The following is a 144179-nucleotide window of genomic DNA, read 5'->3' on the forward strand; positions in this document are numbered from 1 at the left end:
ATATGGGATGGCACTAACATTTTCCCAAGGAGAAACTAGGAGACATTTATAGGACCGCCTATGGCAGGAAAGTGACCCAGAAAGGGTCTAAGGTGAGAAATGCCTGTGGTTGGTGGAATCAGATAACACGAGTGGAAGAAGAACACAATGAGAAGCAAAGCGGTAGAAGAAAGGGAAAAAAGGACGGGTTTTCTTCCAGGGACGGAAGTAGCGCGAAGATGGGGTTGTGGGAAACATATCACATACGCGAGCTGTATCAGAAAAAAAGGGAGGCACCAAGTATTTTAAATGGGAAGCGTTGAGAAGGTTAGGATGATTTGTAGATACCCAACGATCCTCACGGGAGGAGCATAGTGTGCAGGCCAAGCAGGTATAGACCAGCTGATAAACTTCATTTCTCACGATTTCCAGAATATGATAACAATAAAAATATACAAAGTATGTGTATATTTCAAAAAAATATGCTGCAACTATAGAATTCTACTCAGAAACCACCCTTAAATCACACTTAAGTGCAGTTTGTCAGCTTGAAATCCGTTTTCTTTCCTTTAATATGTACGCAGGGTGAGCACAGTGAATATTAACAAAAACACGCTATGATTTTATATTTTCCATAATATTAGCATTGCCGCATTTCCCAGAGGGAAATTTTTTTCTCTCTGGGAAATGCGGTAATGCTAATATTATGATTTAAAGATTTGCGAAGATCATTGAGGGAAAGTTATCGGAGAATATTGATAGGAATGGCAGACATCTATAAGGAAATTTTAGGGCAGTTCTCTTAAAAAAAAGGAGATTCGGTAGGTGTCGTATACAACTTCAGCATAAACTTAATGAGAACTATCTATAGGTAAGGCAAGAAGCCTTTAACCACAACCATACTCTTAAGTTTAGACATTTTAATCTAATTCCTTTTATTTTTAGTCATGTAGGAGTCAATGCTTTATCAAGACATATTTTCTTGGTTCTTCTGGTTTATACTGTAACTGAATAATATTTGTTCTGATTTAATGCTGTATGGATCTAGGCAAAACTTGTTTCTAAACGAATAATAAATTAGACAATCTCCCGAAAAATACTATTTTCCTCGAACGATGTACCTCTATTCCTGGATGATGCATCATCATTTTTCTTGATAACTAATTGAATGTCATGTCCTTGACTATTGGCTAAAGAAATTCCACATCCCACCGTTCCATTTTCCGTTCATTTATCTATTAATTATGGCCTCAGACGTGGGAAACATGATAGCTGACTATGCCATTCAGAAGTCAAATACCATATGAAACCTAGAATGAAGCTTCAATCTAAAATAATGTTGCCTCATATTTTGTGCTTTTTCACCCATAAATGGACAAGGTTAAAAAAAAAATCTAAAGTAACCTTTAAGATGGAAATTATAAAATTTTATCGCAATGAAAAATAATTTTAAGCACCATCAGAGAGAAACATTATATCTATAATTTCGTCTCTTTCTTTTCAAAAAATTTATAGCTTTCTGTGTCAGCCAACTAAATATCTAGCCCACGTTGAAAGAGATACTCAAAGTAACAGTAGTAAATCAAAATATTTATAATATGTAATTATTAAAGTAATAGTATAATTTCAATATATTTCAGAAACGTACGAACAAATGTTTCATAAAAACAAAACTTACGTCCAATGGTGTCTACGGAGAAGATCTGCTATTACAATGCGCACAAACACGACGGATATAATTTTATAAATACTCGATATGTACCAACTTACATTTTCCGCTCCCTATGTCCGCTAGCAATCTTAAAACCATTGTGCTAATTTAAGAATTAACTTTGACTCACTAAAAAATCATAAATTTCTCGACGGAAATACTTGTGACCATCCAACTCTCCAGGGCATAATTCTCAATATTATAAAATGTAGTAATGACGCAACAACGTTGCGAGCTCGCAGGAATGGAAATCCGAAAGGTCGGTTGACTTGGAAATAAAATTTGAAAGGAAAGAGAAAATTTAAGGAAGCAGAGGTATACAATTGTACTCGTTTTTCGTCGTGCATTACCACGTTTTGCACAATCGCCAGCTAGAAATCTCAGCGAGCGAATGCCATTCGCCGACATTATCCGCAGCAAAAAGGATTGAATTATAGAGAACAATAATCAGAACAATGGAATACATATTCCGTCGAACTCGGATCACATGCGACTCAGTTAATGAAAGTGAGAGTACAGACTTACGGAGTGATGCAACTTCCAAGCAGGGAATAGAGTGACGCCAATAATAATACTAAAATTCTGCATTCTTGATGTCCGCTTTATGGTTTACGGTACCACAGCCATATTGAAACCATTCAAAGTGGGAACCAGATAAAGTTAAGTTCTTGTAAAGGGGAGGGACGAAATATGGAGAGAAGAGGAGGAATACAAAGTGGGATGGGAAGATGGCAAAAAAATAAATAAAGCGAAACCAGAAGAAGAGATGTGGGAGTACATATGTACTCCTGGATGGGGAGGAGAAGCGAATAGTGGAGGGATTTTAGAGGGGGATGGCGTTGGAGAGAACCACGCAAAATGGCTCATTGGTGTCGGGAATGTTGAGGGAGGCAGCAAGGCAGGCGGAGGAGGAGTGAGGCTGACTGCCTTTTTGTTTTTCCCTCTCTCTCTCTCTCCATCCATGTTCTCCTGAAGTGAAAGAAGAGGGCCGAAGTAGAGGTTTTCGAGCTGTTTTAATGCGAGCCGACCGAGTGCGTGTGTGTTATGGGGACGAGGGAGATATGGGAGGGAGGGGAGCAACCACAGCTGTCTCAACAAGTGTTCTCCGAGAGTGAGTGGAGGATGGGTTGGGAGGCAAGGGGGAGAGGATTTTCGGCGGCTGTCACAGAAAGCAGGGATGGGATGGTGGTGGAAATGGCAGAGGGGAGAGGTTTCCAACGAGGCTGGAGAAGGGAGTGCAAAAAAGGTCAGGCGAACGACAGAATTCATCGGGCAGGTTGATGCACATGCACTATCAAGGAAATTCCTCCGCGAAACAAGGAACATCATCATCATCATCATCAGTGATTACTGTCCTTAGACAGGTTTCCACTGGACTTCTCTCCATCTTTCTCTATCCTGAGCATCCTCCTTTAGGTCTTTGTATTTTCTTCCTCTTCTTATATCATCCAACATTCCCATCCTCCTTCTTCCTCTTCCTCTCTTTCCTTCTATCTTCCCTTCTATTATTCTCCGTTCCAAACAATGCCTTCTTAATATATGCCCTAACCAACTTGCCTTCCTCTTATGAATCATATGTATTAATTTTCTTTCCTCGCCTATTCTTCTTAGAACTTCCTCATTCTTCACTCTGTCAGTCCACTTCACTTTCAACATTCGTCTCCATACCCACATTTCAAAACTTTCTAAATATCTCTCCTCCTTCTTTTTAACAGTCCATGATTCACATCCGTACAACACTACACTCCACACAAAACATTTCATAAACCTCTTCCTCATCTCTATTGGAATTCTTTTTGCTGTTAACAATGCTTTTACCTTTCCATACGCTCCTTTACCTATTGATATCCTTCTTCTTATTTCCTCAGTACAACTTCCATTCCATCTTACCAGACTTCCCAAATATTGGAAAGTCTGTACTTGCTGTATGATATTTCCTTCTAAGGATATACAAACACAACCTTCTTTTCTGCTGATTCTCATCACCTTGGTTTTATTTATGTTTAAGTTCATTCCAAATTCCCTCCCCACATCCATTATATCATCCATCACTTGTTGTAAATCTTCTTCACTTTCTGCCAGCACTGCCTGATCATCTGCATATTTAATTGTTTTTATTCTTTCTCCTCCTATTACAACTCCTCTAGCTTTTTCTAAAGCTTTCTCCATCATTTTTCTGCATAAACATTGAAGAGCTCTGGAGAAAGGCAGCACCCTTGCCTCACTCCTCTTCCTATGCCAATTTCTTCTGTTTCATCATCTCCAATTTTTATAACTACTACCTGCCTATAATACATCTCCTTTATTAATCTCCTATCTTTCCAATCAATGCCAATGTCTTTCAAAATTTTCAATAACACATTCCAATTAACCTTATCAAATGCCTTTTCCCAATCAATAAAGCAAATGTACAAATCTCTATTCACTTCCATCATTCTTTCTCCTATCATCCTCAAGCATCCTATTGCATCACGAGTCCCTTTACCCTTTCTAAATCCAAATTGATCTTCTCCCATATTTTCTTTAATTCTTCCTTCGATTCTTTTTAATATAATCCTTGTAATTACTTTGGTAACATGGCATATAAGACTAATTGTCCTATAGTCTTTACATTCTTTGGCATTACATTTCTTTGGTATTGGTATTAGAATAGTTTTAAGTAGATCATCAGGCCAACAAGGAACATACACATTATTTAATACAGTAGTTAATATCTACTTGAATAAATCAAGCTATAATTACAGAAAAATGCACATTATTAAAAAGTCCGCTCATTGCTGTAGAGTCGCATGTGTTTCTCTGCGTGAGATAAAATAGTTAAAATACTGATGTAGTTTAGACAAAAAATGCGCGTAATAACATAAAGGTGTGGATAAAAATAAATGGAAGTCACTGCCAAACTAAACTTCCACTTCGTACAAGAGTACAAGTCAATCAATATTGTACATGAAGTCAAAATTCCTACGTTAAGTGAATGAAATAGTATCCAAGTTGATTCATACAGATGGAGAAAGTGTCCATTAATAATGAAATCACTAAACAATCTTCACCAAATAAACAAGTATTTTATACTCATACTTTGAGCTGAATTGAACTTGGCTTCTTCTGAATTGAACGTCTTCTAAGTTAAGGGAGTCAGTCGAGAAAGCCGTGTTTTTTAAAACAAAACTTACAGATAAAAATTTAGAATTATTTATCTACCTATTAGCTTTGGAAAACAATTTCGCAGTGGTAACTACAGTGAAGCCGCTTCATACGATATTCATTTGCAAAATCTCTCGCGCGAATTCTTGAATGAAGGAAATTTAAGCGAGTTAGCGGTTAAGTTTTACAATTTTTGAAGACTTATGATGAAAGATAACTTTAAGTTTCGATAATACCCGAAAAGTATATGCATTTATTTGAATTAACTTGTTTTGTTCACTTGCATCGAAGAAAATCCACCGCTTCCCTTAAAGTCACAGGCATAAAAAATGATTGAATGCGTGTCTATTATTGGAGTACTTGGAGGACGTAATATGGATTTATGAACAATGAAACTTAAGGCACATTTTGAATGAATCTATTCGAAAAAAAAAACTCAAGTCGTACAACAAGGGCGTATGTATGCGCTCCTTAATGACACGCTACTGTGACGGCAGTGTTCAGAATAATCGAATGCTGTCTTGAGTTCATATTAAAAGGTGTATTGACTCATTCGAGGGTTTTAAGAATGCACATTTCGAGAAAAGTTAATCAAACGAGATTGAGGGATTCTCTTCGAATAACGCGTTGCAACACTTCGTCGTTGTTTATCATGACGTCATTTTTCAGGAAAAAAAGAGCTTACACCGCTGCGCAAATGTCATGAAGCCAGAGATGTGGCTCCGCCCGCTTGCAAAATAATCTCCAAAGAAGGAAGGACTTGGGTCATTCGCTATGCCGGAAAGATGGATCCAAGCAGGAAAAATGGCTTTTATGTACTCCTGAGAAAATGCCAAGTCGACTATGAGCATGTACGGATGTGTATGTATCGCCAACACAGCAAACACTCCAGCGTTATGATAAAATCAATGAATGTTTTCACCGAAAAAATGGAACTGGTATATTAGCAAACGACATTGGACTTTTTTGGAGATGATTTACAGCAAAATTGAGAGTATAAACGAAACGCTTGATTAAAACATAGTTATATCTATACAATTAAATTTCTAAATGTGGTCCAGTACTTTAATTTAAAACATATTCTAAGTGCTCGGATAAATCATGTATGCGTAAAAATTTTTGAATTTAGAATTTCACTCGTTTCCTGTTCACCAATACGTGATCAACATACTATATTAATCAGTTCCCAGTGTTTCATTGCATCCGGTACTATAAATATATCAGTATCAATACTATAAGAATACATAAAGACGGTAACGTTTTAAGAATACTAAACATCACTTCTCTTACGATGATAACCTATCATTATTGTTGAATATGATTTTTACCCTGATAGGCTTTGTACCCGAGGCCGTAAATGACTAAGAAATACTTCATTTATCCACATTACATGCACTTTATATTCATGTATCATAAGTATCCCGGAAATGTGAAACGCTAGGGCCAAGAAAATGTAGCTGCAGAAGCATCAAAATGGCAACACTGTCTCTATTCGACCGCGAGAGAAAGAATAAAAAAAATAGCAAAGGCGTTGGAACAGCTCTCGCAGGGAAGGGGTCAGTGGAAGCGAAGAATACTAATGCGCTTCATGTGGAGGAGAAGAGATGCTTTTAAAAGTACGTTCGTTCGCTTAGGGGTGAAAGGATATGTTAGTGAGCACGATAGCGGAGTCACATCGAAAGGTTCTCGTTGTGTATTCCGTACGCGCAAGCACACCTGAGCAGGTATGAGATTTCCCTCCCGCAGATAATAATGCCTTCCTCCCACAGTTTTGCATCTCTGAGCCAGCAAAGGCGACTGCGGTGGCCACCCGGAGCTTCCTCGAGATCGTCTTCGCTTTCGAAAAACTGCCAAAGGAGGGCTGATAGGATCAACGATAGGATTCCTTTCCCGGAAATTTCTTACGTCAACCCTCACGGAATGTTTCTGGCTTGGTTATCAGTAGACTTTTGGGCACTCTGCCTACACGATGTTTACGCACCTAGACACAAGATAAGTAACATTATGTCTACGTACCCAGACAAAACACAAACAATAAGTAAAAGTATGGCAAGATGGTCATGCGTTAACGCATTCTTTCTATTTCACCAGGTGAGTTCTTCGTAATCGCATGTTTCAAAAGCAATCAACACCATCGTTTTCAGGTCCAAATTATTACCTTCGCGATGGAGGAAGCTATGAGAGATTAGACCCAAACCGAAATAACCTGGAGAAGACACTTCAGAAGTATTCGTATTATTATGCGCCGGGAAGTACTATAATAATTTTATACTCTACCAATTGCTTTCTATTTCCTACCTTGAACATATATTAGAAAAATATTAATCCAATATTCAATACAACCTGTAGCACGATTTTCGCTTAATAGCTCGAAAAGGTAGGTGATATGCCATTATTTATCACTTTATCTCACTAATTAAAGTTCCCGCTAGAACATAAGTTATACAAGGTGAGTTCAATATGTAATGCAACACATTTTTTTCACAGCTAATTTTAGTTGAAAAAACTTGGCATTTATTTTATTTGCCGGCCTCGGTGACGGCGGGGTAAAGTCCTCGACTGCCAAACCGAAGGTCGCGGGCTCGAGTCCCGCCTGGGTAAGTTACCCTTATCCAGGGCATGGGCGTGTGTGAATGTCCTTCATTGTTAATTGTTAATTCCCCATTGTAAAGGCCGTAAATGTGCTGTTTATGGGGTAATGGAAATAAATAAATAAACATTTTCAAACATTCCTGCTTCGTCTCGTATAGTAGCATTGTCTTCCAATAGGTGACCGCGCTATACGGAGCTGTTAAAAAGGCGAAGGATTTGGTGCTTTCCCAGCGAATCTTGTTGATGAAATCTTCTCGGAAATCAGCCGGGACATGATGGGAATTGCTTCCAACGTTTCAATGGCCTTCTCTGCCATCGTCTTCATGGCGAATGAAAACGATGGCAGCAATGTCCATCCTGACCCGGTTGTTAAAAATGGCGTCTGCAACGGAGGTGCGTCCCAAACAACGGGCAATGATTGAGTTTCATTGGGCGGTAAATCAGGGTATCTCAGATATTCATAGGCGCTTTCAGTATGTCTACAGTGATCTTGCAGTGCAAAAGAGCACGGTAAGTCATTGAGCAACATGTTTTTCATTATTGCCGCTACGGGGATGATGGAGAAGTTATTGATACAGTACGATATTAGCTCCAACATCGACCAGTGGACTGATACCGTGCAGGCATACAGGCCCTCCCTTCAAGGTGGCGTCAAGTTGTAGAATTGAATGGATATTACGTTGGAGAATAGTGTTGCGTAGCAAAAAGGTTAGAAAAAATGTGGTGTATTTGAATGCTGAATAAAAAATCCCTGTTTCAGAAAAAAATATGTTGCATTACTTTTTGGTCACCCCTCGTATAATATAAAAAATACATAACAAAAGGCATCGTTCTTTGCTGACAACGTCATACCTCGGCTGCTAATTTCTAGTACTGGATAACATGTACCAATTTTGGACAAACATAAGCTCGGTTAGTAGTAACAAGAATAGGGTACGACTAAAAATGTTTATGTTCACAAATTAACCTATTTTAATCCCGAAATACCTTCTTTTGAGACCATTTCCCTCCCCATATCATTGTAATTTCTACCAATTGAAGGGCCAGAGAATGCCAACGAAGCTATCGGTACGTTCCTCGTGAGACGATTCTCTCGAGACTCAGCTGGTAAGAGCGGGACACGGGAGGACTAACAATCATTTACCAGAGGCTGAGGCATCTATCTACAGACAAGAGGCTGCAAGTTGAAATTACAAAGGCGTGCATCCCTTTCACGAGTGTAATTAACGGCAGCGAAAGGGGAAAGCTTTGACTCGACGGGGATGCTGCCGGGATATTTTTTTATTATCCAATCATGCCTTCGATAATTCCGCACCGAAGAAGAGACCTTTCACTCCCGTACCACTGTTTAATGCAATCACAGGAGCGAGCGCGTGCCTCAACTCCCCACTTCCCTGCATAAAACCCATCCCCCCATTAGCCTTTCGCACGACCGACGCGGCAGGGAGATGCAGTACCCGGCGGGCCAATAACGAATTACCTCTGCCTGCTACGATCGCAATGAGTTTTCCCTTTCCTCTATGATAGCTGCAACTTCCGTTCCCTCCAGCGAATAAACGTATTCCCCAATGCATCGTCCCTAACATAATAAAAATCTTATATAATTTAAATCGTGTATTGGCGTATGAAAATTTTTCCGTCAGTGGAACATAAAAAAACAGCACTCCAGAGTTTATATCCAAAGAAGAAACTATAATTCGGAAAATTTTACGGCCTGCTCTCCCTGTCTCCAAAAATAAATACTGATACCAAGCTCCTTGAGAAATATTACACGTGGATGATTCTCAAAGACAATTTATTAAAACTTTCACCGTCCTATACAAGTACTTCCCAGGCTTTTGGGAATACCTGCATCACACAGTTTAAAAAAGCCTACATTGCTTCGTTTACGGCAAAGACCACCTCCGGCCAATTGAATTCCATGCAGTAATCCATACGTCTATCTTTATCTATGGCTGTAAATATCATTTATATCTCTACTTCATAAGTTAGAGCTCTCAATAATAACCATAAGGCTTGGTGTTCCTGTTAAAGATCTTGATTGTGGATTCAGAGAAGTCGAATCTCGGATCAGCAATAAACTGAGTAGAGTAAACCGAAGTAAAACCGAAACTAGCTGAGAACTTTGTTAAAATAAACCCTGGTGCACTTACTTTGAAAAGATGCCCAAGGCAACGCGAGCATAAAAAGAAACCATCAATCTACCTGACCAGTGGCGTAGAAAGGGAGAGGGTCGGAACCCCCCGAAATATATATACACATTTTCTTTGCATAGTAAAGGAAAACAAAATATTGTAAAATCGTGAAGTCACAAAAGATTTCTTGATTTTTTTTCGATTATGGAAAGTGTTAAAATTAGTTTAAAACACTCTACTCAGTACACTGTTTACGAAAAAAATTCCCAAGGTTTTGAACCCCCCCCCCCCCCCCCCCCCCCCCCGAACGAAATTCCTGGCTACCCCACTGTACCTGGCGCTATTTAAGAGCATAAAAAGACTCAATCAACACACTTATGAATATGACTGCCCATTCTCAGTCGAATACACTATGCATATGACTGGAATGGCGGTCGCAAGTGGAATGAATATCTTTCCATTCACCTCTCTCACGTCGCCAATCTTCATCTATTCGACGCGGTCACGTGCACGCCACACCCTTCAAGATCGCGCGCGCTTATTAACCGCCTGCCTTCTCCGCACGGGATGTCGGCGATTATTTCTCCCCGCCACGACCTCCCCCCCTCTCCCTCCGCTTCATCACTGCTCCTCTCTCATACCTGCCTCTTAATCTCTACTCCCTTAATCCCACCATCGAATGAATCCAACCACCACTGGGGAAGAGGTCGCTGGTAATCACGAGGATGACTGAAATCCCATAGCTCGGTTGAAGCACCTTAGTGGAAACACATTTTCGAGCAATATTATCATGCACTTATAAACATCGTACCTGAAAATATGCTTGTCTGAAAATTATTTTTTTAGCCTATACTAACTAATTATGACCATTGACATTGAAATCATTACTTTTTTATTTGAGTGACTGGACTAAGTCCATTACCTGTCATTGGTTAGATATTGATTCCGCCAACACTGCATTCCAAGTCGCCAAAATGCAAGGAACTTTTTCTCCATACCCTTCACTTTGTACATTCCCGTGAACAGAGCGAGTCTAAATCCGAGTATATCATCTCCCACAGCTCTCCTAATACAATGCGATTTCCAATGAAACTTGACAGGAGCATAGGTGCTTTTTATATGAGCAAAATGCACAGAAATATCAAACATGGCGCATTGCACAATTTTCATCCATAAATTCCTCAAAATCAATTTAAATGAAATAAAGTCCCCAATACTGGTACTTGAATTACCTAGGTAATGATAATTATGATTTTACTTCAATGAGATTGACTATGGATTTCATTTCTCGATAAAATTTGTCAAACTATCGATAGAAGTCTTTCAAAATACTGACCACAAGTAATTGACGAGTAAAGGAAGACGAAAAGAACAGTATGAAATGAATGTAAAAATTAAAAAAATTAATCAACTCAAGAACCGAGAGGCAAGAATGAATCATTCCCAAGCCACAAAGGCAACGCAATCGGGTCTGAAGACAACGTGGTCTACAACTGGCTACCAAGCAAGGGAACTTGTTCCTCTAACACACTCCTCATTGAGACAGTGCGCGGGCACTTAAGGCTCCAGAAAAGGAACCTTGGTCCAGGACATCCTGGAAGAGAAGGAACGGGTTCATTACACTTCGGGTTACCGTCGCTTTTCCCCCTTGAAGGGTTGAATACCAGTTTCTTGCGAATCACAGATCGAGACAACGTAGGGACAACATAATCAGAAGATAATATGCACAGAGAGGATTACGATGCATCACGCATCGATTGCATGATCAGGGATGAATAACATTTACAAAAAGCAGCAGGAATACTGGAATAATAAACGCAAACTCGAAGTCAATTTTGCTCCTCGATCGTAAAGATGCGTTTTTTTTACCTTTGCCTGGGAGGAGTATAGGTGCTCGAAGCAGCTATCGCGCGACGTAACGTTGGATTCAAACTCATCTCCTAGCAAGCAACGCTTAAAGATAACGACTTCCGCTCATTCAAAAGTCGCCGCAGGGCTGGCGAAAGGTGGAGGTCCATTAAAAAAATATTCAAAAGGGAGGTAAAGTGGCCACGCATGGACTTAAGCCGTCCGAAGCCAATGCATGAATCTAATGAGGTCTTATACAGAGAGAGAAGTAAGGATGCTATACTGACCGGAGGGAAAAAATGAGGGAGCTTAAGGTGCATCGGCTTTCATCAAGTTCCGAGCATCCTTGACGATGAAAATATACGTTTATGAAAGGAGATTATTCATAACATCAAAGCCCATAAACCTTCACGGCGGTGTTGTTGGAGCGATTTGAACATAAGCCTTCAGCGTTTAACCGGAACAAAAAAAAAACTCATATTCCTCGCGGCTACAACGGGTATGCAAAAGTTGAAATTTTCCGACGACAATTTACTTTCATTTTTCCCATTTTGAAAAAACTATTCACGGGCTGAAATGTTTAACGGCAATCCTCAATTCCTCCCCAAGATGATTGATATTTATTATTCCTCAAATTATTCCTACCGAGGATTTTAGGCCTATTGTTAAGGTATAACGTAACAATATATTTCATCTCTAGCTCATAATTAACTCATCTATTTGGGACACCGTAGACATTTCCAAGGTGTCCTTTCAACTTAAATTACCTCTAGAAGGCCTACATCTCATGACGTTTTCCTATATAGTATTTCCTATTTCCATCTATTTTTCCTTAACCTACTGAAAATGCCTATTTATCTATTTACAAAGGAATTCTACATGAATGAATCCTGAGAATAAAGTACTCAACGAAAATTGAACCCAAGACATCTGGTTAGCAACCAAATCGGTAATTTATACGCTAAAATACGCTCTCTATGCTGAGGACGCTTAAAATATTTTTTCAGTCAATTTTCTCTTCTCGCTGGCTATCAACAAGTACTTTTCATCATATACTTATCATGCAAAATGAAACATTGAATTGAAAATATAATATATAAAATTTGAGAAGTGTTTTATCATTTCATTTTGGAGCCATTTATTGACTTTTAATCTAGTAGTCATTAATGTTTAGCTTATAAAATCTTAGGGTACCAATTACAGCAATTATAGCACCAATAATTATTAAACTTCGTGGAGTTCGTACGGAATCCGCTAATTATTCATTAGAGAAGAGATTGGATAAGTTACCCAATAATTCCATGTTTCCAGGAGTTGCTGTGCAACCAAATATATTCTGTTGGAAGCCAGATGACACATCACCAGGATGCGGCAAAATTGAAACCAACGCTGCATTTCACGGTTAATTTCACGCGGAAGCCCTGGAGGCTAATTATTCCATGCTGTTGAAGTTAAATCTCTTCAGCGCCACACATTACCTTGCTTTTTGAAAAGACCTTGGCAAAATCCGCAGTTCATCCAGGGGGAGCTGCTTTAATCACGTTGATATCAACCATAATTCTCGGGGCCCCCATGGCGCAATTAGTTGGAGCCAACAAAAGAAGGGAAGGAGATGGCTTAGCCTTAAGGCTGAGCCATCCCTTCAATTGCGCCGTCAGGTCTTTTTGTTCGCGAGCAATGCATTTCGACACGTGACCCCACCGCCATTTTAACCTCTATGACTTCCACCCCTCCTTCCCTTTGTTCACATCAAGGACGTCGTCGAGCGAACGAAAAAATAAAAGAAAACAGCGAAGGCTAAAAGAAACAACGGCCATTTCTCACGGCGCAAATCGTGAAAATCAACGTGAGAGAATGTAATTACATATCGTGTGCACCCGTTGTTATTTGACCGCGATCTTTTAAAGCGGTAATTGCTATTTCCGAGGCATGAGAAAACATCTGAAATCAGCGGAGCATCGTGCCCCGAGAGACAAGAAGCTATTCTGATTCGGATCTCCTCGGAAGCGTTGCCTTCCAGCTCTTTTTCCTCGCTGGAATCTCCATTTAGTTTTTATTAAATGAATGCAGACAACATGGAGTTCATCTAGAAAGCATCTTTGTGATTGGGAGCAGTTAAAAGCATTTTATGCAATAAAATTTGAAAAATTTCCTCCACTTTGCTGTGTTAAAAGTGCCCACCTAGGTTTCAACGGGTGAACGTGATTAACAAGCATCTGTCATCCGCCTAAATCTTTTTCAGTACCTATTATATTAGTCTGTATTGAAGCTATTATGAGAGTTTTTATTTCGCTTTGAACGTAGGTTTTCGCAGCGAGGGGCATCGTTGATAATGGCTTCCGGGTGCAGCTGCGTGTTGCGCTTTGTCGTGCGAGCTTTCGCGACCGTTGCAGGACGCATCATCGGGCGATGAATGAATCGGATGAAACGGATCGCTGAGACACGCGGTGTACAGGAAAGCAACACACACGGACCGTTACCTCCACGCGCACTCCCACCATCATCCTCAACAGAAAGCATCGGTCATGAAAACACTCCTTCATAGGGCCAGAGTGGTTTCTGACGATGTCGCTCTGAAGAAAGAAGAGGATCGCGTGAAAGAAACCTTCAGACAGAATGGATATTCGGAAGCCTTCATCCATCGCCAGGCAAGAATTCCGAATAAACGCCTACCTGAAGATTGCGCGGAGAGAAAAGAGAAAAACAAGCCAGTGGCCTATGCCACCATCCCATACGTCGCTGGAACGTCTGAGAGAATTTCGCGTGTTCTGAGAAAAGCCGGCATCGTGACGCGCCACAGAGCATTAAAGAAGATGAGCGACTTGTTTCCATCTGCCAAGGACCGACTACATCCCCTCAACGTGGAAGGCGTTTATAAAATCCCTTGCTCATGCGGGAAATCTTACGTCGGGCAGACAGGGCGCTCCGTGACTTCTCGTCTCAAAGAACACAGCCGGGCGATATTACATCGTGACACGGAGAAATCGGCGATAGCGGAACATGCCTACTCAGAAGATGGACATCGAATTTTAATCGACGAGACGCAGGTATTAGCCCAAGAAAAATTTTATCATCGACGACTAATTCGGGAGGCTATTGAAATTGAAAAATGCCCCCAAAATTTCAACAGAGTGGACGGCGTTAAACTCAGCCAGACGTGGAAAACGATTTTCCGAAAGAGAAGACGACAAATATGTTACCAGCAAGGTTATTCGCTAGACAAGAAGAGTCCGCTCGTCGCTCAAGGACAGGGGTGAGAGTTCTGCTGACGTCAACTCCGCCCCCCTCCCCCCACTACTCCGGTGGATGGGGGAGGTGGACGAGTATATTAATTGACCACCGAATTCCGTAATTTCATTCATCGCCCGATGATGCGTCCTGCAACGGTCGCGAAAGCTCGCACGACAAAGCGCAACACGCAGCTGCACCCGGAAGCCATTATCAACGATGCCCCTCGCTGCGAAAACCTACGTTCAAAGCTATCCAGCCTCTACGGGGAGGAAATTCACCAGAAGACTCGAAGATTGGAAAATCTACGGAAGAAGAAATTTCAGCTACTTTCGTCCCTAGCCTTTCTACAGCGTTGCCGTGATTCTGATACAATTCCCATCTGTGTGAAGGTGACTCATCACATCCAGAGCCCAGCAGCCAAGAGGATTCTACATCGAACCAGTTTGGCACTTCTGAGGGAGCGCGTTAAATCTACACGCTACTCTCTCCATTGCTGCACCATGGAGCTGTATTCTCTCCACCTGGAGCTCTCACGCACTCTGCGACCGGAGGATTGGAACCACATCGATCGTATCACCAACGAATCCGCCAGCAGAACCTTTTCTTCGTCTACCAGCAAGCAGAAGAAAAAATTCCAACATCTCCACGAGAGACAGCATCCTCAGCCACCCAACAACAAGGAAAAGTTAATTTGCAACCTTGCGGGCATTCAACTGAGTGACGCAGCCACATCGGTTCTCGCGAAAGGATTAAACTTTGCCTTCTCGCCACGCCATATCCCCGTGGAAGATATCATCACCGGAGTAGAAGTCGCCCTGCGGAAGCTTCCACATCAAGATGCCGAAGAGATTCGGCAAGATGTCGCCAACGTTTTGACGAAGTCTAAGCCTCCACGTCCCAACCTACCTTTGGACCAAAGACGAGCGCTCGACGACCTGAAATCCAATCGTGACATCATCATTCTGGGAGCCGACAAAGGGAATTCTACAGTCGTCATCAATAGAAAGGATTACCAGGCCAAGATAAAGTCACTATTGGAGGATCCGACGTACGAAAAATTGAAGAAGGACCCGACTGCTAAAATTGAACGAGAAGCAAGGGAGCTAATTAAGCGCTCTTCCATTTCTAACGAAGAACAATTTCAAATTTTGCCTTCGTCCGCCAGACCTCCTCGTCTCTACGGGCTGCCGAAGATTCATAAAGAAGGAGTTCCGCTTCGTCCTATCGTCAGCTGCATTGGGTCACCAACCTACGCATTGGCACGCTATCTCGCCAACCACCTCCAACCCTTCATCGGACAGACGGGATCCTGCGTGAAGAATTCGAAAGAATTCATCGAAGTTCTGAAACAACTGAGAATCGCTGACAATGACATCCTCGTCAGTTTCGACGTTGTTTCACTTTTCACAAAGGTTCCCATAAAAGAGTCTGTTGACATCATAAAAAGGCTCACCAAATTCGGGCTTCCGACGGATTTTCCGAAACTCGCTGATTTCTGCCTGAGGAGCAACTACTTTCTTTGGGACGGAGAATTTTACAAACAAAAGGATGGAGCAGCTATGGGGAGCCCCCTCTCGCCTGTTGTTGCCAACTTATACATGGAGCATTTTGAAGAAGACGCCTTGGCCTCGAGCAAGCTTCGACCATCTTGCTGGATTAGATATGTCGACGACACTTTTGTCATATGGCCACATGGAAAAGACACACTAAAAGAATTCGCCGATCATCTAAACAGCATCCACCCATCCATCCAATTCACCATGGAGATAGAGATGAATGGAGAACTACCCTTTTTAGACGTACTGGTGCAGAGAGGCATGAACGGATCGCTGAGACACGCGGTGTACAGGAAAGCAACACACACGGACCGTTACCTCCACGCGCACTCCCACCATCATCCTCAACAGAAAGCATCGGTCATGAAAACACTCCTTCATAGGGCCAGAGTGGTTTCTGACGATGTCGCTCTGAAGAAAGAAGAGGATCGCGTGAAAGAAACCTTCAGACAGAATGGATATTCGGAAGCCTTCATCCATCGCCAGGCAAGAATTCCGAATAAACGCCTACCTGAAGATTGCGCGGAGAGAAAAGAGAAAAACAAGCCAGTGGCCTATGCCACCATCCCATACGTCGCTGGAACGTCTGAGAGAATTTCGCGTGTTCTGAGAAAAGCCGGCATCGTGACGCGCCACAGAGCATTAAAGAAGATGAGCGACTTGTTTCCATCTGCCAAGGACCGACTACATCCCCTCAACGTGGAAGGCGTTTATAAAATCCCTTGCTCATGCGGGAAATCTTACGTCGGGCAGACAGGGCGCTCCGTGACTTCTCGTCTCAAAGAACACAGCCGGGCGATATTACATCGTGACACGGAGAAATCGGCGATAGCGGAACATGCCTACTCAGAAGATGGACATCGAATTTTAATCGACGAGACGCAGGTATTAGCCCAAGAAAAATTTTATCATCGACGACTAATTCGGGAGGCTATTGAAATTGAAAAATGCCCCCAAAATTTCAACAGAGTGGACGGCGTTAAACTCAGCCAGACGTGGAAAACGATTTTCCGAAAGAGAAGACGACAAATATGTTACCAGCAAGGTTATTCGCTAGACAAGAAGAGTCCGCTCGTCGCTCAAGGACAGGGGTGAGAGTTCTGCTGACGTCAACTCCGCCCCCCTCCCCCCACTACTCCGGTGGATGGGGGAGGTGGACGAGTATATTAATTGACCACCGAATTCCGTAATTTCATTCATCGCCCGATGATGCGTCCTGCAACGGTCGCGAAAGCTCGCACGACAAAGCGCAACACGCAGCTGCACCCGGAAGCCATTATCAACAGTTTTTATTTCGTTTACATTTTATTTGAATCGATTTATGCTATTAATACCCTCCTCTACACATGGAGTATGTTTCTGTAGGGGAACGAGGCTTGGACGTTGACAGCAGCAGAGAAGCCAAGGGTGGAAGCATTTGAAATGAGATGCTACCGAAGGATGATGGATATTCAATGGATCGACGGAAAAGTAATGAGGAAGTGCTAGGAAGAATGGAAAAAAGATAAGTATTCTAAAAACCTGAAGGAGAAGTCGGGGCAACTTAGTTGGCCACATAATGAGGCATGATGATCAGATGAAAACAATCGTAGGTAGACGGGAAGATGGGTAAGGGACGGCCCCGACTGAGTTACATACGACAGGTTATAAAGGATGCAAAAGGGAGGAAATGTGACCATAAAAAGGCTAGCGAACAGGAGAGAGGAATGGAGAGTGTGTCAAACCAATCTTAGGATTGTTGACTTATGATGATGATGATGATACCCTCCTTTCCAGCACGGTTTGTAATTTAAGATGTCACCAACGTTTTCCACCATATATGCCTCGAAAACCCTCATATATATTGGACCAAAAAAGAGTGGCAATAGGGTAGTTTCCTTCATCAAAGAAAACGAAAGGCATTGATTGCGATTCGTTACCCACCATTAGTGTATTCATAATATAAAAATTATTTGGTTTTAGAAATACCGGTTTAGACGAATGGCAATGGTCAATTTTATCCTCATTTGAAAAAGGCCAGATTGGCGCCCATGCGATTCCACTCCACGTGACGTCACAGGGACCTAGTTTCTATACGAGTAGATAGGAGTTTTACATCGTCTGAGATTACCAATGCATGCATGAGGCACAGAGCCCAGGGAAATATCTCTTAATAATCACCTATTAAAACTATCGATGGTCGGAAAGTTTCCTCCGCTTGATAAGGTATTAATAATCCTTATTTAAGCCAAGCGCTACCTGCTAGCGGGGTACTCTGCTACCTGCTAGTACCCTGCGTCGTATCAGCGCTCAGAGCCTCGCCCCAAGGTCACCTCACTTGCGGCAGCGGGAACGAGAACGACGTCACACGGAGTTTACCCGGCATTCATACTTACCCGTCGCGTTTTCGCGCGCTTGAAAATGTTCACTTTTCATTTAATCGCGAAAAATAGATATCGTCATTTAAAAATCTAAAAGCGTGAAATGCGTAGTACAGGAGTAATAATCTTAAAATAGGATAGAACTGACCTTTGCCATTCGTCAAAACCTATATTTCAAAAACCAAATAATTTGTAAATTATGAATACACTAATGGTGGGTAACGAATCGCAATCAATGCCTTTCGCTTTCTTTGATGAAGGAAACTACCCTATTCCTCTATTTCTTTCTTCAGCTTTGCCCGAGGGCTTTGGAGGTGTCCGTTAATTACGTACGGTAATTTTTCCCTCCCTCCTTAGTGAGATATCGTAAGATTTGGCTCGACCCCCTCACTTCCCCCTCTAATCTCACGTGAGATTGTTCAAAATGCGTATTTAAGCATAAATTCGATAATCTATGCTTCATTGCGTTGGATTAAAAAACAGTTTAACTATATTTATTTAAGATTAGTATTAGTAGACTAGTATTAAAGATTGCTAACAGTAAGATCGCATTATAGAATTATATTTTGCACTGTTCCTTGCGGAAAAATATTACGTGATACTAACCAGGACCCCCCTCCATCTCCCCTAAGTGAGATAAGGTAAGAACCGACTTGACCCCCTCCCCCCTTTAGCCTTTCGCACGGCCGATGCGGCAGGAAGATGCAGTACCCTGCGGGCCAATAACGAATCATCTTCGCCTGCTTCAGTCGCATTGAGTTTTTCCCTTTCCTCCATGATAGATGCATCTTCCGTGCCCTCCAGCGACTTAACGCGTTCCCCAATTTATCGTCCCTAACGTAATAAAAAGTTGATATTATTTACATCGTGTATTGGCGTATGAGTATTTTTTCCGTCAGAGGCATATAAAAAAATCAGCACTCAAGAGCCTCATGTAATTAATGGATGTCCCCTTTTACTCTCCATCCCATCCATGAACCCCTATTCTCTTCCTTGTTCTCTTTCCTTGTTCCTTTCCTTTCCTTGTTCGCCCAACATCCTTCCCTTTCCTCCGATTTTCAGCAATCCCTCGCCCCTCGTAACCAGCATGGTACAAATACTCTCGTTTTCTCTTCGTCTACTTCACCTTTCCTTAACCACCGTGTATAACACTCATTCTTTCAGTTAAGATATTTTAAATATGGTTTTATCGATCAGCGGTAAGCAAGGTTATTTATAAGAATAAATTTAAGATTTTAGATTAGATTCATAAATTTAGGCAAAGTTTCGATGAAGATAATGTACAAAAAAATACAATTACAATAAGAAGCCAGCTTATATGAAATAGGATCATATTCCTCTATTCCACCACCTTCTTTCAAAGGAATTTATATCAGTTGAGGAAAAATGAACGATGCGATAAGGGCATAACTGAATTAAATACGGCAAATTAGCAATGAAGCCTTCACCAATTCATCAACTTGCCGTTTTATATATTTTAATATCCTCGAAGACTATCGTTCAGCCTTGAGCACAGGTCTGTAATAAGTATGGCCAGGTAATTGTACTACACTATTTAAACCAAGAGCGAATGGAGAATCTGACAGACACACCAGAAAAAGTTGTTAGGTAATTCAAGGTATTCAATAAAAATTACTTAAAACCGCAAATAAATTAACTATCTATATTGCCTTAGAGGTACTTCACTACTCTTCGAGTGAGAAAGCGTAAAACAGAACTGGGAGAAGATCTGAGCCAATTTACCCAGATACTTAGCACAAAGTAAAAGAGTTATCCGTTTCTTATGTTTTTCTTACGGAAAAAAATTACAAGCAGCTTATCCTAAGCTGCTAAGGAATTTATATAAGGCAAGGATAAGATTTCAGGGAAGAATACATATGGAAAGCCGCCAAATATCCTCAGATAAACATAAGTCGCTTCTGTTGGAGCGCCAGAACAGCGTGCTACACACGCTACGCTGCTCTGCCCGACATGAATTTAAAGCCTACCGGTGAAATTCAGCGAATCCTTATTAGAGATGAACAACTGATAACAGATTTTCCCGTAAATAGAAAAAATTTAACAACTGCAAGCGTCTGGCTGGTGAAGATACAAAGCATGATATACGTACTTTTTCCAAATGGCGGAAAGAAAAAATAATGAAATGGGAAGAATCTAACTTATAATCTGCAGCTCATCTACAGAGCACGTTAACCACTACACCACAGTACCAGATGCGGAGTTGAGGCGTAGGTACCTATTTAAAATGTAATTTTATAGAAAAACTTAGATGCTTCGTGCATGAAACAAATTGAATTCATTCAAGTCCCACACAATCTGAAATTTATGAATTTATAATTTTTTTAACTCGATGAATAGATAATTTTTTAAATAGAGTTTTCTTTCCGGGATTTTCATATCCTCTGTCGCTATTCATATGAAAACATGTTTCTTTCTTACGGCCGTAGTCTCGCCATCATTTCATAAATGTGAATGATTTTCAAATTATGGCCGCATGGTGTTATTTTTACTCATAATGTAGAAGGGCCAGGAATGGAAATATTGTTCTTATAAATAATTCCCTTAATGAATACGCTAAAACGCTGAAATAATAACATCACCTAGGGAAGTGCTGAAAGTTAGGTATCAATTTTGACATAAATCTGGATGTTTGTCGGTCTGGCCGTAGGAAACCCATAAGAAAATGCCTAACTGCTAGGTTATAAGCTCCTTCCTTATTTTTTCCTTACATCTTACCTCAATAACTTGTAACGTGCTGGCTGGGTAACAACTATACAAATAATAATTATGAATAAATCTCAATACAATTTGGTTTATTATACATACATTAACATGTAAAATCCAAATATTTAGAAAGGAAACTTTACATTGCCTTCCGATCGTTTAGTATCTCTGATTTTAAGGGCTTACTTTAACATTCAGGTATCTCCACAAAAAGGATCGTAGCTAATTTGCTCAAGAGCGAGCACTTCAGCAATAATGTTTCGAAAAAATTTATCACCCATAACTAGTAAGCAAGTTATAGAAACTCTCCAAACTTCCGATTATATATATCGACTTCACATTGATAAATGCAATGGCAAAGAGTCCCAAACCAATGTTACGAAGGATGTGTGCTTAAACTCGCACAACTTCGTCTCTCCACCCTTCTCTAATGCATACACATCCTATTCCACTGATAATAATCGATTTACTCTTGTACGCCATTTGCTCATTGAGCAGTCGTGGCCGAGTGGTTAAGGCGTCTGACTAGAAATCAGATTCCCTCTGGGAGCGTAGGTTCGAATCCTACCGACTGCGATTTTTTTTAAATTAGGGCAACCAATTTTTTACAACTCGATACAACAGGTAGACAATCGTAACATAGAGTTATGAAGATTAATTGTAACAAAGATTGTTATGAATTATTAAAAGCGAAAACTTCTTGTTTGAAACTACACTTCATTTGACCATCTGAGTTCAAAACATGGATGGTCTTCTGAAAAAAAAAACCCTCAACAGCAAAATTGAACCTAATTCATACACAAACTGGTTCCCGATCAGACATTGCGAAAAAAATCCCCATTATTAAACCATCCCTAAGGTTTTGAACACATGACTTGAGTCGTGTTTCAATTTCAAAAGGCTATGCTGCTCTTTTGGAGTAATTAAAAGCATCAATCGAGCAATCATGTCCAAAAGCTTGTTATTAAAATAAAGGAACATGTAACCTTCTGAGCCTATCTGCCACCAATAGCCATAACTTCTACCATCATACGGTGTCTGCGAAAAGTACTATCGAGATGACTTCAAACCGAAGGACGTAAGGCTCACCTGTGACGAAAAATTTCCTCGTATGCATTATAGCTATCATCCGTACGCGTCGCAGATAACCCCGGCTTCTTATTAAGGAGGCAGCGCGCTGGCTTTAATGCGTACTCTCGACCAGCAGACATCCCGCGTTGCTATCGAAGCTTGAAGTTTCCAGCGCTCATTTGCATAAGAAGCCTATCATTACATCCGATTGCCACGCCCATTACAAAAGATATAGGTCCTCGTGAGGCTCATTCATCCCTCGCAACGTCAAGGTCCATTGAGGATGATCTCAGATTTAAAAAGAGGGACCAATTCTTGGCCGCGGATTCTCGGTAAGAGAGACTTCATACTGATATCAAAATGAAGGCGAATTATATACATGCTTTTTAAAACCTCAAGTTACATGGTACACATCAAGATAAGAGAATACTACATGAATTTTCTATGAAGATATTTTAAACCTTAAGATGAATTCACATTTTCAACCAACGTTTCATCAAACTTTGACTTTACTTGCTAACAAGTTGATGACGTCGCTAAGAAATTTCCGATTTGTTTTAGCATTTCGACGCTGTATGGTCTCAAAATTGGTACCCATACCAAATATACTACTTGCGTACACTAAGTACATGCAACTTCGTCACAGCAAGCACATAATTTAAGAGGTTATTCACAGTTTCATTTTTGATATCATCATCTATCAATTATTTCCTAAATATGTCGTATGACACATAAAAATCCAACAATAGCTAAATTTTAATAATCTAAAAGAAGGTTAAAGTCCGTACCGGTGACAAAATTGAAATCGAAAATCTCTTTGAGTTGAAAGATGAGCAATTGTAACTTCTAGGATATTTATTAAGAATTGATTTGTTCCACTAAAGTTTGTCAGTAAGTTCCGGGGATTGACGAATGTTTATAGTACTTTAGATGCTAGTTTTTATGCCAAAATAACTCGGTAACTTCTACGAGCTACTTCATTCTGAAAGCGATACCTTAACAAAACAATGACCTCAGTATTTGGTATTTATATCGGTTTGCGGAAAGAATTTTAGGTGCTTGTAAAGCGCATTAAATTTACATTCCTATTTTTTTAAATGAACAATACAGCCGAGTATAGCTTAATGAAGTTCCGTTTTTTCTTCTCTACATAAAATTTCATAAACCATGGTCAAAACGGCTAAATAGAAAGAAATACTTTCACCACAATCTACGACTTCCGAGATTTTCCAATGGAGTTCTTTTGATATCCTGTATTACTATCGCTGTGAATTATGTATGACTACGGTGTGGAATCCACCCGAGAATATATTTGAAGAAAAGGTACGATTGTCTTTTCTATGAACCAGCTTCAAGAGCCGTCGTAATATATTCGGGGAATTATTTTACCCCTCATGTCTGTCGTCGTGTTGCAAGATAACGAATGATCCTATTGCCTCGACATCGAATTCAATCCGTCAAAAGAAAAGTGGATTCTAGAACATTCGCTCGGTCTCTCATTTTCTCTCCTCTCCGCCGACAATAAGATCCCGGAACAACGACGGGAGAGATTTATCATTCGTCCTGTTGCTATCGCGCTCTGGATTTAGCGAACTGAATTTCAAATGCGATCAGGCGAGCCATTTGGTTTGCTCCCTTCGCACAATCCAGTCGTACCGAGTGAACGCTATTTGCGCGAGAATGTTCGCATAAGTAATGATTATACAAAATCTACAGCACTAGCATCTGCTCCTCGTGAAAATCATACTTCTCCTAAGTACGTAATACGTCGTAAAACTAGTCGTAACAGTTGTGTATGAGTCGGGAAGGAAACAAGCATGCTCTCAGACGTCAACAAGAAGCGTTATACAGAAAGTGTGGGGGCGATAGCCGAGTGGGTACAACGTTTGGATGCGGTCACGCAGGACTGGGGTCGTTCCAATTCCGAACTGTCCCGAGAAGAGTCCCTAGGTGTCTACACCAAAACGAAACAAGGGATACTGGGAAAGGAATAGATACCCAAACACGTTAAGGGTATACACGCAACAAGAAGAAAAAGCAGTTCAAAACAACTTTACCGAAGTATTTCATTTTTTACTGAAAATAGAGAATAAAACCTTTTGATTAGTGCCAAGGTATGTTAAACATGAAAATGAAGTCTTTCAAGAGGACAAGGAAGGTTTGGAGAGAATATTTAAATGACGTCGATATAGACATCTGCACTGACGCAGTTAAAATTAATGATTCATAACAAAAATTAATACGAATCAGTCAATTTTAATCTGTTGATGTTGAAGAAACGATGCCATAATTGACTAATAACATAGAGTTAGTATTTGTGATACTTACTCTATGCAATAGATATATAGTATGTATACTTACCATATGATATTAGTCATCATCATCATCATCATTGGTCAACAATCCTAGGATTGGTTTGACGCAGCTCTCCACTCTATTCTCCTTTCAGCTAATCTTTTCACACCTACGTATTTCTTCTCTTTCACATCTCTCTTCACTTGTTCCATATATTATGTTCGAGGTCTTCCTTTTCCATATGATATTAGTATCTGTGTATATATGTATACTTACTCAATCCTGGTACTGACCTTCAATCATTATTCTCTTGTTAAAAACATTCCCACATTTATCAACGTCGCATGCACGATTTAGCTAGCGGAATGTTTTCCACGATCTATATCACTAACCTTGTGATGCAAACGAAGATTCCGTCTTGGGTGCGTTTTTGCCCTAGCAAAGATGCCAGTAGATGTCAAGACTAATGCCGAAGGCAGCTGCAAAACCCATTCGCGAAGATGAGCACTCTATGAAATCAAATACTAGGGCGCTGACTCACTTTCCAATGCGATCAAAAACAACGGAATGGGGAGACATGCCGCGTATCTTGTAGATAGTTGTGAGGATAATGACGAAATCACTCCAACGTTGCGATTCGAGCAAAAAATATCTCCCTCATCACAGTTGCGTGCCCTAAGAGATAATAGAGGCCATTCTCATGACATTTGCGCATTCTTTCCCGTGGCATTACAGGGACTGTTGTGATCCCAACATATTGACCTTCCATAAACCATGCAGATAATTTTACATTGTTATTTTCTTCATCGATCGAGAAATTTAACGCTAAAACAAAGTATCTCCAAAAATGTCTCACTTTTACGGAAAAAACGGGATAAATATGAATTCCCGAATCGGGAAACTTGCTAAAATATTCTAATTTTTTTTCTCCAAGATACATCTTTCGGGAGGTTAAAGCGTGCTACGTACATGAAAAGATGTGGAATGCTGATTGCGTTCACACGCAATGAGGGATCATTCTCACGCATCGCAAAGTTCTCTAAATTAATGTTGTAAAAATTATGCTAAAGGTTTTACTATCCTTGGTTATCTTCAACATGGACATAGTTGCACCCATTCACTTTCCATAGGTGTTTTTCTCCGAATTTTTGCCTTATTAAGGTAAATATTTATATTTAAGAGCTGGGGCGGCAGTAGTATATAATATTATCCAACTTTGAAAAAAAAGGACCTGAGAACCTGACGCGAGCGCAAAACTTTCCATCACAGACCAAACGTGATTCCGAAAAAATATCATTTTTTGACCCACCTTAATGTATTACGTAGGTACTTTGAAATTTTAATCAGTGTGTACCTACTCATTCGTCGCCGTATCCAAAGCCAAAACAACAGACGAGGCTGGTTTACAACCTGGTTCTGAAGCCGGCCATTAGAGCCCTGTCGTGGTAAAAAAAAGTCGGACCAAAAGCTATGAACATGGCCCCTTTGCTTAATTTTGTGGAGAATCGACAAAGGCCGGTAAATGTTAACTTGCAATCGAGAAGGCCGCGGACGCAACACACGCCCCCGCCCAGTCCTTGAACTTTCCACTCACTTCAACCTCTCTCTGACCCCGGGACACCGAGAATGAGGAGGAAACGACGAAAAATATCAACGCATTCTATTTTAATTGGATGCATAGCGGACGCCGCTTTCGTACGGCGAGCGGGATAAAATGGACTTCCCATATTGAGGTCTCGGCTTAGACTATCCGGTGGAGGATATTTTTTCAGAGAAATACTGATTTTCTTCAATGGAATATAGTGGGATAAATAAGACATTTCCACGTGTCTAAACTGCACGGTGATCACCAGATAGTTTCAGTGCGAGCAAGTTAATGTATAAAGTTTTCTAAGATGATAACTATGGCATGATATAACCGCGAATAATTAACAGCTGAAACCATCCCAAAAAGAAACTCTCAGTGGACAGCTATACAGCTGGGAACTTGAGCTCTATAAAAAAAAATGCCCGTGAAAATTCAGCGATGCGACGCGAGGTTTCGGAAATTGTTGGCAACTCTTCAAACGTATTAGTATAGAGAAATTGAAAATTAATTTTCCAATTATTTAGCAAAATTTAAATTTTAAATAGATGAGATGGAAGATCGAGAAAGAGAAAGCAATGAAGACCTGACAAAAATGAGAAGTTGGAAGAAGAAGAAAAATGGCTGAACATTTCATCCCTCTCACCCAGCTAACAGCTCATTTCTTTCTCTCCACGGTCCTCAGATACATCAACATACTCTTTCATTGTAATCAACAGTGAAACATATTACGCCCTTGGTTTAAGAATTGTCAGCTCCCCAATTAATCGTTAACCAATAGTTGCCGAGTGGTTGAGGCGTCCGACGAAAAATCGAATTTCCTCAGCGAGGGTCGATTCGAATCCTAGCGACTGCTACTTAAATTCTCATAGAGTTTACGTCATAAAATATTAAGTGCTTCATCTATATTAAGTGATTCATAAAATATTAAGTGAAATCTATTTACATACTCTTAATCCTTTTGTTTTTGAAACTGTCCACGTTTTCGTTTTCAAGGAATACCAGAGGAACGTGACCTATTTTGAGTCTATATGCACTTTAATTGCGAAGGTCTCTATAGTTACTTTCTCTAGATATATCAAACGCAGTTTTGCTTTATTGTAAGGGAGGATACCAATATTATTAGGTAGATCACGTACTTGCTGCTAACACATCGTGTGCCTATGCTACATCTATAGGGTAGTAGTAATTTTAAGAAGATAATTAAAACGGCAGTAAAGCCGTAATCTTTCTTTACAAAAAGCCTCTATTGCTAACTTAGCATAATATTCCCAAACCAAAGCCCTTTACTAAAACAGAAACGATTCAGCTTCGGAAAATGAGTTAAAATTGTCCAATAACACATTTCTTAAAGTCCTATTATGTTTACCATAAGTGATTCTCCCATTTTTGAGAGCTTAATCTATCGCCATTTCCAGTTGATCGACGGAATTGCAGAGGACTTGATAATAGAGTTGTCTCTTGTCCCTCCCACTCGTGACGTCAGTGACGCAATTTGCCCATCCAACCCCTATCCAAACATTAGAAATTTCACCGCATCCACCATTAAAACAGGCCTAACCGTCCCACCTTGAATTCTATGGACATTCTCATAACGTATAGCTATCGCGACGCTCGAACTACATTGTGGTCCCTTATTTTCCCTGACAGCTCACTCTACCCTATTCGCGATTCCAGCCAAGGGAGACACCACCTGGCGGAGAACGCTCGAAACAGAGGAACGATGGTCATGACGCGGTAGTGCTATGAGGAATAGTGTATATGAGACCTTTACACTGTTTTATTGACTAGTTACGGGGCGATGCCTTCTTTTTGGTTTCAAAGCAATTATTACCGTTACTTGAGGTTAAATATTCTGTAATTCTACGACCCTGTAATAACTGCAGCACAAGTGGAATTGTTTCAAAGCGAGGCGACGGCTGTTGTTCCCGTACGTAGGTAGGAGCAGAAAGCTCTTGCTTAGGACGATTTTTTGGTGATACGTTTGTTTTACATGTTATATCTATTAATATAGTGTTATTTCAATTGAAAATCGTTCATGTGTCAGGTTACGCAGAAAAAAGTAGAAAAATAGCGTATATCCAATGCATCAAAGTATCCGATATCTGTGATCGCTGTTTTCAAGATTTTCAATATAACACACTCAATATTTACATCGCCATTATTATGAGCGGGATGGTATTTGCCCGTGTTAGTCTGATAAATGTTTTTTTTCTTCTGTGCGCGATGTGCTGTTGAACAATTTACTTAAAGTTGCTGAGTATAGTAACTCAAGATTTACGTTAAGTTTCAATAGCAAGGATGATGAACCTACTGTACCATTGAATGAACGATTTTTAACAGCGTCTCACGATGTAAATTAGTGATATATGCATTATGGTAAACATTGTTAGCTTATTTTGATTGATTCCAGGTGTCAATTCGAAGTCATACATAGTCACAGAACATACTGCTTTCAGACAAGAAATGGACGACTTTCACCTATTCAAGGCAATGCCAAGTTTCATTTCGACTTTGAAATGTAATAGTGGGCAAATAAACTTAGTCCCCAAATTCCTTTCCCCGTAGACAGTAACAATAACTCATTCAACCGATTATTATTTAACTGTGACACCAAATTTAAATTCAAAACCTAGCCAATTTCATGTGATGCTCTGTCGAATAACCATAAACTGGTGTTAATAAGATTGCTATAAGTAATATTGTTTCTACAGAATATTACAAAGATAATATTTCAATTCCTTTCTGAGGTAGCCGAACGATTAAAACTAATATTATTAAGACAAGTACAACATATCATGCTATGACATAATTCATGTAAAAATATCAGGTCATTCCGTTTCCTTCTAACCATCAGCGGTTGGATATCCAAAATATGCATTGTTTCTCTGTATGGGGTATGTTTAGTATTGAATCCACCATAGTAGTTTAAAATTTGCTTTGTACCCTTTCAGTTGTAATCATTTACACTTTATGATAAGGATGCCATATAACTCTGTTAAATTCGAGAATAGGGCATACCAGTTCTGAATGCAATACTTTGAGCAAATGAATGTGTTTTTGTTACTCAAAGCAGACGATTTATAGAACCTAACATACATACGAACCTTTTGCAAATTATTAATTACAACCTATTAATTACACCAACTTGTACATTTTCATCTGAGGAATTATTAAAAAAATATTAAATATAGCTAAATTAGTAGTAGTAGACATTATTTATCTGAAACCTTGCTGTTCAGTAACTCGTATGTACATACTTCAACATGGGGATAAAGAATGGAGAACTGTGGTCTCCATGATTTTACCAGGAACAGGGAATCAACAGTAAAGATCCTTAAGTCGTCGTTAAATTTCTAAATCATACCAAACAATTTCATTTCCCAATGGTAAATCACATCACATAACTATTTAGTTCATTTCTTATCCGGAAATATGATAATAATATAGGTGAACACAGCAATCCACATCACTGAAGCAGACGGCTGTGGCACCCAAATACAACACGAAAACTGCCTGAAATGGATTATGGTTCCATGTATTGAAGCAGCAGATTGTGTATGAAATACTATTAAGTTCTTTTGTAGTGTATTCCATAGAAATGGCTAGGAAGTAACGCGATACGAGTCGGATAGAGTCGAGAATCAAACCTGACTCATAATGATTAGGTACATTATAAACACCTTAAGTTACATCGTCAAGCAGTTTCCTTCAGTTCTAGATCTTCTTACGGACGAAAGAAGCCGAGAAATACACCGTACGAAGGTTTTAAAAGAATATTTCTATCTTATTAGCTCTTGATATTATGGTTTATGTTCTCTCCGTACGCCAAAGCTTTATGATTGTTTTGATTTTACCATCACTCTGGCGGCCATATTGGAAATTGACGTCACTGACAGCAGCGCCGCCATCGGTCATTTGAGTCTCGAATTGCAGATGGTACAACATATATATCCTCACTTACGTTCTACCCAGAATTCTCCGAGATTTCTCCCCCTCACCTTCGCTTCCATACTGTTCCCTCTTCTCGCTCCCACCAAAGCAGTCTCCCGCAAAGGACCATTGCGTCACCGAACACTCCCCCACTCTCCGTTATAAATCTTCTCTTTTTCTCCCGTACGTGCGCACTCACATACGTACATTGCACTGGCTCTCGGAATGCCGCGTCTTTCTCCTCTCGAGGCTTGGACTTGGTCCCATGGAGGAGCGGTCGGTCGCCTGTGTTCGCGGCGGGAAAGAAACGACGACGTCCTCTATATCACACGACACGGGCAAAGTACACGAGGATCGGAGAAGGTGGACAAGACATGAGAAAACGTTACATGTACGCAATGAGGTATCTCGGCACAGCATCGTCTCTTACTAGGTCCTCAAAACGACCGTTGGGAAAAATAGACGCTTTCAAGAGAGGGGAAAATGTGCGAAATTCATCGAGAGCGCGGATCCTAGATGTTTCCGGGTTCGCCGCTCTTTGGTCTCGTAGACGACGGATTCTAAATCGTTCAGGGCCGCTCTGTCCGGGAAAAGGCAATGGCGGTCAAAATCTGCTGCGGAGAAGTACATTTTTGCCTGTGGAAGCAAGCTAAAATGTTTAGAAACTTTTGCCTCCATCCATATTCAATAGGGTGGTTTCTTATTATTTTTTTATTGCCAAAATCGAAAGATTATTACTCCTGGAGTTTACGTATTTTACGCTTTTAGATTTTTTGATGACGATATCTATTTTTCGCGATTAAATGAAAAGTGAACATTTTCAAGCCCGTGAAAACGCAACGGCTAAGTATGAATGCTAGGAAAACACCGTGTGACGTCATTCTGGTTCCCGCTGTCGCCGAGTGAGATGGCCTTTGGGCGAGGCTTTGAGCGCTGATACGATGCAGGCTACTAGCAGGTGGCAGAGTACACTGCTAGCTGGTAGCGCTTGGCTTAAATAAGGATTATTAATACCTTATCAAACGAAGTAAACTTTCCGACCTTAGCTTTAATAAGTGATTATTAAGAGATGTTTCCCTGAGCTCTGCGCCTCATGCATGCATTGGTAATCTCAGACGATGTAAACCTCCTATCTACCCGTATAGAAATTAGGTCCCTGTGACGTCACGTGGAGTGGCATCGCTTGGGCGCCAATCTGGCCTTTTTCAAATGAGGATAAAATTGACCATTGCCATTCGTCTAAACCGGTATTTCTAAAACCATATAATTTGTATATTATGAATACACTAATGGTGCGTAACGAATCGCAATCAATGCCTTTCGTTATCTTTGATGAAGGAAACTACCCTATTATTCATTTTTGCATTGCCGAAAAACATGAGCAAAGTTGATTACAATCATGGAATGCGTCGCTTTTTATCCGACGAGAAGCGGAGTTGGAGAGGGACCATGCGAAATGGTTGATAAATAACTGTCGAAGTGGTGGTGAGGGACGTTTTCGTTGTCCACAGACCGGCAAAGCATATAAGAAAGGGTGTAAGTTGAAGGAACAGAAACGGCAAGGATGAAAGGAACGAGCGGACTGCTCGGAAGAAACTGACTGCGAACCATCGAGGAAGAGGAGGGGTAGCGATTCTCGGTGGAACTGGTGACAAACAACACCTTGGGCGAGGGGAATACGTATCTGACGGGGTCGTGAAAAAAAGTCGCGCGCTCTCAACCTTGGATCGAATTTGCTTCGCGTGTTACAATAATCCTCCGTAAACATAACCGGACCGGATCCACTAAATGGAGTATCCACGACTCCAAAGATCTGGAAGGAAGAAAAGACAGGAAAAATGCGTTACGCCGACAAAGAATCGGTGAAGCGGCGAACCGATTCACCAAAGATTTTCGAACGATCATCGCACCTCCTGAGGCCATCCACATAAATCTTATTATTTTTAATGGCACGATAAAATTAGCTCTTCCACCAGATTAAATCAAACTACAAACTATTGCCTATACAGGGCGAAATGTTCTCGGGAATTCTACTAGGTAAGTCGATTGGGACGATGTCAGAGTTAGTCATTGAAACGCAGGCAGTGCCTGATCAACCTATTTGCTGGAAATCCCGAGAAGACTTCACCCGAATCGTATTTCAGGAAAGCATCAAATCTAGCGTTACACCTATACTAATTTCCCGGTCCTTATGGGGGCTAAAAATGATATGGAACACTTTTGGTAGAAAAATTCCTCTCAGAAATAAAACATGCATACCTATGCCTTATTCCAACGGATATAAAATTATTAAACTAGTAGCCATTCTTAGCTAGATCGTTAGAAAATGTAATGCATAATTCTTTAATGGATCATCATTTTTATGAAGATGATCTAAGTACGATTGAATGGAAGGAAACGAACGTAAGTTAATTACGCAAAATTACTTTATACCCAAATGGCAACACATGGATATGTATCGTCAACTTCCAAATTCCAGCTTGCCTTTATTAAATATGTAATCTTTTCGACATAGTTCAAATCACTTCGACATAGTTCACTTTTAATATCACCGATTTGGTGCCTTTGAATAGGCACAGAAAAATAGTTTTTCACTCTCACCACTTTTTCCCATAGGATTAGCAATGCAGTGTTGTCACTCACCTAAAAATAAAGAGAGAGAGAGAATTATTAAACGAAGTTTATATATTTGCCCTGAAAGTAACACGGCACCTTGCGATACCACAATGAGCAAAGTATAATTTCAATCTCATTGCACATGCACGAAAATCACAGATATAGCAGACGAATATACATTATAAAGCCTGGGTAGAGGCAAAACTGATATAACAACATTGGAATTTTAAAATAATACGTGACAATTGCTCATGAAGTCATAAATTCGAGGCCAACAAAGAGGCACACAAGCTACATTAATGATTCAAACAACGAATATCGGTAATGATACGAAAATTTAATCGCTAAAGTCGCTTAAGTTGAGTGTCGAGCGGAAATGTTACAATACCAAAATAGACATATACAGTTCGCCGAGTTTAGGAAAGTTTAAAGAAGGCTGTAGACTTTATTAATGGAGAGTGGACACCTCCAAATAAATGAGTTCTGCCCAAACTGATCCCACCGCGGGTCGCCTTTTCCCCACGTAGCATGCCACACCTTTGTCCACGGAAAGAGGACGGGAAGGCCACGTAAAGCAAGGGAGGCAGCGAGGAGAAAGAAATATATCACCGCGAGCCATTCATCTCGACTCCCATTCTCTCCTTCGAGTGCCATAATTCCACCTGGATGACCATCTCAGCAGCAGTCCGTCTTGAGAGCCAGCCAGAGAGTCAACCGAACCACTGGCTCGTTGTAAGCATTTCGCGCTATTATAGACGCGTGCGGAGGTAGAGGTAGGGATGAATCCCAGAAAATGAAATGGGGAAAGTAGGATGAATACATAATCTGGGGTGTAAGGGTGCGAAACTGCAAGAGGTGTGGAAAGCGGTAAACTGGGGTTATGTAGATTGGTTCAGTGTTTTGCAGGTGGATTCCATACAACTTCTGATTCCTGAAATTCACTCACTTGACCCTACTTATGGCATCACACGGTGGAAGTCACAATAAGACAAAGGCTTCACAAAATTAACCTGGAAAGCACGAAAGTCCGTGACTAGTCACCGAAAGACTTAAGTCTTGAAATAAATGAGGCGAATGGAGGGAAGACCATGGGACTTGGACGATGAGGAAAAAAACAAAGGGACACTTAAATGGGAGGTTGGAATGAAAATCGCTAGCCTTCATTGCGAATACTAGGATAAAGAAAGTTTCAGTGCTATTACCCCATATTATAGCCAAATCTCAAATGATAGAAATTTCAAGGTACATACAAGCTCGCCTGTGCGAAGAGAAAACAGACACTAATTGCTTTAAGCGACAAGTACTCCTGCTATTTCAGTTACTACCCTTGTTTTGATACTAAGGCTGTTGGTTCTCAGACATTTAATACGCCATTAAATATTACTAAGACACAAAGTAAAAGCTAGAAGACTAGCAATTATTGCCCTAGAAAAATTGACTTTTTTTAAAAAATTGCACAGCATGACAGCAGTTTCCATTCGCTGCGTAAGAAGTGAAAAAGCTAGGGACACACAAACAACAAGCCAAGCCAAGCTGCGCTTATCCTTAAAGCATAGTACATGCCAGGGATAACTTCATCGAACCACTCCCTCACCTACAGATATTCTGATTCGCCCCATGGGGTTACAACCTCCAACAACGAAGGGTCCCCAAAGACATTCACCTGAATCACATACCAAAGACCAGTCTTTTCGGGATTTTTTTTTACGGCCACAGCAGATTTCGGAGAAGATCAACACCACTACAGTCCTTTAATTCTTTCCGAAACCATTTATATGCCCCATCTTACGAAAAGCACCACAGTCGAGTCGCACCTACTGGCACCTGCAAACGGTCGAACTCCCCTCATCAGAAAAAAAGGAGAGTACCGCAAGTTACCTGCCTTGGCCCTTCCTTTTTCTTTCGCCTTCTTTACCTTTCCACTTGGTCTCACAAGAGCACAATTGCGTGCGCTGAAGAGCATTCATGTTTGTGGACACGGGGGTGGAGAGGTTTGCCCTTTAGCCGGTGAATGGAAGAAGTGGAAGATGGGATTCGGAGAACTGCCAACAGAAGGAAGGAAATTGCAAAGCTATTTAAATGGCACCAGAACCCACTCTCTTGGCATGCTACGGAATGGAATTTGGAGGAGTAACCTTAAATTCAGAATAAGGAGTGATTTTGAAGTCATGTGGCACAAGTCCGATGATAAGCCTAGGATGACGATTACATTGATAAAATTTCCAGACTAGCAGTGGTGAGATTATAACCTTCGAATATCCAATTTAATAACAAATGAATTCGATGCAAATTGAAATAAAGCATCCGAAAAAATTTCCGTCCTATTTACTTCTAAACCTCACTTCTATTTGTCAATTGTCATAAAATAATCGGCATTTCATTTTTTGGAAAAGCAGTTAGCGGCCAACGCTCACAGGTAATGCACTTCTATGCAGTGCTATCACAGATTGCACGCACTTAGGATATTTGGAGGGAGGAAATAAAGTTGTGGTTTGTGGCTTTAAAGTGAGTGGAAGGGGGGGAAGCGTTTGGTGTAAAATAATTACGAGTCGTGTATTGTGCAAGTGATGACTTAATATTCCTTGGATAACCCACTGTTTTCGCACAGTCAGCAAATCTGTAGTTACTGAATGACACATATGTCATTATCATCATAAATTATCGGAAATGTCTGACATCGGGGAAATTGGATTCAAGGGCATTACCTTTTTCCTCATCGAACAGTCGTGGCCGAGTGGTAAAGGAGTCTGACCTGAAATTAAATTGATTCCCTCTGAGACCGTAGAGTCTAATCCTTCGAACGTTTTAAAATACTGACTGGTATGGCTTTTTTTACGGCTTCGCACAGATAATTTGAAAAAAGCAAACTACCGAGATGATACTGCATTTATGTAGCAATGAGAAGATGCCACGCGTAACTACACAGTCATTCATTTTTATTGTTCAATCACAGAATAAAATTAGTTCCTAGAGGTGATTTTCATGCAAATAAGTATGACTTTTGCCTATTCTGCTGATTCGATGGGTAGGATAAGTCTTTCACCAAGGTATCTGAAGGGAAACAGAAATTTTTAAGTTAAATAATACGTTCTACAGACAAGTGAGGGAGTTCTCTAGTTTTCGTATAATCGTGAAAATAATAGGGTAGTTTCCTTCATCAAAGAAAACGAAAGGCATTGATTGCGATTCGTTACCCACCATTAGTGTATTCATAATACACAAATTATTTGGTTTTTGAAATACCGGTTTAGACGAATGGCAAGGGTCAAATTTTATCCTCATTTGAAAAAGGCCAGATTGGCGCCCATGCGATTCCACTCCACGTGACGTCACAGGGACCTAGTTTCTACACGAGAGGATAGGAGTTATACATCGTCTGAGGTTACCAATGCATGCATGAGGTACAGAGCTCAGGGAAACATGTCTTAATAATCACCTACTAAAACTGGCTAAGGTCGGAAAGTTTTCTTCGTTTGATAAGGTATTAATAAACCTTTTTTAAGCCAAGCGCTACCTTTCAGCAAGGTACTCAGCTACCCGCTGGCAGCCTGCGACGTATCAGCGCTAAGCCTCGCCTCAAGGTCACCTCACCGGGCGGGAGGGGGACCCAGAAATACGACGTACGGAGATATTTCCCGGCATTCATACTTGAGCGTCGCGTTTTCGCGCGCTTGAAAATTTTCACTTTTCATTTAATCGCGAAAAATAGATATTGTCATTTAAAAATCTAAAAGCGTGAAATACGTACTCCAGGAGTAATAATCTTTCGATTAAGGCAATAAAAAAATAATAGGAAACCACCCTATTATGCACGGAAAATGGGATCCTTCTACGCTAATTTTCTTGTGGATGAATATAAAAAATCAATTCCCTCATGGATGCCATTATTCGCCAAACCATTGATCCTATGATAATATAATAATAGACCTGTTAAAACTCAATGCACTTTCTATTCGAGAAAATAAAGTAAACTCTCTGTCATTGCTAGTTCGAATATACTCGTTCTACCTGTATAAGAGTCAATGTTCGCGTTTGTATCTTACAGTTCACAGAATTAAATAGCATTTATTTTTTGTGTTACAAGAATTGCAGAATTGCGCTGAATTATAGGGCTGAGCTTAACTTCAAGGTAACACAGGGTATAATAAACACTATGAATAACTAGACGAGAAAACAAGTACCTCTTTTCCTGAGGTGGATAGAATTGAGTTCGTCCGTAAGTATTAAATTACCTCAGCGAAAGTAACAACGATATCTAGGTGAATACAGCGGCTTACACATCTATTAGTCCGACTCATAGATTATCCAACAAATGAATTGGCAATAAAGAATAGAAACAATAAATTCGGGTTTTACATAGTGGAATTTCCTGACGAAGTATGGAAAATTATTAAAGTTGGGGTTTTCTTCCATCACCGCAATGAAGTATCCTTCTTTGCTGAGGTGGATATACTTGAGCGCGTCCGATATTATTAAATTACCTCGACGAAAGTAACATGGGAATCTACGTTCATGCAACCGCTTACCCATCAATAAGTCCCATTTCTAAAGTACCCAAATGAACAAATGGGCAATGGAGCATAAAAAGTACACACTCAGGTTCTATAGTGTGGAATTTTTCAATCACGATAATAGAAGAAAACATATCAGTCTTAGTAATTCTCTACAATTCAATCAAACGTACACCAAACCAAGTTATAACGCATAACCGCCATTCTCAAGGTTACCCGTTGAAAACTGGGTCCGCGTTTGTCAGTGTGGAAAATCACTGAATTTGGGATTTTCTTCCATCATCGTTATGGAGTATTTCTGTGTACTGATAACCCATTCGAGTACATGAGTGTCTGCCTGGACAGTGGCGGATCCCAAAAGGGGCGAGGGGGGCGGGGGGCTCTAGCCTATCCATTTTATTTAAAAATTTATAATGGGTATCCAATTTACTCTAGATAAGATGGTAATTTTGTTCAGTTGTTGAATATATGCAGGAGAGGAAAGCCCCTCTTGTCCCTATCCTGGATCCACTGCTGTACCTGGGTAGTCAAATTCCAGCTTTCAAGTACATTCAGCACACCCTCAGCGCGCAGTAAGGTATTGTGTGGCATCACACAAGAGGAGAGAGAGTAGGGAGGCTGCGTGGAGCGGGCGACAAACAGCTGCTTCCCCGCTGGGGCGAAGAACCACTGAGCGAGAGAGAGAGAGAGCCCTTGGTTCTTTCCCGCGCGGTACGCCCACGCACCGCGCGGAGAGACTCAAGCCAGTCATAAAGAAGAGGAGGAGGGCTGCACAGTGCCGTCCTCCGACATCCCCACTCCCTCCTCACAAGCCACCAGTCTCACGAACGGAAACCAGACGACTATACGAGGACGGCTCTCAATCTCGGCTCCCTCTCACAGGAGCGATACGCGTTATATGCGTGGGGCGTCTCTCTCCTTGTGCCAACGCCGCCGGAATGCAAGGTAGGCCGAAGAAGTACACACTGCTACCCGCATCACGAGCGTTCGAAACCAGTTTGCAGGTTCAAGAACGGAATCGCACGGTCTGTCGCACGGACAGTATGCGTCTTTTCAGTCTGAAGATAAAAAACGCATCCAACCTTAAAAATCTTACCCCAGTGTTGCTGCATCGATCATCCGAACGGAAATATATCATACAATTTTTATCCAGGCTAGGTTCTCACATTTCATATATATCCGGCCATACAAAGATCAGTTTAACACATGCTCATCAGGGTAAAAGTATTTCATTAATAAATATATGCTGGGGCAATGAATTCAACTAACAATTGTAAGTATGGTGCGCATTTTGTTAATAATTACACCGAAATAGGTTTCACAATGAAATACGCCGAAACTTGATATTTGACTACTTACCATGAAACAATAAGAGTGCTCTTACGGCCAATTTATTGAATACAATGGCAAGGTGCCATATAATATTAATTTTTAACGGCCCTATAAAAGTTATGGCGGTTTGCAAGCTCATTTTTCTAAAATTGTTCAAACTCTAAGCGGATAAAATTATTTTCAGTCTTCCCAAAGAAATGCTCAATTTGTTTAAGCACTTAAAATGAATATTTTCATTACATTGGTTCAAATTCTTCCATATTGTTCATCTAAACTAAATCTACATACTTAAATGGCTTCGATCGAGTCCCTATGAATCTTTGTTTCAATAGATAGGTATTCCATTCTGCGCACCTCTCAAAAGAAGTTTCTAAAACCGCTAATTGGAATAACACTGAAAATTTACTTCATACATTAGAAGTCTAGACAGAGGATCATGCTTTGTGAGACAGAATTGTAACTTTCACATAAGTCAGGCAATCATCAATGAATCAAAATACCGCGTCTAAAATTCCATTCTACGGCCAAAATGAGATTTATCTTCGATGTTCCCCAAGGAGCTGCCTAAAAGGGTTCGATTTCGCTCTCATTACTGAAGTTCTCCCTGCAATTATTTATCCAATAGTTTATTTAAACCCCACATCAAACCAAACTCAGGAGAATTCACTCAAACAATAAAAAAGTTATAATGATTTGATGTTTTCCCGGTGAATTGATGCGATGAATCTTTCTCGGTCTTCAGACCGGTTCAGGCTCTCCATTTCCGCCGACGTTTCAATGAAATAATTTTTCATCGTCTTCAAGGCTGGTTAAAGAGCCCTGAAGATGACCAGCCCTCAAAGATGGGAAATTATTCTATTGAAACGTCGTTAGAAACGGAGAGTATGACCCGGTCGGAAGTCCGACAAATAATGAAAAAAAGTAAGTTCATTTCAAAATTTTACAGTTAATTTCACTGAATCCGTTGAGTGACATTAAGTCTTTGGAGACCGTGTAGGCATGAAGAGATTCACGAGAAGAAAGAGCTATCAGCAGGTGGTGATGATCCGAGAACCGCAGTCAAGGGTTCACGGAAAAAGTAGGGGGAAAGGGGTTGGTTATGCGTGCACCTCACACGGCGCACGGGAGTGTGTCCTTGGCGGTGGAGCCCTCTACCGTGCGCCGCGGAGTCTCGGTGTTGCCAGTCGAGTGGAGAAGCCACTCACAGCAAGTGGATCAAATCACTCTCGTATAGCCGTCGATACATGGCTCTCACGACTCCAAGGCAAAGAGCACGCAAGAATAAACTACGTTCGGAGTAGGCTCCGAACTTTCATCTCTATTTATTTTTTGCGCATGTAGGAGAGAAGCTTTGAAAAAACTGCATATGAAGCGTTGCTCTTCCTAACTGCCGTATTTCTTCATAAATATCCCAAATACTTGCCTTAGTTATTTCATTCCAGCGTCGAGAATAACATAATATACCGCAGAAAGGATTATACAGAAAAAATTGAACCACAGTCCTTTGAATTTCAATCTAGAAGTTGGTTACAAAGTTTCGTGAAGGGCATTGATCCGCGGTGTCATTCCCTGTACAGAATAATATTTTATTGGCAGTTAATAGTCAGTTTTGATGGGTTTCCTGCCAGATTCTTGAGGCACGATGACATGGTCTCTCGTCAAGTTATTTAGCATGAAGACACATGTTGGAAGGCCGATGGAAAATACCAAGGAATCGATAAATTCCTCCATAGTGGATGTATTTGTGTACTGTTTCCCATCAAAATACGGCATCTACCTTTAATTAAAACACTAAGTAATTCCTGTTGGGGGAATCGACGGTCTTTCAGGCGGCGTGGCAAAATGTAGATGCAAGGCAGGAGACTACGAGGGGGAAAAACAGACATTTCACATCAAGGGAATAAAATCATGAAAGATATTTGTTGGCGATGTAAAGATGATCCGGAGGACAGCTCTTCACGATAACTTAAAGATAATATCTACCAAACGAAATAACATACCAAATAATACAACTCCTAAGTTAATTCAAGCGAAGAAGATTACCACCTTCAAATACGGCATCGATTGACGGGGAACAACCAGGGTCGAACTCGAAGATGAATAGTAAGTTTCTATGCGGTAATTCACCTTCAATACATTTCTATTGGAAGAAACTACAAGGCTACAGTAATTGATTCTCCAAAGTTTACGCGAAATCAACTTCCATGCGCAAATCCCTTTCTAATGAACGATTACATCCAGAGCAGCAATTAAGGAAGCGAGGAACGAACGGTATTGAAGAAGAATGCATAAACGTGACAACGTGGGCCCAACAGTAGGCCACCGACGTCGACAGGGCGAAGAAGAAGGTGAGGGGGGGGGAAGTAGGGAGTGGGGGATTAGGAGGGGGAGAAGGGGTTGAATGGACGCGAGGGGGTGAGTGGAAGGGGTGACTGGGGAGAAGGTCGATTGTTCTTCCGGCAGCATTGTGCGTCCTCGCGAGGGTGAAGAAAGATTCCACGTGCTATAATGCATGCATCATCCAAATCTTGAAGCTTAAATTCCCTGTCCACAGTGCAGGTGCGTATGGAGCTACGAGTCTCGGGACGGAATACGAAAATAGGTAAGGACGGTCGAACTCTGAACGACACTGAAATTTCCGTTGGGATTCTTAATGCTTAAATCATGAGGAATGCAACTCAGAGATCATTCCATATTATGCACGACATACCATTTTGTGAATAAAGTGGTATCCATTAACAGTAGGCGATTTTATGAGAGAAATAAATGAACATTATCTCTACTGGGATGAAAAGTCAAAGACCTAGAGAATAGTATGATACTGGATGAATAGCATTTTTTTAGAAAAATTATTTGTTTTCCCGAATAGTTCTTGGAACGCAATGGTGACACCATCATTGTGTCCTAACCCTGAAAAGCATGAGGTTTCTACCCGAAAAGGATTGCAAACGACCTGTTGAAAATTAAGAATCAAAGGTTTTCCCGGCGAATAGACTGGAGGAAGAGTTCACGGGTTTCCAGCCTGGTCTACGGGGTTTTCAGCACCGACGTTTCAAAGCCTCGCCATCGTCTTCAGGGTGAATGGCAGACGTAACCTTCGAAACGTCGTGTCGGTACTGAAAAACCCTTGGACCCTGCTGGAAACCCGAGAACTCTTCCTCCGACCTTTGAAAATTCACACGAGTGCAGGCAGTTTACAACTTTCGCCACCCCTTTCCATACGAACGGTCGAAAATGAAGTGCCGAGATAGACCTTGAGCAACTTAATAAAAAACCCAGAATTCAAAAAGCTACCGTATTATCTGAACTATAAAGTCATGCAGCATAAAGATGACGCAAAATGAAACCTAATAAATGGTGAAAACGGTAGTCTTATGTTGGGTAATGGATTACCATTACGAGTGAACTGCTTACGAAGTTAAGAAGCTACGATAAATTCCTATAACTTGGGCGTCAAGGACGCCACAAAAACCATATCGCCAATTTTCTATACCTTCGTTCAACTAAATTCCTAAGTGCTATTCATGATCTGTGCAAAATTCCACACCCATTCTTACAAAACTAATTACATTTTACGTGCCCCAGGTTCACATAAAAGAGATGTTTCCGCCTTCTCAAATGCGACAAAATAATTCACAATATTTCTCATAAATCAATTCGTCCAACCACGTTTCTCGTAACAATTAATTTTATCAAAACTAGAGCACTCTCGCACTATATCAATTTCGGATTAATCAGGCTCCAGCAGCACACGCAAGGCAGCCATATGAACAGGTGAACGTGGTCCTGGGACGCTCTTTAAAATTTGGCGACCGTTGGCCTTTTTCCATTCATTCGGTACGGAGCCGAACACCGAGGAGTTCACCTGCTCAAAACCGCGGGAATTCTTGTGAGGGCGTCGTCGTCGCTGGAAGAGGGAAAAAGTCGGAAGAAGTAAAGGTGGGGCGAAGTTGAGGACAGGCGTCGTCCTCCTCCAACTTCTGCTCCTCGGGAGGTTTCTATGGCGGCCGTTGTTGCTTGAGGAGGTGAACGGAAGGCCCCTTCTCCCTCCTCCGCCTCCTCTGGCGTCCACGAAAGCAAGCAGTGTGCTTTACCTATGGGTTGAGGGGGTTGCGAGGTGCGTGAGTGGAGGCCAGAAGGGAAGGGAGGGGTAAGGCAGGCTTGGCTGGGTATGAAACGCGATCCCTCTGCTGCGGAGACGAAGGCGGGGGTGTAGGAGAGAGAGAGAGAGAGATGAGGCGAGCACAAGTAGGGGGCGCTTGGAGGTTGGGGGTGAGGGAAAAAAGGCGGGCGCACTGAAGGTGCTGCCAACGTGACGGTATTTCGACAGCCCTCCCTCCCCCCATGACAACTAAATCCATGCCAATGAAAAATAAAACAGATTTCATATAAATCATAATGGGACATCACCATATCTCCCTGGATAACGGGAAGAGTGCAAAAATACATAACTATGACAAATTGGTGACAAGGATAAGCTCCTAGACATTTAGTAAAGCCTCGTTTTTCAAAGCTAGAGGTTTTTTCAACATTTTAAAAAATCTTGTTTTCTTCGTAAATTGACCCGTAAACCGTATTCAACATCCAAATTCAAGTGTAACCAGAAAAATTCTGTTGATAAGTTTATTTCTCACATCAAGGTAGAGGAATGTATTTTTATTGATGTATTTCATGCCATAATTTGCTATCCCATCTTATCGGGAGGACTAATTACCATATAATTTTATGTGTCTTTTTTTAGTTGTCCCATTCCTCATATAAATGTTACCTAATCTATGCATTCACATTGCCATATTTATTCTCAAGTGCCTCCTAATTTATACCCTTCTTAAAATTCATAGGTACTACTAAACGATTCAGCTACGTGCCAGGTATTTAGGTACAGTCCATTGGCTGTTTTGCTAATTTGTGATGAATAACAAATGTAACTGTTTTGGCAAGCAATTCGTAATTTTGATGCAGCCAATGTTTTATTTTGATTGCTTCCGTTGCAGTTTGCCTACTTGCGCGTCAATATTTACGTGGGGCTCTCATTTTGCGATGCTTGTTTGTTTTGATTAACCTTTGCCAGAGGCAACCTCGGTAGAAATATTGTACGGAAAATTTTAATGAAATGCTCCTCATTTGTAATGATACATAGTCTTATTCCATTTTTTTTTGTTAGCCTGTTCTTTTTTTGCGAATTTTCCTTTTGGATTTCTCCTTGATTCTAATTATGAATTACCACGTCATCCGCGGAGAATTTCCTCGTAGAATACCACCCTAAATATTTTCACTGTGGCATAAGCAAGGTTTCCCCCAGAAGGCCACGATTGGGTATAATCATTGGTGAATTTGATTTCTTGGTGCCTGATTCTTTGAGATGTAAACCAATCAGTTGATTATTACAAGACGGCATAAAAAGTGAGTCAATATCAAGGCAATTTACACTGATGGATAATTAATTAAGATGGCAGTTGAATAAATTACTTCGCTGGTTGATCGTTTTAAATCAGAGGCACCGTATAGTCACTTGTGATCAGATTCTATCTTGGATGCCGCAAAATACTACATACTGAACAGTTCAATACATATACAGCGCGAAGGAAACATGAAAGACATCAATAAAAAAGGGAAAAATGGTATCTTCCGACAAATGCAGGATACATCAATACATATGATACTGCAAAAAGTGGGACTTTCCCGTTGAAAGCGGGACGTACTGGTATGCATTTACTGCAACGAGCAATTAACGCATTTTAATGGAGCCTAAAATTAAACTATACCGTTATTGAGTCAAAAAATAAGGTTATATTTTCTTATTATTTAAGATTTCTATTCTAAAATTGTCTTCACTTTTTTCCTTAGACCTTCAATATCTCCACAGGAACGATTATTTTTCAAAGTATGACATCCTGAGGGATTTTATTGGTCGAATTCGGCTCATCAACATCGACACAGAGAAAAAACTACCCAATTTTCTTTGACATCAATCAAAATTAATAGGTTAACAACTTAACCGAAAAGCGAAATGATGTCCTGAAATTTGGCTCAGGCATTATTTACCAAAGAAACAACTACTGAATCAGAAAATGTTTTACCTAAATTAATAAGTCCCTTGGCCAATAATTCGACTATTTTATAGCCTAAGTATCCTGATATTCCATAATATTTGCCAATTATGTACATTTATCAAAAGCACAATCGATTAAAGATATTTTAGAAATAGCATGCACGCAAAGATAACTTTTATCCATGGTTATTCTAGCGTATTTATGTTTCTCAAAAAGGTCTATTTGAAAAAAAATCGTATAGTGAAAAGTCTCTCTCTCTTTTTGAGTTCGCGGAAGTAGGTATCGCCAGTGGTTTTCATCGTTCTTTGAAATCACAAATACCACCATTACCTCGGAATTAATTCGAAACAGCAACTGGAGCCATTAAAACTGAAAGAATAAGGAGTATTAAAATTAAGAAGAAGATTTGAGGTAATTGCCTCATAGTGAAAATAGTAGTAAGATACACTGTCGAATCATAGGAAGCTATCTAAAAATGTGGAAAAATGCGACACCTATCTCCAAAATCTAGCTTCCGGCGATTATTTCCACCATCTTCTGAGATTCAGAGAGCATCCAGTCACGTCACTGCCGCGGATTCACACGGCATAACCTTCCAGACGAAGACAAAGGTATTCGCGTGAAGAAATGGATTACCCAGGGACTGCACATTGGAGGGAACTCCGTCATAGCCACTGATACAGCTCAATATCAGTACAGAAAACTGACGTTGAAAACTGGCTGTCAGGCTAGGTCTCATATTGAAACATTAACATGGGCGAAAAGCGGATATAATAGTGGATAAACGAGTAAATTAAAAATTATGCAGGTTCATGCCTAATATTGAGATGAATAAAAATCTAGATTTTTCTTTTTCTTGGCAGCGAGAAGACGCTTCCATCCATTACCTGTAATAATTAGAAAAAAATCGAAATAATTAAGAAATGACTAGCACCCAGGAGTTACTTTCCCGGGAGAGAGATACAACGGCTATAATTAGCTTTATGATATTCATCCACTTCGACGACGGAAATGTATCATTAAATGGCTGATTATTAGAACGATATTCTAGTCAATACATTACATGCAACGTCATCCCAATGCAAAGCTAGAGGTTCATAGCACTGATAGTTTAAAAAATTACCTCACCATAAAGTAAATACTGAAGCTAAGATTTGAGCAATTTTACAATTTATAAACTGCAAAAATAGGATAGAAATAACGATTGGATACGCATAATATAGAGGAATTAAATATTAAGTCAGGATGAACACAATAACTGCAGGCGCAGATGTAGACACGATTGGTGCTTGCAGAAATTTAGTCGCTCAAATAAATGAACGAAAACATTTGTTAAAAAGTTGACGATCACATGTACTACTGAACTAATCAACTACATTTGATGACAAGAACGAGGTTTTTTATTGAAATAGATAGCTTCTGGATTCTAAACGCCAAAGCAGAAATACCGTGGGCAATACGCCACTCCCACATTATCAAGCTCCAGCGTGTGAGTCAGTGGTCATAAATTTGGTGAGAGCGACATGGAATAACGAGGAATCACAGAGGACCCTCGCACTTTTCCGTGAATCTCCCTAAATCGTGGGAGATATAAACGTAAACGATCCACTTGCTTCAATATAGCCTATAAAAGGGGTATTTGCTTTAATATAGCCTATAAAGGGCGTCAAAAACATCTACCCTTCCCGCATCACTAACTCGGCCTCATGACCCGCATGGCATACTTGGGCTCTCCTTTTATGTGGAAAACACCATTTTAAGCGACACTCTGACGGGCGGGTAATGACTCCGGATTTACGATAATGTGAACGAGCTATAGAAGAATACTTTGATGCGCAATCACCAGAAGGATACACCAAACACCACCTCAAATCGCAAGCGAAAAGGAATATGTATACGAAGCGTTATATTGAGGTGACATTCCGGTCAAAAGAGCAACTTTTGCTACATTAATTCTGTGTACGATTATATTAGCAGTCGTTTCTTATTCACCTCGAGCCACCGCATAAACGATGCGCTGAACTACAAAGAATTACAGACTGCTATGAACTCTAGAAAGTGCCTATCAGAAATTCATTCGTTAACAATGAATTCATAGATTTCAATTAACCACCCGACTGCTGCATCCACTCTCTCAATGGGAGTATGTGCTAAGAATACCTGATATGCAGTAACACCCAGTGTCCACGATATTTACCACGGCTGCAAAAGTATAATATTCATGGAAAAACGAAAACGGTAGCGATGATAAAATAGGCGACTAGCAAACCTCACACTTAATGATAGAGAATCTTTCAGAGGAACATCATTTCGGAGTAGCAACTACAACATCAGATTGCTGGGTAAGATAAGAGTGATGCTACACATCACAGTGGCTAATTACCGTCTCGTATTTCTCCCAACAGGGCAACGTACACCCATTATTACGGGTACGAGTTGGAAAGGCATGCGAAGATCAACACTAATTATAACGCGAGACCAATTGAGCTTCCCAAAGCAATTTCAACTTTGAACGAAGAGAGGAAAATTCGAATCCCCCAATAATGAACCAGTTTTTCAATCCAAGCTTTAATAACGGGATATCATATGGATAACGATGTATTAAATAGAAAAATAAAATTACATTCCAAAGGTAAAATAATACGAAAATATCGCTCGCTAATTCGTTTTCCCATTTATCATTAAGCGTAATTTGAAATAAATTTCTTTAACGACGAAAAGAAGGGAAATCCTACATTCTTGATCTTTGGGTCAAGAGAAACTACAGCAGCTCAAACAAAAGAATTGAGAAACACAAAGGAACTACCTATACTAAGGCTCAGAGGAGATTGATCCAATTATATTAACCACTATGCCATTTTTTGATTCAATTTCTAGATTGCATTGTACATGAGAACGATTTGAAAATAAATTAGGCCACTGAACTGCATTCAGACAGACAAAGAAGGTACGATGAGATTTTTACATGGCTCTACGGCTTAAAGGGCTCTAGGGGAAAAAAGAGAATTTTCTCTGCTGCCTAAACATCAGAAACTCCTTATTTGCATCATAATCGACAGTTCATTAATGAGAGATAGCATATGTAACTTAAGTTAATGTTTATAATTCTTAAAGATGATCGAGGTATACCTCATAAGTTTTCCTACAAAAACATCTTCTGACCCTAATGAAGATTTCCATTCCGGGTAATGTATACAAGCAGTATCATTCCAAAATACCTATCCTACGGAGAGGAAAACTGAAACACTTGAAGCGTGCTTTCCGTATGAGTCAAAATGTTTATCAATATTCCGAGATTATTTATAAAACTGTTCTCATTACAAGAGTTTTTTGGAAGGAATTCCCACGGGACACAAGGATTTTATTCGCCAATGATAATTTCATATTCATCCAATGTGGACATTTTCATGCGTGAAAAACATTTGTTTTTACCACCACTTTCATTTTTTCAAATAAAACCATTATCCTAAAGATTTAAGATTAGTTTTGAGAAGCCAGAGAGAAACTTTTGTAAGTTTTCTTGGATAATTTACTTTTACTAATACCACTACTTTTTTTACAGAACGCGACCCGGGTTTCGATAATTAATCATCATGATGGAATAACACATAGTTATAAGGATGAGTTAGTGAATTTGTTTGAGAAACTTTTCTAAGGACTAAATTTGTTGGTTGTAGATTTCTGCGTTGTTTTACCCACTCTGCTCACCCAATTATATAGGGTATAATACGATACAAAAACTGAGAGGATGATACCCATATTTTTCTAGCCCCGCGACCTCATCTTCTCATTCTAGGACCCTTGAAAAATTCGTGACTCGCCATTCTACACGCCCCAGAAGAAGCATATGTTTTTTTCCTGCTCGAAAGATCCTCAACACCGTCCTGTCGACAGATGAGGCTTCATAGAAACTGCATCCACGAGGTAGCCACCGACCTCAAGACGAGCTTTCCACCAACCACCACACCAGTTTCCCAATTTGTTCCTTTCCGATTATCCTCTTAGATCGATCGCCCCACAAAGAAGACCCATTTCGACACGCCTTTTTGTTCTCTACTATCTCCCTCTCTCTCTTACTAGCTCTCACTGTCAGTCCCAAAGTTCCCCAGCTCCTGTGGCTCCTTCGTGCTTTCCTCACAGCTTCCGTGGCCTTCCATTCTTCCTTCGAGATCACACAGAAACTCCATGGGATGGCGATAAAAAAACGCACGGTTACCGTTCGAGGACCATTTGTTGCGTACCAAGGCTACAAAAACTACAGTGGCGTTTGCGGTGACGGCAAAAGAGTTATGTATGCTTGCTGGAACTTTTATATGCGGGTAGTGAATAGGTTTCTCGAAGGCAAACACAATCCATGACTCCTAGAATATTAATCTAATCACATAATGGATTTACGGAGCAAGAATTTTGCAAACCGATATGGTTCAATTCCTTGAAAAATATAATCCTCTACCTATTTTTCCTGAGAAACTACTGAATTTCAAAAAAATGACCGAAATAAGCATTCCCACAATCAAAATTATTGCAATAAATGACGGTTATTCTTTGAATGGACCGCAAATTTGTTTTTAGCTTTGGCCTGCGCAAGGATAATGGAAGGTCGAGTAGTAGATGGCTTGGGCTGCGAGAAAACACAGGTGAAAATTTAGATCACCACTTAAAAATCCTCGTAGCACCATGCGCTGATTCTAGAACTTTGTGGCTAAATTCAAGGGATAGGACGGAAAGGCTAAATATTTTATCTTCAGTAGCCCATGAATTCTGTTATACAGGCAAAACTTAGTCCCACGAGGTGAAACAGTTAAGTAAATCTCACTAGTAAACAAAAGCATACTGACTTCAATATTTAATATTCAATTCAGATCATGAAATTACTCTAAAACTGGCTCCAGAAATCCGCCTTCACGCGGTGCCAAGGGGATCAGATCCACAGAGCGGCATTGTGAAACGACGTCTAGTGGAGGGAAGTATAAAAAACATCGGCGAGTACCGCCATGAAAAAAGGAAGTGGTGCGAGAGATTCCTATACGAGAACGATTGGACAGGAGGGAAGAAGAGGCGGTCTATATAAGGGACTTGAAGACGGCGGCGAGGGAATCACTTCTCCAGCCCTCTTCCAGTGGACTCCAGAGAGACTGCTGCTCTGATATTTTCCAGACTTCCCGATGGCTACAGAAGCATGCGTCGCCGAGCAACCACTCAACTACTGCGACCTCCCACGGTCGTGAACACTTCCATCCCCTTATTCACAAGCAATTCGATCGTATCACACAAAAAAATTGAATCGATCTGAGAACAATAGTGAGCGAGAAATTAAACCAAATGCCAATGTCAATGGAGAAACGCAACGATCAATTTGCCTTTACCATCAACTTCCTTTTAGAGACAATTTATTTTCTTTGTGTCTAAGACGATTGCTTTCTAATGACAACACAGCTGAAATAGTAAGCCAAATAAAGTTTGTGTGGAATTAACGGAGAACCCCCACTTATTTTAAGAGACATCAGACTGCTGATCGATTTACGAATACGTTTTTCGGCGGTGGAGCACATCGCTATCGGAATTAATGTCGAAGAAAAATGTGCACTCAAAGATACCTAATCCCCGGTGGTTTTTAGCGCTTCTTCTGTTCCAAATGTTTTGTAACGTTCGATTATAGCGTTTAAAAACCGTAAAAGTATTATTGGACGTTTTATGACGCTAATTACAAATAGTTATGGCACAATGAATGGAACAATATTTCGTGAAACAAGGATAGCAGTGAGATTGATATTTTTATAACATTAAAATAGTAGCTGCCAATAAATAGTGGCGTAAAATTCTCCATTGTCAATAGAATCGGGAAGCAATATCATTTTATCAACATAAAGCAGGACCGCCTAGTGGGGGTTTGATAGAGTCCTTCCATCGTAATTACTAGGTTCTAAAGCAGGTTAATTTGACTGGTTTAGAGAGAAAACTAGAAAATATCAAAATTAATATATTTTAATAATGTTAGCAAAATAGGAAATATCAAGATTTCCTCGCCCGGACCTCAATTTAATAAGACGTCGATTAAAAGCCCATTCGGACTCCCGGAGGGGCATGGGTTAGGGAAAGGGTTTAATTCCGGAAACCCTAACCCCTCTTAACTACGCCGCTGCATTTATTTCCTTTGTTCCCTGCGCACCGCCTCCAGGGTGCTCTTATATCTCCCCTCTCCAATACATTTCAATCGGGGACATTACCACCGAAGCGACCACATCTTATATTCTCCACTTTTTCCTTCCCTCCATCATCCGAAGGTATATGCACTGGCACACACACACACGCTCCCCCAGTCCCTAGCAAGGATTTCTCACGCCTCCCCTCAACCCTCCTCCCACGCACAGTCCCCCTCCCCTTCCATCCTAGCGCCCCCCTCCTAGCATCTTCCCTACTTGGTCTCTCTCCCTCAAACCCCAGCATCTCTTTTCCACATCCCCTCCCCCAAGACAGTATCCGCCGAGCTCCTCATGTTCCCACACTGGACCTCATCTCGACTCCTCCTGGCTGCCTGGTGGTCGGTCGTCGGCACATCTGGAAGCAGTCTTCCTCAAACACAAACTCGCTCTCACAAACACTCGCTCACATTCACAAACTCGGACAAAAAGGAGGAGAGGGAGGTGTCCTCACAACCGGAGCGTCTCTTGATTAACCACGTAAATAAACTGGCACGGAGCGGTCGTCGGCTTCGGTTCAATTTAAAGGAATCTCCGACGGTTTTGGCTATCAATATCATGATTCCAATGATAATGCCGGGGTCGTAAAATAAGTAATTGACTTTTAAATTTCCGAATATCGCTTATAGAGAATATCCGTGAACAATTAATGATAGTAAGTAAAAAGGAAATTTCACTGACTATCCTTGTCAAAGGAAAGTAATGACAATCATGATCAACAATTGTTCTACCACTCAAAATTTTAAAGCACATATTAACCATCATTGGAGTTAATTCAAGGATGTCAATCGGCGTTAATTTGAGAAGTATAGCTATAATAATCGTGGCAATAAATACTTTGTACACTTCACATGTTTAAATTTTACGATCTCAATCGATTTCAACGATTCCGCGTCATCTTCAAGGGATCTCGAAAATGACGAGGAACCGATGAAACAATTGAGATCGTAAAATAAAACGAGTGGAAGGGTACAAAACCATTCATAACTATGTTAATCCTTTCAAAGGGTTCCGCCGCAAGACGATGGCAAATACCATATATCGACATAACCGTCGGACATTACCACCAGATAAGATGTGCTGGACCCTCACCCCACGCGCAGCGCTGCATCAAACATGAAACGACCAGAAACGTTTGTTTTTCCACCCATCTTCAATCCTTCCCTTCTTGCGCTCCCGCCTAAGCCTGAATACAACCCAGCTTCTCACGCTGATCATTCAAAAAAGTGTACGCATCACAGATTCCGCATGGCGCAGCCTGATATTGCACTCGCACTACCCGGAAATCACGCCCAGAGTTCGAAGAACACACCTGGAAGTTATGAAAAAACCAACTAGAGATGAAGCATTGTACTCCATTAAACCCGAAGGTTGGTTTGGAAAGGAGAGGATAGGAATAGAAATAGATATGAGCACCTTAGAATAAAAAAAATAGATGTGAGCATTTCACACATTCACGGTAAGGGGGGATTCAGAGTTCCTTTCCCTGGGTCGCTTTGCAATTCGGGGATTTCCATTGGGGATATATGAAGGATTCACCAGCAATTGAACGCGGGACCGCACGGTCAATAGCCAAGTGCTCTACTAACTGGACCACTACGCTCTCCCCTTCATCATCCACTTACCTGGGAAAGGTTTAGGACCGTCAATTTCTCGCCGCGATTAGCTTGAAGTCGGTGAAGAGGATGGAAAAAAACGAAAAATATGGGTATCTTCATTTTACAACGCTATCAAAATCGATTCCATTGCCACATGCCATTCCCCTAAACTACACCAAATCAAGCCGAATAAAACTCTTTAAATCCATGTGGCATAGTGAATGATGAAAGAAAAAACTCAATTCCATACACCGAACATCATATGACTCGCAGTAAATTATAAATATGAAACAGCGAATGTATGACTCGTTGTGTAGAGTATTGGTGGGCATGAAAGGATGGACGCAGAAGAAGGAGACCCCTTCCTACCTACTTGAATACGAAATGGGTGCGGACGGAGAGCACTAATCAAGTGAACAAACAGGAGTCCGTCTCTTCCTTTCTACCTTCTCCGTTGTGTTAGCTGTGAGGAGACCTAAACACGCCACACGATAATGTGACGAGGGGCGGAGGTGAGGCTGAGAAATGGACGGAGGAGATCGTAGCCGTCCCAAGCAAGGAACGAAACCCGTCGGACGAGCGAGGAATGAGTCAATTCCAAAGCATAGGTGTCGTCGCCCGAACTGACTTACACGACCGCAAAAGAGCTGAACGCCATAAACGGGACCCTAGTCCCTTCTTGGGTCAATATTCTTCCACAGTTTACCAAGTCTCCAGGAGTGGGAGTTTTTTTTACGCGTGTACTTCGAAGACTTCTAGTAGTTATATTTTTTGCTGACACATCTAGCTTAAATTTGGAAGTTTATGGACGGAAAACATTATGTACGCACGCACGCAGTAAATAGGAGCCATAGGGCGTGACACCTAGAAAAGCCAAGTTATTTTTCCCACGGCCGCCTCATATTTAAATGTTTGTGGAGATGCTCACATTATGGGACACGCACTTTCCTTTGATTCAAGCAAACGGCAAAAACTAAGCATTCCACACGGTGAACTTACTATGTAAAGCTAACAGCATTTTTGAAATGACAAGCTCATCTATGATGACTCACCGAAGTCGGTAATAGCGGGTCTCATTTCGGTAATGCCATCTGGAAAGATTCTAGCCTATTCGTACAGCGTTGTGGAGAAATTCTTTGTCCCTTACATGGACGTTCTCCTTTCAACTGGAGATTATAGTTCCGCCCTAAGCAACAAACAGTGAAAATATTTCTAATAGCAACGATGCCAATATTAATTTTGAAAAGGGATTCTGAGATGCATTAAGATCTGCCTAAATATGTACTACCTAATATGAAAAAAAGTATCAAGAAACAAGAGCTTCTTTAACCAATAGTCGAAAGAAAAACCAAATTTTCTCAATCAACCAGGGTACACTGCGATAAAGACTATTAAAATCACTAATTCATCTCGTAGAAATTCTATGAATAAACACTTCAGTAGGTGTAATTGAAGTTAACAAAAGAAACCTGGTAATTTGATCCTAAATGCAAATTCTTTCCCAGCTATGTCCTGCATTCACATTCCTTCCTTCATGGTTTTATGACAGTGGCTTTCAATCGAAAGAAATTAAATTGTGATGAAAGCATATTTGGCTCTAAATAAAACCAAAAATCTTTAGTAATAGATTAAATCAAACATTTGACAGGTTCTAGATCTTATTGGTATAAATCTGATTCTCGGGTCTTCATCGAAACCGAATATCAAATCCTTCTCCATCTATTTTCATTCAATTTCATCTATCACAAGTAGTACCTCTGTCTAACTAACTCTGTCAGACTGCAGATTGACAAATAGACTAAACCTTTTAGATAAATTCAAGAGCTGTGTCTTTTCTAACGAAGTTAGCCATATCTTACGGACGCCAACATACTACGGAAGATCAGATCATATAAATAAAATAAGAGAGATAGATTGTAGAACAGATAGATTCAGAATGTCTGTTTTCCACGATCGATAACAGATTATAGCAGTAGCGTTAGAACTCATAAATAGATTAGATGACTTGTAGTGTAGCTTACTAACTTATGTATACTATATGATATCTTTCTCAATTTTATTTTTATTTATAACAGCATGTGGTAATACAATTTGTTAGTATGCGTGACGTTTTTGGACCGAGTGGTGTGCATGTGGGAGTCCAATTGCATGCTGCATGCTGGTGACTGATCACCCCCTGCCAAACACCTTGGAGGTTGCTCGAAATATATTTTGTAGATGTGGATGTAGTATTAAAAAAAAAGCTTTCCTTAATCATTGATTTTCTATTTCACGCCGGCAGATTCTGACTCTTACACCTTAAACTGATTTGTGTGTACTCCAGGATCCGTTTACACCAACATGACATGCGACTAGAATGCGATAACCAATAAATTCGATAAGATTCACCCTGATTTATATTCTGGCCTCACTTCTACCTATAGAAGCCAATTAATGGAAACACGATTGATGTATACTCTATTAAACCTGTTGCACATATAAAGGTGGTACATTTAAGAAATAAATTAAATATGGAAAGTTAATTCACCAGTTTTTGGTTGTACTGCTGCCTTACTTAACAGCCATAAACCCAAAAACCAGATTGATAACTCTTCTGTAGAGCCTAGAGGAAGCTTCAGAAATTTTAAGTACTGGTTGAACTCGGTAAAAGCTATCCGCAAGTATTCATTCTCGGAAATAGGTGTAGATAGTGAGCGTCGATAAAAATGAAACTACTCAAACGGAAAATATGGCGAAGATGGAGATAGATGAGCTCTTTTTAAAATCGCCCACGACCGGAATCTGTGTGGTCCTATATGGGGCGCTCTTAGGCCGAAACACGAGCTCGGTGATAGATGGGATTCAGAAGGGAGGGGAGGGGAATGAGGGAGGAAATGAAAGGTAGATCGGGGAGGAGGGGAAGACGGAAAGGACATGGGCGTGGGAGGCGATTCGGGGCCCATTAAAACGTCATTTGGAGACGAGGGCCTCCGCCCCCGCAAACAGGTTCCACGCCTCCGTCGGGGGGCTGCCATGGGGACCTCTCCAGAGGGATGGGGGCAAGGTGGTGCTCTCCTTCCCCACCAACCCCCTGACGCCCCGACCCCGCAGTGAGCAGACAGGGCACACACCCCCAATGCTAACCCTGCTTCTCCATCAGTATGGTCTTGAGACGAAATCTGACCAGCTGGATCTTTAGAGATGGATCCACGGGAGGGAGGGAGAGAGAAGAGATATCCACCGACAAAATTCAAGGAATAATGCTTTTATGCTGAGGGTTAGTTATTACAGTGAAACCAAGTTTCATTTATGCATCACGCATCGGATTTCCCCCAAAAAAGGTCAACCTATAGAATATTACCCTCGTGAAAAAATGCGTAAATAATTTCAACGAGCAAACTTCAACTCCAAACTCTCTATTTAGCAACCAATTCTACGTATTCCACAAGCACTATTCTTTCCAAAATACCTCATCCACAAAACGTATGTGGATTCACCTCAAGACCCAACTTCCTTCTTCTTGGCAATGAGAATCCAAGTAGTCTCTATTCTACTAGATTTAAGTGCAGTGTTGCAATTGTGCACAGCGACAGTGGCGTAACTATGGAGGGGATGAGGGGATGTGTGAATGAACTCTCACCCTGATTTTTCGAGAAATAATGACATTTATAGAAAACCCACGCGTAAATAATTGTTTGTCATGTAGGTCCAAATGCCCTGATTGGCATAACTCACCAAGCCTCTAACCTCAACTGCACGCCGGGCACCGGAGTAAAACAATTGGAAACAATCATAGGCGGATCCAGGGGGGGGGGGGGCACGGGGGCACGTGCCCCCCCCAGACCCTTAAAAATATGCTCGATTTTTAATACGGTCCCATTGTCATTTCGTTCGTTTTGTATAACAAGGTATCCTTGTGCCCCCCCCTGAACAAAATCCTGGATGCGGCCTTGCTTGTGCCCCTCCCAGAAAGAAATCCTGGATCCGCCCCTGGAAACAATCCAATACCAACCTCCCTCTTTTTTAAGAGAAAGTATCGCTAATACTTAATAGCACTCATTAGGTTATTTATTAGTCTTTTACAAGCTTTTTTTTATGTTTTCTAAGGTGTTCCTACAAATCGCTGTAAAGGAATATGACGAAACTGTTGCACCGGAAAAAACGTACAAAAGTTTGAAATAATACTCATCCCATTTGCACAGCTTGGCCGATAGTTGCCATTGAACATTACTGTCACTGATACTTTAAAAAAACAATTTATTTGCAATTATTGGCAGTATCAATAACGATCGAACAAAATCTCACGGTGAGAAATCATTTGGTACCCGCTTTCACAAAAAATGGATAACGGGAAAATTCAACCCAATGAGTTATAAGAACCATAAATAATCCAAAACAAGGCCGAAGTTTCTCGAACTTCTATTTAAAAATCACCATCCAGGCACTGGAAGCCACAAAAGCCTTGGTCGAGAAAGAAAAAAAAACACGATAAGCCTATCAAATATGAATTCCGTATAAATAAATAGTGCCAATGTACTTCATTCAGGATTTGAATAAACGAATGTATTTTTTACCTTCACGGCTACCACGATTAGAACTGGAACCTCAGAAATGTAAGGAAAACGCGAAATTTGAATTGCGGAGGATTCTTTTTTATTTCATAGACGCTTTGATGGGAAATGTTTCTTCAGTCGAGCGTCCCAATCAAAGCAACGAGAGGTTGGAGACCTCTCCGAGTTGGTTGCCTTTGATAAAAAATCTCACGCCCTCCTTTTGTGCCGAAGTGGGGAGGACAGCGGCTGAGATGGATGAGCGAAGAGAGCCAATTTTCTGACGAACAATGGAGGAGGAGAATTGCTGAAGGTATGTATGTGTGTGTGTGTGGCGTGGAGAAGAGGACATTGGAGGGGGCGGGGGAGGATCCTAAGCAGTGGGGGAGGTAATAAGGGGTGGGCAAAATAGGTTGAACCTATAAGGAGTAACGAGGAGGAACTAAATACGAGGAGGATGTGCAAGTACTAAAAGATTTACAAGGCCAATTTATTGTACTATTCAGTGAGAAAAAAACTGAACAAGGTAACGAATGATGCGTGGAATCATATAAAAGCAGTTAAAATCGAGATTGAACGAGAACCTTGCTCCAAACATCTTACTATGGCATAAACGAGAAAAACATAGCAATTAATACGTCTACTTCCCCATAAAACAAGAACTACGGACGGACTCTGGCAAGAACTGCGGTATATTGTTTATCTCTCGTTCAGCAGGAATTTAATCCTCCAGGAAACTCAAGTAAATGTTATCACAACTAACGCGAAGATCGAAATAAGCTCAATAAATGAAGAATTCATGTGATACACGACAAATATGAAAAAATGAAGAAATACTTAAAAATATTTAATGTGAACAAAACATAGAAATGAAGTTTATTATACTTGAAATGAACCCGCGAAAACAATATTCGAAGAAATAAGAGGGACCAGACAATTGAGCATTATAAGTTTTCCTGGATATCAGACAATTACTTATACCACTTATTTTAAGTGGTAAGAAAATAAGTGGTATAAGTAATTGTGCATATCCAGGAAAACTTATAATGGAATACCACAAAGTAAATCAAGAGTTAGTGAATTTTAATTGAGCATTTTACCATGCACATCATAATTCATGAGTGACCATCCATACCCACGAAACACTTATTCATTCGTTTTCTTTTCTGAATTATACCCAAAAATCACCGATTCCACACCTCCACAGGAAAAAAGAGAAACGGGAGAGAGATCAGAAGGTCATCGCGCGCAAATTCTTCAGAGAATTCGCTTTCGCGAGCCCCTCCTCTCCGTGCAGCAACGCATTTTTGCGCGAAATCTCCGTGCGGGGGTGGAGTCGGGCAAACCGTGAGGCATAGGGGGCGTGGACTGGAGGCTGGAGCACGAGAGAATATAAAAGGCATGGAAATAGAGACAGAAAGGCTAAGGGAAACAAAGGTAGGGAGGAGTTTCACTGATAAAGAAAGAGAGGCAGAGAAAGCTGGCGATCCGTAAGGGCGGGTTTCCGCCAGGAATTCCTCCGCTTGACTTTTCACTCTGCACAGAGAAGAGAAAAAAGATGAAAGGAAGGAGGCGTGAGGGTGGAGAGTCTGAGTCAACACATTCGCCGACGGTGGCCGCAAAAACCCGCGCTTCCGCTCTCGCCTCTTGGCCGATCTCTTTCCGCGCGGAATAATGAACGAGGGGAAATGGTATCAGGAGGTTGAATGGAGTATAGGTGAGATAGGAGATCGGAGAACGATAAAACCCTGACGAGTGCACAATAAAGCGTCGAATTATTTGCTAACAAATAAGATTTTATCAATATTGCGCAGAAGAATGAATGAATGTAGCAAAAGAAAGGGTTGTCGTAGGAATTGATGTAAGGGTTTATAGTACGAAGAGAAAAGAGCATGCTGACGTGAATTAGAAAATATTTTACCGGATAAAATTGAAATATTTAACCAACATGAGCACAAAAATCTTTCATTCTAATCGACGGAGGAGAGTTAAATCAACACTATGACGCGCGCTCTTTATATCAATACCACGACATTATTCGCTCATAAACTTCTGCACTGAAAAGCGAATTAGCGTAAACAAGGTACTTACTATGATCTTCGGCTAAAATGAATGCAGCGAAGGAGAAAATACCGTCCCAAATCATAATACTCTTAAGGAATACTCAAAGAGACGATTTCACTCAAATATCATATACTTGCCATGGAAATTCTGCAAGTTCTGCAATTTGTTACTGAAAGGTTCAAGAGAACAATATAATCGACATCAATGCATCGGCTTCTTTACGATACCTCTTCTCATGTATCCTGAACATAAGACAGAGCAAGATTCAATTTTGAAAAAGCTAACCGAACTTCAACCAAGGTCACTCTAAAATTTGCCCCAAAGCGAAAGGGAAGTTCACCATGCGACACATTTGTTTTCATTATTATTATAATTATTATTTATTCAGACGCGTGTTTCCGTTAGAGTGCGTTAGAAGTTTCCACGCTGTTTTCTGTTTACTCAGTTAGATGCAAACAAAGCCCTCCTCCTGAAAAGAAGTCAACACAATTGCGACACGGGAAATTTTCACCTGTTATTCCACTCATTGTCACACACGTTTCGGCCCGCCATGTTAGAGCGATTCAATTTGAGCGACGCTCTAAGGAGTAATTTTCCGGCCGCTGCCTCGACCGTCAATTTTTTTTTTTCATGCCTCTCATCCGAGCGGAGCCGACGACGATGTCAGATGGCGCTAAATTAGCGAGAAGAGAGGGCAGAGCAAGGGACGCAGCAAAATGCGCAATTTTCTTTCGACGCCATTTTCGGTCCAAAATGTTCCGCCCAAGGAGAGGGCAATGAAGCGGAAGAGGAATGAAAGAGAATCTCAGCGGAGAAATTTTCTCCTCGAGGACCAAGCACCGTAGAATGATCGTAATTCACCGTTACGACGGTCTATTTCCGTCCAAACAAATGACGCCCGCGCTGACTCTCATGAGGCGGTGTTTTGTTTTTAAGTCCAAGTGAGGTCATCTTGTCCTCTCAATGGAATTCTGAATGGGAATATATTCTGGCATTTTCATCCATCGTACTCATAGAATTAGTTTGCGGATTGAAGAGTGTGAAAAATTACGCCCAGATTGATTGTAACCATGGTTCCGTTACGTTAATTAACCAAGGTACGTATCGATAACTACTGAATTGATGGATAAATGGATACTTGAGCGGATAAAAATTATTTGTCAGTGCATAAACTATCAGTGTTTCACGATTAAAGTTAACCTCCAACTCATAGGGTAAGTAATAGTTGAAAGTATGCGCATGCTATTCATCTCCCACATGGTATCAATTTTCCACAACAGCACCCAACAAAGAAAGAAGACTATGCTTCCGACCAATCTTGGTAAAAGTAATGGTTCTCTGTACTCTTGAAAAAATACTTGCTTAATCACTGAGAGTTTTCATTCAGTTCAAATTACAAATATATTTATAATATATTACAAATATATTTCAAATATTACAAGTATATTTCCGCAAGAAATATGACAAATATATTTCCCCAGATATCAGGGAAATCGATACGTCGTGCGATGAAAACAGTCGTCTTACATTCCACAAATTCATGATCGCTTCTCCGCTAGGAACGAAAACATGTGACTCACTTTCGTCAACAAAAGTTTTAAAGCACTCCCCAACCCTTCCTCCCGTTATAAATATTGCTCCCGCGAATTTCCTTCATTGCAAAAGCATTCCATGAGTAGAGGCGATAGTCTATGTGATTTAACACACAGCACTCATTCGGAGAGAGTGTACTCAGTACATTTAATAATGCGCTAGCAGTCCTGACAAGGCGACAAGACCGAAGATATCCGAATGTCTTTGGCAGCGGCATGTCCTGAGCTTCATGGAGTGACTATTTCTTTTAGCGTAATGAATGATTCGTGTATGCTTAGTGAGATCTAAGTTTAACAATCGGGTCATCGCGGCAGTACTGACAACTATGAAACTCGCAGCAAAGATAAATTTGCGTAAAAAATATAGCAACTCGTGACAAACTCAATAGTTTAGACGCAAATCACACATCGCGGGAGAATGAAAGTGAGCGGATGAGAAGCAAACTGGACCGGGGTTGAGGGGTCACCTCGCCATTTAATAGGGCGAGCGGGTCTGGGGTCGATTTAGGCCCACAGGAAGTGTGGTAGACGCGAAATCATTTGTCCCGCAGGCCTCAATCCACTCCACATCATTTTTCAAAAACCCTCCTCCTGCTGCTGCTCGTCCTTTAAATCCTCCGGAAACAATTTAGCGACGCGTGGAGTGCATCACCCACGCATCCCCGCTGTGCAAGTGTCTTCTACGATTTGAATGTAAGCGCATCAACCCCGGGAATCGATTCTCATGAATTAAAACTGTGTAAAATTTTGGAACAAGAAAGTTTGGGTCGTGGTGATTACGACGGTTTGGGAGACCAAAGGCCAAGGGGATTTTCACAACATATTCTGAAAAATGATGCATTATATTTCCAAACTGGTAGATATTAATAATGTAGGTACCTATTGCATTTCTTGGAAACTTGAAACGTTAATTTATCTTCGTGACCATTTCAATGCTTAATGAAGACTAATCTCGGATAATGTGAGCGCGGAAAGCTTCCAAGAGCTCTCGTGGAAAACGAATGGAAAGAACACATCTGTATCCAACTGTGCTATGATTGTATTAATATCTTACTTTACTTAGCGGTACCTTTCCAAATTAAAGAAAACTTTGTGTTTTATACTGTTTCACTGGTATGAAATACTACCGGTTTTGGTTGCTGCACTATCAGGTAAACTTACAGTTAAAATTCCGTTTGCCCGCGGTATTTATACGTGAGGGTGAGAGAGGGATGGTGAGGGTGGGGTCCTCGGGAAATGGGCATGGGATTGTATCCAACATTTGATAACAAAGCAGCATATGAAAAATTTCGTATTTTCGACGAAGTTTGTCGCCTATACCATATTTGGAAAAAGTACTAAATGGAAGGGACAAGTTTATCTGACAAAAGAAGCTCCAAAACTTAATACTCAGTATTCTACATCTACATAATACCCCGAAAGCCGCCTAAAAGGCGTGTGGCAGGGGGTGTTAGGACACCAGCCGTTTACAGCAAAAAAAATGAAGTGCTCTAACGGGGTTGGGACTAGCGTTTATTAAAGTCCTTTATGATTCGGAGGAAAAACGAATGCCCGTATTTATCCGTTCGGTGTTGTAGCCTTCTGCCACAAATGAATATAATTAAATATTCGAATAGTATTTATGTTCCCAGAATGAACCCCGGAAAAATGAACTGGAAGCGGAGCACTGATGCGTCTTCCTGGAAGTCCTGGAGGGCAGTGCCACTAGCCGCCGAAACGGAGGATCCGATAAGACGCGGTGACGAAGACGAAGTGGGAGAACCTCCGTCATACGACGAAATGCGAACTTCATGAGGTGGTGCAGAAATATTCCTTCCGTCTTGCGCCGTCCAAGTCCCTCCTACTTCTAGTACAGGGCGTGGAAAACACGCTTGCAGTGGACAGGCAAGGCAAAGAGAGAAGAGGGTTGTGGGCTAGTGGAGGGAGGAAAGGGGAGTGGTGAAGTAGAGGGACGGACGGTTGTGGTCATCTGGGGATTCCGCGCACGTTGTCGCTGGCGTGATCGGTGGACGGCGTCGAGAGGGAAGAGGACGGCATTCCTCCGATGCTAACTTCGCGGTCGACCTCAGAGGGAAAGAGGAGGAGGGCTCATGCCAATACAAGAGGGGGTTAAGATGATATCGTGCACAGAAATAGGGACCAAAATGTTGGGAGAGAATAGTAACGATACATTCAAATCCGTAAAAAGGATTAAGTATTATAATGTATAGAAGCATCATTTTATACATTTCATACTCCCATTACACTGACCACATAGAGGTAAAAAAATCATTTTTCTGACATATCCATATAAAGAATACCTTGTGAACAAATTAAGAGTGACATTGTAAAGAGGATATTTTTTAAGAAACGAAGCATGCGTTAACTATTGACAACTGTAAGAAATTAAGGAGGAAGGAGGGTTGTAACTGATCACTATATGTATAAAGGATGAACACAAAGTACTGACTTTATTTCATCTTTACAATCGACGGCTGTTCGGTTCCACGGCATATAACATTTTTTTCTCCAACAAAATGCAAGGCAGTAGCGCGTCCAAGTGGGTGCAGGGGAGGCACCCACCTCCTCCCTCCCTCACTCCCTCACTGGAAGTTTTCAGGTAGTATCAGTGGGTGATTTTGGGTTTTTAGTAGTTTCCTCCCACCGAATCATCATTATTTCCCTGAAACATGACTATGAAATGTGGTTACTGATGGTTTCTCTATTTCCAGATTTTAATAATTGTTGATATTTAATAAAATATATAACATGATATTCTTTTTAATATACTATAATTAAAAAACTATAATTTGAGTTCATCCGCCTCAAATCAACCCTAACTGCATCGGTGAATCGCACTAAGCAACAAAAGCAGTTCTTCAAGTATGAACTCCTTAGTTAGGATTTTTAGCAAACACTTTAATGAGAGAAAATGTAATGGAGTTCGCCGTCGGAACATTTCGGCGGTCACTAGCAAGAGAAGTGCAGATCAGCAAGGTCGTGGAGCTGGAGGGACGGCCCTCCACTACAAAAGGAGAGGCAGACGCCGCGGCCACAACGGCGAGAGGATTATATGTATGAGCAGAAAGAAAGAGAGAGAGGAAGACGCCGACTCCGCTTAATATTCCGACGGAGTAGACGTTCCATCAGCGAGGTAAATATTTTTTTTCCTTTCCCCGTATTGCGGATCTGGTTTGGGAAATAAAAGCGGGGTCGTCCCTGGGTGCCGGATCGCTCGGAAATCCTTGAAAAGAGCTAAAAACACCGAACGCGCATAAATAGCGATTCTTTGACCAAAGAACAAATTCGAAAGCGGTCGAAGTTGATGGTTTGAGGCGTCACTTTATGGAATTTACTCATGACGAATGAAAATTGAACTATGTTTTTCCACATATATATTTATTTAATCACGACCGCGGTTTCGACGCACCACGTCATCCTCAGGCTCTCATCCTCATGCAGTATGAAGAGCATGCTGAGAGAACTGCCCATATTTTGACACACCCATACGTTGCACGTGATCTATGACCATCGAAAAGTAGGTAAACAAAGATAAACCAACATTGTAGACGAATGTATGGTAGATAGAACCTAGAAAGTTACAACGAGGTTTTTTAGCATGGAGCGAGTTTTCACCAACGCGCAATTGCCAATGCCTTCTCATTTTAACAAAAAGAGAATCTATCTTGGCTGAAGTACTCAAAATATACATCGGTACTTGAAATCATAATCTCCTACTCCTATTAATACCATACTTGATACCTAGTAATAATGACACACCTTATTTCCGAACTTACTAAAGGAAACGCTTTGCAGAGCCTAAGGATGAAAATATATATATTTTCTCTCTCGATGCCGCCGTTAAGATACATATCTCATTAATTTCACCCTAAATACGCCATAATATTCACTTCTTCAGAAAAAAAAGTTCCATACCAGCTTCATGAAATGAATGCATCGTTGGTGCGTTTAGTACAACTTGCTCACAAAGCTTATTTACATTTCATTTACCAGCAGATATATCGACAATTTGAAAAAATGGAAAGAATAACTGACGTCAAATGTGCATATTTGTCAAACAACTCATTCCTACCGTTGAATAGTACGTTCCTATCTCTTAAGGAGGACACAAAAACATCGCGGGCAACGGCTTCATGTGATTATTAGAAATGATAAGGCGAGCCACCATGGGGGATAATCTTACAATTAGACCATTGACCAAATGTGGGTTGCGGAACAAAAGTTTCGCCAGCTTCCCTATCGCGGGTGCTTGGAATGCATATAAAATGCATTCAAACTAAATACGTATTAAAGGGCATTTGACCCAGAACTTTGCAAGCGCCGTGGAAAATTATATGATAAGTACCTATCCATAATTTTTATTCGCTTCACAGTTCACATACTTGAAGGTATTATCTGATTATATTTCCGCCTTTGTAACGGCACTCTACGCTGAAACCACGATCGAGTTTGCAGAATTTGGAGAGACAGAGAAATGAGAAAATATACCATCTCTTTTACAGCATTCACGTATGATACCCTATTATATTACAGAAAATATATCAAGCAGTCGGAATACTCGATGCCAAACAAGGTCTTCAGATTCTCCCACTGAAATTTATATCAGGAGGAAAATTTTACAAACCATAGCAAAATTTAATCCAGGGAAGAGACATTTCATATTTCCATCGAGTTTTAAAATTTCAAATTCACATAAATTATGTATAGAAGCGCCCAGTACTGCATGATGAAAAAAAGTAATGCCGAGGAAATGAAACAAGCGACCGAGGGAGACACGATGATTTCGATCAAGGCAGCAAGCTAATTGTCATTCTATGAGAGCACCACATGCACGTGAATCGCTTTTCCGATCGCATAATTTGCTTGCCCACTTTCGTACATACATCAATCCTTCCACGAACATTGCGCCCCCTCGGATAACGCAATTTCGTATTCAAAATTGAAAGCAAATTCACCTCCATAGGTCCGAGAATCAAACAAACTGCAATTGGAGACGGTTCAAATCCCGGTTAAGCCAAATATTTTTTCATGAAAAACCTCTTCCTTGGTAGATATACCCTAAATTTTGGCTAGATAAAGTCAACTAAAGACCCATTCGAGCCCCACAAAATGATTCTGTGAACTATACCAAAAATACAGTGCATACAGTGTAAGCCTCCAGAAATTTAAATATTAAGTTCTTTGACTTTGGATCTCGGTGATTAATTACCTTCTTAAAGGGGTCTAACATGTATTTATTTTCTGGGAAACATCTAGATGTGATGATTTATGGGACTTCTTTTTCTAGATTGCAGAGGAGAAGATTAGGCGTGTCCAGATTAAGTTATTCACGCAGAATATAGTCCTGGTTCACAGCCATTGAATTCATCCACAATAAAGCCGTACTCTGCTAAGGAAAAATTATAGTGAACTAATATTAATATTTTCCCACACGGTATATTAGAGTGAATCCATTGATTATGTTGATTCAACAACAAAAAAAACTGCTCGTGGGGAAAGCGTGCATTTTTTTATTTTCAGAGAGCATTTCTGTACTATTAAAAAGGGTGAACAAATCACCAGATTGGAAGAAGTTAAAAATAGAATTCGCGCATATAAATGACACTTATGGGAATAGAATAACGCTGTTGTAATATTTTTATGAATATAAAGCACCATCACTTCGCGAAGGATCAGGCGTATGCTTTCTCCACCAGTCCCGGAGATTAATTGCTACAACGTCCTCGATTTGTTTAGAGAGGGTGAACTGCAGCGGGATATCTGACAGGAAACAGACATCAGAACTATCGAACCACAGATTGACGGAGAAGGGATAGCAAGAATAATTAGCGAAGGTCTTGGATTTTCACCGGAAAGAGCTCCGTTATGAGAGGCGGATGGGTGGGGGTGCAGAGGAGAAAAGAGGGGGGAAAGACTTAAAGAGGGGAAGCTGGAGAATGGGCATGGGGCAATGAGGCATGCCCTTTCGAAATGGACTTTGTGACAGAAATAAAAGGATGTCCCCAATAAAACAGACGAATAATTTGGATACGAGAAGGTAAAATAAATGAATAAACTTTGTTAGGTTCTTAAATGTATTAGAAAAATCCCCAAAAACATCAAAAAGTGCTTTTTCAAATATTTTAGTGAACCTAAAAAAATTCATTCTTTTCAATGTTCCATAACGGAATGGTTTCACACCGTTAATCCTGAAATCATCATTTACATCACTCTTAACGGCGGCAACTTTTGCGTATTCTTCTTTAAAACTTACGAGAGAATGGACGGATGAAGAATATTTTTTCCAGAACTTACCTTCTCCATCCATCTACCGAATTCTTTAAATAAATCGCGAATTCAGGTCGGAGTGAACAATATTATTGCAGATATGATTGCGGATATTTATGAAAATTAGTGAAACAAAACCTTTGAAATTGACCTTAGAAGAATTTTGAAATAAGATCTAGAGTTCTAATGAAAAGGAAAACTTTCATCAAAAAACACTCACCGCTGACGTTACGGATGAAATCGGCAAATCAGCGGCCTTCCCTTTCTAGTTTCACCGAAAAATGGCGGTAGATTATGCTGTTTCGAATATTTAATCGACAACTGCTTCCAATAACCTCTCTTTACTACCGTTATCCGTGCAAAGATGTCGTTACTTAACCCTTGAAGAAATAATGGTGGGCCTAATAAACATTTTTAGGAACAAAGGTGGGCCTAGTACATGTTGGGATGGATTACTTGCTCTCTCATTCGGAAACTAGTGAACGAGTGGAAAAATTAGAACGGAATGGCATTGATTTAATTTCAAGAGATAGTGAAGTCGGTGGACAAGAGACCGGGGCTGATGACGGACGCTTTGTGTCATGTTGCCTTACATTAGTTACGCCAACAGCCCAACAAATATCAATCGATAAGGTGACCATGCAGGACTTCACCTACAAAGCCAGGTAAAATTGTTCGGAAAACTCTTTACTTATACTGTCATGGAGACCGATTCAATGACGTAAAGGGGAAGGGAGCATGGACCCGTGCGGCTAACGAGATAATATACGTGGGTGACGCCATCAATCCCAGTCTCGGCGCTATGGGACGGAAAGTCGTCCCAAGTATGTAATGATCTCTGTTCCGTGATCGCCCCGACCCCGAAGGCGGGCGGCGGCCTCTTTTGGAAACGAAGGGTCGAAGGAGATGAAGGCAGGGGAGAGTCAACAGGGGGAGGGACTCCTTATTGCCGCCCTATTTCACTCTTAAGGAGGGTCTGCCGAGACTGATCAAACCAAATACTTATCGCGGTATATTTTGTCAACAAAGGTTTTTCCACGGAAAAGGCATCCTTTGATGCCAAAAAATCAATATAATTATACATAGAGTGAGCAAAATTCACAGATATCATTTTTAACTAAATTCTTTTTATTATGAAATGAGTATGTTGCCGTCCCATTATCATGTAACTAATGTGATTTGACGTCGGTTATAGTATTTATTTGTTAATAACACAAAAAATAGTATGGTGGCGATCTCTTTGTATTTTTTGGCACTAGTTATAGTATGTATTTTATATAATTTTTTGATTCAAATCATTAATTTATTAGTTTTATCAATATTTTTCTCGTGCTTTGACCTTCATCGCCATAAGAACCTATAAAAATAGTCTGTTTATCTAATTCCAGAATATTAAATATGGATAGCCCACTTTTTTATCATCAGTCAATCAACCACAATTAATATTTAAGATGAATCACAGAATGTAATGAACTTTATATGATTTTTCTTAAAATAGCCTGAATATCTAACTCAAGAATATTAAGTTCACTTTTGTGCCATCCGTCAATAATCCATAACTAGATGAGCGTATTTCATAATGCGCATGAAAATGATATTCCCTACGTTTCTAGTAGTGCAGTATCCTTATAAGCGGGGGAGGAGCAAGAAGATGAGGGTGACGGAACGAGTGGAGAAGGGCTGTGGGGATTAAAGGGTTAAGTAGAGGCGACAAGGGGAGGAGAGAGGAAAAAAGGAGAACTCGTATACCATAATACACACGAAGAAAAAGAAAAACGAAGCGGAGCGGTTGAATACGTGAGGGTATCCCGCGGCGCTTCTGTGCGCCCCTCGACCTCCACGTATCATTGAATCGTGTGGATGCAAGCAAGGAGGACGTTTTCGGCTCGGTCTCTGTGCATGGATTAAGAGCGGCGGGAATGAAACGGTCATCGCCACACACACACACTCACACACGGGGCCATTTGTGCTATGCCGCACGTGGTATGTCGAGCATTCTCAGGGATCAGTGAACTGGATGACACTGCCGAGGGTACGTTACCTTCTCCTCCGCATTTCTTACCATTCAACGGCAAAGGCCGGATGCAATTTGAAGATGAAGGCGTGGGAAGTTGCTGCGACGGATACCAACATATCAGGCTATCCTTAAAACAAACATTCAGAGTATCGGTTTTGATAAGATAACAGGGATTTAATTACGGATTTCAACGGCGACTGATGCGAGAGCGTGAAAAGAGCTAACAAACGTTTCGCATTAAATGTTTCTTGAAATTTTCCTCCAACGTACGGCACACGCTGGGTTTATTAATAATCGAACTTATATACATAATACGCAGATACGGTGCCGAACCCATCATCATAGAAGCTGAACGGAGAGATTGATTTTTTTTAATTATACAGGCTGATTAATTTGAAATACCCAATGAATTTTGTTTCAGACCAATTTAAAAGGGCTAATCATGCACCATTAAATGACATTCTCTCACTAATTCTTCACAGCAAGGTAAGGAAGAACTAACTGGGAAATATAAGATGAAAATTTTCCACAAAGAAAATTAAAGTAATAAGAAATACCTAAATCCGCACGTTATTTTGAGGATTTTACTTCATTGGTTGAAGGGAACTTTAAATTTTGGTTCCCAAAGAGCATTCCCACTCATTAGGAATTTAATAACTACGGAAAATTCCCTTTCGCAAGTGACGGACAACTATCGTATTACGTATATTTTTCCAATATTGTATTTTTTTAAATTATTCTCTTGATTTAGAGTATTCACCAATTTTGAACTTCCTCCGCTTTAAATTCAATCACAGGTACCAAAACGGTAACTAATGATTCCGGAAAAAGTAGAATGTGAGAATAAAAGTACATTTAAAATTATATTACATTCATCCCCCCTCGATTTCCCAAACTGTCCATTCGATATCTCGACACGTCGGCATCATAAACGATAGTTAACACCAACGAATTTTATTTAGACAATAGGTCAGATCTGAATGCCTACGTTCCGGTATATATCAGCAGGGACGATGGAAAGGCCTCTTTGAGGCCAACCGATATTAATCGGTCCCTTCTATCCTTAACGAGGAGGAGAAAGGGCGGCTCATATGCGCATTCAAATCCCACGATGATATAGGGAAGTCTCACCAAAAGAATAGGCAGTACTTCATTATTCGCGATCCGAATATTAAATCCAAGATGCGGGGGAAAATATCAAAGAGTCGCAAAGGAGATTAACGATCGACCTCATGCAACAGAACATTAAAAATAAGAACGAGGCGGAAATTAACGGCCACAAGGAGATGAAAAGTTTAAATGGACCACAGCTGAAGAAATTTGATGGATGCGGAGGGCGATGGTTTGGGTAGGGTTTAAGGTGCGATTGGATATGAGACGGATTCAAATGATATACTTCCATCATTCATGACTTGGGGCAAGCATAAAAATAAAAATTGAGGGCGAGAAGGTTTATGAATACGCACGAGTTTTAATAGTTTTACTACAAAGTAAAAGAAAAATGCACGTTTTTTCCGGAGGAGAAGGAGAGAGGTTTGACCGATGCATTGTAACTGATGAAAGGTAAAGTTTACATGAAGAAATGAATCGTGCATTACATAGTAGCAGAACGAATATGAACCCAGTAAATTGATGATAAGGTGCCAGGGAGGAATATTAAAATACATTGAGGATATCTGGAAAACGGCAATGAGGACAATATAAAAATTTATTTCATGGATAAGAGAAAAAAAGTAAACTTTCTTATGATTTCCCCTGATTTCAAAGCAGGAAAATAGACACAGGAACGTGGAAAGTAATGCACACAACAAAGCAAAATCTTTTTTTTTCAGCAAAACTGTCATTTAACTCTCCATACAAGGTTTCAATTCGTAGCAATTAAAAAATAAATTTTAAGAAGGAGATGAATATTTAAAAAATAGAAGGGAAGGGGTTTAGTGATGGGGTTTACTTTAAACATGGGATCCTACAATTTTATTTTCTGCAAGCGAACACCTCCGTATATTTGAATGGTGAGCAAAATGATGTACGAACTTACTAAAAAATAGATTATTGCGCCTACCGTGTTTAGTGATGGCTTGATTAAATTGAGGAATTTGAAACCGAATAAACAATTAAATTAATTACTGAATAAACAGGGGTGAAATTAAGCATCAATTTAATAATAATAAGTACACATTGCGTGGTGCCAAGCCAAGTATTTATTTCACATAGATAGGATCTTTTGTATAGGCCACCTCGAACCGCAGGAATTTTTGTGTACGATGTCTAGAGGCTACCAGGCTTGCTACTTTTTCCAGTAGCAAGCCAGGTAAGTGTTTCTTTCAGAAATGTAAGTGTTTCTTTTAGAAACTTTCTGCTAAAATGTAAACCTCCACGCCATAAATATCCATTGTTGCTAGGAGATGAGTGGAAATAATGCCAACCAAGGCTACTTTATTAACGGTAAAACGATGACATTTCATTATTCACAGGATGAAAAGAAGGAGACATAAAAATATCAAGGAGATGTTAACTGAACGGAAGGCGCTTTGGAACGAGGAGCGATGGGAGGAGGCGCGAATTTTCAGAGTGGAACAAAAGGATAGCAAAGTAGGATCAGGAGAGGAGGAGACAAATGCCCATTGCGGGCAATGCGCGGTGAGAGGACGAGAATAAAACTCGAAGCTGGAGTGGGACACGGGAAGAGGTCAGAGTGCGGTGTCAGCGTGGGCGTCGAGGGAGGGTTACATTTCATGGGCGAGACGCTGCGCTGCGCGGTTCGGACTCTTTGGATCACCGAAGGGAAGGGAGAAAGCAGGAGATCATTCCTGAAGGAAGGGACGTGGGCTTGTTAAATGTGCGTTCACTGTTCGGACGACTTGAGTTAAGCTTCGACGCCGGTGCTGAGCATTGGTTAGTTTATTTTACTGGCTGACGGTCATCCGATTGACGATGTTCACTAAAAAAAAGCATTTTTTAAAGAAATCATTCGATGTTTGAGGTCACCAATTCTCGATATTAATCACTGGGCGACGGTTAACCATAATCTTTGGTTATCGATGCTCTGCAATCATTGCTAGTTTTGATGGTCGAGGATTGTAATTTTCCATCGATGAGCATTATTGGGGGATCAAAAGCAACTAAAATCTCAGATCAAGCTGTTATCTACAGAAAGCTGGCTGTCAGGAATAGACTAGCTATCAGATAAGAACTGAAAATGAAAAGCTGAGACAGTTTTTTGACCGAGATTATTTTCTTCATGCTTATCATCATGATCGAAAACCACCGTCGATAAACAAAATGATCACAGATTTTTTTCGATAATTCGGACCATTGAAAAAGCCTAAAGATAAAGAAGGACAGAGGGAGGATCCGTGGGTAGGGAGGTATAGAAAGAGAGGCAGGAGAAAATGGGAACGGAGAGAAAGACGACATTAAACGTATCACAGTGGATGGAGAACATGGCGGCGTGAGCATGGAAGTGAGAGAGAGATTTAGAGAGAAACATAGTCCCGAACTTTTTTGTTTATTCCGTGACAGGGATACCCAAGTAGAGGGGATGTAGCGACGAATAAACCTTGTTTGCTCAAGAGATTTGACTCGGTTTCACTGGCCACAGATTGAGGAAGGAAAAAAAAACGAAGTGCTTGTTTTTAGGCTGATGAGGCAATTCCTTTTGGGATGTAGGCGAGAATAAACTAGGCATTTTTCACTAGAGTGTGAAAGTCAGTTGAGGACAAAAGAAAGATATTTGGAGATGAAGAAGCTGCGTAAATCGTGGCGTTATGTATAGCTGGCTAAAAAGTACACATTAGAGGTTCCCACCCCAATGGTCAACCAACACAACAATGGAGGCATTCATGGTCATGAGAAGATCGCTAATGCGTATGGTAGAGAATACATCAGCTTAAAATACTCATTTTAAGAATAAATGTCCCCTTATTATCCAGACTGGAAAGCTGTTTCTAAATTTTAAAATATTGAATTGGAAATGTAATATGTAGTATCAACTAAACGAGACGTGCATAAATAAAGTCGATGGAGATATTGCGATAATCATTTACATAATGAGTATTTAAACGATTGGTGGACCTCGAAATACAAACAATCAAAATAAGCATAAAAATTATTCAAACATTAAGTTAAAATATCGAAAGAAGTGCCTAAAATATGAGTCTTTTAAAAATAAGGAGGAATGAATTCTGAATCTAAGTGTTGTCAACATATACTGAACGCATTTATTAAGTAATAAGGCTTATTTTGAAAAATTAAACATGCATACACTTTTCTGTTCCTTTACCTCTTGTGTACCGCCCCATTGTGGCTTTCGTTGGACTTAAAGGAGAATTTTAGGGACTATCGTCAGGCAACCATACGATTCTTTCTATAACCCTAAGACCAACACAGTTCTGAGGGTTATAGTTCACATGACCCCTTTAAGGTACCTCTCCTGAAGAGAAATTCACTTGGCAGCGAGTAGGTGGAATCAAGGTTGGGCAAAGGAGAAGGATTTCTACGCCAATATGTCGTTATTAACATGCTAGCAGCCAGCATTTTGACCGGATGTTGGGACACCGGCCGTGAAGAAGATAAGAAAGAGGGAAAGGCTGCGAAGTAGGTAAGGCAAAGACGTGAGAAGTATTTAGATAGATAATTTTCCATCTGTGAAATATATAATATTTTTTGGATGTGCTTGGATTCCCCGTGATGTTTGGTGATCCCTGCTAATTACTCAGAGATAACTAAAAACACCCCATGTTGAAGTGACCAGCATGTGTAATCGAAAAGGTACCGTAAACGAAATAGTATTTCCGACAATAATTCATTTACCATCATAAAAATCGAAAGTCTCAGCAAAAATATTACTCCAACTGAAGAGTTCATTGTTACAGAAGATTATGAAAAGACGACAGAGTTACCTCAACGACCATTGACACATTGAACAGTAACTCTTTATATGCAAATATACAATTTAGAGCGATTGTAACAGGGAATTTCAAATTGCCACCACTGAGTACGGGAAAAATTCAAAGAGGAAGATTAATTTATCGGTCGTCACAGTGAAACATAGAAATAGCATCAACCTTCATCGTTCGTTCATCAGCAGGAGCTAAACAGGAAAGGAAATAATATGGAAAATATGTAAAACATATAACATGCCCAGCCTGTTCTTCGGGAACAAATATGTTTAACAGTTCTCTTTACTGAGCCGGATGAAAATGATTGTCTCATCAAAGTTAACAGTTTAACCCACCTCTACTCACCGAGTAAAACAAAACCTATAATTGGACTCCATAATACGAAATTAGGCATATCATTAGCCATCACGTTAGGATCATCATTCATTTGGTGAGGGAAGTATTACATAGAAATGCTAACGTTTTTTTCCCTTACAAATTCAACCTCATTTCGTCACCGGATGCTAAGGAGTCAAGGAGTGAAAACCTCTCCATTCCTGACCACGTATGCAACCTCGAGAAAATCTTGATCACCGCCGGGAGAGGAACGTTCCGTGGCGGATCCGAGGTCATTTTCCTGCTTCCTCCCCAGCGAACTGACGCGAGGTATGTGTGCTTAATATGCTAAGGGTCGAATACGCCCTGGGCTCAAAATGTATTTAATTCCTCCTAATTTCAAAACCTAAAGACAAATGGAAAATGACAAAGTCATCAACAACCAAAACATTCGATCCCATAGAACTAATTCCCTTCCTTTCCGAAAATTTTTTTCAAAGGCAAATATTGTTGTTTATTAAATTTAATAAGATTAAATGACCATAGTGATAATCACAAATGAATTTACTGTTATTGATGCATGATTGAGCTGATGGCTACACAGACAAAAGACAGTAGGACTCAAATTAGTGGATCAGTATTAGAAACGAAGAGATTTTGTGACCTCCACAGTTTATTTAACATAGAACTACCCGTTTCGGCTGTCAAGCCAATTAAGTGTAAATGTATAGCCACATTTAAATGTACTTGGAAATGGCTTGACAGCCGAAATAGATCTTTCTATGTTATGTAATTCTCGTTACATTATATGTATTTTGTTTTCTTGCTGTATATTTTCTTATTGGGCCACTATAAATTGGCAATACTACTATATGTGGGCTTTTGAAATAAATAAATAAAAATAAATAACATATAGAAGTCACAAAGTCTCTTCGTTGCTATTACTAGCCCTTCCACCATCTCATAGCTTCCAATTTCGATTGAATGGAATAGTAAATACACTATTTTTCAAAAATTTCATATTATTCCGTCATCATCACTGGTCAATAATCCTCAGATTGGGTTCACGCAGCTCTCCATTCAATTCTTCTAATAGCTAATCTTTTCACGCCTATGGATTTCTTTTCTTTCACATCCTTCTTTACCTGTTCCATATAAGTATTCAGTAAAGAATATTAATTGGCAATTTTGACGTTTCCAAAAAAATTCCGCGCTCCTGCGAGCGTGACTAAACCGTAACATATTCTGCCCAGCCAGATAGATATTGTGCCGACCACTGCGACGATGACGAGGAGGCCAGCCAGCAGAAACTATAGCGGTCGAGCCCCTTGCGTCGTCCTGAGTGCAAGCATTGCCCGGCCAATCCCACCCCATTGATGGTAAAATTACCACCAGTTGCCCCCATCCCTACCACTCGCCATCACTCTTCCATTCACAACCTTCTCCGCGCCCGTCCACCGTCCCATACGAGCACATCACATAACCTCGTTGCCATTCGATTCATTGTCACTCTCCACCCGCATCCAAATGCACGTTACGTGTATGCACGACCGCAGCGGCCACCTACAAATGGTCCACCGAGAGCCGGCGAAGCGTCGTCGTCGTCGTTGTCTTCTTAAGTGAATGGTACGTGCTCGGGAAATAGTTCGGGGGGACGTCCGTCGTCAGCTGCTTGAGCGAGGAAGCATCTCCGGCGGACCGGAAAGAGTAGGGAGGAGTGACCGATGCGAGAGGGAGGTGCGGCGACTTCCGACGAGAGATGCAATTAGGCCCGTGCGACATGTCGGCACGTATACGTCGATCGAAGAACGTTCAAAGCGACCCCGCATGCCCATGTTGGATTGTACACGCATTACTACTGGTCAATGATCAGTGGTCATGCATCGTGAAGTGCTATTTAAATACAAAATTGCATAGGCATGCAACAAAGGAAAAATTCCGCGTTGACTTGGACTCGAAACAAAAGAAAAGAGTTATCTTATATATTTTTTATATCGTGACAACTGTAAATGTAATGTTAAGAAAGATAATGAACACATAAAATGTAAGCATGAAGATAAATTCACTGCAGTTACAAAAACATTTATGCTAAATATAATTTTAGTAACGAACCTCAATGTAACGAAATCAACTGAAGATTATAATACATCATACTTCGCTTAGCATTAAAACGAATCGTCTTAAGCATGCGGTCAATTATGCCCAGGTTAAGTCCCTGATTAATTCATATGAAGTAGGTGGAACTGAAGCACGTCGCCAATTTAGGATCTGGGTGTGCTAATCGAGAAACTCTGGTCGCAAAAGAAAGCCGTTGAAAAAGCATGAAAAAAAGATAGCTACTTGTAATCTACTCCACGGAAACCAGAGAAAAAAAGGGAAGCATCGAGGTTCTTTTTAATAGATCAACATATAATGAACAATCTAATTTGTTTGCGTACTGTTACCGGTTCATTTCTACGACACGTGATTCGATGTCTATAGCGTACTCATGCCTACTGCAAGTTTTCACACGCGGTCAATGGTACACGTCTACCAACACCGAAACATACGACATTATCAAAACTTCGACGCTAATAAATAATATATGGTCGCTTCGACGTTGGATATGCCACTGCCACTTCATAGCCAAAATATAGACATCAATTTTCGACGCGAAAACTTTAGTGGCGAAGACAGCTGTGCATTTCACGGGAGGCGATTCCCCGTTAACTTCCTTTGATAAAGCCGGAAGTCAATGGGCAATTAGGCAGGAAGGCTCCTCGCGATTAAATTGATGAGTGAAACCTTTCATTAGTATGCTAACTGTACTCGGCTGCTACCTTGGACAGCTATATGTAATCGATTGTCAGACGAGCGTGGCACACCATTCCTGAGCCAATTCAAATTAGAAGGATGACACTTGAATTTTAAGCAGCTGACTTTATCTCATAACAACGAGAGTATAATTTTATCGAAAGAGCCTGAAATTTTTTAACTCATAACTTTACCGATTACGTCAACTCCTCTCTAATTTGAACGCATTACTTTAAAATACTATGATCGGAACATTCTTCGCACGGTCGCAGAAAGAACTGTATTAGGAATGAAATTTGTCGAAATTGATTTACTGCAGGTTATGTCGACCCTTACTTCCAATATTCTAATTAAAGCGATTATAAGATAGAATTTATTAATACCGTCTTGCAAGAAAGCATTAACAAATTATTTTGCGATAATTCGGAGCTTACAAAACCAATATAGGATATAATTTGATGCTATTATCTTAACATCACGGATTGACAATGAATAACTTCAAATATTGCTAGAAACGGAATATATGTACAAGCATTTCAGCTCTAATGTGAAGGGAGGATCTGAAATCGCTTCCTAACCTATGCGTTGATTACATTCCTCTCAACGTAGCGGTCTAGTCTTATGATTCTGTCATGCATCGGCAAAGGGAGCACTAAGTATCTCTATTCACTATTGATCAATGAATATTTCATACCATCAAAACAAGGCTCGCAATATTTTCTCAGGTGCGAAAAGCTCGCTATGGGTAATGAATTAAGTACAGTATTCGTACTTTGCACCTTTTTTGCTTTTTTCTTGAGCCCTAATGGTATCAACGTTTTAACGCCATTTTCATGAGTTTCGCATTTCTTGAAAATTACTTCTAAGTCGTTGAAACCGATCAAGGTAAGAAAAAATGAGGGGAATTCATAGTTTCTGTCTCTTTCATGAAGAAATAAATAGCCACAATGTTAACGCGCCGACGATTGTTAATACAATCACATGTGCAGAAAAGCTAGCATGCGGATAAGTGTGAAAACCCCAACCATAGATCCTCAGAGGAAATGTTGATCAGTATTTACTTTGCTCATTCTTTTCATTTACCGCAACAATACGAAAATTGGGGGCAGCAATGTTGGCCTCGCCTTTTGGTTAAAGCGCATCCACCAAGCTTTTTGTTGTAAATCGTCCCGTAAGACGAACTGTACTATAGTTTTTGCCGGAACTTTTTACTGGATGCCTTATGGAACTTTAAGCAGTAGCATTGGCGTTACCCTGCTTGTTGATTCCCTGAGGGTCGTTATCTTCACAGCAGCACTAATCATCCCGCCATCCTATGTGGCCAAAATTTTGATTTCCATTCAATATTACCTTTACTGCTAGTGTGGCATACGTCTTTTAAATTCAACGAAAATAATATTATGCCAAGTATTTCGAAATGAATGGTGGCGTTTGAACGCTTTCTAATGCATATTTATTACACTTGACTAGGTTGACCATCGCGTGTTTGGCCAAAACCAAGTATAGGAGTGCGTGTTACATGAGAAATTACAGTACCTAAATATTTCCCTCACTCAAAGAGCAACACCGTCCGTGCGGATTTTGCTTGGAGCTCACGCGAGGGCGTGGCTCATCATCATCATCATCCATCCACTCCAGCCCCCAATTCGGCCACTCGTTTCGCAGCGACCTTGGGGCTCCACATATGTGCATACTCGCTGCTTGACTCGCTCACCCTCTGACCCTTGGGACGCCTACGCGCGACTCCGCGGCAGCCAAGCCCCGTGCGCAGCTCACCTATAGGTGCGCCAAGCAGCAGCGCCACACCTACCACGGCCTCCATGCTCACTCAAAACACTGCCGTTACGTTATTACGGCACGAGCTCACCCTCTCTCCCCCAACTCTCTCCCGTCCGCCCACGTCAATGTAAATGCACATCGGCGGCGAGGCCGCTCGCGAAATAAATAAGCCGTTAAGAGGAGAGCAAGAGAGGCGGAACGTACCGAAATATATTCATAAATATTTCACACTTTCGCTCTTATTTTGCACTATTTACTTTCGTGCCTTTGTTTCATTCTTCCTCAGATGTCGATTTCTATAAAGACTCCCCCCAGACAAGTCTAATTTTTGTCACGATTCCATGATATGTGACTATTCAAAAACTAGCGCCATTATGTTGAAATTTTCGGAGCATATATAGTGAGGAGTTTGATCTGGAGTGTAGCTCTTTACGGTGCGGAAACGTGGACACTGAGGAAAGAAGACGAGAGAAGATTGGAGGCATTCGAGATGTGGGAATGGAGAAGAATGGAGAGGGTGAAATGGACGGAGAGGAAAAGGAATGACGAAGTGCTGGATATGGTTGGCGAGGAGAGACAGCTTTTAGATGAGATACGGAGGAGACAGAAGGTATGGATGGAGTTAGCGCTTAGCGGTGAGGGGATGTTGAAAATGGTGTTAGAGGGTAGAATGTTAGGTGAAAGAGAGTAGGCCTTACTGTGAGTTAAAGAAGGCAGTGCTGGAAGGAAAGGGAGGCTCCCAGATCACTTCTTGCGTACTCCATGGAAACCTACCTTAATCGGTAGAATACTATAATAATAATATAGAGCGAGCCTTCTTCAATTATCACCTCCGCCTTAAATATGAAAATTATTACTCAGAGAAAATATTAACGGAAAAGTGTCATTTTTAAGGTAGAGACATTTATTGACAAAGCTTTAGAGCAGAATCTATAAAAACCGAAAAGTTCAAGATGATAGTCTAAGTTTCAAACGAGTTACGCGTCAGGATTCCACACTCGTCAATCAGGAGTGGAGCGTCCTCTTAAACATTAACTCTCTTAAGTGGACGCACCACCTCAGCGGAAAAGGTAACGCTTGAAAAGTAGTAGCAACGAATGGTCATCTATTTTTGAATGAACGCACAATGCAATACCATATTTATAAAATCACTATACAGTAAAGAATATATAAATAGATATTTCGAGCTTTACACATGCGTATTAAAGGTGTATTTCCATACTGTAGCTCATATTGATTACTGCAGCGATGTATTTTATTTAAAAAAAAAATGTAAAGGACCACCGCTTAAGTTATCATGTGATAGCTTTCAATTTATGGTCACAAACTGGATAAAAACATGTTGAAAAATGAAATAAAAAACGATCACATCGTATGGCCGAGGATTTAAAATGTAATTAAAAAATTTTATTCAATAGGAGTAATAAATCGCTAGAAACATAAACTTTGTAAAGAGGGAAGTTACCGTAGCTCCCGCATACATATGAGAACACAGAAAGGAAATTGGACTCTGAATCAGTGCCTAACTATGCTATATGAAGAAAGCCATCGTGTCCAAGTTGGACGATGTTTCTTTTTTCTTCTTTAAGTTGTTGCTAGGTGCAAGACTCAACGTTCCATACAATAAGGAAGCATGTTATGGAAACATATGCTCGGTGTCATTAGCAAGGCATATTTCCTTTTAGTAAGAAACGTTTAGTCTTGCACCTAGTGACAGCTTAAATAAAAAAAGATAAATCGTCCCACTTGGACATGATGCCTTTCTGCAGTTAGCGATTCATATAGGGTCAAAAACCCAACCTCACCATGAATTGTATGATATAACTTAATCATTTATCTCCCCTGCAGCCGGAAGTCGTGAATCCGCATGCGGGCCCGAAAAAAAATTCTCATTTTCGATAACCGCACAAGGCCACCATTTTGACTTCAATAATACCTTCCACCATAATCCCCAGTAAAATTATTCACATTCCATTAATGCCCCAATTCGTCTTTTTACGGTGGTACTATTGTTTCCAAATTTTCTCGAATCTTTCCTGTATTGTCACTCTTTGCCGCAAACCGCACGTAGAAAAGTAAATTACACTCAGAAGCTAGCAATGCCAACCAAAAATGAGCAAAAACTAGTTGAACTTCAATTTTTTTCGGATTTCTTCCACCATGCGATCCGAAATACGACAATTTTAATCTTCGTATAAACCTAACATCTGTTTATTAAATTCGAAAAGTAAAGAGACAAATCAATGAGTCAAATAATAAGAAATGCAAATGACGGTTTACTATTTACTCCCAGTTTCATAAAACAATTATTAAACCTATTGATAATTTTCAATTTATGATTTATTTTCTGTGCTTATGGCATCAATATTTCAGATCATATTAAAACATTTCGTACGACAAGCACACTAGAATTTTATTCCCAAATTAAACCCTCTTTTAAAAGATGGGTCGATCAAGATGTTTCTTTTCTCTCATACGATCACAGCTAAATTTTCAAGCGGGCTGTCATCAGCAACTCCAAGCGCTTACCTGGATTCCATTGGTTGGCAGTAGTCATATTTATGCACGTGTGACCTGGGACATAAAAGACAGGCGTGAACCCAAGGAGGGAGTCACATTGTGAAATACCATATACCATAATGGTCCGACGAAGCGCTGTCCTTGTGACTTAGACGAGCTCTCTTACCTGAAAAGAGAAGGAGAATAGCACTTTAAAATCTTCAAAAAAGGGACAAAAGGACCCACCCACAAGCATTAACTAAATAAAAGTTGCATAAGAATAAAATTTGCATTAAAAAAATTGGTTTCCCCAACGATTGGTGTAACGTATACATACGGTGTACATACGTTTTTGACTCAGCAATAATGACAATAAATATTTCTGCATAGCAACTACCCCAGAATGAAACATGCAAAATATGTCTTTTTCACTTCATTTGCAGGATCATAACGAGTCAAGAGCAGTCAGAGTAATGTTTACTAATTCTGGACTAGGGATCATCTTTGAATAAATACATAACAATCGACTGAAACATTTCCTCAAAAGATATTGCGGAAGGTCTCCAATCTTTGAAAGATAAAATATAACAGAGAAGATTCAACAATAAAATTGTAACGAAAACACCCATTTCACTCTGAAGCCTGAACATGCAATATATTACGTTAGCCGACATTTATAAAGACATAAATCTTCTTTTTGATTGTAAACGTCAAATGTTTTAGATGAAATGCTTATGCCACTAATTCTATAGGCTTAGGGTATCTTTTAAAGTACTAATTATATTAGGCAAGTCCTTTAATAAAGAAGCAAACCCTTTCTTTCACTCGAAAGTTGTAAAATAGTTGTTAAGCCCGATGTAAGGTCGTTTCTGTTGTTTTAAGCGCACATAAAAATAAGTAAATAGGTATGAAAGGAAGGTAAATTAATGAAAGGTGTTCCGTAACTAACCCCAATTCGGAAAAATGTCTTTTTAAATATGAAAGTGCCCGTAATCCGCTACTACCGCCTTAGTAGGGGGGAGTCACTCACCAAATGTCGCAAAAGAAACGAACGCATTATAGCGAACAATTACTAATTAAGAAAAAGCTGATGAGTTAAAATGTCCTTTCAATCACTACCTCCAACTAAAAAAAAGTCTGGCACTGACAGCATCCACCCCCGCAAAATTCATTACCTACGTCAGGCCTCCTCCAGCAAACCACGAAAGAAAGATGGCCGATTAACGGCGCTCGTGAGAGCGGTGGTGACGAGCAACAAAAACAAAAAAAAACTGTAATCAACCACCCGTAGATGGACAATCTTGATATTATCACGAGACGGTCTTGATGAATCCAAGTACACAAGTTAGCTGCAATGGAAGCGATACGAAAGAAAACGCACGTAATTGCAACCCGATATCGGGAAAAACTCGAATGGCACGAACGCCTTTCATCCGTTAAAGAGGGGAAATGATAAATGTAATGCGAGGACCAAAGCTTAACTATTGTTCAGGAGAAAATACGATAGGGATACTAACCAGTTCTTTACGCAGCGATCGCGTCGTGAAAAGATCGCAGCATTCGATAAAAACGAAAACCATCTCTGCGAGCATTTCGCTTCTTTTGTTCCTTTTCCCGCGTGTTTGAAGGAAGAAAGAAAAAGAGGGAACTACGGAGCTATCTTCCACTTCCCGATTTCGTCCATCTTATCTTTCCAGTCAACCCAGTCAATCTTCTCAGCCTTCCGAATGCGAATATCTTCTATCGCCCTTTCCCATCTACAGAGTATTCCAGCCTCCACTTTTCATTTCCTCCACTCTCGACGTGGCGATGATAGACGGTTCACACTGACCCATGAAATATAATGTCTACTACAATCAGTGGCGTAGTGAGTCCCCCCGAAACATAAAAACACAATTACTATGCTTCATCAAAGGAGAAACAAAATATTGAAAAATCATGAATTTACTAAAGATTTCTTTTACTAATAAAGTCTTTTTGATTATGAAAAGTTTTATAATCAGTTTAAAACCCAGCACTTAGTTGGTATCAAGTTTTTCAAAATTTTCTCCCGGCTCCCCCTGGTTTTGGATACCCCCTCCCCAAGAACGAAATTCCTGGATACGCCACCTACTGTAATATGGCTTAGAAACGAAAATTACAAATTAAAAAACTGAAAATTCATTAAACGCACGCATATTAAATATATACACCCAATGCATTTACGCTCCTATTTATATGTTCGGATACCATTCTTATGATGCCTTCCCAAGCCCACACGGCCACACATGGAGTCCACACACCATAAGAGCATTTCCATTTTTTATCATCGAAAGATTAAGGCAACTGCATTCACAAAAATTTCAATGCTAAAGAATTTAATAAAATACAAAATTGTGCCACGAGTATGGTTATGAGTGCATACATAGGTACCAATTAATCCTGGGGCAACATTATTGGAATTACTACCATCAGCGCAGAAGATTACTAAAGAGCCTAAAGCAAATTTTAAGTAATTGTATGTTATCTGTACCAATTCTTATTTGATAAATTTCACATTTTTAGCATCAGTAACTCGGGACCAACGGCACAATTGCATTGGATTGAAATTAACCATCACCAAAACGTCCTTCCTGGATGGCTGACAGTGAACCTCGATGTAGATACAAGGTAATAAAGGGCAAGGAATCTCCCCCTATTCCTATTCGCGAATGGAAAGGGGCCCCTACCATACATTTCAAGCCAACCCCAGCATCCACCGCTCAGCGTTTAACTCTCTCCCACCCCCTTCTCTCATATTTTCCCTCTCCCTCCTCTGTGGTTATCGGAAAATGGGAATCAGGCGAGCGTAACGCACAGCTTCAAGATGACGGCGAGAATGCGCAACCTCACAGACCGAACACTGCTGGAAAGTAGGGCCCTAAGCGTGTCCATTATGTGCTATAAAAGGACTCCCATTGACACTCCCAACTCATACTTCTATTACTAGCGAGTCACAGAAAACGAAACATTTAATTAAAGGAGTGGTTTCAACACGTGACAGCCGGGTGGGAATTTTGGAGAAGGCCTATTGATAGCTAGCTGCACCATCGTTTCCAAGTATATTGAGCTAAAAAAGTTGGCGCAGCAAATCACAGGAACGTCGGCTTACGAAATATTTACCCAGCTTTCATCCCAATATGACTATCCATTCCGTTTAATGGGAAAGCATCAGGTTCTGTAATTCGTGGACTCGATAGGTATGCATTTCTAAAAATCAAGTCACATAATTATGTAATATAGTTTTAATATCCGTTTTTCCCTCTCACGACGAAAGTTAGAATTAAACAATTTAGGTGCGGAGGAATATGCGCATGATTTTCTCTCATTAAATAATCAAGAAAAGAATTAAAGTAACCACGAGTATTTTCAGTTTGCAGATAAATTGCCCTTAACACCTGATTCATTAAGTTATTAACTCCTATTCATGAGGTCTCGCGATCTATTCCTTGCCCCTCACTGTATAAATCAAGTGAAGAAAAAATAACCACTACGTTTAGATTCCAAACAGAAACACAGCGCCAAGACGCATTCGAGAACCTTCTTTACTCAAACAGTGCGACGTGTGAGCGACAAAATGAATGATTCACCTCGACTGAGAGCAACTACGTTTAAGTCTGACGCGGAATACCTATCGATAAGACCGCATATATTTTTTCCTCGTCAATATACGCGTATCTAGATGGAGAAGACCACTTTTTCGCATCAGTCCCGCATATCGAGATCCGAAATCGTCGTCGTCCCTCTCCGTATCTGCTTCGCCGAAGCAGTCACGACTTGGAGACGCCTCTCGAGCCACACCACCACGAGTGATTCCATTCAGCAAATGCAAGCGTTTGCCTCTCCAATTAGCTCGCAAAGCCGAGACGAGTCGAAGGACTAAAAACGGGAGCCTTTAGCAGGCGCGAAGGAGGAAATCACAACAGTTTCCCTCGAGCCGCGTACGTCCGTAACCCTTTTAACCTTTTCATCCCACCCTCCGATCCACCACCTCACGGTTATGAATGGAAGTAGTTGTCGAGTCCCTCAGGAGAGAAAAAAAAGGCAACGCTCGCAAACAGGTGGTAAAAGGAAAATATGGAAGCGAGCCAGCGTTAAATCAACAGAGCAGGAAGATAGTGGGAGGAAAGAGGGGAGAGAGTTTCTCAATGGAATTCAAGCATGTTCAAAGTGCAATTTTCGCTATCCAATATCGATAGCTGCATTTCATCGATTCAACCTTATTTCTAAAATACAGACAAATCGTAAGGTGTGTCAATCAAAAACTCGATGGTAGTCGAAATAAAACGTAATTGGGCCATGATGGGCAGTCCAAGGGTAATCGATAATCGAACACATGAGTTATTGATTATTATTTTATAGTATTCTACCGATTAAGGTAGGTTTCCATGGAGTATTCAAAAAGTGATCTGGGAGCTTCCCTTTCCTTCCAGCACTGCCTTCTTCAATTCACTGTAAGGCCTACTCTCTTTCAATCTATCTAAAAATCCTATTCTTTTCCTTCCCCTCCCTCGTTTTCCCTAACATTCTACCCTCTAACACCATTTTCAACATCCCCTCACCGCAAAGCACCAACTCCATCCATACCTTCTGTCTCCTGCGTATGATAAAAATTCATAATTTTGTGTTCAAGTTATGATATCTGGCTGTAATTATTGTACGTGTTCTGTCGGAAAAATACTCCAATGCGTACTACACCGATATTTGAATAGGCAATCTCGCGGACTTTCCATACATTGACAACAATAAAATGGATTATAAATTAGTCATCTCTCATCGTCGATTTCATATAGGTCATCAGCCACTGCGAAGACGATGTTCATCATCAAAAACAAAGGTACTCTGTAAAATTGTCGGGAATAAAAACTACTCCGAAAGAAATGCCTTTCGATAGTTTTGATTCCCGGCTACTTTATAACAATAAAAACTATCGAAAGGCATTTCTTACGATAAATCAAAACAATAAAAAACCCATAAAGTTCAGCAGAGGAATGCCAGGTGTAGTTACAAGAGAGTGAGACCGAAGGAGAGGGAATAAAGCATACCCTTCTCCTCATTTAAATCCATTTAGGGAGTTTGGTTGGGAGGTAGAGGGTGAGGTAATGTGCTAAAGAGCTGGAGGAGAGAATGCATTCCTCAGCCAGCCTCCCCCCACCCCTCTGCACCAGACTCTCCCCGCCTCCGGTTAAAAAAACCGCGCTTTCCAGCGGAGATGAATGCCATGAAAAGAGGTTGGAGGGAAAGAGGAATACTACAGGGAGGAAAAAAACAGAGAGGAGGGACGTGGAGGCCTCACTCTCGAAGATTCTCGCCCCCCCACCTCTTTCTCTCTGCACGACCGATGCCTCGCGTCTTGACGGAGGAGAGGAAGGCTGCTGGCAAGAAGCTGGAGCTGAAGACGGAGGAACACACTGGTAATGCTGTCGAAGGTACTCAACGCCAGATGGCATTCACGTTTTAAGTAATTCAGCGCGATATAAAACAGCAAATAGCTGGTAAGCAGTCAGGGAACACCACTCGCACAAATATCCCCGCGAATGTCAGAACCTCGCTTTACATAGCGCGTCGTCAAGAGAAATAAGTCACTCGCCCTCCCTTAAATGTGATGAATTCATAACTCAACGACTTTACACGGAATGAGCTCTACCCTCACTCATTAATAACGGAGAGTGAGTAACATATCATCGAAGTGGATGATCATCAAGCTATAGGCATATGCGCCTAAACCTTATGCAGCGATCCAGAAAACTCAGTACGTTGATGCACGGAATGGGGCTTAACCACTTTTGTGAACGAGATTCCATATGCTAACTCTTACAACCCAGTCATAAGAACACGAGGCTACTTCTAACATGAAATAGGTAAGCATTATAACGGTTAATGACCGAATCGTATGATGTTATCAGCAAGAAAAACCGGCATACCAAGATTTTCCCAGAAGTGCTACCATCTTCATTCGCAAATGGGGCGTAACAAAAAGTGAGTGCCTTGAAGATTACATAAAATGCCAAATAATTGGGGTTGTGTCATACACGCTTTCCACCAGCAAAATGATCTCCGATTGTCCAAGCCCTAGGATCACGACGGGGAAATCGAGAATATTGGAAGGAATAAGTACCGAAGAAGAAGTGGAAGATGATCGTTCCCCACTGGAAGCCGATTAGAGGTGGACGGTTGGAGGAGTAGCAGGAAGGGGCAAGTAGGAATAGCCTCTCCCATTCTCACCCCGGACGAGGAGAGCAGGAGTGCGGGTAGCGAGGAGAAGGCGTAATACAGGGAGAAAGGAGAGCAGAGAGGGGATGGAAAAGTTGGCTGAGCGGCCGGCGGGACATTTATAGGAGAGTTCCATTCAAGGAAGAAATCGCGGCGGGGGCATTCATTCAGGAAAAGAGGCGAGGAACAGAGGGGAGGGCATACACCTCCACTTAATCCTCCTCCCGCTTCTTCTTCCCTCTCTCGCGGGGCCCATTCATTAAAATCACGGCGCGCCGCCGTCCGCCACCCCGAGGGCCCGTCTGCTCTTGAGGCGAGGTATGCGGGGACGATGGCCGGTCAGCCGAGGAGGTGTTGGAGGGAAGATTACGCCGGCCACTCATCGCCCTCGACCTCAAGTTCCCACCACCCCTTCGGCCCATTCACTCCGGTGATCGACCACTTTTCAATACATATCCTTCGATGAAAAACGCGCCAGCATCACAGAAAGATGAGATTTTATCTCAAACAGTCCGATATATGCACATTTAGAGAAAGGTACTCCAACCTCCCTGAGGCTTGCGTCTGCCTGATAAGCAATCTTGTTTCGCATGTGACAGAGAGTTTTGGGTATGTGTCAAGAAGATAGATGATTTCGTACCTAGCTTTCCATATTTCTGTTCCTGATTTATTAACCTTCATTGGGCTCACCTGAATTCGTTGAAAAACATTTATTTGCAACGAGAAAGTTTGAGTTTATCTTATGATTACATATTTCTTTTCATAATAAGGTTGTTGCTTCGATTCCCGGTGTTTTTCCAAAGTATTTATCGTGGACTAATAAATTAGTTATAAACTGGAAGGTGGAGGCTATTTATAAGCGTTGATGTCAACTATTGAGCCGGAAAAATTGTTTAAATTTATTTCACCTTCTACGATAGCGTTTGAGGTTGTTCTTTTTTAAACCCTAGACAGTCAAATCTGAAAGAACTATTGTGTTGTGAAGTGAGTAAACAAGTCAGATTGACATGATAGCGTCTCTATTCAAGAATGGAGAATACTCAATCTTGTGAAAGATCACTGATGGAAAAAGACGTCGATAAGGCGACATCACGAGAATACTACACGCCCGAAAATGATTCTTTTGGCTATGAGAAAAGTATAATCCTTTTACCTTACGCTCATAAGAGGTGCGAGTGGTTCCCAATCACTCAGGATAGTCAAGCTGAACAAACTCAGGTTTTACTCATTCGCACAATAAAGCAAGGAGACTACAACGAAGAGAACTATTCAGGTAGTCAAGAGAACAACGCTGACCACTTTCCCATGCTGTTGGATTAATTGGCTGATTTGAATGGAAAAAAAAACTTTTACGCATGCATTTCGACTGCTCTGAAAAAATACCACCAGGAAATGATTAATGGAAACATTTCCTCTCATTCTTCAACAGAGATGGAGCATAAAGAACATCCCAGCGTCGGGCGGTGGATCTTAGTAAGCGCATCTCGCGTTAGAATTAATAATATATCTTCCGATCACTATGCAAATTATAGTAGGCCACTGACATGTCAGCAATGAATAATCGAAACACTTAAAAATGAACTTATCTTTATAATACAAAATATGCATAAAAACAAAAATTTACTTCAAACCACGGACTTAAAATAATTCCGTCTTCTAACCCATTCAAGGCAAAAAACAATTGGTTACCCTCTACCTTCGGAAAGCTGAGTGAAAAATCGTCCTTATTACCTATACGTTAAGGCTTAATTAATTGAAAATTTAAGCAGCCGTCCGTGCAGGCTTATACAATACATCACAATCCTGTTTTGTTCCCGATATTAATGCACCCACAAAAAAGAGATGGAAAGGATCCGAAAAAGAGGGAGGGATGGAAGGAATCCGAAAGGTTTTACATTAATGGCAGGCGAAAAGGAAAGAGTTTAGAAAATTGATAAATACGGCACAATGTACAAAATTAAAATACATGGACGGCATCCACAAATCTTTGATCAAGGAGAAAATTTCCACATTAAATTACTCATGAGTACTATTCTTTTGAAATGTAAAAGCGAGTCAGTCTCCGAACGATTGCTAATGCAGCTAGTACGCTTACTAAGTACCGTCACCAACCTGGGCTAACTTAACACCATAGTGAGATGGTGTTGCCATACTCACTTCTATTCATGGGAATTCTTTGAATTCATCGTGTTCACTCCCACTTAAGGACTACTACCATAAAAAATGACTGTGGACTGCCAACGTTTGGACAAGTGAATAAGTTCGTTACCACCCTGAACCATACACGCACAAACCGAAGTAATATGACGCTGCGATAGTTGAGCTGTCTGAAAAGTGATTTCGCATTTCGGAGAACTGAAGCAGATTGTACCGCACTGCAAAACGGACTGACCCCTGCCAGGGGCCCATCGATTCAGTCTATCTTCGAAACGGTCCCGTAGTGGGTCGGCTCTGCTTAAGGCAAGCTCTGCATAAGCTCGTCCCTTTGGCGAAGAAGGTATACAAGAGATGAAGAGCGACAGAATGATAAAGGGTAGACCATTTGTCTACGAGAAAGCGATCACAATATTTATGCGTCTCGCCATTTCGAGCGACCGCTAGTGATTAAGTAGACCTCGGCCAGGGTACATGGAGAGAGGTCAATTCAGGCAGAAATGGTGGGCATAAATTATGACAGTTAAAGGGCAGGTCGAAGGGAGGATATGGTAAAGGCAAAAAGGACATGATAATGAGGAACGTGAGGGAGAAAAAAACGGAGAAACGTGTTCGCAGAGGATGAAGAAAGCGTTCGGACAGCTGCGAGGTTATTTGTGGACATTTCAAACCTAATTGCACGTGCATACCTTTCAACTTCCTAGTCCGTACGCAAATTCTCGAGACTTACACATATTTATCCACTTATTCATATTTGAGGACGAACGAAAAAAATTTCTCTGCGCATTCATTTGGGTTTTCGAACTCCATTTGAGAAAGGAAATTGCGGCTCCATGATTAATTTATAGTTTCCTGCTTCAAGTCGTGGAAAGTTGAGCGTCAATACCACATATAATGTGAAAGCTTGTGCCTTTTACTATCCTGTAGAATTCGTTTTACGGTAAAAATTATTTCGTCAACTTGAGAAATCAGGTAGGATAGATATTTAATATTAAAGTATGCATACGTTTTTCAAAATATTTACTCAGTCTTGCAACTGTTGATGGTGACTCTCGAGTCGACAGTAGCAGTAAACCAATACATTTTCGTGCTGGCTAATGAATAGCTATTTGTAACAGGAAACACTTCCATCAAGGGGCCCTACCCTATCCGTTTGACTACTTCTAAAGTCCTAATATCAGCGTTATATATTTACATTATTTGTGGTTTAAAAAGAACTATGTAAATTAAATGAATGGAGAGAAATGCCATTATCATTGTTTCACATATGGATAAAGACAGTGGCGGATCTATGGAGGGGGGGGGGCTATCAATGGGGCTATACTCCGCCTTTAATATCCATTTTAAACTAGATAGAATGGTTATTTTCTTCGGACCCGCAATACTGCTATACCTCTTGTTCCTATCCTGGATCTGCCGCTGGATAAAGACCTGTTTCCTCGCAGTTAAAATAAATTTCCGAGGTTGGCATAAATTACTGTAAACCCGAACAAAAAAATGCGCCACAGTGTTCTATTCTAGATCTTCAAAAGCATGGATCAGATTTCCAGCTGCCACTAGTAAAGAGAGCATCAGAATATTTTCAGAACTCTAGGTAATTCACCGAAAGATTGTGAATTAATGCTTTCTCATCCAATTTGGGGTAGAAAGGGGTAATTAAATATTGAAAATTACTTAAATTTTAGTCGATATCACTGATAAATATTACGATTACATAAAGACACAGAAAACCCATTATAAAACATGGAGGGAGAGGAAATAATACAATGGAAAGAAAATGCCCACTCGAATGTACGGAAGGAGGAGCAGAGAAAATTATGAGAGGCATGTCGGGAAGAAAAAAACGGAAGGAGGGGGGGGGGGAGAAGGAAGATGTAGGGGAGATGGTGAGGGAGGGAGGAGGATGAAGAAGAAGACGGATGCAGAGGAACCGGTTCGCGTAATCCAATTGCTGCTGCTTGGAGACCGTGCGCGTAGGTAGGTATATATAATCCTCCGCTCCCGGTGGTAGGCATACTCCAGACCATTTCCTGCAATGTCCCTACCTACCCTCCACATACACTGCCCTTAACAACAACGTGCACTCTTGTCTTTCCTCTCTCTTAAGCCTCCCAATCTCCTTCCCCCACACCCTCAACCTCCCCCCTCCCTCCTCTACCAATCCTCCCACCTTCCCCCACCAATCCCGCGTGGGTTCATTCACTCGGAAACTCGAATCGCTCAAAGCGTCTCTTCGGCCGAGCGAGAGATACGAGCTCAAGGAAAAGTGTCTCACACTCGCGTAAGAGGTACTATATGCGGTGTAAAATCATAACCAAAACGATTTTTGTCGAAGCATTTTAAATACCTGTGCTATTAAGAATCGATTAGGGTGCAGAGAGGTAGTATATAGGAGTGGGATGTATATTTGAGTCGAATGCTGGGATACGGGACCAGGTTCAAATCCCGAATTCAAAGCCTGGTGAAGTCGTCGGAGTTCCATCCTCGCGGTCCTGTTTCTGTACGCTAACTTCTCCGGAAAATTGATGGTTATCTAGGGAAAGAAGCTTGTCCCTCATGGTTTTGCCATACGAGGATGCGTTCATTGTCAATATCCAACTTTTACTGATTTTTTAAGTACTTTTGAGTAGGAAATGTAACACCCTAAAGCATAAGTAGAGAGAGTTCAGAATATAAAAGTCAATCTGGAGCTTAGAAAATGTTGGCATTCCTCCAAGATGAGAAATTCTAACTTACCATAAAACATTAAGAATCACAAATCTAGTGAAAGGCAGTCTCCAGAAATGGTTTAATGGATGCGTTTCGGCCTTGAAGCCACCTATCTCGATCCGAGAATAAGTCGTAAAAATATCAAAACTCGGGGAGAACAATCAATTAAAGTGATAATAGCTGAAAATAGAAGAGATTTTAATAGCTTCCTCTTAGTTTAAGGTCCAATAATAACGATACTCGGGGAATCACTGGAGCTATCAAAATAAGATACTTCCGGTGGAGGATTCTGGAGTGCAATCACCTCATCTGGATGCCTATCTCGAATCGATAGGCCAGACTTCTTCTACATTTAGGAGGGAAAACATCGTGAAGGAGCAAATGTATATAGCCGCCAGGCATTTAATAGAAAGTAATCCATTAGTCAACGAAGAAATAATCACCTTTAGCAATAGCGTAGCTATAAAACAATTCCATTTTTACAGAAGTCGTAGCGTGACCACAATAATTCACAGGAAGCAATATGTAAACAAATTATTATAACTATCTACACAACAGCAATAATTGAAAGTTTAAAAAAATTCTTGCGTCGCAAATGAATAACGCTTAATTGTTTCAGAAATTTTATATTAGAATTTAGGTTAATTCCTCAAACTAGCCCCATGACAATAAACCTTCGTCGAAAATGCCTCTTTGAAAGTCTATGAGGGACTGTCCACGGACATGACGAATCGTGATTCTGTGGACATTAAATTTGGGTAATATTATTTTTCCCAACTAATTTTTCACTAAAAGTAGTAAATGGGTGCATAAAATAATAAGCCAGTTTATCTTTTAAAGGCAATGGTTTTTTATGGCAGCCCACGGACATAATTTTATACGATTAAGGGAGAATGATCCGCTTGCTCGTGACTTCAACAGGTGAGCACAACAAGTAACATGGCAACAGGAAGTAATTTCATTGCAACACACTCGTAATAGAAACTTCTCCGTCGCGATTTACTTCCCAGTAGGTATATGGGATATCTCAGCCCTTCAACACTTTAACGTATACCGAAAGGCACGGAGAATAAACTTTTTGTATCCAAAACGTGGAATTAGTAGGGGCGAAAACTAAGGAAAGGAAATGGCTGGTAATCTAACAAATAAATCTGAGCTTTTTGACCAGCTAATTTCATTTGGCAGGACCAAAACACTGCCTTTAATTCATATTTTCAATAGAAAATGCTATTTTTTTATTCTCGAAATATACATTATTAAATTAAATGAACGTTAAAAGAAATGCTGGCCGCAGTGGCGGCGGGGATAAGTTCTCGCCTGCCAAACCGAAGGTCGCGGATTCAGGTCCGCCTGGGTAGGTAGCCCCTATTCAGGGAATGGTTGTATGTGATAGTCCTTATTTCATGTTATATCCCCGATGTAAAAGGCGTTATATGAGCTGTTTTCGGGACAATGAAAATAAATAAAAAATAAAATAAAAAATTTCGTTCTCAAGAGGATTAAAAAAGTACAGGGTTGATGACATTCGCTTTAAAGTAAAAAAAATATATTTCCAAACTTAATACTTTTTTTCACAGGAGCTAAAGCATTTATATGTGAATTAAAGAGTGCTTGAGAGCAACAAATGAGATTCGTGGTAACAAGTAATGCCACTTTTTCAGCTCACGTTCTTCGATAATTCTTCGAGGAAAATACTTGAGCGCAAATTTACTCCGTGATGGGGAATAAATTATTTACGACCAATCCTTCAGCCGTAAAAAAGGTAGATCAAATCGCGAGTGGCATCTTGCTGAGGGAAAGACCTTCCAAGGTCGTCCGAGATTTATCATCAAAGGCTCTTTGCAAGCTTTGCACATAAAATACAGCGATTTAGCGTCGCATAAAAAATCGTGCAAAAACAAAGTGAAACTACGAAGCCAAAACACTTACAGGTTTAAAAAAATTAACACCACCGGTGTAAAAAGAGACAGGTAGAGAATCTTGAAGAGGAAAAATTCGAAAATGGTTGGCATAAACGTGATACTAATTAAGATATTAAAACAGAATCGGCATGATTACAAAGACGATTTACCTTTTCAAATAAAATAGCCTTATTGACGAGGCACGCATAAAAATGATCTCACCATCTATTACGCTGAAAATTATATATTCTCAATACTTGGGAGTAAAAAGCGATCAAATTGCCTAAATTCATACGCGGTGAAAGCCTACAGAACTTTTTACAAATCAGTTCTATTACGCCAATAGTTTATAGACTACAAAACTATAAGTGAAAACTAATATTTACTTCTTACTCTCAAAGAGACTAAGAAAAGGCCATGTACAACCCCGAAACACATAATAAATCAGTAACGACGCCTCATAGAACGGGACCCATTGAATGAGGCACCTAATTTTAATTGCAAAAGAAATAATGGTCACTAGAGAAGGAAGGTATTATTGAAATGAGTGACGTCAAATATGACACAGGTAATCAAATACACAAAATACAACTGTAGAGAATCACCATTCCAAGGAATTTGCAGTGGGAAGTTGGAATTTTAGTATTCTCCTTTTAGGCAGAACTATACTTTTTATATCATCAAAGCATAACAATTCATATGAATGTGCAATACTAGTTGAGTTACGCATTGATTTGCCATTCAAGCTGAGAAGAAAGTTCAATAAATCTAGTAGATAAACAAATTAACCAAACTAAATCCAGATTCTTCTCGGTTTCCCAAAGAGTAGAGCAAGGAACTCAAACAAGAAGGAAACTTATCCGGTAGTTTATTCAATACGCTTCTCTTAATCTACCTGGAAACTAATATGGAAAGTCATCAACATCAATTAGATATATAACCTTGAGTATAAAACAAGTGGAATTGATGCCATGTACATTAGCAGGAACATGCTGACGTAAGGCGACGGGATATAATATTCATCGCTACTCTTACGGAGCACAGGTGAGAATGTTGCAAAACGAAACGAGATGAGGTCGTGACTAAATAATCCTTATTGAGAAGAGCTAAGACACCACGACTAGTGATTTCCGAAACGAAGAACGGAATTCTTTCGCACATACATTTAGCAGCTGGCTCCAATGTTGCTAATAAGTAGAATATCATAATATCGTAGATTAATTTTATTCTGCCACCAAAATGCAAGCTAGAAGAGGTGCTCGGCACGAGTTATAATAAAGCGTCGTTCAAATCCTTAACGTAAGGTGTTCATGAATATTCAACCACAGAGAACACGCGAAAGATGAGATTTTTCGGCAGCAAAAAAAAATGGGACTTCGAAAAAAATTCCAAAGAGACGCGAGCTCAGTGATGGTAACCCAAATCCTAAAACGTTAAGGCGCTTTTCCTTCCTCCACTCATCAGGCGACGGGGCCGAAGGAGTCGATAGAAGAGGAGCAGGGTTAGGAGAAGCTGAGTGCCACCTACGGCAGGCATCTTCTCTGCTCTCAGGCTCTGTTTTTTTTCTGAAAGATGCTCGTGCGCTCATCCCGACGAAAGCGAGATGATGTTTCGTAATTAGACGCGAATAAGGACCTACCTCAGACCTACCGGTCACCTTTCGATAAATTTGACTTAATTTTTCTTGACGTGGAAAATTACTCGTGTTTCCTGAAGAGTAAGAGTATTATATTTGTGGGAGGAAACTCATCGTATATGCGGATGGCCGATTTTTTTCAGGCGAGGGGTCAAAAGAGACTAAACAATGAACAAAGTATTCATTAATTGGCATGAAAATAATAATGGTATTATTTGCAATAATGAATAACTCAATTGACATTTTTTTCATCCTCATTTTCTTATCTCGAGTGCATTCATTAGGGTAATGGCAATCTATGGATCATAGACATGAACTATTGTAGAATTGAACCGGATATGAACTTAAGCCTTTGAGTCCTGGTACTGGAGGAGGTTTGTAAAGGATTAACCGGGCAGACAAGGTGAGAAATGACGATGTATGCATAAGAATGAGGACGTGAGAACAAATTCCTTGGAGAAAATCCTTCGCCATTATGAGCAAAATTTAAAAGACTAAGAGAATGCAGCCAACAAATCCATCGCCCATCGCTAAAATCTTTTGTTACATGAAGAAAAATCAGAATTGAAACACATGTTACGCACCAACCAGCCGCTCCAACCAACAAGCCACTCCATAAACAGAGTAAACTGTAAACTCGATTGTTTCTGGCTTTACTTTGTGAAAATCCATTCCAAGCAATAAAACGTTATGGTACTTTTTCTCACAATTTATTCAAGACGACCGGTTTCGTCGCAGGGGCGACATCATCAGGTACAGAACGATTACAATTAACGATTAACGATTATTAATGAACGAATTAACGATTTCTGTACCTGATGATATCGCCTCTGCGACGAAACCGTTCGTCTTGAATAAATCGTGAGAAAAAGTACCATTACTTTTTATTGTTTAGAGTAAACTGTGTTCTCATGGGCTACAGCTGGTTTTCTTCCAATTATGGATATATATATATGGATATTATGGATATATATGGACGGATATGCGTCACTATCTGAAATCAATTGCAAATCACAAAAATGACGAACAATAGCCACAGCCCTTGGAGCCGGCCAGAACCTTCCGTCCGCCTACCCCCGCATCGGCCATACCAGACTCTTTTCATCCATGGCCTCGTCCACCACCTTCGCCCTCTTTGCGTGACAAAGGCGTGCCCGACCACACCTGGCAGATTGGCAGAGCCCGGAGGAATCTCCAGCTCGGAGACCCAAAATGCCAAGTGGTGGGAAAGAGTACGGGGCAGACAGAAGAGATGGATTTTTTTTAAAGGGAACGTAAATTATTTTGGGTAGACAGGGGAAGACGTGGAGATTGGAAACAACGATAAAGGTGTGAGACACTGAATAACATATCGAGACCAAATGAAGGTACGTCTCATTGCATTACATGCATGTGATTTTCAAAATATATCGAATTCAGCGATTTCTACCATTCAACACCGCTTTCAAATAAAGAATCTAACTTTTCATAGTGCTTATTAGAATAGATGAAATTAAAAGGCACGTGCATAAAAATATAAATGCGTACCGCTCATATATGGGAAGGTAAAATAAATTCAAAAAGAAAGAACGAGAGACAAAATTATCTTATAGTTATAAATGGAGAATTGAAGCGAAACTATTCAGGATTCTAAAAAACATGGGGGGAATTTGACATATCTGTACACATCTGTAGGTTTAGCAGCGAATTCGTTAGTTATATTCAAATCAATCTCATTAATGTAATGGTATGATGGATTAGAATAAGAACTATATTCCCAACTGACTGCTAGCAATTAGGTAGTGATTGAGTGCAAAGGAAAAAAGTGACAATTTGCATCACGCAAAAGCGGTGCCTACGGCTATCTTGCTTTACCCGAGGGCAAAGCAGGAGAATCGCAGCTGACGTGTGCTTTCGTGCGCACGGAACCGAATAACACCCGAAATCCGATTCCATCCTCCCCTACCCATCCCTTTTCCGAAGGTAACAGGTAGGAGAAGAAAAAAAAGAGAAAGAATAGACTCAAGGAATGGGGTTCAGGAGCTTTAAAGGGGTAGGTACTCTCGAAGGCTGATGGCAGATGGAACATACATTTTTCAGAGGGGAAAATTCTGAGCGGTAGTTTCACGAAAACCTGGGTGCAAATAAAATGGTGCCATAGGGGTCTCGAAGATGCCCCTCGCGGGAATAAGATTTCGTAAATTGAAAAATTACACTCTCCCTCTGTATTCTTTAACAATGTGATGGTCCTCTTACCGTGTCGAAATCATCCATGGTTATCCAGCAATTCGGCATTTCAAGCGGATTCATTCGATGGCTGAGAGAAGAAAATTGCTAGAATAGTTGGCATGAGGAAACCCGTCTCTCCATGCAATCATGTCAACTTGCACCCTTGATGTCGAGAAAAAAAAGATCGCGCAGTGTTAGAATTTCACGATTTATGTAATTTTTCGTCAATACAAAAGAAGGTAGATGTGGAAAATATTGCCATTAGCAGGGCGAACGGTTATCAAATCAGCAACTAGCGCTAAAGCGACAAACGAATTAGCGGAAAGAGTCTGAATTCAATAAATACGAATATTGAGCCCTCCACGGGAAAAAGTAAATACCTGGGCACTCGATTGCGATTATGAACTAGATCCTTAAAAACTTATGCGCCAGTCCACCCTTCAAGCCCCGCTGAAAATCCGAAAATTCAAACGACTCTTCGCAACTTTCAAGTCTCTATCTCTGAAAGGCCATGATAATAATCGAAGCTAAAGGCGAAAAGATGCCATGAGGTTGAAAATATACAACTGTGCCTACATTATCAGAAAACAAGAATGGGCCACACATCATACGCTACGAAGTGACCACTCACTCTTCGCATACGCCGATCACTGTACGTGCTAATATAATTTTGTTTTTTTTTCCCGGCGAACAATTGCAGTGAAATTTTCTCGGGTTTCGCACCGGGCCAGGTCATCCATTTCTCCTTCCAATTGTTCTCCCTCCAACTTCTGTTTGGATTCCTGAATCCCTGATGACGATGGGCGAGTTGTCCATCGAAACGTTGGAAGGAGAAATGGAGGACCTGACCCGGTGCGAAACCCGAGAAAACTTCACTGCAATGTACGTGCTGCCTCGTGGAGTCCCAACCCGGACTTGCCTAAGTTACATGTCCCAGCCACAAAAGGCAGAGAGCCCCGCCTAGGCTATCGGCGCTCTCCTTACTAGTTAACGGTCACTAAGCGCATTAGCGGCTTCAATAAGGAAGCAAGATAGAGAGGGGGGTGGAGAAAGAAGGGGGTAGGAGACCTGTCCGTGGAGCTTTTTTTTCCACCGGAATCGCTTCAAAAGAGGCTATAGCATCCGCCGCCTGAAAACCTTCTTCTTCTTCTCTTGAGACTCAAAAGGAGTGAAGAAAAAACTGGAAGAGTAAACTCGAAATGGCCTGAAACCATCTTCCTTCTCCTCTTCTTCGCCCGAGTGACCTTAGAGAGGGAGTAGGGAGGGGGGCAAAGGCCCCTGACGGCTGAATATCAATCAGTTTGAGCAATTCTCCAGCCACAGGATGATGATGATGCGATTTGCCAATACATAGAGCCGTTCACTCAAACCCGAAATCGCAATTTACGAAAAGAATTCGGTAGATAGATGGGAAAGACAAGTTGCGAGGCAAAATATATTTTCCCGTCCAGCTATTCTCTCGTAAGTTTGATATAAATAAGTCGCCGCCCACTTTTCATGAGTTGATGACGTCATTAGAAAGAAATGAATCTATTCGTCCATTTTGAAGGGTGATTTTATTTCCAATGGAGATGAGTGGAGAAATGTGCATTTAGTTAAGCTTGAAAGATATATGTATACTGTATATAATTAGGATATGCGTAGGACCTTTATCTTCAGAATTATTTCCACCACACCTCATAGCACGTGATTCTACTTAGATAACTCATGACGACCACCCTCTCATACGAATGTTTCTTTCCTTCGCCTCGATTCACCAGAAATGACTCCTCTCACTACCCGCCAGTTTGGGGAAATCGAATCCTGGTTCATTTGAGGAGAGGAGTAGAGGAGAAGCGATCATTGATTCGGCGGGGGTAGTGGCTTCATTTACTCAAATTTAAGGGTGAAAAGGTTAGAGCCGTTGTATTTCGCCGAAGACGTCGACATTTCGAAAGACGAAAAAATATACTTTCGTCACTTATTTTTCAAACGCTAACAAAATAAAAGTTGGCGAACGTGCCCATACTTGAAACAGGTGGTTTTCTGGCTCTTTTCCCATGATCAACTCGTGCTTAATGAACCGAATAAAAACAATATGAAAAGGCAATAGGATATAAATTCGAGGCCGGAGGTGATTAAAACTCCCAGAAACCCCTCGGACATTGACATAAATAATTGGCCGACTCAATACGAGCGATTCATAAATTGCTCAGTTGAAAATCTAACAAACATAATCGTGAGCTAAAGTTTTATAATAGTACTAACAATAGAGTGTCCACCCAGATTCAAACCTCTTCAGGCCAATCTCTTTCTTCATCAACGACCCCTTCATAGAAGGTAACTTATTTTTAATCAACCGTTTCAACCCAAGAAAACTGGAAGGGGTGGTGCGTCACACTATATCTCATGGAAGATAAAGGAGTGCATAATATAAAGTTAGTAGGATGCCAATAAGCAAAAGAAAAATTTCCACTGGATGAACGTACTACAGCATGTCTTTGCAAAAAGTTGAAATAAATGTATTGGGATGCAAAAAAGAAGTAAACCCTTAGTTAAAAATTTATTTTTCTCACTTCTTCAAGTAAAAAAACAAGTAAATGATATCAGCATAAAAATTTCAGTCCATGTATACGTAATAATTGCTACGTAATGATAGAATTAATTTTACTCTACAATATATTATTGTATTATTGCATTGAGGCCGCGAGAGAATCGACTATCACCTTCACTTAATTTATCCGCGAAAAAAAAACACTAAAGGAAAAAAACTGGTGATCATGATGATAGATTCATTTATTTTTTTTTAATGGAACACTTGCGTGACGTCAGTTATTCAAAACCTTTGCGACTTGGCAGTCCACGATACAAAATGTAAGAATATTCACCTCGGAATTTCAGTCAAATTAAAAATTCCGGGGGAAGGGTGGCTAGACAGAGGAGATTAATATGGTGAGGATTTATTACAGCCCTTCCCATGAGATCTGATCAAACATCTGGAGGTGGGAAAAGGCATCAACGGGGGATGAGCACTTGATCAAGGGGCTAGATAATATGGCGCACAAAATAACATACGCCATTCTCTTCTCCCAGGGGAAGGGAGTTCATCACGCTTCCTCCTTCCGCCTGTTGTTATTATTCCGCGTCGCACAAGACAGACGAATAACGACGCGCACAATGTCTCGGAAGTCACTCAAGCGTCACTATTCTGACCTCCCCCACTCTTCATCCCCCACCCCACTCTCAATTACCCCCACCCCACCTACAGCCCCGATTCTCCCGTCGCAACCTTCCCGTCTCCAAGACGTCGACTTCGCCCCTTCCGTTCCACTTTCCCTCGCCCCCTCTGCGAGGTTCTCCGCTCGGCCGAGGGGGGCGCTGAGCAATAACAACGGCCGCCATCTTGCTTTCCATCCTCAGCTGGCGATCTTGCGTCAAGGTTTTTATTAACATCGTTCATAAACGGTATAAGTTTCGGAAAAGCGCCGTGAGTGCCATCCGGCCTGACTCAATACCTCAACATCTCACGGAGAATGGGGCAGCATAACTGAAAAGGGTATTGCCAGAAGGTCTTATATGAAATACCAAGTATATATTACACATTAGGGTGCAATGCGGTGAAAATTCAATAGTGATAATAGTGACAAAGTAATAATCAAGAAATTTTCTTCGATACTTGGCTTACTTCCAGGGGAAATTTTGACAAGCTCTCGTGTCGCAGCCAGAATAAGTAGGGGATGTTCCTCGATTTGTACGCGATAGAAAATATATAACACACAAATCATGCGAGTACACTACGCCAACAACTAGTCACGTGAGAACAGGATTAGATAAAACACAATGCATGGGAAAAATAGGTTCACACTGTTTCCATGGGAAATGAACCTATCATAAAATTGGATACCAAAAGGAATTATATTTATCCGTGAAAATTATATTCACACTTATAGCAAAAATATTCCAGCCAAAGTATTAATGCGATTGACGATTGACGAAACACACAAACGAGGCATAAGAATTCCTTTATCGAACAAAGATAACGTCAGTAAGAAAATATCAGAGGAAAATCAACTCGCCAAAGTTTGAATAATTAAATGTCTAGGAGTGAGGAATGTCGTCACAACGCAGTTCTAGCTATATTTCATTCTAGCAGAGGGGCCTGTGTCAGTTTGCCGATTATTAATTACATTAGCACAGTGTATACAAGTTCGCACAAAATTGGTTACCACTTTTTGACATACTGCAGATTTTCAATCACGGCGATTCAACTCATTCCGACGGTGAACAATATAACGTAACGGCGATAATCATGTTCCCTAACAACGCTACGGATCATGGTTCCTTACCGTATCTCTTCCTCCACCCTCACTCAAGTTTCCGCCTTGGAGCCTAAATAGGCCAATTAAAAAAATCAACAAATCTCGTGAAAAAAAATCTCGGATACCGTCCGTCAAGCCAAATCCCTCAACGAACGCGCAACCTCCGAAGCATTCACCTCCGTTGCGTTGGCCACCCTGTTCCTCCCTTCTCCTCCTCTTCCTCTCACACCCTCCTTACTACATGCCCGCTTCCATCCACCCCCGCCACCTTTGATTCGTTTCCCCTTCCACTATTACCAACCCACCCCTTTTGAAATCTCCTCACATCCACAGTCTCTATAAGACTTTCGCAGCGGCTGTGCGCTGCTCGCTATAGCGTGTGCTCATGTGTGCGGGTGGAACTCCTTCCAGAAAGACGGCGAGGGCTGCAGCTGTGGCCTTCGATGGGGTGTTCCCTGGAGCGGAACCATAGGAGTGGGGACGAGAGAGACCCTGGAGGTGGAGAATGGGCAAATAAAAGAAGAAGGGGGAGGAGAATGAAATCACACGAGACGTCTTTTCCCCAGTGACGCACCCAGAACAACGACGTCCTAGGATTTACTACTCAACAATAGAATTCTGCAGATATCCAAGGCGATCCAGTACCTTCATCCTTATCCGTACGGTACTTGGTATATGGAGGAGGCGACCGACAGTTGAGGTAATTTGCGCCATGAGGGAAGAGTAGGGAAGAAGGGTGGAGAGAAACCCGGCGTCGGCATTAGCCTGCTCTTAACGAAAGGCGCCAAGGAGACCACGGCTTAACGTCCCATCCGACGAACGGAGTGTTGCGCTTGAAATGTCCTCCACACAACATTCAAGCAGGGAGCTGAAAATTCTCTGCCACTGCCGGGATTTGAACCCGAGCCCGCCGGGTGGGAAGCCAACACTCAGGCCACCACGCCAACCTGATCCCCATCCTTGGTGCCAATGTCTGCAATCTGCTAGAGGCAGGCATGATAGAAATGAGTTTGGCAAAATGAACCAGGAAAGGTGTGAGTAATAGGGCACCTGACGAAAGTCCCCCGAATTATGTAATCGCCAAATATACCAAGGCATCCGCATAGATTGATTATTGCCAAAACCCTGAGGAGGAATACACATAATTTTAAATAAAGGTCTCTTTAAAACCAGTTAGGAACTCCAAAACTATCGACATGCCGATGAAATACTAGTCCATCGTTTTCATCGACAATGGGTCGAGTACAAAGTTCTATCGAGGATTTGTGACACTGGTACAATCTTCCATCGAGGTTCAAGCAGGAATAACATTGATATTTACTATGATGGTCCTATATTACGAGATTATTCCATGCTATGAGAGCGAATGATCAGATAACTGATCTTCCAACGACGCGACACAACTCCCTACCTAATTGATCCTTCTACGAACCAGTCCATCAGCGAATAAACACCAAATATTGCATTGACCCATTCAGCAAAAGAACTGTGTTGGCCACTCGTCTCTTGCTCTTCGCTATCTTCAGTTCTCTATACCAGTACGTTTACTACGGTCGCTCTTTCGTTAACGGTTACCTTTAACTCGTATAAACTAGCGGTAGGAAGGCAGTGCAATAATCGTGAGAGCCACTAATAGCTTTACTGAATTGAGTTAGTTACCAGTAATAGCCAAACTCCTCCGTGCCCTAACGGCCTCGAACGAAATATGTTCAACTTTAAACCCTTCCACTCCCTCATACTCCACAATTGGGTGGTTTTCTTCATCAAAGAAAACGAAAGGCATTGATTGCAATTCGTGACCCAACATTAGTGTATTCATAATATACAAATTATTTGGTTTTAGAAATCCCAGTTTAGACGAATGGCAGTGATCAATTTTATCCTCCTTTGAAAAAGGCCAGATAGGCGCCCATGCGATGCCACTCCACGTGATTCACCGGGACCTAGTTTCTATCCGAGTAGATAGGAGTTTTACATCGTCTGAGATTACCAATGCATGCACGAGGCACAGAGCTCAGGGAAACATGTCTTAATAATCACCTATTAAAACTGGCTGAGTTCGGTAAGTTTTCTTCGTTTGATAAGGTATTAATAATCCTTATTGAACCTGCTAGCAGGGTATTCTGCTATATCTAGCAGCCTGCATCGTAGCGGCGCTCAAAACTTCGCCCCAAGGTGGCCTCACACGGCGGCAGCTGAAACCAGAATGATGTCACACGGGCTTTTCCCAGCATTCATACTTAGCCGTCGCGTTTTCGCGCTCTTAAAAATTTTCACTTTTCATTTGATCAAAAAAAATAGATATCGTCATTTAATAATCTAAAGCGTGAAATACGTACTCCAGGAGTCTTTTGCTTTAGGCGATAAAAAATAATAGGAAGACACCCCATAGCCAACGCATGGTGAAGCGGATTGAACAGCACAGTTTACTTTTCTACCCAAATGTTGTTTCACCATGCTTGGCTACTACGCGTTGGACATGGAATGGAGATTTTTGGGAATTTCACAATCTGACACTGAATGTATATGCGGGTTGAGGTCCACTCAAGAAATATCATCCAAACCGAAAGCTCTAATTACGACGAAACTCCATTATCAGTGAGGGCCATTAAAAGTTTCTTCAGGAAAATAACGGATAATCGTGCCTGTGTGAGAAAAAATAAAGAATCAACAGTTTTGAGGGAAATGTGCTGTTAATGTGTTATCTTGTTGGAGACATAAATCGAAATCTCCAACAAAAGAATCAAATTAGGTACAGGTCATGTTGGAAGGAACACCTAAAAAAACATATCGAAGGTTATAATGAGCATTTCGTATATTCCACACATATTTTTCGAGTCCTATACGAAATTTTCCCATTAAGTGACGCCCGAAGGGGCTTCTATCATTAAAAACAGGCAGCCATCACCATTAAGGGCTAAGAATCATAAAATACGGCGGGGAAAAATTACCCCAAGCGCAGTTGCGCGACGATTGAACAGGAGAGAAAGAATGGCTGCACGATATTGGGAGCCGATATAGCGGGAGGGGATCGCAGGACGGGGGAGGAGGGACAGGCGGTTGGTGGAGGGTTGAAACACCGAGAAATTTCTTCCAGGAAAGTGAAACGACAAAAAACTTAATATCCACCCAATGATGTGCGTCATTACGGTAGACGGGAGGCCATAAGCAACTCGATGGCCCCACTTCCAACATGGCGGCGATGCGGTGCGTCTCAGTCCAACGGACAGGACCCAGTTCTCAGTGAGGCAGATCCAAGAATCAACAAGGGAGCTCCATCAATGGAACAATAGTCCTAATTTATCACATAGTTTCACGAACTGATTTGACTTAAGAGATAAATATGAGGAAAAGTTTTCATAAAGTAAATAAAAAATATTCTAGTAAAATTATACCTAAATTTATTATTACCCTACATAAATAGCTACTATTACATGTATAATATAAACTATAAATTAAATATTCGAAAAATATTCTGATGATTAATTGAGATTTTAATCAGTATAATTTTCCCACTTTTACAGCTTTATTTTAGTGTATAAGATCATCACATTACACAGTTATCTCTATTATCATGATAGCAGATGGGCAGATGGAAGTAAGGGTTATAAATCAGGGAAAAGGGAAGAAAGGCGAATTTGCGAAAAAGGGCGCACGAGTGCCAATGGGGAAGGGGTTACGTTACCAGGAAATTTACTTGGAGGTGAGTCACCACACGCAATACAATAGCTCAGTCACATTCTTCCATTTAAACCATTTAAAAGGTAAACATTGACGAAGCTACTTCACGCTGATTTTAAACACGTCTAAGCGACAAAAAAAAACTATTTATTAGGTAATCACTTAGGCAGTCCAAAGGCTGGATAAAGTATTAACAATTAACTAATTATTGAAGTTTATAGAGGCATAACCTAAATTATTTTCTGTGTGCGTAATAATACTTATTTCTAAGGAGAAAGGGGATAATTTCCTTTTGTAATTCCATAAGGGTTAACTGTACGCTTTCTTCGAAGTGCACTTTTTTCGCTGTTAGTTTTTTCGCGACACCAGAACGGCAATGGACGGCCTCGGATGAGATACAAAGAGCATGTGATGAATGATGTAAAACAGAAAAATTATAGAAGTGTCAAAAGATTAGCTGATGAGAGAAAAGAGTTAGAACTGCGTCAAACCAATCTTAAGATTTATAACTGATGATGATGATTAAATTTCGTTCTATGAAGGTAGGAAGATATTGCGAATCACACCGGCCTTTCTCGCCTTCCACATCTATCTTCTTATTTTTGAGTGAGTCCTATTCAAGACACGGATGATTTCAGCTACATGGTTACGACACTTCAGGATGCGTTCGAGCACTAAGGACTCACTATGAACAAAAATTTGACAGAATACTTGGTGATTTGAAGTTATGAAATGAAATCTACCTTTAAAAAACGAATATGTGAAGGGATTGGCTGTATAAAATTACTTAGTTAAAAATAAAAATACTTTGTTATATTCCAGGATTTTTAGCGCGAAACAGTTCTACAAAGTAACATCGGAGATCGTTTCTCTCATTAGGAGTGACATTTGACAAAGATGGAAGTAGTAACCAAGAGATTGACAACACAATCATGATGAGAAAAAATATCATGAAAGAAAAATCTTCCATTCTATAAGATTAACACATCAGCAGAAAAGCAAAGAGAGGAATACACAAAACAGTAGTAGAAAGTGTACATATCCATAAACCAAAGGTATGGGACGTCAAGGGAAGGAAAAGAATAATATTATTAACGACTGAGAGATTTTTCATACGATGGAGTTGACTGGAAAAAGTAAGACATGAAGCAATATGGAGATAAAGGAATCGGAAAAGGTAAAATGCGCGATGGGAGAAAACACATGAATTCGCCAACTTAGGGATTCCATACTGAAATATTCTTCCTCTGCAGGTTGGAGAGGCGGACTTCCAGAATTTGGCGTCATCTACGGAAGTACAACAAAGACCTACGGATGGACAGACAGAGAAAGAGAGCGCTGAATGCGCCGCCGTGCTATCCGTCGTCCCAGCACGCATGGGAGGAGAGAACGACCTCGACCACTAAAAGTCCTTCTAATTCCCCTTCCGCCACTTCTCCCTCTCCACACCCCTTGTAAATCCCTTCCCCCCTCCTTCCCTCACCCTCCAGTCTGCTCATTATCTCCCTCCGAAAACTCCCGTCGCTCGCTCAGTCCGTCTCCCACCCACGCACCCCGGCGCGGAGGGGATTTCCCCGCGAGAATCCAAAACAAACGCCCAACTCGCAGAAGGCATTTCGGCGGGAACAGCGAAGGGAGGCCAGCCGTGGAGCGAAATCCAACGGGGCGCCAAACTTAGCCGCTGCTCGTGGAATGGCGGAGAGTTATGAGCAATATATCGCTGTTACTGAGTAACATGCACTTAAAAGCAGTAGTCACAATCTATGACTGATCATAAGAGATCACTTTGATGCGATTGCGTCCCTGTCAACCCCTAACAACCCCTGGTAGTGTAGCTCACTAACTTATGTATTCCTCAATTCATGTTTCTGAATGTTCCTAGCAGTGGCGGCTCGTGAGTCAAATGCTAGGGGGGGCGCACTCCACCGGGGGGTCATAAGTTTTTAATATTTCGTGTATTTTATTAAGTTTTACGGCAATCTAGGAATTAAATTTTGTGATGCCATATGTTCCGTTTTTTTCAACAAAAATACCTAGTTTTCCTAATAAAGCTTGATTAATAAATACCAAATGCCATAGACTCTCGGTCATACGGATCGGCTCATTCCGGACTCTTAATTATACTGATCAATGATCTTGAAGAATAAAAATATATTTGCTGCGATATTTTGCAAATACAAACGAAAATACGTAACTTTAGGTTTTATCGCATACATTCTTCGTGCGGATATGCCCGCAATACACTTCTGTTGTTCGTTTTGCAATCATAATACGTTATTTGTCAAATCTATACAACATTTGCAATGATTTAGGTAGCAATGACACTTGTAACACCTGAGGAGGGAGGGGAGTGTCACTGACTTCCACTAGGCAACAAACACCACTAGAATGCACGCGCTTTCCTATTGCAGATGTAAATTTTGATGGCGGTGTTCGCGATGGTTCTTGAATACAGTATGATTTAAAATCAATAATTAAACATTTCTCACACATTTTTAACAAAATCTGAAATACTCACAGGCCTTTAGTTGTATTGCAGAAGTCCATCCTTCTTTCCTTTTGTCCAGCAAAGTGATCAATTACACGTTCGTTGAAATGAGCGCCGGACAACAATTTCTTTTCGATTGAACACATGGCAAGGGCACTAGTCTATAAATAAACAAGGGACGACACAAAATAGGCCGACGAAAAATACCACCAAAAAGAACAAGGTGCCTGGACACAGAATTGGGACAATTTTTCCCTATATTTCCCTAAAAGAAAACGAGCACTGTTGATCAATTCAAAATTGTCTTCTTGAATGTACACACAGCACTAAGAAACTTCTTAATCGGCATTTACGCACAGTTAAATCCTCGAAAATGATGTCTGAACTCATTTCACTCCGTTCTTTTCGAGAGTCTTGCCGTTACTATAAGGACGACTCAAGGGAGATAGAAGTCGTGGTCCACTAATGCTGATTCAGCTGAGGGACGAATTTAAGGTCAGCAAAGGCATTCAAGCAAACAAAGGACGTCATGAACCATCTCCTTGAGTCTAAGATTCATAAGTGGTAAACACACGAGACGCCAACGAGTCGCATTTGGAATAACCATGACTTCGAAATCATTGCCATGATATAATAATATATAAATTCTAGATCGTAAAAGAAGACGACTGTGAGCCACAGATGGGAGCTGTAAGGATCTCCGCACTGATGTGAACTCTTCGAAGCCACTTAAATCAGACCCAAGTGGACATTTTCCGTCAGACAGCTACCGCTCTGCCGCTGATGAATTAGGTGAACATGAACTAATACAACAAGGACGGCTAGAAAAATGATGAACCTACACACAAAAGGTGCATTGTACGCGGCACTTCTTGACATTCATTGGATGACTCTATTTAAAGTCACGTTTTACGGTTTGAATCATGTTTAATCCTTCACCCTATCACGCTCGCACCTATTTCTTAAATTATAAATCAGTGGGGAATGTTAACTGATTTTTCCTAATACTGCAGGTCTTTTGATAAATTTATCTGAAAAATAGGTACCGCATTTCTAATCATCGGGAAGATATTAATGCATTGTTAAGGCCTAAATATTATAATATTAGTTTCCCCAAGGTTCTTGAAATTCGTAATGTGGCAAATAATCGAGAATAGTTTTTCTTCGTCAATACGGCCTTTAACTGGTTGGATTTTATGTGTTCCGGAATTCAAACACCAAAAAACGCAATCATAATGGGATAATTTATTTACTGTAGCAATACCTACCAGCAATTAAAAATTAAAATCGTATAACTACACCCAGTACAGTGACCGTTCTGATTCCGTAGGTCCCTTTTCAGTGGCAGCACCAAGAAGACGCCAGATTATACGCCCGCCGGCCTGCGCAGCGATGTTAACTCACTCGTCGCTCTGCGCAATCTCGGACGACGTCCCAAGGCTTCCGTAAGGCAGCATGTTAGACGCGTCATAGCACCAGCAGCCCCCACCACTACTACTCTCCATATAACTGCATGGGGATGGATTGGGACGTTCTGGCCAGCGCCCCACGGCTACAAATACGAACTTTTCGCGCTATTTCTTTTCGTGTTTTTCCAACACTTTCGATGCATGGGACTGAAAAACACTTTCATTAATCAATGTATAATTATAAATTAATGGATAATTATTATTTTTACTTTTTCAAATATTTGGGAGGGGCGGCGTCCGAGAGTCCTTATGGGCAAACCGCCACTGGTTCCTAGTATTTCTAACAGTATGTTCTAGCTTCATAGGCAGATTACTTTCATAAGTAAGATATAGACTAATCCTATTGTTAGAGTCATACGTAGCGTACATATTGCGTAGTGCATGTTCGTGGAAATAAATTATAATTTAATGATGGTTCACCCCATGCCAAACACATCTGTAGGTGGCTTACAGGGTAATATGTAGATTTAGATGTTGTAACAGAACTTTCACTGCTAAAACCTACCATTTTGTCACGATTCTACCATGTTATTGCTACGGATATTATACCTCCTCAGGGTGACCACATTACATGTATAGAATGGAATTTATAGCAGCAGTAATAAACAACGATCTTTGAGCATGTTAGAGTTGATATGCAATCGGAATTAAAGCTAAGAAAAAATAGAGTGACCAATGAATTACTTCCCTCCGATAACTAAATAGATAAATTTAGTCTCGTAACTCATGCAAGTAGACCTTCACGCCCACTCATACATTTCATCGCTTCCTGCGCAATTAATAATTTACGACCCTAAAGAAGCTCGATGCCTCTGAATAAAGAAGTTACAACTACGCAATTGATACAAAGCTAAAGCAGCAAGACTCCAAGAATCAATTTCATTTTTCGGCCGACAAAATGCAATCCACAGCTTCGCTGTGACTTTGGGATAAACAATTCAACATAACAAAATTGTATCGAATGGGAGATAACCAAATTTAAATATCAATTCACGATGCGAAACACATTCACTATTTGCTAGATACGATGGTCTATACCATAATCTTCACGACAAATAACCTAATTACAGACTCATGCTCATATTAAAAAGACTCAACTTCACACTACACATTCTAAGTAAACGTAAGCACCACCTCATCAGGAGTCATCACTTGCTTGATACATCATTCTACAGCCACTGCAGCAGAGGGAACATTAAAGGGAATGAAGGTGAAGAACCCAACCAGGGTTGAAGACAAGTCAGCATTCTCACCGAGGACGAAGAGCTAAATGGGCCACGTAAAGACCAATTAGCGAACTCTCATAAGGATCCCGAAGGGAAGAGAATAAGGAATAAAAGTTTGTGGCGCGAGTGTTTCGTGAGGACCACTTAAGTGCCGTTCCTCGCATTCTATTTTTCGCCTCTTAATCACGCCCATACTCATCGCCACGAATTTCATGCTCGGTTTAAATGAATACAAGAGCTTGTCTTCCCGCAGCGAGATGGGGAAACGGTAAGAACGGAATAAGACTAGAGTATCATGGGATGCATGCACACTCGCTCGAAGGTGGTAGAAAAGTGGGAGAGAAATAATGTTTTCATTTTTAAAAGCTTCCGCCCCTGGTCACTCAATTTGGTGAGACGAATTAAGTGAGGGAATAGAACAGGAATCCAGCGAACACCTGCGGCTCCTTAGCAGTCCCCTCCTATCTCATAGTGACGTTGGAGGGCTCAATGCCATCGCCACCGCTTCTGTCGCATCCATTAAATGCCGGCAGCGGAGGAAACGACAGAGAAACACGAAAAGACTAGCCGATAGCAGAAAGCAGATGGAAAAAAACTGAGCAACGGCGAAGACGACGCTAATGCGATAATAACGAAGCTTTATACCGAGCTCGAAGGCAAGGAACAAGGTGTCTACGGCTAGCTCCCTACTTAAATGGAATGACTGCGAGGGACATAGGGAATGCAACATAAGCTAGTAAGCGATACACTACGTTGTTCCATCTCGATGAGAACTTGGCAAGAATGACTCAATTAAGGAAAGAATTAGGAAAGTCGACAAGGACTAAATAATGATGACATGGACGTAATGTAGTCGGGAGAAGATTTTAAAACCGCGGGCATTTCCAGGTTATTCACGTTTTTGAGAAGGCATATTCTCAAGCATTTCCAAAACAATGACTCTATTTAAAGACCTTGAGTAATTACGTGTGGCCCTTTAATGGCTTTCTTCCTAAGTGAAGTTTAAATGCTCCTTGATTTGCGAGAGAAAGTGTCATTTTGATAATTACCACCACCCATATCACATCAGCAGTAGCATGTTATAGCAGCGTCATCAAGTGCTGCTACTATGGATCACTTGATGATGCTGATATTCTTTAAAACCAGAGTCGTAGATCCAATTAAAACCAGCATAAGTAATCAAAATGTTTTCTTCCATCTCTGAATATACATGATAGAAAATTTCTAATACCAAGTGACGGCTGATACTGCCTTTTTAATACGGTGAGTGGCCCAAATATTACGACGTGAACAGTAGCGAGGTTTGAAAAGGTACGCATGTTCGAGGGTCACGGTGATAAGGAGACTGATTATGATGTTGTTGTAATCTAAAGCGTAATTCTTCCACGCATAAAGGAGCTTCGTCATAAGAACCAAGAGAAATTTTCGAATTTGAAAGCTTGTTTTTATAAAATACCATAAAAGTGGACCCCGAAAATACTTTTTACGAAAATTGAACGGAAACTATATTTCATATTCAGGAGTAGCACTTTTCTACACAAATTAATAATAACATTACCCGCTTTCATTCACAGAGTCATCATCAGGAACAACAGTACGAATTGAAAGGCAAAGGGCATCAACGCCTTGAAGCAATTTTTAAAAGATCACACATTTTTATAACTATTGCGATGATTTAAATTAGTTGGAGACGTATATCAATCCTGAATTTGTTAATTGAACAACAATTAATTGATTTCGCGGCGGCAACGTCTTACAGACGATTCTGAGCGCGGCGTCGCGTCTTTCACTCGCTTCAGTACTCGTGCACGCTGTTGCTCGGTGAGATAACAGTACGATGAGGACGGGGGCTCCTTGCTTGCTTGCAGATCCTACACCCCTTCTTCCCCACCACCTCGACCATCTCACGCAGCGCCGACTTCCTCTGTCGCACGGGGAGGGAGAGAAAAACGCCGACGCGTCCAGCGGCCGCAACCTCGGTGGACACAGATTGACCAGCCTCCCTCTCTCTCCCTCTCATTGCAGCCACTGCGGCGAAAAGGGTCGCACCGCGCAAGGACCACGCCACAACTCACCTCCCCACACCCCCAACTCTTATCGTATATATACTCCCCCTTACACCCCACCCCATCCCTCCACCCCTAACCTCCTCACACTGACACAGCAAGTGTGGTGCGGAGCTACTCCCGCATGAACCACATGTGTTTCATATCCAGCGAGCGAGGCCCTCAAACTGCCGACATCCTGCTGCTGGCTCATCTCGTGAGAGTAAGAGAGAACGTGCGCTCGTACGGAAGAGGTGTGCGTGAGTGCGCGGGCGGCGGGTGTGTTTGTGTGCTCCACCGGGCAAGGAACAGAGAATGATTGGAGCGGTGGAGGAAAATTGTATGCAGGGGGCCAACTCTAAAGGAGGTTGGTTTTCAGTGGTGAATTAAATATCCGCTCAACTACTCGAGGGGTATGGAAACGATAAAATGAAAGCTACCCGGGGTGGTGTCACACGGTTAGGTTAAAGACGTGAGAAAGTTAAGGAAAGGAGGTTGGACTTAACTTGCTGTGACTAACAATAAGGAGTTTTTTTTAGCCCATGAAGATAGGTGGAAGAAATTATCAACGAACTTGAAAGGCACGAACACCAATTTAAAAAAAATTACATTAACTGTCGAGAATACGGAATCAAGGTGGAGATTTGAAGGGATCGCGTATCCGCAATTAAAATTTTATTCCAATAAAAAATGGCACAGATTAATTTTTCTCCTTTTACTACACAAGGAATTATGTTCATCAATATTATTATGGGTACTTCCAAGCTGGCATAACAAAATAAATATAGGTACTGGGCTTAAGTTACGCTGACAGACAAGCAGACAAACTAGTTCAATTTATATTAGTGTAAGTGGATAATAGCGAGTACTCTCCTGATAGTTGCAATAAAATTAAAACATTTTCTTTCGGTAATTACAAATCCTTTTATTAGGTCTAATCATTCCCTTAACGATGTTCAAACATCATTTAAAATTAGCCACGGGGAGTATGATTCCAAAGCGTATGGGATCATTACGAGATATATGCAAAAACTAGGTGCCCACGAGAAGTTCACAACTGTTTGCGCCAAACGGATTGCCATCTTTTTTTACTTTCAGACTAATTTCTGCTGCGTGGTGGACAACGTGGGAATTTCAGTGAAGAGAAGTAACTTAAAAGAAAAGAGGTATGGAATTCGTACAAAGAAAATGAAGGCATTTCCTTCTGTTTCATCCTGCCAGGACGTTTCTTTCCCACCCCAAGACGAAAACATTTTCTCTATTCCCTTTCAGTAGTTTTTTTTTCTCTTTCGTTCGAATCATATTTTGATTCGGTCGTGATTGGGCAATATTTTTTCTATTATTGAGAAGGTATTCAATTAAAAAAATAGCACAACTAGTCGAAAGGAAAAATAAACATGGAATGCTAAACCATCAAGTCTAAGCAAAACGTGACGTTATCGTATTTCAGTCCTATAGCTGGAGACCAAGGCGATAGGAAAATAAAATCAAGCATACATGTACAGGACTGCTCCCCAGGCGTACATCATTATGCATTGGAAAAGAACATCATCGGGCGGATTGCGAACTCATTCTCCGACGAGATGGGTGGACACAGGATAGATACAACTTCGCGTTGATTTCACGATTGGGTAGGGCAGGCATAAAGCAAAATATGGAGACAGGAACATGAAACGGTCTGGGGGAACGAACAAACCTTAGAGATAGGACCGGTGACTCAGCAAGGAGCGAACGCCCCGTCATCAAGTGATGTAGGTAGGTTTTTGCCACTACGAAATCTTATAGCCGCCAGAAACAACAATTTACTTAATAAGAAGATAAATTTGGAAGAATTCGCACTCATTTCTTAAATCTCTGGGCATAAAATATGGCGATAGCTCAAACTTCACTAGAGTAAAACTATTCCTTGCAAATCTATCAGAAAATCAACTGAGCGCGGAATGATTTCTGTATGGTATTATACTTGAAAAAAAAAACATTCGAAAAGGCAGAGCAATGGAACTGCTCGTGCGTGTGGATAGCTTGCGGGCTACAATTTTTCTATTGTCTCACCAAAATTGAAACCTCTCACATACCTTCTGCATGAGAGCCGCCTCTGAGGAGCATCGGTATGGTATAAACACTTTCACACAACTCTTTTTTTATTTCTTTCATTTTATTCTCAGACCACTAGATACAGCTCTTATTGGCCATTTGATACCTGGGTATTCAACAAAAGGAACAAATAAACGTACACGAATGACCATGTCCTGGGCCCGGGAAACCAAACTAGGCGTAACTCGAACCCGCGACCTCTTCTTTGGCAGGCGAGGACGTAACCTCGCCGCCACCGAGGCCGGCAACGTACGAACTTGGTCAACTTACGAACAGTTTTGGCTTCGGTGAATGCGAGGTATTAAACTTCTTCCGGGCGAATAGTTCGGATACTTTATGAACCCACCCTTTACGACGTTAAGATCAAAGTCTTTCAGAAGACCACCTTGTGATATTTTGAATGGAATTATCAGTATCCAATGTCAAAGTTCTTCCGTTTCCAATGACGATGGAGACCATATACAGAGCAATTAGGATACAGGTGACTCGGAATCTGCAAATCCATTAGCGTTAAGTCATGAATAGGTAGTTGATCCATACAGGTAATCCAACGATAAACTGAATTCCGTTCTGAGAACGTACGACTCTGGATCTACCAGGTGCATTTCGTATTTTCTATTGACATATAACTCGTTCACAACGTAAGCTATTGTATTAAAAATTTCGGATTTATTGTGGAGTAGATCCTTGAAAAATGTTCCTGTGTCTGAAATAGGTAGATTTTTTACATGAGAAAACTCTAATGAAAATTTTATAAATTTTAAAAACATGCAAAGTTTTATATGGGGCTATTCCTATACGAACTGAAAATTAAAATATACGTTAAGTTTTAAACGAGTAATACTCCAAGAAAAAATATAAGCGACGTGGAAGCAACACGTTCTCTAAAGTTTTTATTTCCTCCTAGGATTACTAACTCCATCCTATACGAAACGGTTAAAACGACGGATAACTTCTCCACGACTGCTGGCATCGAGAAGGGGACATATTTAAAACTCCAACCTTCCTCAACGCCTTCGCGAAAATCCGGACTCCTAGGGCGAAACTTATCACCATTCTCTTAGCAAAATCTTTAACCACCTCTTCCCTCGATCAAATTCACTTGCCATAGAAACCCACGTCCATTATTGAAGTACCCTCGCGAGCTCCCTACCTCGACTACTTTACATGCTCGCCCGCGGCTACCTACTGCTCCGAGGCCTGTCAGCCCGTGGATAGACGGTGGTGACAGGACGGAGAAGGCCGGAGGAAACAATCACAGGGAAGAAGAGGGATTACCGCTTCGAAAGGGAGGAGAGGAAGGAAGGAGACATTAAGAACCGTGAAGAGGGCGATGGGCAAAGATTGCCCAGATGGTCGCACCCGGCGGGAGAGGGCTGCTGTGCGTAAGGTGATTGGAGACGGAGGCTGAATAAGGGTGCCTCATAGGGACACGGCAATGGATAATAGGGAGTGTGGGCGGGCGACTGAAAAGTTTTAAACGCATCTCAGGCGATCGGAGAAGAAGGACTGTAACTGGGGGCAGAAGGGGAGACGCCAAAGCCCACAATGCGTCTAGTGACCTCAAAGGAGGAGAAGAGATCGCAATATTACGTTCCCAAGGAGAAATATGGTTCTTTGAGAGGATAATTGTGCACGCTATGGACGAGAAAAATAAGTTTGATACAGTATACAGGTCGTACGCACAAGTAATTATTAAAAAAAAATGGACTTCAGTTTTCTACTCATGAGGGTAGGTTTAAACATCACTAGTTATATATGTATAAGGAATCACACGATTGCCTACATTGAACTTCCCCCTCCAAATAAAAATAAGGCATGCACAACTTCATCGAAATTCGTTAAAGCTCGTTAAAGAAGAATCCAAAGAAAAGATAGCTTGTCGTGCGCACGTATTTAGATAGATACTACGCGCTCTTATTTCGATCATTGATATTGCCGTCTCGTCAATAACTGGTAGCGTGGCCGAGCGGTCTAAGGCGCTGGTTTAAGGCACCAGTCTCTTCGGAGGCGTGGGATCGAATCCCACCGCTGTCAAACTTTTAGCCTGTTTTCGTGTTATTAGTTTTCGTGCTCGTTACTTCACAAGTTATTCTTCGCTTAGCATGAATGCATATTTATCGAATTGGGGTTTTTACAATAACATTCCATCGGTAATACTACGGTAATACTCAAGAAAAAGGCTGCCGCGGGAATTTTACAAAATGATGGAATTTAAAAAATTACAAAGAATTGAATAATGTTACCAACAACAACACTTTACGACAAGGTAACAATTGGAGATTACTGTGCGAATTGAAAACATGAGACGATGATTCCTTTGGGAAGAGATAGATATAAGTACAAATTCAGGCGTTGGAACGCGCCTCATCTCTTCAAAAGCGACGAAGGATATGATCTCGACGATTCCGCCGGCTCACCAAGTTTTGAGCATTCTAAAGAAGGGCGCTGGTGGATCACAAAAGGACGAAAGCGAGGGATATGGGAAGGGCACACAATGATAGCGTTTTTTGTGTACTCCACCTCCTCCCTCACGAATTCCACGCTGTGAATTATCGTCGGGACGTGACTGGACCTCCTCCCGGCAGCCCCTCGCACCCGCGCCGGCTCAACCGTAGGTCCCCTTGCGCCCACAGTGGTGGGTAACGAGTAGCCGAAGCGATACGACAAGCAAGGAAAATATGTAATGCCGAACCAAGGCTTCCTCGTGATTAAGAGCTGATGAGAGACGGCTTCGAGTGGATGAGAGAAATCTCCCAATGATTAATTTGGAATATTATTATCCATCAGTTCACATTTTTTTCCATTAATCCCGCATTATCTCGCTTCGAATTCTTTTACGGCTTATATTCAACTAATGATTTAAATTTTTTTAACTCAGCTAAAGCAAGACGATAATTTTTCATGATTTCATCTCTACATGCGAATATTTGAAAGCCGTTTTAGCAACGGGGGATGTAAAGAGACAAGGAAGTATCTGGAAGGGGTAAAGGCAGTTAGAGGAGGGGCAGTCCCTTCCAGCTCCAATGCCTTCTGCATTATTCAACGTACAGCTTCGAAGATCTTCCAGTCTGGTTGGATCTCGGCAATTTATTTCATTCTCATATACATCTACTACATACAAGTATAAAATAGGCTGTGAGTATACACGCAGCCGAAACACGAAGCGTTGAAACAGGCCTCGTGCCACATAAATTCGATTCAATTAAAATATTTAGCACTGGGCCCCCATGTGACGGGTGAATGGCAATCAGATTGGTGGAATTCAATTATGTGCCTATTATTGATCTGATTAAAATTAAAAATAACCACATACTTCGGGTTTAGTTCAATTCCTCCTCTAGTTAAAAGGGCAAATATTCCTTAAGCATAAGTCGAACCGATTTTTCGTGTTGAAGAGGATGAGGAAGAAGAGAATTCCATACCTGAAAGAAGGCATGCCTACTCCATCACCGCTCGTAAAGTTTTTCTGCTGTTCGAGATGTTCGATTTCTCACTGAAGATTTCGAACATCCCACATAAAAATAGCCTCGAGGTGAGAGGTGGCCCAAGGAAAGGAATTAGCCCTCCTACAACACTTCTTCACACGCCTGCGGCTATCAAAGTCTTGGGTGAGCTATACCTTCACCTATTGAAACCCACCATCGGGTTGAATCACTTGGTAGGAAATTTTGAGTAGCAAGATTCCTGCAAACAGGGAAATAGCTAAGACATGTCTACCCAAACGCATATTCGGGAGCGCCATTACGGAGAAACGGGGGGGAAGGATCATGACGCAAGACTGCGAGACAAAAAGCTGGCCCCACATTAGTACGCACGCAAGAAGCTCTGAGATGTTACTGCAGCCTTCAATCTCTTTCAGTCTCCACGCACATTTCTCCTTCTTTTTCTCATACCTTAAAAGAGAAGGACAAGATCTTTAGGATTCTTCTCCAGCCAACCACTGCCTCTAACCCCTCGCTCCCTCCCACCCCAGATTTTTCGGACGAAAAAGGGAATTGTTTTTTTGGCCACAGGGATGGGAGGAAAGTGATTTTTCGTTCACTTTTTTTCTCCCTCATATTTTTCGTTCCCGTGGCGTCGAACTGTCGGCGGGAACAATTGGAACGGGGCAATAAGAAGGATCGCGCGGCAGTGTGAGTTGAATAATGGGACCGGAGCCAGTTCGGATCTCGCCCGCGATAAATTCACGAAACGTGAAAAAGCTGCCGGACGAGACGAAGATGTGTGATTGCTTTTCATAATCAGTTCAGTGTTTCGAAACTACGCATTTTCCTTGAACCCCTTTTTGTCCGCTTGTCACTAAAACATTCCCTCTTTTTCTCCACTGGTGTTCCAACACCATCTGCCACACACCCGGACGCCACAGATCGATTGAAATTAACTGGGATTAAATGAAAAAGTATATATGTATATAGAATGTTTCACCGGCCTTTGTAAGGTATTCCATCAAATGTTTGACGTAATACAGCAATTTATCCTACGTTTCTGTATGCCAGTAATAAACGACACTGGTATTTATTTAAAAAATATATGTTTCGCATCGGTAAAAGTGCATTTTAAGATAATTAATCGTAGCGGGCGTAACTCGGTGGAAATCCATAATCGCAGGAATAGAAGGATCAACAACTTTGCTATTTCCACATAGTAATTTATTGACATCGACCAAGGTTTCGTTACAGAGTAACATTATCAAGGACCTTGCTAATGTTACTATGATCACCTACCATAGTAATTTATTGACACCGACCATGGTTTCGTTACAGAGTAACATTATCAAGGTGATCAGAGTAACATTAGCAAGGTCCTTGATAATGTTACTCTGTAACGAAACCGTGGTCGGTGTCAATAAATTACCATGTGGAAATAGCAAAGTTGTTCATCCTTCTATTCCTGCATTTTGAGAATGCATATAGTTTCCCAACGGAAAGGGAAGTTACTTAAAGTAAAAAAATGTTCCGGTTTTGAAAGCTTGATGTAAAATGTTCGCGCCACTCTGCTGTAAATAGGTAATATAACCAGAAAATAACTAGAAGAAGATGGGCAAGCGGTTGAAAAAGAATTGAGTACCGTTTAAAAAAAATAAAACCGTGAAAAACGACACCGTCATCTTCTGAGAAAATAGAAATGGAACCTAAAGTATTAAGCATAAAAATACAATCAGTTCAGGCTTCAGATCGTAAGATATATAAATCCACTTTTAGAATGCTATCCACACACAAAACACGTCTTTGAATGTTATTTCACGAATTTCCAGCTTAATTTTAATACAACCCCACAAGAAACTCTGGCAAGATACCATTATAATATTCCGGATGCATCTTCGTGACAGAAAAGGAGACTTCATCTTTGATTAATTTATGTTTTCCACGCTCGCGACGTCTGCATAGGGTTCGCCTTCTTACGAGCAAATCCCGCCATCGTCCGTGAGGTCCTGCAAGAAAGCATGTGGTCTGAATGGGCGAGTTGACCCCGCTCTCACGTCACATACCTCTATTGCGTCTCCTCCCCACCCACCTCTCGCTGCTATCCTATTCCTTTCGTTTCGTCTCGCTCGACCAAAAAAAGTGAAGAAAAATAAATCACCCAAAACTCTTCTCGACCCATAGGCCAAAGCCACTACTCCCCCCGTCCCTCCCCTCAATCCTCTCCGCGTCATAAAACGCGAGTCGAGGAAACGCCCAGAAAAACCTCGTGGGCCGAGGGGCATCATGGGATGCGCTCTACGCCTTCGGAAAGCACGATTAGATGTCTCGAGGGAGGATGGAAGAAACGTCTGGGACATCATCGCTGAATGAATATTGGGATTTTAGGTTATAAAGTAAGCAGTTAGACCGTAAAAGAAAAAATGGATTTACCGAGGAGTGTTCATCACGTGATGCCATATCAAGCATTATCATGAACGATATAGTGTAGCACTACACTCCACCATTAAAACGCCACAATGATGAATTTAAAAATATGCCATCAATGCAATAACGTTCACAGCATATAAAGCACGAAAAAAATGTCGCGTACGCATTGAAAATCTTCGAGTTATTCAAATACAATAATTTAGTATAAATTTTTAATGACTTCATTCCACACTGCTACGTTGGTTAGATCACCAAGATCACTTGATACCCAAAGAAATAAATAAGATGAAATTTGAAATCATTTATATAATATGCCAAAAATGACAAGGAATTTACCACTAGGAACGCTATATATATATGAGTACATAAAATATCCAAAGAAAAAACGGAGAAATTTGCAACCTCCTTTTTGGAGCATTAAAAGATTCAAGAAACTAAAACGAATTTCCACCGCAGGTACTTAGGCAAATTTTTCTGAGTTAACTAATTTACAATAGCAATGTTACAATAAGCAAAATACGAAGATAAATTTCAAATAAAAGTACGATAAGTCTCTGTGATTTTTTTGGAATAAACACTAATATTTGTATGTGTAATTAGTCTCGGCCCACGTTTCCGCTGTTAAATAAATAGAGTTACGTGGTATTTCCAAACAGCTTGGATCTTTATACTCATGCAATAGGAACCGGGGTATGCAGAGATTTCGGTATGGTTGGGACACGGCAAAAATCGAAGCAATGCCATTCCGAATGTGCCCCGCGTCGGTGGGATTGATCAAGGTGATTCAGTTGAGTTTGGGACGTCAAGTTGTAGTTTGTATGTACCACGTCGCCCGCGCTGTTCCCTCTCCGCAGTTGAAATGGCATAAAGTTAAGTCTTGTGGGCCATAACATCCCCTGACTTTGAATTGTAACTGCCCCGTAATGCCGACTTTAATTCCGCTCACACGGGTTGGGGCCGGGGGACGATAGATGGAAAGGGACTCATAAGACTACGTAGTGAATGTCAAGCGTTGTAAGGAAAGGCCTATAAACTGGATAGCCTTTTTTTCGCCCGAGAAAAGTCCGAGAAAAAAATGGAGATGAAAAAATTTCCTATTCCATATTTGTACGATAGGGACACAAAAATTTTCACGCTTTTAAATAGCCAAAAAACGAGAGATATAATTTCAACACGAATTTCCCATAAAAATGGTGACAACGAGTCTTCATAGCTTTCTTTCGTTTAATTATTTATACCCCTACAAGCCCCGGCTCGGTTTTTACGAGTCGCGCCATCTCTTCATCTTCCCTTATCCGAACTGGCGCGTAAGTTTTGGGATGCCGTCTGGCGTGAGAACTAATCACGTACTCCACGTCTTATCTCGGGCATTATCCCATCCCATTGAGAAAAAGAGCCACGTCCATCTGGGAGACTGGCTGCAGGAACGACTTCCCGTCACGAAATTCTTCTCTATATTTCGGCGAGCGTGCTGATTACCCTTAGAATTATCTGGTCCAAATACAAAACGAAAATAATTTGTTTCACAGCTCACCGCTTGTATTCTATTTTGTTAGCGTCAAAAAGTAGTCAGACAAAAGGATACACGGCCAACGTGAGAAATACGTAAAGTTAACACCTATTTTTATATATAAACGTACGTATTTTCCCGTTGATTTAGCATGAATGCCCGGTAGATAACGATTTTGACGTATTCATACTGGAAAAGGATTTTTTTCTCGAGATAAGCTTCGGTTATTCTCAAATTTAGTGTCTGTAAGGACAATATGCACGCATCTTTTATGGGGGCACGATGTACCCGAGAATGACCGGTATTTGTACCTTCCTCTAAATGAATAATCTGAGCCTTCCCTAACGAATGGTGGTTTTAACCTGTCAGGTTTTCTCCAGATTCAAAATCCCATGCCTGCCGACACCTCGCGAGAGAATGATCGGAGACTTTAGCGGAACAATAGCACTTTGTAGGATACTTTACAAGCAACATCAGTGTTTATGATGAGAAGGAAGTCTGGAGAATAATAAACTAATTACAATTGCTCCACTGCACTACAAAAAAATATATCACCTCATATCCCATGGAATGAAGGTTGATGTTAACGATTGGCGCGAGAACTATTCCTACATTTCGTAAAAAATATCGAATTCAGGCAGCCAGAAATTTTTTTACTAGTTGCTAGGAAAGATTCCACCGCTAATTTTTTCTTCGACACGTTACAAATTTTAATTATGGACATCGACTGAAAGAGTTAAAATTGATCCATTGGCTTTTCCTTTGACGCTTTATCCAATGCAACCGGCTACAAAACTTGAAACACTTTCTAAGATGGCCGGGATCCCAAGTTACTTCGAGTTGAAGTTTAGAATTGACATTTTTTCATTCAATTTATCATAAATATGGGGAATAGAAGTTCCTTGCATGCATGTATCACTGTGTTTTTCTTAATTAAGCATTTATTAAAAGGAGACGTTAATTTATAGTTATACACGCAGCCCAAATGATACCAGGCGCCTAGCTAGAAGTAGGTAGAGGGGTGAATACGTTCCAGAGAGCGTTCTTTTGAAAGGGGTAAACCTAAGTCAGTTCGAGTATTTGAGCCCATTAATCAACCCTCCCACGCTCCTTATACGACCTTGTGTGACACTATTCAAAATGTATGGAATAAAATCATTACTTATTGTGCCATTCATGAATCGTGCCTTTATTTCACAAACACCGTCCACGCACAGCGCCCATCCACTACGGACGGCTGACAAGGTCTCGAAAGGGTGAAAGTGCCGAAGACGGAGCGAGGTTTGCGCTCGCCCAGACTGAAGACGAGTTGGCGAGAGTAATGAAAGGCTTCGGAGGAGATTTCAGAGCAGTAGTCATATCGTGGGACGAAGAGGAAGAGGACCGCAGTTCAGTTGAATGGGTAACGTAGGAAGGGGAATTAATGGGGAGAGGAGGAAGGGGTGGTAGTGTATAGGGTGCGTGAGTGGGATATGGATAGGGGTGGTGGGGGAAGGGAGGAGGAGAGGAAAAAGATAGCATGAGGGTATAGGGAGCGTGGGAAACATGAGGGAGGTAGGGAGGGCAAGGCATCGTAATACGTGTTGGAACCATTTATTAGAAGGATTAGAAGAATATCCTAAAGAATGGGTAGATGAGTAGGATTAGAATGTTAGAAAATAATTATAGCTTTCGATGAAGAAGTTGGGCATAGAATGATGGTTCATGTTCGTCGATAGTCAAATACACATTTTAACATAATTAATTATCGATTTTTTATCAATAGGGCCCTTTCACACGTCCGATGTCCCAATAGATCCTCAAATTGTTAATTTAGGTTCACTTTTCCAATGAGAAAAGTATGCATTGCAAATAACAGTTTGGCCCGAATAGATAATGAGAGGCGCCTGAGACTGCCAACTTCCTACGCCATTGCCGTCTGACCCTTTACCAAAGCATCACGCAATCTCGTGGATAGTTACCTCCAATCACTATAAATGATTTCCTGCGTGGTATGTACCCACATGTTGTGCGTGCTACCACTCCTGAGGATGTGAACAGATTTTTGACGACCCTTTGATTTCAACTTAATGGGCCAAAAGCTGCAAAAGATGTTATTTCTCAAGGTTACGTCTCGGCTCAGAAATTGGCAGGATTCAATCGCTTCTGAAGAGAATGACCATCACGGATATAGGCCTCGGGCGCAGCGGAAATTCGTATTAGTGGGAAGAGAAGCCACTGAATTTATACGGTAAGGTATAAAAAATTTAAAATGGGAAGGAAATGTCCTACGATTCAACCGTCTCACCCAACAAATGATGAGGCGTGAAAAAAATACATTCGTTTCCTCGAGTCTCCTGCCACGAGGAAAAATGGAATGACCGACTTCGTGGGCAGCTCAGCGTCGTATGAATGGAGTTAAATTGATGAGATATTGATGGGTTAGTCTAGCTTGGCGACGAGTAAGAGAAAGGTTTCATAATTCCCAAAATCTCTATTCTAAGAGGAACTATGAAAAACAGGCAGAATCAAATGTTTTCACTCAAGAAGGATTCATAGAAAAAGTAATAATTCATAAGCCACTGATCCATAATTTTTCACCAAGGACATAGGCCTCGGGCGCAGCGAAAATTCGTCTACGTAAGTGGGAAGAGAAGCCGCTGATTTATACGGTAAGGTATAATTTTTCATTTGGAAATCGGAACACCAAATATACCGCCAGAATAAATACTATGGTGTGAAAAGGGATTCCCCTCAATGCTTACGAAAATGAACTAAAGATTATTTAACAATAGCCTGTTATTTTGGCAATAACCCTTAACAGATTACACTCCGGATGCGTTCGGCATTGACAAGGTGAACCAAGGAAACACTGGATTGAAGACGTTAGGGCAACAGTACACGAAGCTACACATTAGAAAGGCAGATGTGGAACCAAAAGATCATAATCCTCCATTACAGCACATTTTCGTTGCAAACCCTTATCCTCACATCGGAGATGGACTAAAATGGAATAGAAGGACTATAAAATAGAACTTTCTGAGGAAGCTGACACTTTGGTAACCATAAGGGGCAAAGTTTAGGCTACGTATTCGAGGGAAGATGAGCTATGTCTGTCTGAAGCTAGAGCTCTGTGGTGTAAAGCTCCCACCACCACGAGGGGTAGAAGAAGAGAAAATTATTGGGTGGCTGAGCCGAAACAGTTGACTGATTGATAGCAACGCGTTCTTTTTTTCTGACCGGACGAAATAATTTTTTCTCGTGGCCCGAGGGTAGCAATTTGGGCATCTCACGAGTCTCAAGGAATTGGATAAGTTTCTTCCCTTCCGTTTGTTCCATTAAGTGGGAGTGTGGCTTTGTGCTTCGAGGGGGGATGTTATAAATGTGTCACCTCCCGTCGAGCAAGTAACTTCTGGCGGGGAAAGAGCCACGGAACAGTCTTCTTTTCCATAATGAGCAGGAAGAGGATGTGGATGGGTAGAAATCAATGCAGACTCACGATGAGGCGAGTGGAACAACACAAGCCGATATTCAGTATCATATATTCAGGCAAGGAGGGAGACATACATCACGTGAAATAAAACACAGAGTTTGTAGCCACCGTCTTTATACATATATATGTGATTATCTAAGTCTTATGCATTTTAGCTATATAATATTGGGAATACAATCTTAGCTTCCCTGTCACTCCAATATAATTAATTTTTTCGCGCACCAACGTGACCTCAGTTCAATACCGCTATCCGAAGAAGCGTAGTATGTATGCGTATTTCTATTGATTTGTTACCTGAATCTTGGTTTCATTGAAAAATAAAACTGAATAGTGTATTCGTGAAACAATTTATAGCCACCTCTGTCGCTTGTTATCGGACGAAAACTTGGATAATGCTACGGCATCTGTCGGGATTTGCTCTTTCAGTTAAACCTTCTCTCTGTATCAGTTGCGAATGCAGGATAGGGACAAGTGGGGGGCCAGGTAGGGGTATAGAGGGTAACCTCCCAGCATCAGTGGGGATCCGAACAAAATTACCATTTCATCTAACGTAAGTTGGGTACCCTCTCTCTGGATCCGCCACTGCTCCTTATGACTGATATTCATCCAACACTTCCTGCACTGATTCTTCACTAATGCGGAGGATATTTGGAGAAGAAAAAAGGAAGACGATGGGGTGGGGGACATTGGAGGTCACAATCCTTGTAAGTAGGGCTTTGGATCGTCGAAACACGTGGGTAAGGATCCGATTGAATCAGCCTCGTCTCAACAGAGCGGAAGGGGATGGGTTCAAAAACGAAGATAGAAAAGGACCGTGGTGGAGAGGGATGTCTGAAGAGCATCACCTACGGAACCGGAAGCGGAGGATGAGTAAACCTTTGGAGCCGGGTAATGGAGGTGGGGAACAAAAACAGGCTCGCGGGTGTCAAAGGGTCAGCCGGAAGGCGGAGGTCACCGTGAAGGAGGGATGCCAAGAGGGGGGGGAAGAAGGGTAAAGAGTGGGCGGAGATAGAAAAACACGGGCTCCTGCGTGGGAGTCATTGGACTCTGGGAAAGGGCTTAAGTGCCGCCCAGGGAACTAAAAAATCGGTCCAGGAATAGGGGACTGGATTTTAAACGTTGGAGGTAGCTCTAACTCGCAGGAGTACGGGATCACCACGAAAAAGGTCTAGGTTCGGATTTCGGGAGAGCACGTAAAGTTTTCAGAGTGACCAATTAAAACGTAAATTTTCGGCATTCACATTAAGTGAGTCGAATATTTTGAGAAATATAATGGATAACTATAAATATGTCATAATTTCATGTTTTCATAATTAAGTCCGATGGCGTTCTATTCTATTTGAATTCCATTATTTTACAATCAAAATATAATGCAATATCAACCATTTGGCAAGAGAAGTATAGGAAGACCAAGAAAAAGATGGTAATGTGTAGCCGGAACAGGCTTAGTACCCTAATCATGGAAGGAAGAAGAGGAAGAATATAAGGAGAAGTTTATTAGTTAACCACAGTTCCACGGAAGAAATAATTTGATATCACAATTGTTATTTATTCATGGGCTAATTTTAAGTTTTAACTTTGAATAACGGCAAAGAGTAACTGGAAAACTTTTCATTCCACAATAGGCAACTATTCACATGAGAAAATCAGAAGCCATATAGTGAGAATAGGAAGGAAGGGTGAATGGGGCGTAAAATGAACCAAACTTAGGCAGAAAAATGGCTATGTACGTGTTACCCCGTCAAGTGCGCAGGTGTTAAGTCGTGCTGCCATATGCATTTATTGCCATTATCTCAATGGCATATCACACGGCATTCCTCGAGAAACACAAGACGTCATTGTCTGACGCGCTCACTCAATCATCACTTCAACCCGTTGGCTCGTTTTAATAAGTGAAGGTACCTACGTTATTGCTTATACTTTTTTTTGGATAGTGGCCACATTTACTTACTCTTAGCTCATCTATGACCTTTATGGGTCGGGGTTTTCTTCATCGACTGCGAAGAAGGGCTTGATGAATTTGACCGTCCCCTTTTTCTCGATTGCTCTGCTTTGCCACTGAATAGATGTGAACCCATTTAAAGCCTCAGGCGCCACTGCAGGAGAATATAAATATTGCATCTAATGAATTTTTAGTATTCGACGAGCGTAAGCAGTTAAAATGGCGAAATGCTACAGATCGGGTGATGCAACTTTGACTCCAATGTGCGTAAACTTGACCAGATAACAGTGGATTAATTGATAAGGGCGATCGGAAAGAGACAGACGATAATTCCGATACGAATTTCATTCAGCACACATTTCTGAAGATCCCAAATCACCTTTGGTCGAACTCAAGTCTCCGTTCATGGGGACTTGATAAAATTTATCTACAGGGATATTGGGAATATATTTGTAAAATATCTGTGATACGATCATTAAAGGATAAAAGCCAAATCTTTTGTTATCATCACGCATTTTCAGCTGAAGAGATTAAATGCGTTGACGCATCGTCTAGGAATGTGACGACTAACTTACATTTTAAATCTACTATACTTTATCAATGTTTTCTTTAATTTCAGAATCATGTCTTACGGTATCTCATCCCTAGAAAAAATGTAAGCCTAACGAATATTCCTCTCCCACTCGTGAAAACCATAAAATACTCTACATAAGCCTCTCACTAACTTGCACTCTGGACAGTGTGACCTTATGATCTTGCCTATTTTCGAGCATGTTTAAGAAGGATTTAAGAAGCGCTGGGTATCCCCAATAAAATTTTCCTTCGGATTATATTATTGTGATATTGAGAATGGTTTACATGTTTATGTAACTGTAACTGAAAAGAGTTAATAAGAACATTCTTACTAATTGTACAGATTTTTCTTCAACCAATATTTCAGATGGTGTAGCTTGTATTCATCAATAATGGCAACTTAATGCATTTTTACTGTAAAGTTTCTGGTCCAGTTAGTCAGCCAGGTTAGTAGACTGATATCGGACGAAATGAGAGTAAAAAAAATAAAAATTTCATCGTGATTAAATTTCGCAACTAGTAGATTACCAAGTATTTTCCGATAACGGCTTGGTCATCACCGATATCGAAAGGCATGGTAGGACACAAACCTTTTTTTTAACCAAGAGAGGATTTCTCAACATGTTGGTCATAAAGTATATTCTCCATCTACTCCAAAAATATCCCTTCACCCATGTTTTGAGCAAATTAGCATGCGCTTCGGATAATGCCTTAAAAACCCTGTACATTTCAACAGGGGGGATGCTGAGCATCACGGGAGGAAGGGGAGAAAGTGAGTCACGACCATCCCGAGATGACCCAATAATTTTCCACCGTGAATAAGATGAATAGCAGTAGCAGCAGGCCTCATGAGCGGCTTGCAAGGCCGCGACCCAAGTGATTCACTCAACAGCCGCCGCCACTGGTCCATGGGCCTCGTCATCCAATATGCATCGACTTCTGCGCAGAAATCGCTCCATAGTGAAGATTGCACATACTCCTTCGATCTCAATGGAAACCGATTCACACAACAGAGGAGCATCTATGCTTGTTTCAACTCCTTCCAGCCAAGCCTTACGTATCTTATTACCTTCATCACAGGATGTTTTCATTAGGGATGGTGGTATCCATACATTATGGCATCATCACCGCTTCATCAGTGTTTTTTTTCGTGAGGAACAGCTAAGGTTATCATGCTGTAATTTTCGAGAAAATTAGATTTAAACCTTGCCAACATTTGACCCTGTCTTAAATTTTAAAATTACTCCTCGGTATTTTCTCTGATGTTAAATTTTCATATTTTGGACTAAGGCAAATGTTGACGTTAATTCCGTAATTATTTGAAAAATAACAATACAAGTAATCCTTTGCGGAAAAAAACACAAAATACATGCCGTCGAAACAGAATAATGCGTCCTCTAAAGCCAATGCTTCAAAATAACTGGTTTACTCAGTTCTACTTCATGGGGTTAACGACCAGGATTCAATGTGCAGCATTCAATTACTAAATATTGGTCTGTAGTTTCAGTCACTTATCTAAAATTGATATACTATCGTTTGGCATTTAAATGCATGAATTCGCCTCATTTGGTTCATTACATTCCCAGAAAGACGAGATGAATTAGTGATTGAAGTTACATCCTGTAAAGTATTTTATAATTTCCAATATGACTTCAGTGTATTTGCAATTAATTTATTTTTGGTTCATTACTCCACAGCATGAAAAAAATCTAAAATTCCCAAGAGGTTACTCAACATTAAATGAACACGGTCCGGAAAATACGGAAGTCATTAATCATATTCTGATACTTCTCTGGTCTTCAAGATGGTGTTTGATTTGTAAGACGGTGTAAAAAATTTAAATTGCCTTATTAGCCTTATACTCAGTGAGGCATTGCTCAACGAGATGGTAGCTAATTAAAAACGATAATTATCCATCGAAGATTCCATATAGGTAAATAGATTGCGACGTTTGTATCCTAAGCCACCTAGGCAGCCTAAATGTGACAGGTACCAATCACTGTTGATCAGACATACAATAGATAAGGAGGATAGCAGCATTTAAATTCCGAGAGGTTGGGTGGCAAAGGAATTTTCTCGATGATTATTTTTAATCCCCTCCGACAGTAATATTCGAAATAAATGTTTCTTTAAGGTGGAAATTCAACGTGTGAAGACAGAGATGCAATCCCGCAAGAATATCGAGAGAAAGTTAAATACGGGTGCGCGAGCCAGGCTCGAAGTGCGTATTATATGTACTCCACAAGTGGGGCAATAATACTTCCATAGTGAGTACTAGTAGATCAGTTTATTCAAGGCACAGAACCTCAGCATTTGCTAACCTCATGCCGAAATTCTGCTCTCCACATTCCCACTCAAGACATGTTGACTACCCCGCGAATACACGAAAACGGAGTCAATGCAGACGTGAGGCAGTGTGCCTTTCTCCTCCCCATATGTAGGTCAAACTGTTCCCTCGCGTATAATTAGGCTTAAGCCTTCCACTCTCCTTACAACAAGCAGTCGTGGCCGAGTGGTTAAGGCGTCTGACTAGAAATCAGATTCCCTCTGGGAGCGTAGGTTCGAATCCTACCGACTGCGAATTTTTTTCGCCGAAATTTTATTCTCACCGTCCACAATCGACGAAATCATGAATACGTACGGCTTCACGGCTTCATTATTTCTAACTGAAGCTAGTGGCTTCGCCTGGCACGTCAGTGTCGCAGTCGGCGCTGAGCTCTACCCTATCCTATCCATTGATTTGGAACAAGTAGGGAGTGTATTGCAGAATTATATTTGTTTTATTTGCACATATAAATATTGTCAAAAGCTGGAGGGTACAACAACATGCAATATCATAATATAAAATCAAACTCTTTGATAGGAGGAGAAGATGAATGAAATAAAACCCAGTTAAATATGAAGACTATCCAGTATGAAAGCAATAAAATCCAATTTATTGTCGTATGATATATGCTGCACATTATAAAAGTCAATTTATTGCTACGAAAAGGCAAAATAAATCGACCTCACAGAAGTAATAAAAGTCACCTCTTTGTTAATTTGACTAGGAGAATCTAGATGGAAGGAGACATTTGTTGATTTCGACCAATGAATCGAAATTAAGAAGAAAGCATCCACCAAAATATTGGGTTCCCACGGGAGGCGAAAAGTCTCCCCCGTAGCGAAATACCATCTGCATCCATCCACTTTAAGAGGGTTATCGTGGAATGGAGGTGTTTGCCTCGAAGGAATAAGGAAATTCGCCGAAAGGCGGAACGGAGCGTTATGTGATTACGGAGCGATAGGAAGGATGGAACGGGTCAGCGAGATTCGAGTTGACCCTGAAGACTGCCGGAAGACTGAGATTTTAAGGAAGCTAACACAAGGGAGGACTGAGTGACTTAGATGTGGACGACGGTAAGCTACAGGTCGTGATGTTCTGCTAGATCGACAACAAACAAACTTTGCCCCACTTGGTAAACATCAACGACGATAACATATATAGTGTGATATCAGAAAATCAATCTATTGTTCTTGGACACTGGATTACCGTCAGAGAGAGGGGAAGGTATGAAGTAAGCAGCCTGACGAAAGTTATGGGGTAAGAGAGTATAAAAGGGAAAAGTAAACGGGAAATACGAGAAGGAACTAGAATGTTTCTATCCCTAGATAGAGGCTAGAACCAAATATTCCAACACCATATCAGACAGGGAAATAAAAAAGACACACCTTTATAGCGTCAAATCGATTGGAAAATTCCCAAAAATGAGCATTGAAAAGGGCAAAAGTTTCTCCTCTGGCAACAGTAAAACATCGTATTAACAACAAATAAATACAGTCGCAATGATGTCGATTATTTTATGAAAATTGATAAAAAATAATGAATTTAAGGCCCGAAAGCTGATTTACATGCCCTCACATGCATCCTCATTTAATGAAAATTAAGTTTCCACTCCTCAATAAAACCTCCTGCTATAAGTCAAACAGCAGCACTCGCACAATCTCAAATTCGGTGCTTTTCTCAGTCTCAGGACGGGAGTGTAAGAGTCAACTCATATTTTTTTCGATCGATGCGCTGAAACCAAAATTCATCTCCCCCACCCAAAATCCTAGACTAAAAAATCTTCGCGGCTGCAGACATGCAATACGTTTTGAGCTTTACAGCTTAAATGTCTCCAGTGAGGGAGGCAAGATATGCAACGCGTGTGTACAAATAGGGCTAAGGTGGTGTTTTAAGGAGTGGCCCCGACCGTAAGTGGTGGACAAAAATCTGCAGCCTCATGAATATTCATTGCGAAACGAGTGTGTTTGCTCTCTAAATGTCACTCCACATACGGGTATAAAAGCAGAGGAAGGTGGCCATAAGAAACATTAGTTGAGACGTGAATTTCATACTTACTTGTTAGTGGGAAAAGGGGAAAAGATATCATGGACAGGCGTGACCATAAAAAATATCTCAACCTATTTTTATACAAGACATAACTTATAGTTAATTTTCCACAGTCTCTAACCTTCATTGTACTAGAACGTTGGTTGGGTCTGAGAGAAACGCTAAAAAAAATTAAGAAGAAAATTTGGTCTCCTCCCAAAATCCCTGAAGATACACAACCCAACAGTTTCATTGCCTTCAATAAAATTGAAAACAACTGCTTGCAAAAAGGCGTATTTTACGAATGATAAGGTAAGTGGAAAACGATAATGCCCTCCAAACCGCAGATTATCAGGCAAAAGGTAATTAGTGGACAATTGAAATAGTATAACAACAGAAAAACGAAATAGCAACTGCCTTCTTGCACCTAATGACCGACCTATATCGTAACTTGCATACTATTGCTACACCCGATCACAAAACTAATCACAAGGAAAAATGTTGAATAAAGTCGCATAAATGTATGTCTATCATGCATAAATGCGCAACAACTACATGAAGATAATTTCCGGTAAGGTAATATCTTGATCAAGGAGTAGCTGATGGCGAAACTTACATAGACAATTCTTCTATATGATGCCTTTTATACTGCCAGAAGTGCCTTCACTGAACAATTTCCTTTTCATTCAAGAGTTCCGTTCGCATTGGCAAGCACATGCCCATACTCTAAAGCTGACTTAGGGCATCTCTCGAACTCTCTAATAAGGGCATGTGCCATTCGGCGAGCTATCTTTCTTTCGCGCGCGCGCGGTTTTCGTTGTTTGTGTTTGTGTGTGGGGGGGGGGGCGCTGTCGGAGCGTGGCGATGCTGCTGCCGGAGAGGAGTGGGTGGCTGAGGAGAGGTGCGACAACTTCTCTCTCTTTCCATGCGTTCAGCTCCAGCGATTTCCCCGCGGGGCTATTCACCCCGGCCGTCGACCACCAACCCGACCCACACCCCACTCCTCCCCTCCCCCTCCTCTACCTAGGACGCCTCGCACCAACTCCTTCCTCCACGCACCTCACTATCACACCGCGAGGGAGGTACGGCATGGTAAGAGAGGAACAATAGCAGGTAGAACTCTCATGTTACGTTTTTTACCTAGAGAAGATCGCGATATAAATGTATGGCAACAATGCGAATTTTTTTACATTTAAAATAACGATATGGAAAAATGTCTGCTGTCGATAAAGTTGTTAGAACTTTCGAGGTCCACAAGATGTCAATCGATTCAAATTTTGAGTTAACCCACGTCTAGTGTCTTAAAAGTCGTCAACATTTATTCCCCGCTGTGTACTGCACTAGTCCTGAAGAGGCCCCCTGCAGAGGGTTAGAAACGTTGACTACTTGTAAGACATAAGGCGCGGTTTAACCCACATGTTTTATCAATTGAAATGCCTGCTGTCATAAGCCTTTCGTTTCGAGTCAACGCTTGGTTGGCGTAAAGCGTTGCATTTTATTAAATTTTTCACTCGTTTTGGTCTCTCAGAGGAATAGTTTAATTTAAAAAAATTTTCAAATGACATTATACATTTTTCAAAACAAAACACAACTGCCAGAGCCAATAACAATACTGATCGCATGGAATATATTGAATAAAGTCGCATAAACCCTTGTCTAACACGCATAAATGCGTAACAACTAATTTAAAGAAATTTTCCGAGTCACTTTCATTTTCCCTGGTGGCTAATTTTGGAGCTAAATGGAAATTAGCAGAAAAATGAACACAGTAGCGCATTGCTTTCACATCTAACAAACTATTTGACACGTCTCTGAGAATTGTTCCCATTTAATCCCTGCAATATGTTGGTAGCCTGACATCAAATGGCAGGGTAACATACGTATAGATTTATATCGCACTTCCTTTCATCGCAACAGAGAGTAGTTTTAACCGTTGAAAGAAACTCCTACTTGCTGTAAATGCGTCGATCGCAATAATGCCCTACTCCTTTCTCCAAACATAACGAAAATACCCGAAAAAAGTGTCTGTCAATACCCACAATTCCTCCAAACTATAAATGGCTCAGTTCACCTTTCAGTTTCTCAGTTCCATGCAACATTGAACATGAAAAATAAGATCCAATGAATCTTATTGTTAGTATCATCGACGGCACGCTATTTAAAGGAACATCCTAAAAATAAAGACGAATCGCGAAGTTACTCATCAGAGGGTACAGATAAAGAAAGTGCTTTTCTCTAGTTATCTTAAGAGTAAATATCGATTTTAATCGCAATTTGACTTTATCACCGGTTGTAATTTCGTTAAGTAGTATGAGGAAATTGCAGCATTCGATAAGGACTTTATTGCTCGAGATAGCGTAGTCTCATCAAAGACTTGGCTTGAGATAATTCTCCTGTACATGAAGAATAACTTTTTTCAAAGCGCAATCCATCCTCAAATGAAGAAACACGTTGAATGGATCTTGAATATAGAAAATTGGAGATTAGAAATCAGAATTAAAGTACATGGACCCGAAGTAAAAAAAATGAGACTCTTGAAGCAACGACAGACAAGAGAAAAGCGATTAAATGTGAAATGCACTACTTAAGCATAATTACTTCGAATTTAAAAATTTCACTTCCTTGAGACGAATGCACATTCTCATATAAACTTAAGGAAGTCACTAATACGGATGGGATACAATGAACAAGAATCAGACTTGATATATAAACATAAGATATTATAAACATACATTACAAGGTGTAGAGTAACAAGATGGTTCATTAGAAAACATACTTACCTATTGTCATGAAAGTAATAAACTCATAGAATTGAAAGATTAGTAATCATTACGTTGAATACAAACATCCAATCCCCCCTCAAAACATATAAATGCTTTAATCATAAATGTGATCAAGTTATTTAAATGGAAACAGAGACACTTCACTCGTTCAGAAGTACAAGTTCAAGACTGGCTTCAACAGCTGTTGGTGAGATTGACTCTGAAAGAGGCGTCCTGGCTTTAGAGGCCTCATAACGCCCATTGGTCCGCGTTGGGGTGAGTATGATTCACTTTATGCCGTAGTTTTTAACCAACGAGGATAAATACCCGGAATTATAAAATCTATAATAAGTATAAAATAAAAGAGATGGATATGGTCTTCAAGGCAAAGAGGATAAAAATAAGTGAAGGAGAGCTATCAGAAAAAATTGCCATCGAAAAATAAAGTCAACTGAATTACGACCTAAGACGACCCAACACCATCATAACATTGTCACGAGACCGAGTGTAGCCGATGACGCAAGAAGCGAATCAGGATGGTCCGGAAAAACAAAACGATGCGACGGAGACAAAGATGATATTGTCACCGGGGAGGGATCCGAATTATTCTTTTTTATCAAGCTTTCTTTCCGCTACAGCACTTAAAAAAGGGCGGGGTTATAGAGAAGGGGAAGGGTCAAGGATAGAGGAGGGGGATGGAGAGAGGAGGGGAAGATTTTATTTCGTTTTTAAATAAGGGCAAGAGGGGAGTATTATACGTGTGTACATGTACATGTGGTTGTGTGTGAATATATCCCATCTCCCTTTGTCCTCTAATCCCTTCAAGAGCTCCGACTCATTAGCTCCCTCTGTGACATGGAAGGGGTCACTCACACGTGACCGCGACCCCCTCCCCTGCCTCCTATCCCACACCACCTTGTCCAACATTCCTCCAAGCCTCCCCTACGGTCCCCACCATTCCCCCACTACCGACTGAGTGCATCCAAATAACCTCTCCTACGTCGCTGCCTCGCAACAATAGGATCCTAACCGTCCTTGGGACATAAACGAATCTGTTCGATTGTTTTTCTCTCATCTGCGTTTGTTTCTCATTCGACATGTATCCTCGAAGTTCACGGTGGTCTACGGATGGGCCTGGATCCCGAATGTTTGAAATATGTACGGCTGTGGGTTAGTTCGAGCTAAGCTTTCCTAGCTTATCAAAACCAATCATCGCGATGCATCGGGTTGAAAGAGAGCAATTTGTATCCTAGACTTGTGAGTTCATAGGTAAGATTAATTTATCAGTTACTTCCGGTAATTCAGGAAGGAAATTTTTTTTCATCCACTTCTTGGCAAAATATTAAACTATTTCGGAATAATTTGATGATGATATTGATTATATATGTAATGTTATGCATTGGAATGTTGATGTGTACACATTTGTAGTTTCTTTTTTATAACATATCAAGTACACAGCTGTTTTGGCTTCACCCTACTTAATACTAGACAACTATTTTTACCACATTATCCCTCTTTTTCATAATCCTATAATACATCGTAATTGGATATTTTATTCCAGCATTGTCCTACAGAGGTTCTAGTTCTTTTTCCTTTACCTCCATCTCACTTTCCGCATTCTCCTCCATATCTGGACGCCTCGAGCCTTTTTAATTTTTTTCTTCAAAATAAACATTTCCGCACCCCATAAGGCTAAAAATAAATTCTAAACCAGATTCTTCGTTTACTATTTTTGCGCACTTATACGGCGTGTCTCCCACCATGCATTTCCGAATGATAAATGCCTGCATCACACCAGTGCCGCGCATCTATGGACTGCAATAAAGATGAAAAAATGACTGGTGCACGACATTCATTGACCCGAAGGCGGCAAGTAGCACGCGACTTTCTAAGTGTTATCTGCACTCAGCGCCCGTAGTTCATGGTAAGCGATAAGCAATTCAACGACCTCGTGTCTTGAGTTTATTTGTATAGTAAATATTCACATCGTGCAGAAATTCCGTTTGCAAACATCTGGGGATTTATCGAGTCCATTTAAACGTTTGACAAGAAAACGTTGATATTTATCCAGTAAATATTATACTTGAGGAATAAAACTCAATGCTTTAGTGATAGTAATAGTGTGACGATAAATTTTGTGAAATTACCGTAGAATAAACCGGGTATTCAGTAACGAGTCACCCACGAGAGCGTACGAGGTGCGAACTTCCCACGGGAAAAAAAAACTTTCCCTTAAATAATTTTCTTACCAACCTATTTGTTGATGGTGATTCAACCCTATAATAACTATGTCTATTGAATCACCATTTTTTATAAAGTACACGATAAAAACTTTTTTTAGATTCTAGCAGCTAATTTTGAAATATTCTGTTATTCAGGATTGAATCATTTACTTGCAGAGAGAGGCTCAAAATTGACTGTGACCTGTTGCGATGAAGGCCAGTTCCAGACCGGCACCTTCGGGAGAAATCCTCGCGCTTCGCCACAGAATTGGGGAAAATACCATTATCCACACCGTGTATAGGTTGTATCATCGGGGGACGTCCGGAGCAGCGGTGGCGCGGCAAACACGGGCGTCTATCTCGTCGGACTTAACAATCAGTGACCCACAAGTGATGACCAAGTCTTGGGTTGTGGTTTTCTTCTTACCCACATTCCCTGCCTGCACTCCCTCCCCTCCCCCTATCGCGCCGCCCTCACCCCTCCTCCCCCTGCCTCGCCCGGAACCACTCCTAACCCCTCTTCCCCCCTCCCACCCTCTCCTCCTAAGCCCCTCACAGATCCAATTGCCACAGATGAGCTCCTGTTGACCGCAAACCCCGCGTCCCCCCCGCACCTCCTCCCTGCACATCTAACGACCTTCTCCGCTGAGAGCGGCGGCGCATACGCTCGTGGGCTCATACCTACTCGATCCTTCCGAACTGCATCATCGCCTACAGAGCATCAGGTTTGATCGAAACAAATCGACGGTTTTGGTCGAGCAAATTAGATAACAAGCTAACTCTAATTTTGTAAGCATATACCCCCAATTCCTTGAATGATAAAACAAAGATATCGTACTGCCCACTAATTTTATTTCAAATGCTCACAACACGTGTTTCGACTGCTACACAATCATCATCAGGTACTAACAAAATCTCAGTAATTGATGATCATTGTGTAGCAATCGAAACACGTGCTGTAGGTAAGCTGTTAAAGTAAAATTAGTAGATAGTACGATAAAAAATTAGTGGACAGTAAATATCTTTGTATATCATTCGATATTTTGTTCCACGATATCTCTCCTCAAAAAGTTAACTTTACTCCTATTCCTTCATGGACGATTCAACCGACTCGCTTGCCTTCGAAATTCCAATACTGGTCATAGAATTTTCCATTGACCAAATCACTGATCTTGACATATAGTCACGTCGATGGGGGGATAAAAAGCCATCCATTACAGTGGACCCCATGTTTAGTAGGCGAGGAACTTTAACCCGCCCTCGTCCCACTGGGATCGGCAACTATAATTTCTGCTGATAAAAACCATTAAAAATTTCGCACTCTAAGATCAAAAAAGTAAACAATTCATCAGATGCTACATATGAAGTATGATTCTCGATGAAAGGGAGGATTGGGCGTTGACAGCAGCAGAGAAGTCAAAGAGTGGCACCATTTGAGATGTTGTGCTGCCGAAGAATTATGATGATGATAAAATGGATGAACCAAGCAATGAGGAAGTGCTAAGAAAATTGGGTGAAAAGAGAATTCCTCTAAAAACCACGAGGAGAACACGGGACAACTTAGTCGGCTATAACGTGAGGCATGATGAATCACGCATTTTTCAAATATTCGTGCGAACATGAAGGATTTTGCGACTGACGATCCCAGCCATCGAAGTTAGAGGAGCTTTAAAAAGGTTTAAATTTGACCATTCTAATTGAAAACTGAATAATGTGCTGAAGAATTCATGTTTACATTGATTCGTTTCCGATGAAATAACAAATATTTATGCCCCGCATAACGTCATCTAAGTGTTACGCCAGCAAATGGCATTCTCAACCATCTCATAGCTATTAATTCATCTACATCTACATCTACAAATTACCCTGCGAGCCACCTCTAGGGTGTTTGGCAGGGGGTGATCAATCACCAGCATGCAGCATGCATTTGGACTCCCACATGCACACCACACCGTCCAAGAAACGTCCCGTATAATAACAAACTATTCCACTATATGCTGTTAGAAATAGAATATAGAATAGAAATTCAGAAACATGCAGTAAGTTTTACATAGGTTAGTAGGCTACACTACAAGTCATGCAATCTATTTACGCGCTCTATTGCTGCCGTTATAATCTCTTATTGATTGTGGAAAAAATGACATTCGGAATCTGTCTGTTCTGCAATCTATCTCTCTTATTTTATTTATATGATCTGATTTTCCGTAGTACGTTGGCGTCCGCAAGATATGGTTAACTTCGTCAGAAAAGACACTGCTCTTGAATTTATCTAAAAGGTTTAGTCTATTTTTTAATCTACGGTCCGACAGAGATTCCCATCCGAGTTTATGTAAGAGGTCAGTTACACTAACAAGACTATCGTAACGACCTTTCACATACCTGGCAGCTCTTCTTTGCACGCGTTCTAACTCCGTTATTAAGCCTTTTTCATGAGGGTCCCAAACACTGGCAGCGTATTCCAAATGTGGTCTAACGAGGGAAAAGTAGCTAATTTCTCTCACTTTGTCGTCGCACTTTCCTAATATTCTTTTAACAAAACCCATTTTACGATTAGCTTGACCGGTTATTTCTCGAATATGTTTATTCCACGATAGATCATTATTGAGTCTAACCCCTAGATATTTCACAGATTCAACTGCCTTTAACTGCGTGCCCCGAATGACATAGTTAATTACCACAGTTCGCTCGATATCTCGGCCCTTTCTAGTAGTAATTTTTTCTTCACACTTCCCCGAGCACACGTTAAAAACGCAGCCAAAATTGTGCAGTTCAATGATCGAAAAACTTATTGCAATAAATGATAGATAAAACTTCTATGGCATTTCGCTGAGAAGATGTAGCGATCAACAGCAAAGATGCCCTCTCTTCCTCCAAACTTGTTATGGGCACGCGATCCGCAGCTTTACTTCATTTTCCCATGGTTTCTCCCCCACAGGATGAGGTTTTTCCCCAAGGACTGGTGAAAGTTTCACTCAACCCTCACTGGCATTAGCACGGGTAAATAAAATGGTGGGCTTTCCAATATTCCTTGCAGTCGCGACCGAGACGTTACGCAGGTCGGCACCGGAGAAAAAGGCGTGGACGAACCAACACGATTTGCGAAAGGAATCACGGGCCGGGGACAATATCCGTTCACACGATCTACTTCCAAGTGACGAAGCACGTGGATGAGTGCTCAATCATTGGCGACGTAGTTTTCCGGGTTTGTGAAAACTACAGGTAATCCTATAAGTGAACGTAAATCGAATGGACTGAAATTGAGCAACAGTTTTCAAGCCGCGAAGCCATACTTTCGCCTTTATTGATACGTGCATAGTATTTTCTAGTAAGATACTCTGAAATGATTAAAAAGAGCGTCAAGTAGGAAAAACACCGGATAACATTTTAATTAAGATCTTAACGTTTGAATTTAATTCAATTATTTATTAGTTCTGAGGAAAGTTTTGAAACGTCACAATACAGTAGCTTTGAGGTAGAAATCTTTAACCTTATTTCATGGCTATAATACAAATTGAAAGTAATCGTGTTGTACCATACAAGCACACATAAATACGGAAATGAGTTTCATCCATTGCTTAAAGGTGGAAGACACGATTATTTGCCGGAAAGAAATCTCTAGTCAGAAAAGACAAATCAATTTACACCAAACCGCAATAAAATTTAGAAATGCATGCGTCATTAAAGGCAAGTCGGAGTTCACACCGGGTGAATTCTCTCATGCTTTCCGACTCTTCCGATATTGAATCGAAACGTCGACAGTTATGAGAGGACCAACCTGGTGGGAAACCCGAACAGTTTTCAATGATGGAGTGCGCCTGGGAAGCATCAGTTTATCCTACAGTAAATCATACCTTTGGATTACTTTATCCATTAAATAAATTGTTTGTTGCGCACATGCTGCAACGCATATCTAGAACACCGAGTAGGACCCAGAGACCCTACATCTCTATTAGTGTAGACCCCACAAGTGGATTCCCCAACATAGTTTTGAGCAGGTAAAGTTCTTCCCAAGAACCCCTAATTCACCCCCGAGACATGGGTTGAGCACATGATTACCACTCATCAATCCACCGAGTAATTTGCAGCTGCTCTCAGTTCTTCTTGGTTCCTTCGAACAAAGGCTTCATTAAGTAATCCTAAAAAACCTCCTTTCAAAATGCTTGTATGCATAAAATTATATGTCTTCCTCACTAAGCATATCATTACGGCGGATTAAGACATTTTTATTACATGAATCCAATGAAAAATTCTTTTGCTAGAGCGACAAATTTTCATAGAGCCAAGACTAGGAATAGACCCATACCGGGTGGAAAAAATAGCCCCCTGCCAAATACCGCATGTGTCGGGTAGCATGTACTTTTGTTTTGCCACAAACTGCATAGGGAGCGTGGTAGCCCAATGGGTGGAGCGCTCAGCTAGTAACACTGATAACGGGAGGTTATAGTTATTACTGATATCCCTGACAAGAAAAATCTTCGCCAAGAGAGATGGCTCTCTCCCCCCTGGCAATGTATGAAATTCATACGACTGTGGCTTAATGCGAGGTTAGCTCTACCCTCACCTTTGAAAAAACAACTCTCGGGTCCCACCACTGAGTGAGTAACCGACTGATAAAATAAATAACATCTAATTATTAAGTTACAACATTTTATCGATAACTATGAACATCAGATTCGATTCCCGATGAACAACACGAGGTAACTTAGGAGAGATCAAATTTCTCCGTGGATTTCTCCGCCTAAAACCTCTTGAGGAAACAAACAAGATATGGAAAGCATTTTTTGGAGGGTCGTTAGGCTTCGCAACGGAAGAGGAGCGTGAGAAAAGGGTCGCTCGAGAACCGCTCACGTTCTTTAGCGAGGAGGCAGAGTGCCATAGGATGTGGAGAGGAAACATTGATGGCGAGAAATATTTGAAGGAGCGAGGAGAAGAAGCAGGGAGGGGCCACGAGAAAGCAAACGAAGGTGTGTTCGGTAGTTATGGAGACATGCCCACGAGAAACAATAGATATCTTACCGAACCGTTGGACCACGATAGGTTGAGGCAATTTCCGTCTTTCTACGAGATGTCTGATGCAGAAAGAAAGAAGTGAAGCCACCAATAATAATGCAAAATCAACTTATTTCACACTTTAAAATCTTTCTGCATCTGATGAAAATCCTTTCACCTCATGCTGACAACACTGAAGTTCTCCGTAAATTTCAAACGAAACAATCAATTCTCAATTTTTCTTCGCCGGTACATATAGCAAAACATCCTAGATCAACAGGAATACATGCAACTCTTCATAGAAAAACAAACCTATAAGAGTAGATTATAAAATACCCAAACTTTAACGGCCTAAAATTTGAATGCTACTTGTATTACCCCACACTTAAACGCAGAACAAAATAAAAGGGAATAAATATTTTGAAAGTATTTAATTAAGTATCAAAATTGTTCTGAAATAAAAGGTTGGAAATTTCTCCTGGTAGTTCTGAACAATGTTGCAGAACAAAGAGAGGACATTCATATGTTTGTCATTATTTTAACCATTGCTTTCAGAAATTTAAAGCGAATTATGAACTGTCACGGTAATAATCGCAGGGGGCCTAAAATTGAAACCAACGGCGATGAAAGAAGAAGCTTATACTAAAATGATCAAAAAGTCCGGCAGATGCCGTCAAAACATTTCCATAAAAATCGCAAATTTATATCATTTATAACGAACTTATCGCCAGTGAAGCTAACTATGGACACATTTTGAGTCGTTTATTCGTATCCAAAATTTCATTCCACTGCACTTGGAACAATTTCACATAGATCCCAATGCGAGACTTATCGATTCAGTAAAATTTTAACAGCCAAATATCTCAGTCTTATTGCGGAGAAAAGTTAAAGCAGCATTCCCTGAACTCTCAGGAGAGATCTGACGCAGGCATAGACGAGAGTAGAGAACACTCCCATGCCCGATATTTCGTGGCCTCAATTAAAAGCCTCTGTTCTACAATTAGAGAGGGAGCGACGGAAGCTGTTAGACTCCGGCCGCGAAAGAGGAGCTCTATCAATGAACTGTGGGCCTCGAAAGAACTTCACCATCTTCTCAATTTCGGCCGTATGATATTTCAGAACGGATCAGTTTC

The 144179-nt window shown here is 40.9% G+C and overlaps 1 protein-coding gene and 3 non-coding genes across 4 annotated transcripts; all 4 read left to right on the top strand.

Moving 5' to 3' along the window:
- Positions 1 to 7801: 7801 nt before the first annotated feature.
- LOC124157623 lies at positions 7802 to 107454 on the top strand. Its single transcript, XM_046532538.1, has 3 exons — positions 7802 to 7936; positions 15030 to 16556; positions 107302 to 107454. Exons 1-3 carry the CDS (start codon positions 7802 to 7804, stop codon positions 107452 to 107454), a joined length of 1815 nt encoding a protein of 604 aa, XP_046388494.1.
- On the top strand, positions 21775 to 21856 carry Trnas-aga. The gene has a single exon. It is a non-coding gene; the product is annotated as a tRNA-Ser (tRNA).
- Positions 107455 to 117325: 9871 nt separating the features above from the next.
- Positions 117326 to 117407, top strand: Trnal-aag. The gene has a single exon. It is a non-coding gene; the product is annotated as a tRNA-Leu (tRNA).
- Positions 117408 to 131220: 13813 nt separating this feature from the next.
- Trnas-aga lies at positions 131221 to 131302 on the top strand. The gene has a single exon. It is a non-coding gene; the product is annotated as a tRNA-Ser (tRNA).
- The last annotated feature ends 12877 nt before the right edge of the window (positions 131303 to 144179 follow it).

Source organism: Ischnura elegans, chromosome 1 (assembly GCF_921293095.1).
Source record: "Ischnura elegans chromosome 1, ioIscEleg1.1, whole genome shotgun sequence".
Classification (NCBI taxonomy): domain Eukaryota; kingdom Metazoa; phylum Arthropoda; class Insecta; order Odonata; family Coenagrionidae; genus Ischnura; species Ischnura elegans.

Bases quoted from the DNA above. Each gene is read 5' to 3' on its own strand.
- LOC124157623 (XM_046532538.1), top strand. From the start codon at position 7,802: ATGGCGTCTGCAACGGAGGTGCGTCCCAAACAACGGGCAATGATTGAG. The intron at 7,937-15,029 runs GTAAGTCATTGA...ATCTGTGTGAAG, and splicing joins TTGCAGTGCAAAAGAGCACG to GTGACTCATCACATCCAGAG. The intron at 16,557-107,301 runs GTCATGAAAACA...CTTCCTCTGCAG, and splicing joins ATCCTCAACAGAAAGCATCG to GTTGGAGAGGCGGACTTCCA.